We start from the raw sequence: 121704 nt of genomic DNA, 5'->3' as shown, positions 1-121704 counted from the left end.
TATATATATATATATATATATATATATATATATATATATATAAACATTTGATTTTAAAACTTTGAATTCCAGATTCATTCTCTTCCTCCCTTGTCAGCCACCCTTACTAAGAAGATAAGCAGTTCAGTATAGGTTGTACACGTGTAGCTAATGCAAAAGAATAACATAGTAGATATATTGTAAAAGACTGACTATATTTCCCTCCCTCCTATCCTACCTCCCAATTGTTCTGTTCTCTACTTTGATCCCGTCCCTTTTCAAAAGTGGATGCTTCCAACTTCCCTCCACCCCAGCCTTCCCTCCCTTCCATCATTTCCCTTCTCATCCCCTTCCCCCCTACTCTCCTGTAGGGTGAGATACCCTATTTAGTGTGTAATTCATTCCCTCCCCAAGCCAAATTCAATAACAATAAGATTGACCCATTCCCTTTTTCCTTCCTGTTCTTCCCCTCCATTGTAACCATTTTCCCTTGCCTCTTCTTTATGAGATAGTTTACCCCATTTTGTCTCTCCCCATCTCCTCTCATTATATTCCTTTCTCACTCTTAATTTGACCTTTTAAGTATCATCCCTTCCTGTTAAATTGGTCCTGTGCCCTCTCTCTATGTATAACTGTAAACATATATACACACATTCACATAAGTATTCATATTCCCATATACCCTCATATATAGACATATATACATATATATGTGTGTGTGTATATTCCCTTCAACTATTTTCATACTGACAAAAGTTTCATCACCTACAATTATTGTTTTTCCATGTAAGAATGCTAATAGTTCAACTTTGATAAATTCCTTATGATTTCTTTTCCTGTTTACCTTCTCATGCTTCTCTTGCATGAGAATAATAAATATTCTTGTTTCTGATTGTCAAATTTTCTATTCAACTCTGGTTTTTTCATCAAGAATGCTTGAAAATCCTCCATTCCACTGAATGACCATACTTTCCCCTGAAACATGATACTCAGTTTTGCTGGGTAGGTGATTCTTGGTTTTAATCCCAGCTCCTTTGCCCTCCAGAATATCATATTCCAAGCCCTTCAATCCCTCAGTGTAGGAGCTGCCAGAACCTGTGTTATCCTGATTGTGTTTCCACAATATTCAAATTGTTTCTTCCTGGCTGCTTGTAATATTCTCTCCTTAATCTGGGAATTCCAGAACCTGCCTATAATATTCCTAGGAGTTTTCTTTTTGGGATCTTTTTCAGGAGGTGATTGGTGGATTCTTTCAACCTCTATTTTGCCCCCTGGTTCTAAAACATCAGGGCAGTTTTCTTTGAGAACTTCCTGGAGGATGATTTGTAGGTTCTTTCTTTGATCATGGCTTTCAGGTAGTCCAAAATTTTTTAAATTATCTCTCCTGGATCTATTTTCTACGTCAGTGGTTTTTCCCATGAAATATTTCATATTGCCTTCTATTCTTTCATTTGTTTGGATCTGTTTAACAGCACCTTGATTTTTCATAAAGTCATTAGCTTCCATTTGCTCTAATCTAATTCTGAAGCAATGATTCTCCTCATTGAGTTTTTGAGATTCTTTTTCCATCTGGCAAATTTGGCTTTTTAAGGCATTGTTCTCCTCATTGGCTCTTTGAGCCTCTTTTGCCATTTGAGGTAGTCTATTTTTTAATGTGTTATTTTCCTCAGTCAGGTTGTTGACTCTCATTTCATAATTTTCTTGCATCGTTCTTATTTCTCTTCCCAATTTTTCCTCCACTTCTCTTATCTACTTCTTAATGTCCTCTATGGCCTGTAACCAACTCGTATTTTCCTTTGAAGCTTTTGGTGCAGGAGTTCTGACTTCACTGTCTTCCTCCTGTTCCATGCTTTGCTCCTTTTTTCCCCCAAATTAGGAGTCTAATGTTGGAATCTTCTGTCTGCTTTGTTTCCTTTGCCTGGTCATGTTATGCCTCAGTCACTTGACCCCTGAGCTTTTTGCCACAGTAGGACTCTGACACCAGACAGGGGAGCTTCTGTCCCAAATGCTGGGGTTTTCTCAACTGCCGGAGGTAGTAGATGGGTGCCCTCTCTGAGCCACATGCTCTGGCAGGCTGGACACACACCCCAGGACCTCCACCCTAGACTGCAATCCAGATCCAAGCAGGTTAAAGAAAGAGCAATACCCCTCAGACTGGTCGCTTGGTCCCCCTACAGTCTGCAGGCTTTAGCTGAAGCTGCCATGTGGCACTGGCTGGCTGTGCCGGGTATCTCAGTGGCTTCTTGCCCCTGGGGCAAAAGCTCATGCACTCCCACTAACTGGGTCCCAAAGTCCATACTGCCCTGACCTCTCACTTTGTCCTTTGCATCTGTGTGTTGATAATTCTTGAAATTTCCCCAGCTGCTGCTGATCGGGGTCCCTCTGGCTGTGCTGGCCAATTCCTGCTGGCCTGCCAGGCTGTCCTCAGAGGGAGTTTAGCTTCCCTGTGTCATTTTTGGGGTTCTGCAGCTCCAAAGTTTGTTCAGAGTACCCTTTTTACATTGACTGGGGAAGGTGGAAGCCGGAGCCACTTGGTGGTCATGCTTCTACTCCGCCATCTTGTTTGAGTTATTTTTAAGGTGTTGTTTTCTTCAGTATTTTTTGAGTCTCCTTTAGTAAGCTGTTGACTCACTTTTCATAATTTTCTTGCATCATTCTCATTTTTCTTCCCAATTTTACCTCTACTTCTCTTGCTTGATTTTCAAAATCCTTTTTTATCCTTTCCATGTCCTGAGACCACTTCATATTTTTCTTTGAGGCTGTGGATGTAGGGACTTTGACTTTGTTGTCTTCTTTGTACATTTTGATCTTCGTTGTCACCAAAGTAAGAATTTATAGTCTGTGTTTTTTTTCTGCTGTTTCCTCATTTTCCCAGTCAATTACTTTACTTTTTAAACTCTTTTATAAGGTAGGTCTTTTCTTCCAATGTGGAGGGTGCACTATCCCAAGCTTCATCAGCTTTGAGTAGCTCTTTTCAGAGATACTTCTAGGGAACTATAAGTTTTCAGTCCTTGCAATGTGGTTCTCCACAAGAACCCTTTTCTGCCCTGGAACTGTGAGGAGGGTTCCCTCTCCACTGCTGCCACAAACTTGGCTAATTTTCCTCCTCACCCCAGGGTTGCCTTCCAGGATTGTGCCCTCTCTGATCCAAATATGGGCAAAGTAACAGAATCCTGCCTTAGTGCAAGCAAGGAGGTCCCTATAATCTCCTTCTGATCAATTGTGTGAACCCCTTAATGTCTGTGTGCTGAGAGCTCTGGGCTGAAAATTTTTTTACTCTCACATTTTGTGAGTTCTGCTGCTCTAGAATTTTTTAGAGTCATTTTTACAGGTATCTAGAGGGATTTGTGGAGAGAGCTCAAGGAAGTCCCTGCTTTTACTCTGTTATTTTTCATAGTAATTTTTAAATGCTTTTTGAATTTAATTCATTTCTATGCCTCAATTTCCTAATCTGTAAAATGCAGATAATTGAACTCCATGTGCTCTCCTGCAATGTGGAGAGACAAGGTAAATTTTCAGGTAGTAATTAGTGAGAAGTTGTAACAGCAGGTTCACAGGCTCAGTTTTTCAGGGTTCTAAGAGTTTTGTCCCTTTCTATTCTTTAATGGGCAAAAGGCAGGGCCTACTGAGTGTAACACCTTCCCCAACCCCTCCATGAGCATGCCACCCCTTTCTCATTGTACTAACTAGATAAGAATTTAAAAGATGGTGAATTATTTTAGACAAAATTAAGAAAATGTATAATAAATTTAGAAATAGCAATTCAGAAACTAGTTTCCCTTTGGTATGTGTGCCATATTAGTTTGTTTATTTTAAATGTGAATTTCATGAAAAAAGTTCTTTGAGGAATAGTAAATTACTCACTGTAATGTAATGCAATGCCAAAAGAAAGGCAACTTCCCAGGTTCAAAATACCAGCATAGGTGCTCTCTATTTTATTTAGTGACAAACCAAGAACAGAGAAGATCAAAACATGACATCATTCCAAATACAGCATTTACTAAGTGTGATTAAATAATCTCCAAGTACTACCCCACCCCAGGATCTTCCAATCATTCAATCAATTACAAAGTCTCTGTTCTAAATACTTCTCCACCCCTAGGCTATACCTTAATTAAGTCCACCACAAAGCCCCTCTTCTCAAATGGAGATTAGTTTCCAAACATAAGGTCAAAAGTTCCCCACCCCTGGATCACAATTGAATCTACCCCAGAGTTACATCAAGTTTAAACACAGCACTTAATACCCAAATGGAGGTCTTTTCTTCATCTTGACATGAGGCAAGTTCTCAGCAATCTTAGTTCCTGGGGAGACAAGGCTTAGCAAAGCCACAAGATACATTGCCAGTCCCTTCATGAATTTATCCTCTGTCTGTAGAACAGTCCTAGAACCCCTGAACACATTAGCAAAGCCCTCTCCCAGGATTTCTGTAAACATACAACAAGAAAATCCTTCTTCAGGGCTTCTGAACCAACAGAAAGGCTCCCAGACCCCTGCAACAACAGCACTGTCCCTCACCAGTGGACAGTATTCACTCTGTCTGCAGGACAGTCTCCAGACCCCTGCAACAACAGCACTGTCCCTCACCAGTGGACAGTATTCACTCTGTCTGCAGGACAGTCTCCAGACCCCTGCAACAACAGTACTGTCCCTCACCAGTGGACAGTATTCACTCTCTGTCTGCAGGACAGTCGCAGGCCTTCTTAGCGAACAGCCAGGTTCCAGGACTTCTTCAACAAAAGGACAGTCTTTCACCAGTGGACAAATCTGGCAAAATAACATCAAAACAGACAGACAAAGTACCAGCAAAACAGCCATGTCTCCTCAGTCCTTGGCAGCTCAGGGGGCAGGTCTCAAAAGTCCAGGGCAATTCAAAGCGGCCACCAGCAATTCTCTTAGTCTCTCTCTCTCCACGAGGTGCTGCTTCCAAAAAGATCTTCCGCCTCTCTCTAGTGTCTCTCCAAATCTACATCACCAGCTCCTCCCAGTTCAGGACTTTCTTTTCACATCAACAAGCCCATCCCACAGGTGGGATTAACAAACTCTGGGTTTTAACACAATCAATTTGAAAACCAAGCCAATACAGGGGAATCTTTAATTGCCATTACTATCACACTCACTTAAACATAAGTGGAATAATAGTAATAGCTCACATTTTTATTTTGCTTCAAGATTTGAGTATTTTGCTGACAATCCTGAGAGTATTTTGATTTGAAACAAATCCAATTTTTTTTTTCCTTTGGAAGCCAAAAACATATATGTAGAAGTTGTTAATAAAAGATGATAATGATTTTAAGGACAGTGTATTTAAATAGAGGACATTATTAGTCTTTTCAGTCTTTGAAAGTCAATGAGACAAACTAAATGGCTAGCAGAGCCATACCCATAATACTGCTTTGGTGGATACCAGGTTGGTAGCACACAGCTTATATGCAGTTTTAGCAGCATTTTGTCTATTTACTATTTTAGTGCTGAGATTGAAGGAAGCGTTCAAATGCCATTGAAATTTCAAATCTCTGACATAGACATTAGTGATGTATCTTGGTATATGTCTTCCTCAACATTTAGTTGTAAGCACTTTATAAATGCTTGTTGACTGACATATAACATATGACCAAGTTTTTCAGCATCTACCTACTCCAAGACTTGAACTGTTTTTTCTAAAACATCATTGAAATTCAGAGCAGCAGCAGAAGAAATAAACAAATAAACAACAAAAACCTTAGGAACATGATTTAGTACATACTACCCGCCGTTTCATTCTGTCTTCTACTCTAGTTCTACTAGGGTTGCTGTGTGAGGTCTACTGGGATCCATTAAGTGTATCCCTTAATGTATATATGATGGGAAAAAATGCATTCAAATCCTGTCTTCCAATTATAAGAAGTCATCACTTTATCTACCTACACACTAGTCTACCCATCATTAAATAAGCAAAAAAGAATAGGTTATTAAATTGTCCCAGGATCATTTGTATATCATTATCATCTTAAGAAGATGAGAATGAAAATAATATTAATGAAAAGAAATAGGATAGTATTAACTCATGTTTGCCTAATATTTCCTGTTTATATAATGTTTTAGAAAGCACAAAATACTTTTCATGCATTATAACATTTGCTTTTCACAACAAATCTATGAGACAGGTATTTATAATATAATAGATTGTTTTGGAATTAGAATTAAAAGGGCTAGAGTTCAGATCCTATCTCTGCCATCTCTATGACCTTAGACACAAGTCATTTAACCCCCTTGGTCCTCAGATTCCTCATCTATAAAATGAAAAGGCTCACCTACATGTCTTTTGAGGTTCCTTTCAGCTCCACGGGTATGACCTTGAGTACTTTCTCGAATAGTAATACTTAAGGTAAGTAGTACAAATATTATTTCCAGTGTCTTGTACATGATATATGCTTTTCCTTCATGGTCTAGCTGAAACACCAACTCTTCTATGAAGCCTGATAGTCCTAAACAAACAATTAACAGGAATGCATGTATTGTCCCTTAATGTATCCCAGTAGATATTAGAACTGGAATTCAAACTGAGTGTTCTTTAGTACTTTGTTCATAACAAGACTTGAGGTATGCATTTAAATTACTTGTACCCATTTTTCAGACGAGGAAATAGGGACTCAAAAGATTAAACAATTTGCTTGTGTTCCTACAGAAAAAAAATGTCAGAAAAGGGATTCAAGCCCATTACTATGTTCTTTCCACAACCCCAAAGGTTCTTAGGGGTTCTTAACTTCTCTCCCACCATGAACCACTTTGTAAGTAAGTCTTATGAAACCTATCTATTCTTTCTCAAAAGAATATATAGGATTAAAAAGATCAAAGGTTAGCAAAAATAAAGATGCAGTATGCTTCCCTACCCAAGTTCATAGACCTCTTGAAACCTATTAGTAGACAAGACTGGACCCCAGATTAAGTATACCTGCCCTACTCTAAGCTACTCTATTACATATTATAAATTTTGATTGTCAGTATACCTCAATAAGTGAAGCTCTTATACATGAATTTCCTTGTGCATAGGATAGGTCCTATTAGTGGCTATTAAATCCACATTACAGGGAATGAACCCAGGACAGCCTACATTTGTAAGTATGGTTGAAAAGGAAAGGCCTTAACTAGCTAGCATTATTGTAGACGACTCTTCACATCCAGAGGCACCTGAAGGCATAAATATAGGCCTTCCCCCTCCTTTGACTATATTTCCAAGCAGGGATCTTACCATGTGCCACTATAAGCTTGTAGTCCTGATCAGTGTTACATCCCTCCTGGGCATACTTTGTGTCCTTCCAAAGAGGTGGCTGCCCTGATCTGGAGGAATTAATGAGCAAATAGATTCTTGCATAAGAGGGGCCTTGCTGCCTGTCATCCATCCACTACTCTCTTTGATTTAGTGAAGTGCATTCTGGTTTATAAGCTCATGATTAATTTATTTGCAATCTACAAGAAAGCCTTTTTAATTCCATGAAGGGATGTAGATGAATAATACACGCTATTTTCTTTGACCTGTCTGTGTATGTTTGCTGAGGCTAGATTGTTGATTTTCCCCTCTGTTCTTCAACACTCTAAGCCTCATTACCATGAAAGCTGGCATCCATCCAGGTTGGGCTAGGCCTGCTCCTCTAATATCCCTTTTTTCTTCAAACCTGGGGACAATTATATTTAAGTCTTTTCTTAGAGTCACATCTCTAATGCATTGTTCCCCAAACTAATTTAGCCCCATAATGCTGTGGGGCTTGAAATATGTTGATGGAGCCCATCAGTAGTGGTCTGGGGGTCCTGAAGGTACACAATACCACTGGGATGAGGTAGGGGAGTCAAAGAAATTGTGAAGCCTATTTTCATAAATGAAAACTACCGTAAGATATGTTCTGATGCATACATAACATCTTAGTTAATATTTTGATGGGAAATGTGTTACTGCATGAGATTTTTTTTCACAGTAGTCCCTGATTCATGTAGTACAGAACACAAAGATTTGGCAGAATATATTTGGGGAAATGTTATCATTATCTTTATCATTCATTCACCAGAATGAACAGATACAAAGAGCTGATCAGTATCAATGGATGCTAGTTTACTTGTACCCCACTAGAATATTGGTCAATAGCAGTTGATGAGAGATAGTCAAGCTAGAGTACATAGTGTCCCCTTTCTGTGCTTTCCTTCTGTGCCTTTGAATTATAAGAACTTATAGGGAAACTGCAAAACTTTGTTAACTTCCATCTGAAGGAACTTTAAAGCTCCTTTTACAGCATCCTTAACAATTATTCATTCAGCTTCCACTCAATTACCTGCATTGACAGGAACCTCATTACCTTTCAAGACTGTCACTTCCTTTCACACAGGATGATCATCCTCCCAGCTTCTTCTGTCTAATATCTGCCCTTCCTTCAAGATCTAGCTTAAGAATCAAATCTTTAATAGCCTTCTATGATAGTCCCAATTAAGCAACTAATCAAAAGGAATTTATTAAATGCCTAGCCAAGGCCATCTAGGTGTTCTAGATGCTTAGAAGAAAAGGTAGAAACAGTTTTGTGTTCTCAAATGCTTTTTATTTTATTAGGAGAAATAGTATTTAGACATAAATATGTATATATACAAAGAAAAAATGAAACAGAAAAATATAATGTAATAAGGGAGGGAGGACGCTAGCAATTAGTGGGGGGTGGGGGAGGTTCATGGAAGACTTCATGTAAAAAGTGTTTCTTCAGTCACATCTTAAAGGAAGTTAAAGGGTATATGAAGTAGAGGAGAAAACAAGTGCCCTCCAAGAATGGGAGGGGGGCATCCAGTGCAAAGACATAGACAAAGTCTGTACAAAATCCCAATTGGAAACATTTCACTCCCTGAATTCCATGATACTTTGTTAGCAGTTTTCTTGATACATTTCTGCATTCTATTTTGTATTGAGGTAATGCTTAGTAGAAGTGTGGAGACTGACCAGCATCTTGGGATTTATAATTGAGAGTGATAACTACTCTCCTTTCAAGTATTTGTCAAACCTCCATTACATATATGAAACTCTTTGCCAAATTCAAAACCACTACTCACATGTTGTTGCTTTTATATCTTTCCAACAGTGGTCACTTCTATAGTTAAGATTATATTAATCTTAGTATCTTCTTTAGTGTCTGGCATGGGGCCCTGTTCATAGTAGGTGCTTAGAGAATGGTGCTGCTATTTCTCTCTTCCTTCCTTCCTTCCTTCCTTCCTTCCTTCCTTCCTTCCTTCCTTCCTTCCTTCCTTCCTTCCTTCCTTCCTTCCTTCCTTCCTTCCTTCCACGAAAAACCCCAGATTAGAAATTAAAAGGCAGAACCAAGTTCAAGTCCCATCTCCATTGCTAATTAGTTATGTGAGTATGTGAATATTAGTGAGACTAAGAGCTGACTACAGATTTATCAATAATTATGACTTGGGGCTAATAGTAATTTTAAGAGTGAGCTAAAATCTATTTTATGTAAATGAATTAATCAAAATATATAACAGCTAGCTAAAACCTAATGCAGAATTTTAATGAAGTAGTAGATGTATTTGTACTTAGTCTTTAGGGTTCTGTTTATGTAAAAGATGTTTGGTAGTTACCAAGTGACTGAAGAAAAAGGGAACCAACAAAAATATGTATATATATACACATGTGTATGTATGTATGTATACATGTACAAATGTGTATATGTTTGCATGTATGTATACACATATACTCATACATATGCATACATACACATGCATATATACACACATATACAAACATAACTACATATAAAATGCACATGTATATACATATGTGTGTGGACATGTGTGTGTAATTTAAGATTTCTAATGACACTATGAGACTTTGCAGTTTAGTTGTGTCTGACTTTGTGATCCCATATGGGGTTTTCTTGGCAAAAAATATTGGAGTGGTTTGCCTTTTCTTTCTTCAGTAGGTTAAGGATAACAGATGTTAAATGACTTGCCCAGGGTCACATAGCTAGTGAGTGTCTGAGGCCAGATATGAATCCAGATTTCTTGACTCCAGTCCCAGCCCTCTACTGAGTCACCCAGCTGCCTCTCAACAGTTACTATTGTCCTCATTTACCAGATTAGGAAACTAAAGATCCTCCAGGTGATGTAATTTGCACTGATGTGATATAAACAGCTCATAAGTGTCAGAAACAGGTTTCAAAGCAGGGTCCTCCCTGACTCCAAGACTCTTTTCACCAAATAACACTCTCCCTGAGGAGGTTGTAATCAACTATAAAAGACTGTAATGATAAGAATTGTCTTTTGTGAACTTTGAAGTGGAGGGTGTCAATGGAATTAGTATGATTTGGATGACACTGGGACACTGCTATATTCATTTTTTCCTTGTCTCTTGTTTGATTTGTGGAAGGAGAAATTATTTAGCTAAATGATTAAGTAAAATTTTGAATGTAACCTTTTAAAGCCAGTGACTTTTTTAATTAGCTAAGAATGAGTTTGTAGACAAATGAATCAATGAAGTCAGTCTAGAACAACAGGAATTCAATGAAAGGTAGAGGGGAATTGTATCCTGATGGAAGAGACCATTCTTTCCTATAGATTGCAAGGAAGTGGACACTCCAAGTTAAGAGAGGAACATAATAGCAAAGCTAGGCCTAGAGAACTATAGCTTAGATAGAATTCTTGCTGGAAGACTGAAGATTACCTAGTTTTGAACTATTACCAAACTCTGAGCAGTAGAATAGAACCCAGAGTTTATCTAGTCCAAGTCTTAAGTAAGTAAGAATCCCTCTTACAACATCCCTAAGAAATAGTGCTCCAGGTTTTTCTTGGAGTCTTTCAATGATGGCGAACCCACCAGTCTCTGATGCAGCCATTCTACTTGATTGATTTATTTTGTAAGTATTTACAATTATTTAGACACGTTTCATTGTTTCTCAATTTGTATAGTCATTTTTCTCTTGAAAGTTAATTCTAGGAAATGCACTCTTTTGGTCTAGACACTAAAGCTTTTGGAGATGAAAGAAGAAGGTGAAAAAAGAGATCAGATGCCTGTATCAGGTACACACTTTCTGAGGGCAGAGGTGGAAGAAAGGGAGGAGAGATAAACAGAAATGGTATGCAGGGGATCACTTAACTCTGAAATTTCCATCCACATTTTTGCATCAAGAGAGTTCAAGATTCTCAAGGCTTAAGTTTGAAAGGACTTTGCTGGCTCAGAAAGTTTTAGATATCCCAGAAATTGAAATTTCTGGTACTAGGACCTCTGGATGAATTCTATCTATGAGCTAGTCATATGGAAGCTGATGTGAGGTTAATGGTCCAGGGCTTTTATTGAGACATTTCATCAAGACCAAGACCTTGCCCAGTGTTAGGCTGTAAGCAAGGAGGGCACATGGTGCACATAGGCCAAGATTTTGTAAAGGTAATGACAAACTTATGATCGAAATACTATGAAGTACTGCAGGTGGTAGGTCAGACAGGTAGTACAGTAGATAAAATGATGAACCTGGAGTCAGGAAAACCTGAATTCAAATCCGGCCTTAGACACTTACTAGCTGTGTGACCCTGGGCAAGTCACTTAAATATGTTTTCTTCAGTTCCTCATCTGTAAAGTGAATTGGAGAAGGAAATGACAAACCACTCCCATATCTTTGTCAAGAAAACCCAAATAGGGTCATGAAAGTCAGATGTGACTGAAACAAGTGAAAAATAGCAACAATATTGCAGATTCTAGGCCTCAACATCTGGTATTTTTGCTCATTACTTAAGCAGCCACAGGGAGTAAGAATTGTACACAGCATCTGCTTCGAAGGGATGAGGTTCAACTTGAGCAGGGCAAGATGTCTAGCAATGATACAGTATTCTCTAGTCTTGCTTTTTTCTCCTTTGGCTTTCCTGAATCTTTGGTTCTTCTTGAAACTTGAATCTCATTCTGCTTTCTGTTCTCTGTGCTTTTTATAATTCCAGTAGCCAATGCTAAAGTGAAAATTTTCCCTTTCTTCTCCTTTTTATCTACATTCGTATGAGATTACGTGTTCTTCCTGCTTTCCAAATTTTGCCTCCCCTTCCTGAATTCACTACTACCCTGAATTCACTACTACATTCTCTTTGCTCCAAGTTTCATTTGCTTAGTTCACCTGCCATATTAGCCCATTTTTAGTTGAAGCACAGAACTCCTTTACCACCTGCCTGACTTTTAATTATTCAGGCTTTGTTTGAAGATCTTTACTGATGCTGAAATCACTCTTTTTTTGAGGAGCAGCATCCAATATTCAAAAAGTTTTAATTGTTAGGATATTTTTCTTCATGTTAATTTAAATCCTGACTCCTTACCATCATCCCCTGGTTCTCTTAATTGATTCTAGTCATTCCTTTTGGAGCTATGCATGACAGTCTTTCAAATGTTAAAGGACATTTTTAATGCTCCTCTCCACCCTCCTAAATCTTGTACTCTTCAGACCAAACATCCCCAGATCCTTTGAGCTAATGATTGATCAAGTCTCTAGTTTAGGAGCTTCAAAGAAAGAATATTGTATTTGGCATCATTGGGCTTCAATTTTTTCACTTTTAGAATGAAGGAAGTGGACAAGATGCTGTCAAAGTTACAGTTCTTTGGCAAGTCCCTTAACATATCTAGGCCTGAGTTTCCCCACTTACAGATTCAGGGGGTTGGACAAAATTATCTCAAAAGTATTAACTATAGGGAAATATCTTGGAGTCATCATTTTTTTTAAATTTGTAAGATAACACAGTGGCCTCTGTGTTCCCTTCCAGCTCTGCATTGTGATCCTTTGATCCTCTGGTACAGTATACACTAAAAAAAAGTTGATTTTATGTTCCTTTTAAAAGTATTTGCCCTTGAGGCTCCAAGATAAGACTCTGAGAGCAGAAGATTTTGAATGCTGATGAATGCTTCTAACGATCAGCCTTGTATACATGGGGCAGGTGTGTCTAATAGGGAGACTAGCAAATAACAGCTGGATTCTGGATAAAGGCTCATTGGCCACCAAATGATAAATAGAAAACAGCTGGTTTTCCATGAGGGGCAGACTTTCCATGATGCCCTTGCTTTTTCATCCCTCTTAAATGAATATTCTCTCAGGTTAAAGGGGAAGACACATTTATACATCACTGAGACAGCTTCTATTGTCCTTAAAGGGAGATAATTTGTCCTGTTTGCAGAAAAATTGCTTTCATTGGTCACTATGGGAGTGGACACAGATGTTTTGTGATATGACATTCAAAGTCAGACCAGTTATGAATATAGAGAGGCACCATAATTTCAAACAGGGAAAACTACAAATGTGTCCCATTCCTCTCTGAACATTTAAATGTGTACTTTTCATAGTGCTGTTACACTAATACAAGAGATACTGTGATTACTTGATTTGCTTAGCTTTATGAAGGTGAAGATAGCTAAGTGGTATAATAGAAGGCAAGCAGAATCTTGGACCCCAGCACTGAAGCAGGAAGTGTGACTAAGTACCCAGTTCTGAACTTCAGTGAAGAGAAGATATGAGATAGCCATTTCACCAGAACCTATTGTTCCTTTTCATGTGGCGATCTGTTGTGATGGAGTTTGATGCACTGGGTTTAAAGTTGGAAAACATGGGTCCAAGTCCAAATTCTACCAATTATGAGCTGTGTGCCTTAAGGTTAGTCATCTCACTTGGGTGACTCCCCTGTTCTTCATCTGGAAAACAGGGATAATAATGCTTTCCTTTCCTATCTTACATAATTATTATGGAGACCAGTTATGTGACTATGCTGTGGGAACTGGTATAAAGGGATTGCTATTTGTTACTGTTGTTGTATAATTATTATAACATGTGCAATTTATTACTTATTATTGTTGTTAGTGGATATTCTCTGTCCTTACCATCATTGAGTGAGGCTGGCTAGATTTCTTTCTTACAGTTGTGTGGGCGACTTTGTATTAATTAGGGTGTCTCTTCTTCCATGACAAGAGTTCCATAACATGGTGGGCCTTGAGTCAGGAAGATTTGAGTCAATTGTAACCTTAGATACTTATTAGCTGAGGTACCCTAGGAAAGTTATTTAACTTCTGCCTAAGCTTCCATGACTTTAAAATGGGGATAAAAATTATAGCTACCTTTCAAGGTTGTTGTGGGTATCAAATGAGATGATATTTATAAAGTACTTATCATAATATCTTTAACATACTAGGTGCTTAATAAATTATTATTCTATTTCCTCACACCCACACAGTTAGCTACTAGTGAGTGACTATTATCCCCAGTTCTATTTAACAAATTGATATAAATTATCATTTATAATTAGATATTCATTACAAAAATATAGCAACAACATTTACAAACATTTTCTCCCCCAACAATCTGGGAACACTCTTTCCCCTATACCACTACAATCTATGGAGGAGAGGTGGGAAGTGGTTAATATAGTTTCTACATAGCATTGAGTCCACCAAGTTCAAGTTCAAATATCGCTACTCGATAAGTCCCTGTTTCAACTACCAGACTGAGTCCAGCAGGTCTTTTCTTGCTCCTTAGGGAATAGACACTGTGTTAGTTGCAACCCCCAGCATAAATATAATTTCTGCATTTCCAGATTTATTTCTTGATACTTTGAAACTCACAAGGTCATGGTCTCTAGTTTTCTTCATGTAAAACTAAGTGAAGAGATGAATTCATTATTCATGTGCTAGCCTGGAAGAAAAGGACCCAGGACCTTTAACCTTACAACATCATCTCTCACTGAATGCCATCAGCCAGGGAAAGACCATACCAAAAGAAGAGGCCAAACCCAGAGCTAAGGACTGGGTCAAATAAGGCTCTTAAATATACGCTTAGCTGTGGTAATGCCAATCAAAGAAGCTGGGCTCATGACCTGATTAGCTGACCAAAACTAGTTACAGAATGTATGTGCATACTTCATTCTCTCCAAGGCATTTCTATCATATGTCTTCAGGACTCTCCTGGAAGAAGATTCCCCAGCCTCTTCCCCATTGGAAAATTGCTTAAATAGCATTCTATCCATGTTTATTTTTTTAAGTAACTATTGATTTTTTAATTAATTAATTAATTTTTTACTTTTTTGGAAGGGGCAATTGGGGTTGTGACTTGCCCAAGGTGGTATAGCTAGTAAGTGTTATGTGTCTAAGGCTGAATTTGAACTCAGGTACTCCTGACTCCAATGCTATATTCACTATATTCACTGTGCTATATTCATTGTGCCACCTAGCTGCTCCACTGTCCATGTTTCTAAGGACAATGTTCAGTGGTCAGTCTTCTATTACATTATTGAGCAAAACATATTATATGCCTATTATGTATTAGGTAATATATAAGGTGTTGACCATCCAAAGACAAATGAAATAGATCCCACCCTCACGTAGGGCAATCTATTGGAAGAGAGGAATTGCAATTTCACAAGTGTAGGGAATGCCCAGTGAGAAACTCCATCTATCAAATGCAGAGCAGCACCTGCTTCACAACTTACAGTATATATTAAAAGAAAATTCAAGGTAATCACTCAGACAAGATACCCAAACATTGGAGCAAATGAAAAACAAATCCACTAATCAATTGTTTCTTTAATTTAGGGAGGATTTTAGTAAGCTAAAACAGATATGAGTCTGAGTCAGGATTTGAACCTAAGTCTTTCTAACTCCAGTACCCCATCCATCATGGGTAGTTCCTGTACTAGAGAGGGGCAGTGCTCTACACAACGTTCACTGTGTTCATCTGTACTAAGAATACTGACTAATACCATTGGTCTTATTATTCCTAAAGTTGTCCTTTAGGATTATGAGCTGTGGAGTAGGCATTGTGAAAGCTGGATACTATTCTTCAGGCTGTTACTAGGATTATAAGCATATATTTAGGACTGGAAGTGACCTTTGAGGCCATTTATTATAACTCCTTTCAAATTGTAGATGAGGTAACTGAGGCCCAGAAATCATTTGACTTGCCCAAGGTCACACATATAGTAAGTTTCAGAAGTGAAATTTGAAACCAAGTAGTCAGACTCAAAATCCTGTACTCTCTCCAATGTCCTATAGCTACATCATTTTTGGTGATCATTTTCTCATCCTGTTCCTTATTTGTAGAATGAAAAATTTGGATTAGATGCTCTCTAAGGTACCTTTCAGCTGTAATGTTCTGAGTTTATGAAGAAGAAATAGCAGTGTATAAATTATAATAGATCTGGAGTCAGAAAACATTGTTCCAAACCCTAGTTTTATCACTTACTATTTGTGTGACCCTGGCAACATCACTTCTCTTTGTTGAGTCTTAATTACTCCCATTCATTGGAGGGGGAGCAGCAGTATTCGATGATCACTATGACCCCTTCTTTTCTTTTTAAATTATATTTTATTTTTCCTCAGTTACAAGTAGAGACAATTTTTAACATTTGCTTAAAAAAATTTGAGTTCCTGATTTTTTCCTCCCTTCCTCATTTTTCTCCTCCCTGAGACAGAAATTAATGTTATAAGTTATACATATTCAATCGTACAAAATGTATAATCATATTAGTTATGTTGTGAAAAAACATACCAACCTAAAGGGAATAACACACATACACAAATATAGAAAGTGAAAAATAGACATGCTTTGATCTGCATTCAGACTCCATCAGTTCTTTCTCTGGAGGTTGACAGCATTGTTTGCCATGTGTCCCTTTGAAGCTGTCTTGGATCATTGTATTGCTGAGACATAGCTAAGTCATTCACAATTGATCATTGTATAGTATTACTGTTACTATATACAATGTTCTTCTGGTTCTGCTCATTTCACTTTGCATCAGTTTGTATTAGTTCAGGTTTTCTGAAATCTGCCTGCTCATCATTTCCTATAGCACAGTAATATTCCATTACAACCATATACCCCAACTTGTTCAGCCATTTCCCAATTGATGGATGTTCCCTCAATTTTCAATTCTTTGCTACCACAAAAAGAGCTACTATAAATATTTTTGTAAATATGAGATCTTTTCCCTTTTTTATGATCTCTTTGACATATAGACCTAGTAGTGGTATTGTTGGGTCAAAGGATATGCACAGTTTTATAGCCTTTGGGCATACTTCCAAATTGCTCTTCAGAAGGATTGGATCAGTTCACAAATACACTAATATTGCATCATTGAATGTGACCTCTTCTGACTAAAATAAGTCTGAAATGTGGTAAAGAATTGGCCAGTATTGATTCGAAAAATGATTAAGGTTTTGTTTTGTTTTTTTTCTGCCAGAGGCCATTACTATGTAGTTTGGCTGGCTCATAAAAATGGATTCCTCAGTTGTTTAATTGAATTCAGAAGACAATCCACAGCAGACCCTTAGGATGTCTTGGGAGAAAGTCATTGTCTCTAGAAATCTGAGAGGAAAAAAAAATCTTTGTTTACATCTATTTGATCCCAGCCCCAGCCCCACCCCCACCCCACCCACCCCACAAACAAACAAACATATACAAATAAATTTTTAAAAAATAGTTTATTTTTGTCAGCTTACCTGGACTGATCTCTTTGGAGATGTGTCTTATGTGAGGGTGAAAACTCAAATGGATGTCAGACTGATTCAACTGGATTGTTTAAATGACCAGTCAGTTAAATCAATAATCATCAGTTCTTTCTCTGAAAATTTCTTATACCCAAAGAGTGAGAGGACAGTCCTAGTACACTGCCCAATTTCATGGAACTATTTGGAATTTTTAAAGGAATTTTTCCTTTTGCCTCTTTGTCTCCTAATGGGTCTTCACTTCTTAACTCCACATCTCTTATACTTCTTGTCATTGCTAGAAAAATTGTTCTCATACAGGACTCTGGCAGTTCTGCTCTGAATCTCACAAATAATTAGCAGCTCAGCATTCCTTACAGGGCGAAGTCCATTCTTCTTTGCCTAACATTCAAGACCTTACATAATCTGGCATTACCCTATGAGACTTACTTTGTATTAATCCCCTTTTAAGTTTTCTCCATTCTACTCCAGCTGGACTATTTTACGTACTTTAGGGACAGATGGGCTCTTATGCTTCTTTAACTTTCTTTGCCTTGTTCCCTATATCTGGTGTATACTCCCTTTTCCTTTTTATTTAAAGAATTTCTAAAGAGGGACAGCTAGGTGGTGCAGTGAGTAAAGCGCAGGCCCCAGAGTCAGGAGGACCCAAGTGTGGTTCCGGCCTCAGATACTTAACACCCACACAAAAGAACTACCCATGTAACCTTGGGAAAGTTACTTAACCCCAATTGCCCTCCAAAAGGCAAAAAATAAAAAGAATTTCTACTCCTCTTTTAAGGCTCAAATTAAATGACACCTCCTCCATGAAACCTTCCCTGATCCACCATGTCTTAACAACATTTTAATGAAGTCCTAGCATGCATTACTTTGCTTTTTACCTTCCTTTTGAACTTACAATGTTTTATGGATTGCCATGTATGCCTATTGGACTATAATTTCCATCATGGTAATGACTATATTTCAGCTAAACTATTTTCTCCCAACCTGGAACAATGTCGTTATTCACTGTCTACCTGACATCAGTAAATGTTTGTATTTGTAGTGCTAAATTGATTAGCAAGGTGGAATCTTTTTTTTTAAAGAAATCGGGGTTAACTTGCTCAAGTTTACACCACCAGTTATTTCTGGGTGTGGTGCTGAGTGTCTGAGCCCAGGATTCGATCTCCAGGTCATCCTGACACTGGAGCCAGTGCTCTTACTCGCTGTCCTACCTGGCCACACCTACAAGGTGGAATCTTTATCCTTCTGTATTAAACCTCATAGAACTGGTTACTTGATCAAATAATATATCTCCATTTTGTTTTTTTTTGTTTGTTTTTATTAGTATGGTCAGATCCATGTTAATGGAGTTAGAACATTAGAATTAGAGACAAAAGACATGAGTTCTAATCCTTGCTCTGTCTAGCTGTGTGATCATGGACATCTTTGTCTATGTCTCTGAACCTCAGTTTCATCATCTGTAAAAAGAAAAGTTTTGAATAGATGACCATCAATATAATTTAGATTCTAACGTTCTGTTTATTATTAAAAGTCTCTTTTCTACCTCTAGCATTCCATGTTATAGATTGTAACATTCTATATTACAAGGTGTATTTCTTCTTTAATATAGCATTATTCTAAATTGTCCTACATTTCCATAGTTACAATATGCAAGGTCTTGTATGGTTTACTTTATTAACCTCTGTGGAGAATTTTGCATTATATGTTATGCATGGTATATAGGTTAAATTTCTTAATAAGAAATAGCCATTTAGATAACTTTTGAGAAAAGATTTCAGAGTTGGCATTCAACTGCATTAAATAAATATGTCATTGAAACCATATATAATCCAGAAGGGATATCCTTTTAAGGGCATAGTATTGACTACAGCTTTCTAATCAAAAAGGAAGATTGGACATTTTTTTTAAAAAGCTATGATTGATAAGCACATAATGAAACTACAGCATAATTAATCTTCCACAACAAGCATCTTCCCCTAGACATAGATCTCTGAATAGTGTGGGAGTTGGTCTAATTTATCTTCTATTTGTCAGGATTTTGTTCAGGATGCTGATTAGAGCCAAATCTGTGCCTTCTCTGAATTGCCAAAGTCTGGCAGGAGCAATGGATAATTTTTCTTTAAATAGCAAAGGGAAAATCAAAACCTGGAATATACTCACATTCATCTTCCTCCTGACTCAATTAGTGCATTTGTTATATCTGTTAACCACTTTAAAAAAGAAAAGTCATAATATCCTTTTAGGAAGAAGGGAATTTTAGAAGAACAGAATTTGAGAACTGAAATGTTCTTTACTGGATATATAATTCAATTCATGGACAAAAAGAAACCACTACTTGAAGCAACTCCAGCACCTATACAACCTCTCTTGGTGCTGGGGAGACAAATATAAGCACATAGTAAGTGCTTAATAAATGCCTATTGTATTGAATTTCATTGAAGGACATTTTCATCAAAGGTAGCTAGGAGTCAAGATCTTCTCTAACAAATAGAAAAATATTGTTCTAAGAGTATATTACAGACTACCTGACCAGAAAGAGGAAATGGATGAGTACTTCGGTAAATAGTTCACAAATCTGGCATCAAAGCATGCTATAATAGGGAGGGAGGACTAATGTTATATGGAAATATAGTGGAGTTTTCTCTCACACAAAAATAGAGCAGCTCATAATTTCTCGACTTGCTCTAGTTTTAATTTATTCTCTTTGGAATTTTTTCATTCAAGCTAAATTGCATTTCTATTCTTCCCCCCAATATGGTTAAAGGCCATCCCAGCAAATAAAACTCTAATCCTTTTAGTTTTTCTTAGCCTTCCTTCCTTAGTATCTCAACTCTAGGACATTTGACAATAGTCATATCATGAATTTATATTCATTCCATGTTACCATCTATTGCTTCCATTTTTATTCATATTCAAAAAAGGATAATTTTACATCTTTATATCTTTTAAAGAGTTCTCTTTACATCTACACTGATGTCTTTGGCAAAGACTTTTTTTCCTTCTCATCAAAATGTTGGGTTTATTTTTTTTTTGCATCTTGAGAATTTTCTATGTTTTATGGGTTGTTTTCAAGTCATATTTTAGACCATGAGATCCTATTACAATTATAAATGCTTTTACATCTACTTTCACCCAAACAAAGCATTTGTTGTCCTATATTCAACTTTCTTCTCCTTCTGTAGCATAGTATATAGAGGGAACAATCATTTTCCAATCATCCACCCAATCTTGCCAATTGGTCAGATTCAGATCTAGGATATGTCTTCTTTGGTGGTTCCTCCAACTTTTGAATGTAACTATCATTAGGGCAAATCAAGAAATTCTTACCTTCTCCATTTTTTTCAGAGAGATCTAGCTACTGAAGTCTGCCATTACTATTACCACATGCCTTTGTTCTAGGCTTGTGATCTATTTCTCAGATTTCTCATTTGTTCTTCTTTCCACTTAGGAGATCTGACATATCCTCCAATAACAGCATTCCTTCTATTTCTCTTTTCAGTATCCTTTGGCCAAATGTTCTCTACCATGCATTCTTCTTCTGGTTCCTGGATTTCACCACATAATGCTACTTTTAAAATATGTGATTCTCCCCTGTCACCCCTTTTACCCATGTCATTTATTTTGAATGTGATAGAATCCTCCAGATGATGAGGTTGAGACATTCATTGCCAGAGCTAGCTCAGCATTTGGGAATCTCTGAAAGACTGTGTATGAGAGTAGAGGTATTAGGGGTATTAGGCTACATACCAAACTGAAGGTTTTTTATTAAAATAAAAATTTTAATAACATTGGTCTCAACAAATGAACAAATTGCAAAATTTTAACTCCAGGTCTTAAAACAAACTAATTTAACTACCTGTGAAAACATTTCGGGACCAAAAAGAACAGAGGAAAGATTTTTTTATTCTCTCTTTCATCTGCCTTATAAAAACTCAAGTCAACATGACAGGTTGCTGTATTTTTTTATGTCTGTACACTAAGTTCAAGACAAAATGATACAGGATGAAACTAATAAGTGTAAAGCCATGCACAAGCAGCTTTCCAGAGAATGGCTGCTGTGAACAGCTTTTAAAGTTCTGATTACACAGTATAATGAACACTCTATTCCATAACAAATCAGAGCAAAACATTCACAGAAAATCAAGGTACAGCATTCACAATATTACAACTTATCACAGAAAATCACAATATAGTATTCACAGTGGCTTATCATTAAAATGGCCACATAATTTTCACCAAAGGGGTCACACTATTTAGAACAAAGAACAATCATCTCAAAGTACAATAGTCAAAGTCTTCCACTCATGGGGAACACTAAATTAACTCCATCAGTCACTTATTCAGCAATCAATTACTAAGTATCATTGATCACTAAGTACAATCATTAGAAAATACACAAACCCTCCTTACTAGGCCACCAGTAAACTACAATTTCATCATTACTCAGTACCCATGGAGACATCTTTTCATCTTGACTTGAGGCTGGTTCTCAGATTCTTCCATGGTCCCAGATTCTACCTGGATTCACCAGACTATCACCTGGGTTCAATGGCAGACAGCTCCTAGTTCCTTGCCCAGCTCTATGGGTAAGGCCTGCTCCACACTGAAGTTCACAGTCCATCTCAAATCCTTCACAATTTCTGCTCCCAGGAATTCAAGGCTCAACCAAGCCACAAACAAAGTTACTGCATCCTGGTCATGCTTCCTCAGTCTTCTGCAGCTTGTTAAAAAAATCAGAATCACTTTATCCAGCCTGGGGGGAGGGTGCTCCTGGCTTCATGGACTCCTGGCATCCTGGGCTCCTGGGCTCCTGTTTAGAAGAAGCTCCACCACCCCAAGTTCTCAAAGTTCTCAGGAAATTCTGGCTCAGTTCTCAATTCTCTCTTCTGTAGCTGCTCTGCCTCCAGATTCTTCTCCCAAGAAATTCTGACTGTGCCTCTCTGGGGCTTTTCTTATATACATAGCATTAGCTACTTCCTGATTCAGCCCACCCCTTCCTGTTACATTAGGAACAGGGTTTCATGCCTTCTGTTTCTTTCACAGAAGTTTGATTAGTTACTAAGTGCCAAGTACCTGCTTGCTTGCCAATACAAAAAGGGGTCTTCAAATTACCATTACAATCAATAACTGTTATAAATAAAGAAAATCAGATCAGTCTTCAATAGCCCCAGAGTGAACTGCATCTTTGTAACTTCTTCCTTCTCCTCTTTTGTCATCTTTAATTTCTAGATATAACTTAATGAGATCACCTATTGGAAGAATGGTAAGAGATATTAGGGGTATTAGGCTGCATACCAAACTGAAGGTATATGGAGCCATTTTGCTGACTTTCTTTGTTGAATGTCTTTGAAACTTGAACAGTCCACCAGTACCATGCTAGAAAACTGAACTGCTTCCATTTGAACTGTGTTAGGAAGATTCTGAAGATCACTTCGAAAGAGAAGGTACTGGAGACTGAGATATTTTCTGAAGCTGTACTGCCAAGTACTCAAACTCTACTGCAGAGGGTGCAATTTGATGGGTTTGCCATGTTGTTTGAATGCCAAATGTAAATTTTCCTAAATGACTTTTGTTTGTAACTCAATACAAGGCAGGTGCTCACGTGGTGGTCAGAAGAAGTGATACAAAGACACTCTCATTATCTCTTTGAAGAACTTTAGTATCAATTGTGAGATATGGGAGACATTGGCAAAGTCTCATACATCATGGCATGCCTGCATTGAAAAAGATGCTACGCTCTATGAGCAAAGCAGAATTGCCCTGGATCAAAAGAAACGGCAGATCCATATATTTAGAAACAACTCCTTTCTAAGTGGTTAAAAGTCTATTTTCCTCAACCTGTGGTAGAGTCTTCTGAGTTGGTACTTCTATGATCATCCACAGCTAGACCTACTGCACATTGATCCCAACATCAAGATGCTACTTTGAACATGAAGGACACACAACAATCCTCCAGAACCATATTCTAGTTATGGTTCTTAACCTAGCAAATATCAGTGATATATATGTGGTCAAATTTCCTTCCTTGAATTAGGACTGCAAGTTTATCTTTCTCATTGCCTAATCTTCATGAATTTGTATACATATATTTAAGGCTATGAACTGTACTATTGGTACCATCTTTGGATTTTGTCTCCCGTGAATTTTTGGATGTCTCATCTGTGTTCTTATTGTCTATTACATTGGCGTATGTATATGGAAATTTTCTCTGTTCTTTTTCATTCAAATCTGTGATTAGATTTCCAAAACATCAAGCAAATACAATCTTAATAACTCCCATTAGGTACACAGTATACTTGCCTAAAAATCTACTATTTCTTATAATTTTACATTTTAATTCAGAATCCAAAACCCATTCTTAAACATCTTCCCCAGACCTCTTTTTCTTTTCTACATTTTATGCCTTCTATGTGCAGAAGAGATTAAGACATCACCTTTACTCCAAATAAACTTTGAAAACTTTGACAAATTTTTTTTTATGACAGTATTATTTGTTTCCAGGTGACTTATCTTAAAAGGTCAATCATCAAACAATTTGACAAGTTTTGGGATATTCTCTTTCATTCTTAGATACCTATTCTGGGAAGACAAAAGATTTCTGTTTTTCTTGTTAAGTAAACTATCTTTATAACTCTACCCCCCCCCCATTAGTTGCCTATCTCCACTATTCTTTATTTTCTTCTTTTCATTATTTTTGGGTGTTATCATACCTGGCAGCTTAAATAAAGATCTACTTTGTCAGTATTTCAAAGGAAAACAGTTGCTTCCTTTTTAGGTTATTCAACTACTACTCTTAAGAAAGAACCTTACATTTTCATTTTTAGTGATCCTTCTTCCTTTCTGTCTGCTCCTTGATAGCCTATACCCTTCAATGGCCTGAAATGGACCTGGAAATAGCCCTGCCTTTTCTGTTTTCTTTTCAAATTGAAGTCCTTTCTTGAGCTTTTCCTGGAATATTTCATTATTCTGAATTACCTGAAGTACACAGATACATTTCTGATTCTCTGTCTTCTCTTCTACAAAAGAGAAAGGTCTATTTAAGAAAAGTTTTATAAATGCAAGAGACCATACAGGCATCTAGCCCAATACCCTCATTTTAGAAATGAGAAAACTGAAGAAAGGTTGAGACTTCACAAAGGTCACACAGGTAGAAGTGTCAGAGACAAGATTTGAATCTCTGATTTCAAAGGCACTGCTTCTAACACTGCATCATACTGACTGCCTCTTTGCAATTTGAATAAGGATACATTATTTGACCACAGCAGAAATACAAATATTTCATACTCAATGCAAGTGACTGCAAGATTTACCTCACTAACTGGCAGTGAGATAATTAATTCTTGTCTATTTAAGTGTTTGTGGGAGATAGTAACTCAACTCATTAGCATATTATTAGCATATTTTACAAATGTTTATCACATTTTAGGAATTTTATTGCTACACTCATTTTCCATTCTCTTAGTAACCTTTTTTTGAACACTCGCTTAACTTACATTTTATTTCTTATATTGTATCACCAGTTACCTCCTCTGAATTAAATTTTTCTTTTCAGGAGTGATGAAAATTAATTTCAGGAATTGCAAAACCAAACAGTGCTTAAACTATTTCTCTGGATGATTCCATATCCAATTGTTTTTGATATTACTTTATTAATAGCACATTTATTAATGAAAACAATTGAGATGATACAAGGATAAAGCAATAGAGAAAAGTTTTCCATGTGGACATCAGATACTCTAATGTTAATTTCCACCATTCTTGAGCCTATTTTATGTGAGTGCAATACATGACTGAGGTGTGAGTAAGGAAATTACTTAACAGTGTTGAGGTAATTGATAAAATCTATGTAAACTATATGGTAGTTTGGGAGTGGTTTGTTAAATAATCACCAAATTACTGGGTTGCTTATTACTGCTGGAATTTGGGGGCATAGTCTTTTTGCTGCTCAGTCAATATATTGTTTCCTTAAAGGTGTTTATAGTTGTTTGAATGGTATAAGCTGTGAATACTTTGCATAAAGTACCTAAACACACAAGTAGCCCATATTTTATCATCATTTTTGATAATAAATACATAACACCCTTTGTTAAGAAAGAGGGGATCAAGATTTCATGGCAAGCTGGTTGAAAAGTAGGTGGCCAGAGGATGCCTTTAACTGAGTGATATGGCTTTCAAGTGTTGTATTGCATTACTAGCTAGATATTGGTTTAGTCCACCAGTTTCTTTCCATAGATCATCAGTATTTTTGGGAGTCACTTCTGCCATGGTAATGTATGACACCTCCCCTTTGCGGTATTACTAGATAACTCTACTTTCCTTCCTGAGTTCTTTACCATGATAACGCTGACACATGTACAAGGATATTTCATTCAGTCATTTTTTTTCTGTTGTATCTGAATTTTGTGACCTAATTTCAGGTTTCCTTGGGAAAAATACTGGAGTGGCTTGTCATTTCCTTCTCCAGTTCATTTAACAGATGGGGAAACTAAGGCAAGTAGGATTAAGTGACATGCTCAGGGTCACATGGCAAGTAAGTATCTGAGGCTAAATTTGAACACAAGATGAGTCTTCCTGACTCCAGGAACAGCTCTTGATCCACTGTGCTGCCTAGCTACCCAAATACTTTTATACTCTATCAAATATTGTGGGATAATGTGGTCTTTCATAATGGTTATGGCATATACTAGACTTTTTTTTTAGAATTACTGATTGGGAATTAATTAGTTGGATTTATGCTATCACACTCAAAGAGGGTCTTTAAAATTTGATCTATGTCTATCTCATTTTCAAAATTATTCAAGACATTCACACTATCTTTGCTTTGCTTGTATTTGCTTTCCTTTGTATTATTAGATAGAACTTTGGAGACTAATATTAAGATGATCAATGGTATTAGGTCCTTCGATTTCTATCTAGCTTTAGATAACTTCTCAACTTCTACTCTCATTTCACCAAATATGGGCTTGAAATTGAGGTTATATTTTATGGTACTCTGAGGTGATTTGTAATATTTTATAGTACAACACGGATAACAAGGTGACTCAGCCAATAGAGTGTGGGGCCACGAGTCAGGAAGACCTGAGTTCAAATCCTGCCTCCAATTCTTTTTAGTTATGTGATCCTGGGCAAGTCTTTTAATCCTGTTTGCCTCAGTTTCCTCCTCTGTAAAATGAGCTTGAGAAGGAAATGACAAACCACTCCAGTATCTTTGCCAAGAAACCCCCAAGTGGAGTCACAAAGAGCATGACACAAGCCAAAAATGACTGAACAAAAACAATTTTGTAACTTGGAACCAAGGAGTGTGTTTAAAAAAAAGCTACAATATGTCTTTGCTTATAACTGGCAAGATATGTTTCGAGTTTTGCTATGATGGACCACTGCCACATAATAAAAGCAGTCATATCTTCATTCCATTTCATACATAGACACAGTTTATCTACTTAAGTGGTCAGTGCCATGGGAACTTAAAACATCTAAAACAGGTTGGGTATTGGCTTTTCTGCTTTGTTCCAGTATTTAACTGTGTTTCCATGGTATTGTTACTATGTCATCTTCTTTCTCCTCTTCTTCCTTTCTATCTCCCCCCTTTCTTCTTTCTTTCCTTCTCCTCGTGTTGCGAGTACTACTACCTCTACTACTACTACATTTTCCTTTTGCAAGTTAAATGCCTATTTCTGAAGGTCATGGAATAATAACATTAATTTGGAATTAAGAAAGATCTGTTGCAAAAATCCAGCTTTTCTTTAAATACATCATAAGGGGAACAGCTAACCCTTGTTTATTAAAGGTTTACTTAATGCTTGCTTAGCTTAATTAAATCTTATCACATTTATGTGCATGTCCTAATTAACAATTTGCAAAGTTTTTTGTTGTTTGCTTATTAAACAAATGAAAAATTTTCAAGGTACAAAGGGCTGCTGAAAACCCTGTGACTGCCTAATGAATCTACATCTAATCTCTCTGGAGCAGGATTTACATTAAACTGCTATGGAAAGTAAATACTTATTGTGTTGGTGACTCTTGAAAATAGCAGGCTTTTCGGTGAAATAGCCACAGACAGGTCAAAGTGATGAAAGGAAGAAAATATATATGAAGGTGGTCCCTGTGGGGCACACAAAAAAATCTTTTGAATGTGATCAGCCTGAATTGTGAGTCTATTATGAGGGAGGATAATGTCAAAATAGAGCAAACAAATTATCTTATCTCCCAAATTCCTACTTGTAAGACCCTGCACAAATTACTTAAATTTTTGAGTTTCATTTTCCTTATCTGTGAAATGGGGAACATAATGCTTATACTATTTTCTTCATTAAGGGATTTTTGAAAAAAAACAACTCTTTATAATATGATTTTTTAAAATTACTTTTCTTCTGTAATCTATTCAGTACGCCAGCTATTGTGAACTTTAATCTATTGTTTTAAAACTTCAAAGTGCCCTTTGCCTCATCCTCATTCCCTTGCCCATGGTGCATGAACTATAATCATTAACCTGGCATTCTAGGCCTTTTATGGTTATGTACTAACTTCTCTTTGAAGGCTCAGTTTACATACATCCTGTCAAAAACAGAAGGGAGAGGGCACAATACTGTTAGTGGACTGCAACATCAAAATGGGTCAATGGTGGGACATGGTGGACAAAAGGAATGGTGTAATTATCTCAGTCTGCTTTGTGTAGACATAGGATCTGAAATGAGGGAGCTGACAGCCTCATTTTAGTCTAACCTTGGTATTCTACATTTGCAATATTGTATTCTATTCTCAATGTCATATTTTGATAAACTTGAGTATGTGCAGAATTGACTAGGTATCATTTCATACAAGACTTTCGAGGTTTTTCTGAAACCATATGTCCATTTCATTCCATTATTTCATATATATAATCACTTGTTCAAACTGATTGGCAGCCCCTGTTTCTGATTTTTTGCCATCGCAAAAAAAGTTGATGCAAATACATTGTACATGTAGGTCCTTTTTCTCTTTCTTTGATCTCTTTCAGACATCAACTAAGCAGTGATATTTTTGGTTGTTGAATTTGTACAGTTTAATAATTTTATGGGCATAGTTACATATTGGCTTCTAGAATGTCCAGATGAGTTTACATCTCCAGTAATGTATTAATGGACCGATTTTGCCACAGATTCTCCAGCATTTGTCATTTTGTTTTTCAAGGTCAACTTTGACAATCTGATAGGTATAGGATGGAGCCTCAGAACTGTTTTAATTAGCTTTTCTCAAAATTATTAGTGATTTACACTTTATTTTTCCATATTGCTTTCTGTCCATGATTCTTTGACCATTTTTCAATTGGGGGATTTGAAACAGTTCGCTACATATCTTAGAAATTAGACCTTTATCAGAGAAACTTGTTTCCAATATTTTTCCACTATTTATCTGATTCTCTACTAATTTTAGCAAAACTAGTTTATTTTTTTAATTTTTAATCAAACGTTTTATTAGCTTCTAGTTTACATCATTCATTTCCACAAGATTTTGAGTTACAAATTTTCTTCCAATATTTCCCCCTAACCACCACCCCAAAATAGTGGTCCCACTGGATATCCCCACCTCCAATCTGCTCTCTCCCATATCTTCTCCCATAACCCCTCCAACTTTCCAGTAGGGTATGGTGGATCTGTACGCCCCAGTGCCTGTATACCTTATTTTCCAATTACATGTAAAATAATATTATATATATATATATATATATATATATATATATATATATATATTTAAACATTTGATTTTAAAGCTTTGAATTCCAGATTCATTCCCTTCCTCCCTTGTCACCCACCCTTATTTGGGAAGATAAGCAGTTCAATATAGGATGTACATGTGTAGCTATACAAAACATTACCATAGTGGATATATTGTAAAAGACTGACTATATTTCCCTCCCTCCTATCCCACCTCCCACTTGTTTTATTCTCTACTTTGATCTGTCCCTTTTCAAAAATGGGTGCTTCCAATTTCCCTCCCCCCCGAGCCTGCCCTCTCTCCCATCATCCCCTTCCCCCCTACTCTCCTGTTGGGTGAGATACCCTATTTAGTGTGTATGTCATTCCCTCCCTAAGCCAAATTCAATTAGAATAAGGTTGACCCATTTCTTTTTGCTTTCCTATTCTTCCCCTCCATTGTGATCATTTTCCCTTGCCTCTTCTATATGCGATAGTTTACCCCATTCTGTCTCTCCCCTCATTATATTCCTCTCTCACCTCTTAATTTCGCCTTTTAAGTATCATCCCTTCCTAATAATGGGTCCTGTGCCCTCTCCCTATGTATACCTGTATACATATATACACACATTCACATATGTATTCATATGCCCATATACCCTCCTATATAGACATATATGTGTGTGTATATATACATATATATGTGTGTATGTATATATACACACACACACACATATACACACACACACATTTCTATTCCCTTCGACTATTCTCATATTGAGAAAAGTTTCATAAGTTACAATTATTATTTTTCCATGTAGGAATGTAAATAGTTCAACTTTGGTAAGTTCCTTATGATTTCTTTTCCTGTTTACCTTCTCATGCTTCTCTTGCTTCTTGTATCTGAATGTCAAATTTTCTATTCAACTCTGGTTTTTTCATCAAGAATGCTTGAAAATTTGGGTTGGCCAGGTAGCACAGCGAGTAAGAGCACCGGCTCCAGTGTCGGGATGACCTGGAGATCGAATCCCAGGCTCACACACTTAGCACCTACCCAGAAACACCTGGCCATGTAACCTTGAGCAAGTTACTTAACCCCAATTGCTTAAGGGTGGCCAGGTAGCTCAGTGAGTAAGAGCACCGGCTCCAGTGTCGGGATGCCCTGGATCAAATCCCGGGCTCAGATACTCAGCACCACACCCAGAAATAACTGGCCGTGTAACGGTGAGCAAGTTACTTAACCCCGATTGCTTTTAAAAAAAAAAAGGATGCTTTAAAATCCTCTATTCCCCTGAATAACCATATTTTCCCCTGAAACATGGTATTCAGTTTTGCCGGGTAGTTGATTCTTTGTTTTAATCCCAGCTCCTTTGACCTCCAGAATATCATATTCCAGGCCCTTCAATACCTCAGTGTAGAAGCTGCCAGATCATGTGTTATCATGATAGTGTTTCCACAATATTCGAATTGTTTCTTCCTGGCTGCTTGTAATATTTTCTCCTTGATCTGGGAATTCCAGAGTCTGGCTATAATATTCCTAGGAGTTTTCTTTTGGCAATCTTTTTCAGGAAGTTATCAATGGATTCTTTCAACCTCTATTTTGCCCTCTGGTTCTAAAACATCAGGAAAATTTTCCTTGAGAATTTTTTGGAGGATGATTTCTAGGTTCTTTTTTTTGATCATGGCTTTCAACTATTCCAATAATTTTAAAATTATCTCTCCTTGATCTATTTTCCAGGTCAGTGGTTTTCCCAATGAGATATTTCACATTGCCTTCTATTTTTTCATTTGTTTAGATCTGTTTAATAGTATTTTGATTTCTCATAAAGTCACTAGCTTCCATTTGCTCCAATCTAATTCTAAAGGAATGATTCTCTTCAGTGAGCTTTTGACATTCTTTTTCCATCTGGGAAATTTAGCTTTTTCAGGCATTCTCCTTATTGCCTTTTTGAAGCTCTTTTGCCATTTGAGTTAGTCTATTTTTTAAGGTGTGATTTTCTTCAATCAGGTTGTTGACTCTCATTTCATAATTTTCTTGCATTGTTCTCATTTCTGTTCCCAATTTTTCCTCCACTTCTCTTATTTGCTTTTCAAAATCCTCCTTAAGGTCTTCTATGGCCTGTAACCAGCTCATAGTTTTCTTGGAAGCTTTTGGTGCAGTAGTTCTTACTTTGATGTCTTCCTCCTCTTCCATGCTTTGATCCTTTTTATCCCCCAAATTGGAGTGTAAAGTTGGGTTGCTCTGCTTGGTTTGCTTCCTTTGCTTACTCATGGTGTAACTCAATTACTTGACCTTTGGGCTTTTTGCCACAGCAGGACTCTGCTACCAGATTTTCATCCCAAATGCTTGGGTTTTCTCAGCTGCTGAATGTATTAGTTGGCTGCCCTCTCTGAAGCCTCCACACACTCTGGCAAGCTGGTCACACACCCCAGAACATTCACCCTAGACCACAATCCAGATCCAAACAGGTTAAAGCAGCACGGATTACCCCTCAGAGTAGTTGCTTGGTCCCCCTACCATCTGCAGGCCAGGAGCTGAAGCTACCACATGGAGGTCACTGCACGGGGCCTCAGTGGCTACTCCCTCTGGAGGATAAAGGATCCAAACTACTGGATCCCAAAGTCCACACTGCACTGACTTCTTACTTTGTCCTTAGAATCTATGGGTTGATAATTCTGGAAGCCACCACAGCTACTGGTGATCTGAAGTCCTTCCAGCCGGCTGCTGTTTAGACGTTCCCTGAGGCCAATGTGGGGCTGGAGTGGGCTCCCAGAGGGCTGCTGGCCACTCCCTGCTGGGCTTCTGGGCTGTCCTCAGTGGGAGGTAAGCTTCTTTTTATCATTTTGTGGGTTCTATAGCTCCAAAGTTTGTTCAGTCACCTTTTACATGAATTGGAGGAGGTGGGCCTGGAGCTGTGTGGAAGTCTTGTTTCTACCCCGCCATCTTGACTCCTAGCCACACTAATTTTGTTTGGAATACTTCATTCATTTATTTGTTTGTTTGTTTGTTTCTTTATGCTTTTTGGAGGGGGGAAGGCAGGACATTTGGTGTTAAGTGACTTGCCCAAGGTCACACAGCTAGTAAATGTTAAGTGAATGAGACTGGATTTGAATTCAGGTTGTCCTGACCCCAGGGTGGGTGCTCTATTAACTAGGGCCACTTAGCTGTCCCTATTGTTTGGAATACTTAAAAAAAAGCATTATAATATTCCTGTTAAAGAGCTAGTATAAGTGTATTTGATAATTTCTCTACATCAGTTTTAAGAATTCTCATAGTACTTAAAAATAATCTTATATTGCATAGATTTAGAGATGGAAAAGACCTTAGAGACTACCTAGTCTCATTCTACATATATGGAAATTAAGGCCCAGAGAAACTGACTTCCCTAAGGTCAAATAGGTAGTACTAGACAAAGGCAGGATTGGAACTGAGGTCTTTTGACTCTAAAGTCAACACTAATCCTGATGTACCAGATTATCTCATTTCATTTTCAATTTATCTTCTATTTATTTCTTTACATGTGTAATCTTATATTTTCAGGGTACTTCCAAATGTATCTAATATTCTATATTTTAAAGTCACTAGTAAATTATAAATAATGGTGAAAGTCAAGTTCCTAATCTAATTTAGTTCATCTCTCTCAGGGTCCAACATAGAGCTTGGTATGTGGCATGTGCCCTACAAGTCACATTTCAAATCAATCAGTCAACAAGCATCTATCTTGAGCATTGGAAATATATACAAGCAGGATAGTCCCTTCCCTTAAGGAACTTGCATTCTAATGGAGGAAGTAAATGCACAAAAAGGAAGCTAAAAAAGTGTTTTTGGGTGGTTATAATCTGATGTGTGACGTGGTATAGAAAATCCATAGTACAGACTGGAAAGTAATAGACATGACTGGTCTGGTCACACTCCTCTAATGGAAGTTCTGGAAGGAAGGACTCAATAATAGGGAGAGACTAAATGGGGTGGAAGATAATTCCAGGAGGTGAGTCCAGGTTGGTAATGAGCTTGCAGGATGAAGAGGTTTCTGAGGCATAATGGAAAAAGTCCAATGTATAGCCTGGAAAGGAACTAATATGTTTGCTTGGTCATAAAAGAATTTAAAGAAATATCATCTAGAAGCAGTACAGTATATTAAGAAAGGTTATAGACTTATTTAGAAGTATTGTATTGAATGAACAAATGGAAATTAGTGTGACCTTTGGCAAAATTGGGTTGTTTCCACTTCTGTAAAATGAGGGGTCAGGTTTAAATGAAATCTTAAGCCCCTCTTAGCTCTTATAGTCTATGTCAAATGTTCTCATGTATCTTTCAATGTTAACATTTCATCTTCTCAAGTCTTTACTGGTTTTAGCAGATTATGTCCTATTTTCTAACAGGCTCTGTCTTAAGGTACCTTCCATCTCTGATATTTTATCTACTAAAGATCTCTGTTCTACAGCCTTTTCTAACATTGGCATTTTATTCAATTCAACATTTACCATTCATCCTATGTTTTGTGACCTATGTAAAGGAGAATAAGGAGGACACATTTGTGCATAATCAAAGCATCTCTTGATTTGCTCAGCACTGTTAGAGAGCCATTTTGGAAAAAGAATACCTCAGAAATTGACTATAAATTATAATGCCAGAATTCAGTTTGTGCATTCAGAAATGCAAAATTTGAATCAGAATCAAAGCTGTGTAATTCTTATACCATATATTGCTCATTTGACTTTCCATTGCAAGTCCCAAGTGACTGAATATGGGGGAATATTGGGACAGTCTGGGGAATAGGCAAGAATAAAAGGGTGGAGGGGCAAGGGACAAATGCAATTTTATGAAAGTTTTCCCTTCCAAAATTAAATTATTCAATGAATAAGTCAATATTTATTGAATACCTATACTATACTGGGTTTATGAAATTATGAAATCTGATTTAGATTGCTGGTCCTACCACTTAATAACTATGTTAACCTAATGAAATCACTCAATCTCTTTTTATTTTAATGTATCATATGAAGATTGGGGATAATATCACTTGTGATACCTATCCCCATTATAAAGGTCAAGTGAAATAATGTAGCAAAGAGCTTTATATCCATAAGGTAGATAATGTATTTTTATGATGTAGCTTTATTAAATTAAAAAGCCCATCTTAACTTCTTTGAAGAATACAACAAAGGGCGGCTAGGTGGCTCAGTGAATAGAGCACCAGCCCTGGAGTCAGGAGGGTCTGGGTTCGGATCTGGCCTCAGACACAACACACACACAAAACTAGCCGTGTGACCTTGGGCAAGTCGCTTCACCACAATTGCCCTTCAAAAAAAAAAGCAAAAAAAAAGAATACAACAAAATTTAAGATGTGATCCTCAATCATCTTAAAATAAAGCTGAGGAAACGTGTCATAAAGATATATAAACTTAGAAATAAGATTTTTAAATATCAAATTCAGGAAGCATATATAATCTATCTTAGTGAGTGATCATGAGAAAACTTTGAAATCTTAAAGCATATTTACTGGAGTTATTATTATCAACATTATAATTAGGATAGCTTATATATTAGGGATATGACAAGTCAGAGGGAAGGACCTATTTCTACCCACCTCAACTATTTGATACTCACTGGATTAACCTCCAGTTTCTCCTTTAATACTGTGCTTTGACCATGTTCAGTGTCAAATGCTTGATATAAATCTTTGTAGGATGGATAAATGTTTATTAACTCACTGTTCTTCACAGATGCTAAGCTCTACAATTATCTTCTCAATAGCTGATGTCCTTCTACTTTTTCCCATTCCTTTTTCTCATGGACTCTAGAATTAGGTTTTCACCATCAAAGGTACATAAAACTGAAAATGGAGAAACCCTCCCCTCCTTTTTCCTACATTGTAAGTGTCACTTTTACCATCTCATTGGATTCAAGAAATGGGCAAAAATAACTGAAAAGGCAGAGCCAAAATGGTGGAGAAAACACAGAAGCTTGCCTGAGTTCTCCCACAAATTCTTCTGAACACATTTAAATAATGCCCTGAAACAAATTCTGGAGTGTGATGATCCACTAAAGGACAGGGTGAAATAATTTTCCAGTCCAAGACAACTTACAAGGTGAACAATAAAGGTCTGTTGCACCATATGAAAGTCGAGTGCAATGCAAGTCATGCCAGCACATACTGGGCCCCAGAAAACCAGGAGCAGGCCTGGGGATATACTGAATGAGAAGCAGCAGTGACTGTTTCCAGAACTCTCAGCCCAAAGATGATAAGGGGGTCAAACAACTGGTCAGAAGGAGATTACAGGAGTCCATTTCTTGGCACTAGGGGCAGGACTCTGTTTCTTTTCCCATACTTGAATCCAAATTACATTCCTGGGTGGCAATCTCAGGGTGAAGAAGAGCACTAGCATACAAGAACTTGAAGCCTCAGTAGATCAGGATAAGTTGTCACAGTTACAAGACAGAAAAGAGTACTTATGTTTGCTCAAAGAACAGAGTACAGGCCAGGAGAACAGTAAACACACTTCTTAGATCCTGCCACCTTGAAAGAATTGAAAATTTATAGATCCCTAGAAGTATCTCTGAAAATAGTTGTGCAAAACCCCTGAGACTTGGGATATTTCAACTTCTGCCATGGAAGCAAAGCCCCATGTTAGCAAAGAGTTAAAAGCCAAGAAATAGGTTGAAAAAGTGAGTGAACAAAAGAAAAAATTATGACTATTGAAAGTTACTATAGTGACAAGGAAGATGAAAACACACACTCAAAAGTAGACAACAAAATCAAAACTCCTACATCTAAAGTCTGAAAGAAAACTATGAATTACTTTCAGGCCATGGAAGAACTCAAAAAAGTTTGTAAAAATCAAGTAAGAAAGGTAGAGGAAAAATTGGTAAGAGAAATGATAGTGATGCAAGAAAATAATGAAAAACTAGTTAATATCTTGGTAAAGGAGACACAGAACAATACTGAAGAAAACAATATCTCAAGATGCAGAATAGGCCAAATGGAAAAAAGAGGCTCAAAAATTCACTGAAGAGAAGAATTTCTTAAAAAGTAAAATTAACCAAATGGAAAATGAGGCACATATTCTTACTCAAAAAAATAATTCTTTAATTGGGGGGGCGGATAGGATGGACGGAGATGTAGTTAGTTTTTCACAATATAACTACCATGGAAATGTTTTGCATAACTATACATGTACAACCTATGTTGAATTGCTTGTCTTCCCAGTGGGGGTGGGTGAGGAGGGAAGAAGGGAAAGACTCTGGAACTCAAAGTTCTAAAAACAAATGTTTAAAAAAATTTTCTTTTTTTTCCATGCAACTGGGAAATAAGATATACAGGCACTGGGGTATAGAAATCCATCTTGCCCTACTATAAACATAGGTGGGGAGATGGGGGAAGATATAAGAGAGAACAGATTGGGAGAAGGGGCATTCAGTAGGTTTGCTATTTTGGGGTAGGGGTAGGGGAAATACAGGGAGAAAAATATGTAACTCAAAATCTTGTGGAAATGAACGTTGAAAACTAAAAATAAATAAATAAATTGGAAAAAATAGTGCTTTAAAAATTCAAATTGGGTAAGTGGAAGCTAATGACTCTATGAGGCATTAATAAACAATAAAATAAAACCAAAATAATGAAAAATAGAAGACAATGTGAATCTTTCATTGAAAAAAAAATACATAGAAAACAGATATTGGACTTCCTGAAGGCTTTGACAAAAACAAAAGGAGCCTAAGCATCATCTTTCCAGAAATTTTCAAGGAAAACTGCCCCAATATTCTAAAATTAGAGCAAAAACAGAAATTGAAAGAATGTACCATTCATCTCATGAAAGAGATCCCAAAGTGAACCTCCCAGGAATATTATAGTGAAATTCCAGAGCTCCTAAGTCAAGGAGAAAATATTGCAAGCAGGCAGAGAAAAAAGATCAGGTTTCATCGAGTTAGAATAACAGATAATTTGGTGGCTCCTACATCAATGGATTGAAGGGCTTGAGATATGCTATTCCAGAGGGCAAAGGAGCTAGTATTACAACCAAGAATCATATACCCCACAAACCCAAGTATAATAATTCAGGTGAAAAATGAATACTGAGTGAAATAGAGGACTTTCAAGCATTCCTGATGAAAAGACCAGATTTGCATAGAAAATTTAACTTCCAAGTACAAGACTCAAGAGAAACATAAGAAGGTATATAGGAAAGCAAAATCATACGTGATTTAATAAGGTTAAATTGTATACATTCCTACATGGGAAGATGATATTTATATCTCATAAGAACTTTCTCATTATTAGTTCAGTTAGAAGGAGTATATATAGACAGAGGGCACAGGTGTGAGTTGAATGTGAAGGGACAATACCTAAAATACCTGGAGTGACAAAGAGGAATGAATTGGGAGAAAGGGAAAGGGAAAGATAGAATGGGGTAAATTATCTAACATAAAAGAAGCAAGAAAGAACTTTTATAGTGGAGGGCAAGACAGGGGAGGAGGCAGGGAATGCTTGAACCTTACTCTCATCAAAATTGGTTCCAAGAGTGAATAATGTACACACTCAACTGGGTATAGAAGTCTATCTTTCCTATAGGAAAGTAGAAGTGGAAGGGAATAAGGGAAGGGTGGGTGCTCATAGAAAGGAGGGTGAATTGTAGGAGGTGGTAGCCAAAGCAAAACACTTTTGAGGAGAGATAGATTGAAAGGAGAGAGTTAATAGCATGACCAGTAGAGATAGGATGGAGGGAAATACAGTTAGCAATCCTATCTGTGAAAAGTTTTTTGAAGTTTCTCTGATGAAGGCCTCATCTCTCAAATATATAGTGAACAGTTTAAGGATGATATTTTACCAAATGGGGAATGTCTAGATTTCATGTGGGAATTATTTCTAAATCAGCTAAATAAGCTATATATCTAAAAATGTATTCATATTTTCACTTAGCTGATTTAGAAATAATTCTCACATCAAATCTAGATGTTCCCCATTTGGTAAAACATCATCATTTTCACTATTCTTTTTACATTATTCATAGTACTTTCTACCCCACATCTGTCACATTAATGGAATCTGAAGATCTTCCATTCCCCTTTGTATCGGCAATTAAGCAGGTATTTAGCACCTTGTTTTAAGTTAAAACCTTATTCAAGCTATTTAAATAACACAGAAGTAGTTAACACCTTGAGAGGAAGTTGCTGATGTAACAGGAAGGAGCACAAGAGGGAGGATCTATACCATATATAAGGAGAGGCCCAGGCTAGAGACAGGAGAACTGAGAAGAGGACTCTTGTGGTGGCAGAGTCAAGAAGGAGAAAACTTGTGGTATCCCAGCACTCTGTTTGTCTGCTCTGTCTGTGCTGATGTTTGTTTGGGATACTTTGTTTGGAAGCCCTGAAAGAGGATTTTCTGGTTGTATGCTTACAGAAGTCCTGGAGGAGGGTATTGGAGGTCCTGAGACTTTACTGATGATTTGTGCTGACCTCTTGGACCTCGTTTGTGGGTCTGTGTTGATTTCTATGTAGATGATTTGTGTTGAGTTCTCACACATTGTTGGTGGGTCTCAGTTGATTTCACAGGCAGATAGTGAATTGATGACGGTGCCGGCAATATGTATGAATATTAATGTGGCTCTGTCAAGCTTTGTCTTCTCAGAAACAGGAACTGTGAAGGACTTGAGGTGGACTGGACACTGTTAACTTCTATATGAAACAGGAACTGGATGAAGAGCTGGGTAAGGAACTGGGAGCTGCCTGCCTTGGGACCCATGTGACAATTGGAGCTGAGACCATGGAAGAGGAACCATGGAAGCTGAGAGCCAGCCGCTAGTCAAGCTGAAAGAAGACTTTACTTGGATACTGTGTACTGACCGAGAAGATAATGATTTATTATGACCTGGGGTGGAAAACTTTGACTTTTGTCATTTTTCAATCACTTTGTGATGGAATTAAGGATTTTGTGATGCACTAAATGAATGTACTTCATTTAAAACTATGTAACCACTTTGGTGAAAACTATGTGGCCGTTTTAGTGATAAGTTGTTGAGTTGTGACATGGTGAATGTTGTGTTTTGATTTTCTGTGCAAGTTATAACATTGTGAATGCTGTATTTTGATTTTCTATGAATGTTTTGCTCTGATTTGTTATTGAATAAATAGAGAGCTCACTATACTATGTAATCAGACCCTTGAAAACTATTCACAGCAGCAGTCTCCTGGAAAACTGCTTGTGCATGGCTTTACAACATCATATTAAAGAATATACAAGCATCATGATATTGAATAGACTGAAATATTTACCTTTATTTATTTTTTGATCTTGACCTATATTTCCCATTGTAATTTAAAAAAAAAATCTCCTTTCCATGTATGTATACTTTTAAATGGAAGTTACTGAGTGTATTAGTTTATACTGCCTTTAAGAAATCTTGTGAAATTTTTTAGGGACTTGTTCTACGTCTTCATCCTCTACAAGGCCACCTTTAGGTTATGTGTGGCCTCAAGCAAATATTATTTGGGGGACTCTATATGAACAATTTGATTAAAATTACCACAAAATTCATTGCCTTATGTTAGGAACACTAAGTTATCAATGAAGATTTAGATTAATGGGAAGAAAAGACATATTTGCATATTTATTTATTGTCCAGTCAGTGCACATGAAGATTCTTCAAAGTGTCCCAGTGCCATGTCCTTCTGTTCAGGCCATACAACTATGTCTTTGTAGTCTTTATTGTTAAATGTTTCATTCTTGCCTAATTTCATATGCCACACATTGAGAAAAAAAGTGACAATGCTATTATTACTCAATGTCCATTTTCTAAGAAGATTGTTATTTGAAACACTGATGGCTATCTAAATTTAGATTACTGTTGTCCACATAACCATTTGAATTACAATTTCATATAGAGTTCAAGATGGGTAATTGTTGCTGTTGCTTGTCCTTCCTTCTTGAAGAAGATCAAGGACATCAGGAAGCTGATATTTTGACTTGCAACTGAATTGGATTTAAATTGGGGCAGAGCTGTGCAAAGTTACCAGCCTCATTCTGTTTTCCAGAGCCATCTGGGTTCAGTAGTAAGACATAGATCAGGAGGACTGGAAATGTCTCAGGATGCCTAAGATCTTTCCCAGGTCTCAGTTTGTTTGAGGTGACACCCATTAAATGACTAAGGCTAGGTAAGAAAAGAGGCAAAAAAAATTGGCCTTTTTTACCTGCAAAAATCTGTCTGGGAGGGGAAGACCCTTAGGGTTTCTGGTAATCAGAAACAATTTCTATTTACACTCACTCTGAGCCAACAAAACCCAAAAAATGACCAACAGAGGCTTGAGTTGTGACTTGTTATTGGTCAATCTGAGAATCAGAATGATTTGGGTTTAAGATCACTGATGGGTAAAGAGTGACTCTCCCACCTACTGTTCTAGTTATATGCAAAATCATTCAGTTGATATTCTAGCAAAATAGATAGCTTCATTCATTCCTATTTAGTCAGCAGTGCTTCAATATGGCAGAGCATTTTCAACACTATTTGATAGCAGATACCCATAAATTAAACAGCCTGCTATCACTTCTCAATAGTACACATTCCAAGAAAAGCTGAAAATATAGCTCTTTTTCCAACAGGCCATGCCAAAGAATAAAATAGTCAATAAAAGCCATACTGTAGATCAGAACTCTCTTTGGTGTTTTCATGTAAAAAAAAAGCTGATATTAATTTTAATGAAATAGATAATTTTAAAGGTAGCTTTTATTGTATGTTAGATTCAAATTGTTATTTTAAAAAAAATATTTGTTGCAATAGCAGTACAAATAATCCATTGTGGAATGTTGATACTGTCTGAATTTTGATACTGATACGTAGGGTTTCCCTTTTAAGACCTCAGATATAATAATGTAAGAGGGGATATTATGGTTTCTTGTTTTGCCCCCACAAAAGTTATTGGGAGATAATCAAGAGCTGTGGTGAACTCACTTATTTTATTTCATTAGGATAATGGCCATCTGTAATATAATGCCAAAAGAAAGGCAACTTCCCAAGGTTCAGAATACCGGCATAGGTGCTCTCCATTTTATTCAGTAACAAACCCAGAACAGAGAAGATCAAAACATGACATCATTCAAAATACAGCATTTACTAAGTGTGATTAAATAATCTCCAAGGACTACCCCACCCCAGGACCTTCCAATCATTCAATCAATTACAAAGTCCCTGTTCTAAATACTACTCCACCCCTAGGCTATACCTTCATTTGGTCCACCACAAAACCCCTCTTCTCAAATGGAGATTAGTTTCCAAACATAGGTAAAGTGCCTTCATTTGTCAATCACAGAGCACAATAAGGTCAAAAGTTCCCCACCCCTGGATCACAATTGAATCTACCCCAGAGTTACATCAAGTTTAAACACAGCACTTAATACCCAAATGGAGGTCTTTTCTTCTTCTTGACACGAGGCAAGTTTTCAGCAATCTTAGTTCCTGGGGAGACAAGGCTTAGCAAGGCCATAAGATACATTGCCAGTCCCTTCATGAATTTATCCTCTGTCTGTAGAACAGTCCTAGAACCCCTGAACACATTAGCAAAGCCCTCTCCCAGGATTTCTGTAAACATACAACAAGAAAATACTTCTTCAGGGCTTCTGAACCAACAGAAAGGCTTCCAGACCCCTGCAACAACAGCACTGTCCTTCACCAGTGGACGGTATTCATTCTGTCTGCAGGACAGTCTCCAGACCCCTGCAACAACAGCACTGTCCCTCACCAGTGGACAGTATTCATTCTGTCTGCAGGACAGTCTCCAGACCCCTGCAACAACAGCACTGTCCCTCACCAGTGGACAATATTCACTCTCTGTCTGCAGGACAGTCTCAGGGCTTCTTAGCGAACAGCCAGGTTCCAGGACTTCTTCAACAAAAGGACTGTCTTTCACCAGTGGACAAATCTGGCAAAACAACATCAAAACAGACAGACAAAGTACCAGCAAAACAGCCATGTCTCCTCAGTCCTTGGCAGCTCAGGGGGCAGGTCTCAAAAGTCCAGGGCAATTCAAAGCGGCCACCAGCAATTCTCTTAGTCTCTCTCTCTCCAGGAGGTGCTGCTTCCAAAAAGATCTTCCGCCTCTCTCTAGTGTCTCTCCAAATCTACATCACCAGCTCCTCCCAGTTCAGGACTTTCTTTTCACATCAACAAGCCCATCCCACAGGTGGGATTAACAAACTCTGGGCTTTAACACAATCAATTTGAAAACCAAGCCAATACAGGGGAATCTTTAATTGCCATTACTATCACACCATCCTGGCCCTAGGGGGAACTAGAAAGGTGGAGGCTTGACAAGCCGCTCAGATCTTAGAGGTCATGCCCTCCTCACAAGGATCCTCACTACCATGCCTATGTAATCCACATGAAGAGAGGATATAGGGAAATAAAGTGAGGAATTTGAGGAATTTCAACTAACCCTGACTCCGGAAGGAAAGAACTTTATAACCTCATTCCTGCTTCTGTATCAGTGTGGATGTGTTCCTAATGAGTACCACACCCGAATTCTCACCAGAAGTATAATAAATATTTTCCTCAGCACACTCTGTTTCTGAATTCTTTCAGTGAGAAGGGGTTTGCCATTTTACATGGCATATCATGTGGATCTTCTTAAGGGACCCCAGGGAAGCAGTAGACAGAAGAAGCTCATCCAGGCTAATTCCCTGACCTTGCCTGGGAAGTCCTGTGTTCCCCACAAGCATGTTTCTCAAAATTACTTTACATTTCTAGAAAAAAAATCACCTTTTAATAAATGAAAATACATTAAATTATACTTTAAGAAAATTAATTTATTTTTAAATTATTGATATAACATGATACTTTCGTATTAAAATTGCATCACATTTTTTACATTATACATGATGACCCTTAAAAATACATACAGAAAAATAGAAAACTAAATTATGTTGGACTATACACAACTGAGCAACCTGCAATACAATGTTTGTTGTGAATGTGAATGGGATAAACTTTCTCATAAAATGGAAGTGAATAGCAAAGTGGATCAAAACTTGAGAATGCTATAACCTGTTGTTTACAAAACAAGTTCAAAGGACTCAGGAAAATGCTATCCACATCCAGATAAAGTACTGATGGACCCCAAATGAAGATTGAAGTATACTTTTTTTAACTTACTTTATTATTTTTTTTTCCTTTTTGATCTGTTTTTTCTTTCACAACTGTGACTAATAAGGTAGGTGTGTGTGTGTGTGTGTGTGTGTGTGTGTGTGCAGTAGTCATTTATCCTTCATTCTCAAATATGACCATGACATCAGGGAGATAATGACATGATGTGCATTGGATTGTATTTGAGTGAGGGAGGGCTGTGCAAAATCACCAGACTCTCTTTCTCTTCCCTTGTTATCTGGGTCCAGTGGCCAGACATAGATCAGGATGACTGGAAGTGGCCAGGATGCAGTGATAGCACATGTACAACCTTTGTCAAATTGCCTACATTTTAGGAAGAGGAGAGAGGAAGGAGAAAAATTTGGAACTCAAAATCTTGTGAAATGAATGCTAAAAATTGTCTTGACATGTAATTGGAAAAAAATGCTACTTAAAAATACAATTGAACTTACCTATGGAACTAGTCTGTCCTGATCTGCTTAGGGTGGAGAGAATATAAAGTCCCTTATATAGAAAGTAACAGACACAGGCTGTACACAATTTTCATGGAGTAAGGCTGATTTTGCTCTTCTCCTTGTTGAGTGAGATGATAACTGAGGAAACTTCAGATGTAGAAGCAAAAATGATCTCTTTCTTCCCAAGTTGAATTCAAAGCTTCAGTTTCAAAGATGCATTTGCTTTGTTATATTGACCTACTTTCTTTGTCCATTACCAGTAAAGTTTTTGAAAAATACAAAAATATTTCATGGTTCCTGTAAGAGAATATAAGATCTGAGTTATTCCTAAGACTGAAGAGATGAGATAATAGTAAGATTAAGAGAGGAATACATAGTAATCTCTCCCTCCTGTGATCTAACATAGCACTTTATTGCTTCATTATACTTTCAGAACTGGTCTTGCATTATAGTTGCTTTTATTCATGCTATTTGCAGATTAGATGGTGATATCTATAAGGAAGAAACCATGGATGCTGTGGGCTATGGTGCATCTTTTTTACTGGTTATAGGAAGCAGTGGCCATAACAATAAGAATGTGAAATTTTAGGTATGATGGAAAAAGCATTTAAAGAGACACAAGAGGACATTTACCTGATCAAGAATCCTTAACAGGGGATTATTTAATCTCTGCATGAAGACTTTCAGTAACAGGGAAACCACAGATCCCACAATAGTCCATTCAATTTCAGGAGAGCACTAATTGTTAGGAATAACCACTGTGTTAAGCCCAAATCTGCATCCCTGAACCTTCTGTTCATCTCTCTATCTTCTACAATTTGCATTTCAACATAACAAGTCTAATTATTCTTCCATATGAAAGTCCTACAATTAAATGAAAGAATTACAGCCCACTTTCTTCAAAACATTTCTTCCCTAGGCTAAACATTTTCTAGATCTTTCTCATGGTTCTGAAAGGGTTTCTAGCCCTCTTATCATTCCCATTGTCCTTTTCTGCCATTTTATTTATCACCTGATTAGACCATATTATTGCAAAGTTATCATTTTAATCATTTTAGACTTTATTAGTTATTGTAATAATCAAGTTATAATTTTGATTTATATTAAATGTATAGTTCACTAAAACCTTTAGACTTTTTTTCACAGAATTTTTAGCAAGTAATATCTGCTCATTCCTATATTTGTAAATTTGACTTTTTAAACTGAAATGTTTAAAATGTATTCATACTAAATTTTATTTTACTTCATCCATTCCATAATCTAGCCAGTTAAGATCTTATTGGACCTGCACTTTGTCATTCAATATATTAAGTATGTATGATCTAGTGAACTGATGAAGTATGATATCTCTGCTATACTCCACAGGCATTGACAAAAATATTAAATGGTGCACAGCCAAGCATAGATCCCTGGAACACTTTATTTAGATACCTCCCAGCAAGTGAAAATCAATGCTTCAATAACCACTCATTGGATCCTATCTTAATCTTCCTTACAATCTTATCAGATGTCCCACATTCCTGTGTCTTGTCCACAAGCATAGGATTGCAGACTTTGTCACATAATGAAATGGAAATATGTTGTATTAATAGAATTCACCGGTCCTATCAGGCAATACCTTGAAGAAAAAAAAAATTGGAGAAGTACAGAGACACAGACACATACCTAACTGAATTTCATGATGATTTCCCTGTTGCTCCACCTTGGTTTATTTAAATTCCTCTCAGCTTTTCTCATGTCAAAGACAATAAATATTTATACTGTTCTCTGCATTTTAGGACCAAGTCTGTCAGGTATAATTTTATTTAATTTGAAATTAATCTAATATTAAAACCATTTCTGAGAGTTTCCCCCCATGAAACATAAGATCATTTTATCTCTACATCCTTTAAATCCATTCTTTCCAAGTCCAGAATTAGTATCAGTTCAGAACATAGTAGGATTTTCTCTCCTCTATATTGAGTAATAGTAATAGCTAACATATATATATATATATATATATATATATATATATAGTCTTTCTTATGTGCCAGGCATTGTGCTAAACAATTTATAATTATTATCTCATTTGGTTCTCACAACAACTCTGAGAAGCAGGTGTTATTATTATTCCCATGTCACAGATGAGGAAACTGAGGAAGACAAGGTCACACAGCTAGTAAACATCTTGGGTAACATTTATACTCAAGTCTTCCTGACTCCAGACCCAGTGTGCCACTTACCATGAATTTCTCTAATAAATTCACTGAGAAAGGGGCTACTTTACTCCAAGCATCTTGACATTTTTGCTTTAGCAGTTAGCTCTTGAAAACCTTAATTGGATTCATGGCTCTTTCACTTAATACATCCATGACCTTGAGCAAGGTGCTTATTCTCATAGAATCTCCTTTTCTTAATGTGGAAATTGTGCATAACACTTGCACTACCTACCTCACAGGGTGGTTCAGAGGAAAGTGCTTTTATAAACTGTAAAGTTTGGTAAACATGAGCTACTCTGTCTATAGTAGCATAATGGCTGGAGTGCCAATGTTGGGTGAGAACAACGGAGGTGTAATGGAAAAGGGTAGTGCTTTGTCTGAAAACAGTTATGGTGTTTCAGTGGACTTTAAGCTCTATGTGACTGAACAGTATCATCAAATGTCAGTCATCAAAGCTAATGTGACCTTGACCTGAATTAAGATGGTCATAGCTTTCAAGACTAACGTACTGATATTCCCTCTGTACCCTGGCATCATTAATCCATAGCTGCAGTATTGTGTTAAGGTTTGGGAACCATAATCTAAGAACATGGATGAACTAGGGTATTCAGAACAGGGTAATTATGGAGTTGAAGGAACTTAAGCCCACGTCATATACTGTGTGGCTAAAGGAAATAGGTTTATTTAGGCTGAAGGGAGGAAGATTCAAGAATGGCACAATATTTCAAATATTTGAAAGGTTTTCATTTGAAAGAAATGTTAGATATGTTTTGTATGGCATTGGGGGCAAAACTATGAAGAATGATGAAACATGAGAGTGACAGATTAAGGCTCATTATGAGAGGAAAACAAACAAACAAATAATGCTTTCCAGTCAGAGGAGTGCCAAAATGGAATGGATTCCTCAAGGAGATGGGTACCCAATCACTGGAAAATTTTAAGCAGAGTTGGGGTGACCACTTGTCATGTGAATTGTAGTAGAATTCCTTTTAAGTATATAAATGCACTAAATTTCCTTCCAGGTTTTAGACTTGTGAATTATTGAACTCGAGATTAGGAAATGGAGGTTTGAAATCACATCTAGGGCCAGACCCAAGATTGCAGAGTAGAGGAAGAAGTTGAGCTCTTTCATCTTTCCTCCAAACAACTTTGCAATAACACCTCAAATTGTGTTGTAGAATTGTGGAGTAGTAGAGTCAACAAAAGATCAATTGGAGATATTTTTTCAAACCATGGAAACTTAGAACATTGGAAGGAGAGAACTGTGATGCTTGGGGGGGGCCTTTCCAGAGACTGGATGGTGGTAACATTAGCTATGGGCCTTAGAGATAGCAGTACCAGTTGCCAAGTCCCTCAATGGGGTCCACACCTCTCCCCCTATCATACCATCTTGGAAGAACCAAAAAAGTTCCCAGAACAAGATCTGAAAAAAGCAGTGAGAAAAAACTTGGAGCTTTGAGAAGTACCCTCACACCTACCCTGGGAACAGAGCATAACTTTAACATTAAGTTCAAAATAAAGAAATAGGTTGACAAAATGAGCAAAATAAATAAATGAAACTAAACCATAGAAATCTACTATGGTGACAGTTAAGATCAAGACAAAAACTCAGTAGAAGACAACAATGCCAAAAGAGCTATGAACAAAACGTCAAAAGAAAAAACAAATATGTCTATTGAACCCTAATCCAACAAAAATTTCTAGAAAAGCTAACAAATGACTTTGAAATCAAAGTGTTAGAATAAAAGTTGAGAAAAGAAATTAGAGTGATGCTAAAAAATTATAAAAAGACAATAAATACTTTGGTAAAAGAAAGGCACAAAAATACTGAAGAAAATACCTTAAAAACATAATTGGTCCAATGGAAAAAGAATTGTAAATCTTCATTGATATAAATAACTCTTCAAAAAGCAGCATTATGGGGCAGCTAGGTGGTACAGTGAATAGAGCACCAGCCATGGAGTCAGGACAACCTGAGTTCAAATCCGGCCTCAGACACTTAACACAAAAACTAGCTGTGTGACGTGGGGTAAGTCACTTAACCCTAATTGCCTTCCAAAAAGCCAAAAACAAAAATAAAAAGCATCATTAGGCAGATGGGGAAAAAACGTTACAAAAACTAACTGAAGAAAATCATTAAAAATTAGTTGGGGAAGTAGAACCCAATGACTCCATGAGGCAGGAAAAAACAATACAACAAAGTCAAAAAATGAAAAAAAATGTGAAATAAGTCATCAGAAGAGAGGATTCTGGAAAGATGGTTGAATAGATCAGAAAATTACACACTCTCAAGATTTCTCCCCACAAAAGAGATAAAATAGCACCTTAGGGTGAACAAAGTACAGTTAAAAATAAATAAGAATAGGGGGCAAAACAGAGTCTTCTTGGGACAATTTGAGAAGATCAGAAGAAAAATCCCAAGACGAGGTTTGGTCCCTGTGAAAAGTAAACATCACTAGGCCAGGGATCATTTTAACAACAAGCAACAAGCAGCAAACCCTGGGGATAACTGGGTTTGGAGGCCTCCTTGACCCTAGCCATCAGAACTTTACCCAGATAGGGAGCGGAATTGGGTATCTAAACTGGGGAAGATTGAGGAAACCTCTGCTGACAATGAATACCAGCCCCAGTTATGTTGGTGGTGGGGTCCAGAAGGAACCAGCACGTGCCCATTTTGGGCAAAAGTAGGGGGGGGGGCAGAATGATCCTGGCTGTGGGCACTGTAAGAGCAAGCAAAGAAGTACTTAGCACCTTGTTTCAGCTACTTAAGTATTTAGCACCTTGTTTGAGCCCCTTTTAATTTGAAGGTGGGAGAAAGTTACTGAGAGACAGGAAGGAGAACCATCATATATAAGGAGAAGCACAGCTGGGACAGAGCAGAACTGAGAAGCAGAATGGTTGTGCAGTCAAGGCACTCTGTTTGTTCTGTTGTGTTTGTGATACTTTGTACAGAAGCCCTGGGACTTAGAAGCCCTAAAAGAGGATTTTTCTGTTGTTTGTTTACAGAAGTCCTGGAGGGGAGTTTCAGAGGTCCTGGGACTATATTGATGATTTTTGTTGAGTTCTCAGAACTTGTTTGTGGGTCTGTGTTGATTTCACAGGCAGATAGTGAATTGATGATGGTGCTGGCAATGTGTGTGAACATTGCTGAACAGCGAAAGACTTGAGGTGAACTGGATGAGCTTCGATATGGAATGGGAACTAGACAAGGAACTGAATGATGAGCTGGACAAAGAGATGAGAGCTGCCTGCCTGTGAATCCTGGGAGCTGGACCCATGGAAGAAGAAACATGGAAATCAGGAGACAGCCTCAAGCCAAGATGAAAAGACCTCATCTTGGGTTCTTAGTTATGACTGACAAGATCATGACTTACTGTGATTGAGGGATGGGAGAACTATGTACCCTATACCTTGTACCCCTTAAGGATGATTGAGTTAAGGATGAATGGAAACTAACCTCCAATCAAGAGGAAAGAAGACTTTTTGACTGAGAGATTGAGAATGTGATCTAGGGGTGGGAAAACTTAGACCTTTGTACTTTGTGACCCTTAAGGAAGATTATTCCTTAAGGATGATTGGGCTAAGGACTTACTGAATGATATCTTAAAACAATGTGGCCACTTTAAGTGAAAACTATGTGGCCATTTTAGAGACAAGTTGTTATGTTATAACATTGTGAATGCTGTATTTTGGTTTCTGTGAATGTTTTGCTTTAGTTTACTGCTGAATAAATAGAGAGCTCCCTATACTATGTGATCAGAACCTTAATGCTTTTCATAGCAGAGTCCTCTGGAGAGCTGCACATGCTTCGCTTTATAGGCATTTACAGGAGACTGGAGGTTTGGCTTTGGTTCCAGGCTAGAGGGGAGAACTGAGATCTGGGTTAAGAGACACCATCCCCCATGACACAGGGCTTGAGGTAATTACAAAAATCAAGCTATTACTATAAAAAAAAGATGCATAGGCAAAGGATAAAGAATCCAATCATAGAAAGTTTTCATGGAAATAGAGAAGACTGGGATTCATATTCAGAGGAGCATATTGAAGAAAAGAAACCCTCTGCTACCTCAAAGAGTCCAATGGTTACCTCCCAAAAGAATGAACAGAAGAGCTTTAAAAAGACTTTAAAAATCAAATGAGATAAAGGAAAAAATAAAAAATAAAATAAGAATAGTAAAAGAAAAACAAGAAGATTATGAAAAGAAAGTCAACCAATTAGAAAAGGAGATCCAGAGTCTTAAGGACGAAAATGACATGTTGAAAATTAGCGTTGGGCAAGTTGAAGTTACAGGAGATCAAGAAATAGTTAAACAAAATATGGAGAATGAAAAAACAGAAGAGAAAGTGAAATATAAGGAAAGCAACTGATCTGGAGAAAAAAATCAAGGAAAAAAACCATAAGAACAATCAGACTACATGAAAGTTATGATAATAAAAAAGAATCCTGGAACAATAATACAAGAAATAATTAAAGAAACTTGCCCTGAAGCTTTAGAACAAGGGGGGGAAAGTAGAAATAGAAAAAATATATAAGCACCACTTGAAAGAGATCCTATGAGAAAAAAACAATAGGATTATTCTAGTCAAATTCTGAAACCCCATCTCAAGGACAAAATATCAATTTAAATATGATGGTGCCACAATTAGAATCACACAAGAACTAGCAGTAGAGACACTAAAGGATCACTGGTCTTCTAAAACTATGTATAGGAGAGCAAAAGAAGAGGGGCTCTGACTGAAAATGTCATGCCTGGTAAAGTTAATCATAATCTTGAATGAAAAAAAATGGACATTTGATTAACTGTCAGACTTTCAAGACCTTATTAAAAAAACAAAACAAAACAGAACTCAAACTTAACAGAAGATTTGATATATAAGAGCCAAGAGAAATGTAAGGTACATGCCAAAGACTGATCAGAAGGGATTCAATAAGGATAAACCATTTACTATATATATATATATATATATATATATATATATATATATATATATATATATATATACACATACACACATATATGTATATATATTGTATTAGGATTGTTATTAATAATTAGGTAGTTTGTGAAAAAGTTTGTAAGAAAGTGGAATTGAGTATGATATAACTTAAGAAAAGTAAAACCACTTAGGAACAGCTAAAAACTGTAATTATTTTATACAAATGAGGTGCAAGAGAGAGAATCAATACAGAGGAATTAGATGGGAGAGGTGCTCTGCTAGTTTTCATCTACTTTCATAAGGAATGGGTCTAAAAGGGAACAATACATATGTATCTAGAAGAGTATAAAAGTCTTCTAAATTCAAAAGAAATAAAATAATAAGAGGACAGGAAGTGAGGAGAGGATGAGGGAGGGATCTCTAGTGGGGAGGGTGAGGGAATAGGTTATAGGGAGGTATCGAAGGATGCTTAGATCAATGGCAGGATAAGGGAGAATCCTTGGAGTACTAGGCTAAGTAATAGGAGAGTAAGGTAGCAAGAAGTAAAGTAGAGGAGGAGTCAAGAAGAACAGGAAACGAGATATGCACAAACATAAAAACAAAGATCAGGAAGAGAATGTATTAGGGAAAGTATATCTCTATATGTGTATGTATATATTTGTATATATGTATTGTATATGTACATATCTATATTTGCAGAGTAATATATCCAGATTTAATTGTAACCTTCTGGGGAGGGTGGGGGAAGGGGAAAGAAAAGAACAGACTAAAAATGCATAGCAGTGAACAAAAGAAAACTCACAAGGCAGCAAATAAAAGAAGAACAATTTTCAATACAACATGTAATATTTATCATACAAGCTTTCTTGAAATGAAAATTTATCATTACGTATTCTGAATCCTCTCTTTTGTTCTGCTATGCACATGACATGCTTTTTTTCTTTTTCTTACTTTGTATATAAGTTCCAATATTTAAGTTTATGATTTTTTTCTCTCTTTTCTATTCTATATTTGTGTTCTGATGCTTGAGTATAAAATAAAAAAAAACAATATCTCATCAGAAAAACTGACCTGGAAAAGAGATCAAGGAGACATAATTTAAGAATTGAAAGTCATGATAAAACAAATGCAGAAAAGCAGAAAAATCAAATGTACTCTTTCTTTTTTAGTCGATAATGAAATAAAAATTACATTCTAGAAAGAGCTATGGGAGCATACATTAAAGAAGAACTGAAACTAAATAATCTAATCCTGAAGAATGAGTGATTCCAGGAACAAGTTATAGAAATAATCAATAACTTCATTAAAGATAATAATGATGAGCCAATGGACCAAAATTTATGAGATACAGCCAAAGCACTACTTAGGGGGAATTTTATATCTCTAAAAGTATATATCAGTAAAAGAGAGAAAGAGCTGATGAAATAATTGGGAATTTGACTAAAAAAAGAAACACCAAAAATTTTTAAAAGAACCAATAAAAAAGTCTCCAATTAAATACCCAAATGGCAATCCTAAAATTCAAAGGGTAGGATTAATAAAATTTTAAGTTAAAAAAAACAACTATTAAACTAATAAATACAACCAAGGTCTGGTTTTATTTTAAAAAAAAAACAATAAAATAAACTATTAAGTAATTTTCTTTAAAAAAAATAGAAGAAAAAACTAAATAGACACCATGAAAAGTGAACAGGGTAAATGAACAATCAAGGAAGATGAAATTAAAGTAATTGTTAACAGGAGTTATTTCACCTAATTTCATTCCAGCAAAACTCACAATCTTGGGAAATGGATAGGTATTTACAAAACTATAAACTGCCCAGAATAACATAAGAAGAAATAGAATATTTAAATAACTCCATCTTTAAAAAAAGAACAGAAGAAATCATACATAAACTCACTAAGAATAAAAATGCTAGTACCAGATCATTTTATGAGTGAATTTTACCAAATATTTAAGAAACAATCCCAATACTATATAGTTTTTTGAAAAAATAAAATTCTTCCTATGAGGTTGATATAGTTTTGATTTCTAAACCAGAGAGAGCTGAAACAGAGGAATAAAATTATATGGCAATTTCCTATTAAATATTGATGCAAAAATTAAAATATGATTGTATGTATGTATGCATGTACATATTAGAGATTACAATAATGTATCACAAAGCCAGGAGGATTTTTAACAGGAATTCAGAGTTGGTTCTACATTGGGAAAACTATCAATATAATTGGCCATATCAATATAAAAAACACAAATCATATAATTATCTCAATAGATGCAGAAAAAGCTTTTGAGAAAATACAACATGCATTCCTATTAAAAACACTAATCAGCATAGGAATACATGGTGACCTTCTTAAAATTATAAATACCAAAACCAAGAGCAAACATTATTTTTAATGAAGATAAATGAGAAACTTACCCAATATCATCAGGGGTGAAGCAAGGATTTTCATTATTGTGACTTATTCAATACTATTTTATTTGATATTATTCTTGATAATATTAAACATTATATTGGAAATGTTAGTTTATAGGAATAAGATAAGAAAAATCAATTAAAGGAATAAAAATAGAGGAGTAAACAAAACTGTCCCTTCTTGCAGATGATATGATTTTATACCTAGGGCACCCTAGAGAATCAACTAAAAAACTAGTTGAAACAATTGATTACTTTAGCAAAGTTTCAGGATATAAAATAAACCCAGAGAGATGATTAGTATTTCTATATGTTACCAGCAAAACCAAGCAAGAAGAGATAAAAAGAAGAATTCTAACGAAAATAACTGTACATATCATAAAATACTTTGGATTCTACCTACCAAGATAAAACCAGGTACAATATGAACATAATTACAAAATAGTCTTCACATAGAGACAGATCTAAATAACTGGAGAAACATTAGTTGCTCATGGGTAGGATGAATCAATATCATACAAATGACAATTCTCCCTAAAGCAATTTTTTTATTCAGTGTGATACCAAACTACTAAAGAATTGTTTTATACAGCCAGATAAAATCATAAAAAAAATTCATCAGGAAAACAAAAGGTTAAAAATATCAAGGCAATCGATAGGAAAAAAAAAAACATGAAGGCAATTGGCCTAGCAAGACCAGATTTCAAATTATATTACAAAGTGGTATTCATGACGACCATCTGGTACTAAGAAATGGAACATTGAATCAGTAGTATAGATTAGGCACACAATATGCAGTAGTAAATGACCATAGCAAGTTAGTGTTTGATAAATCCAAAGATCCAATATTTTGGGGTAAGAACTCATCATTTGATAAAAATTGCTGGGAAAACAAAAAATCAATTTGGCAGAAACTAGGCATAGACCAATATCTTACACCATATGCCAAGATATCATTAAAATTGATAAACTATTGAGACAAAAAAAGGTGATATCATAGATAAATGAAGTGAATATTCAAAAATTTACCTGTCAGATCTATGAACAAAAAAGATTTTGTGACCAAATAAGGACCAGACAAGATCATGGGAAATAAAACTGATAATTACATGAAATTGAAAAAAAAAACCCCAACCTTATACAAACAAAGCCAATGTAACCAAAATCAGAAGGGTATAAGGAAATTGGTTAAATTTTTAACAGGAAGTTTTTCTGAGCAAGACCTCATGAACCAAACTTACAAAAATAAGAACCATGCCCCAATTGATAAATGATTAAAGGATCTAAATAATCTGTTTTCAGAAAAAAAATCAAAGCTATCAATTGTCACATGGAAAAATGTTCTAAATCACTACTGATTGGAGAAATGCAGATTAAAACAACTTTCAGATATTACCTCATATCTTTCAGATTGGCTAATATGACAGAAAAGGAAAATGACAAATGTTGTATGGGATGTGGAAAAATTGAGACACCAATACAAATTGGATATTCAAATTAGTCCAACCATTCTGGAGAACAGTTTGGAACTAGATCCAAAAGGCTATAAAGTTGTGCAAACCCTTTGACCCAGAAATAACACCATTAAGTATGTGTCTCAAAGAGATCGAAGAAAAGGGAATAGGACTCATTAGTACAAACATATTTTTAGCAGCTCTTTTTGTGGTGGCAAGAATCAGAAATTGAGGGTATGCACATCAATTGCAGAATGGCTGAACAAATTGGGGCATGTGATTTTGATGGGATACTATTGTGCTATATGACATGGGAGACAATTTCAGAAAAACCCAGGAAAATTTATATGAACTGATGCAATATGAATGAGCAGAACAAGAAGCATATTATATTCAGCAACAGTAATATAGTAATGATGACCAACTATAAATAGCAGCTTCTCTGATCAAGACATTGATTCAAGATAATTTCAAAGGACCCATGATGAAAATACTATCTATCGTCAGAGAAAGAAGTGATGAAGTCTGAGTGCAGAATAAAGCTTATTTTCCCCACTTTTTTGTTTCCTGTTTTTTGGCAACATGACCAATATAGAAATATATTTTGCATGACTTCAGTTGTATAATTGATATCATATTGTTTACCTTCTCTATTGGTGTGGGGTACTGGAGGGGGTAGAGAGATTAGAATGGAAAAAATTAAATGAATGTTGAAAAATAAATAAATAAGACAAAATAAAAGTGGAAATGTATATTCAAATTCTGACTCAAAGTTGGATTTGATCACCATGATTCTATCTGTTCTCAATCCCAAGTTACTTAAATAAATAGGGCAACATTTTTCTCATATGTAAAATTTAAAAAAAAGGTTGGAATACATCCTCTTTGCAATCTCTTTTAGAATTGCTTAAATGTCATGTTCTTTTGTTACCAATTTCATTGGCTTGTTTTGAGGAGCAAATAATATGATTAAGTGACAAAGAATATGAGTTAGTAATATTATTTTCATTTCTTGAGACAATTAGTATAAAACATTAAACATCTCAAGCAAACAATGCCTATTTGTTGAATTGAATAGAAGCTGTTTAAATGAAAGCAAATGGAAAGCCAGAGAGATGGTGCTAAAGAGAAGAGCTTATTGCCAAAAATGTAGCAATCCAACCCTTTTACTCAGGTCTCAAACTCAGATTGATTTCCTAAAGCTTTGTGGTCATAGGCTCAAACCAATTTGCTTACTTCTTCCCCCAATTTCCCTAATTATTTTTTTTTAACTCTTAGGTGACTATAGGATCAAAATCAGGAAGACAAATTCAAATCCAGTCTTAGACACTTCATTGCTATGTGATCCTGGTCAAATCATGTTTACTTCAGCTTTCTCACCAATACATTGGGGATAATAATAGCACCTTACTCCAATAGTTGTTGTAAAATTAAATATTTGTAAAGCCCTTTGAAAATACTAAAGTGGTTAGCTATCTGCCAGATGTAACAATGATGGTGACAATGACAGTGATGATATTTCTCATAATAGCTTTTTTTTTTTTGCTTTTAGGAGGGCAATTGGGATTTAGTGTCTTTCTCAAAGCCATATGGCTAGTTTGTGTGTGTGTGTGTGTGTGTGTGTGTGTGTGTGTGTGTGTTAAGCGTCTGAGGCTGGATTTGAACTCAGGTCCTCCTGACTCCAGGGCCAGTCCTCTACATAATGGCTTTCTTCACTTTTCTTTTGAGTTCAGGACTGTCCAGTTATCTTTGCTTTTGAGTTTTGTTAATTCAGATATAGACTGTAGTGAATGACTCGAGAGAATTCAAGACTAAAGCAATTTCAAGCAATTTCTTGGCAGAGTCCTGTTCTGCTAAAATGCTAGGGCAACAGATTGAAAAAAAATAATTACATATTTTTATTCATTTATTGCATTCCTGCAGATTATTGCATATACTGAGATTGCATTTCTCAGGAGAAAAGCAAATGGAAAATTGCTATTGCAAAGGAAGTTCTGAAAATTTTAGTCTGTTGAAAGCCACTTCTGATTTCCTAAGATTTCTTCTTCTTTTTTTCTGCTCATGTAACCCAGTTCTTACAAACAGTAAGCAGTGCTTCCTTGTGGATGCTACTCAATTATCTCTAGCACTCATTTTTATTTCTTAATTACAAGCCAATAACAGAAACAAGTAGGATCTTCAAACTTGGAGCATTTGTTCATGTCCTTAATAATATCAAAACATACTTGTGACTCAGAATTATGTCATTTATTCTGAGACACTTGAGGTCCTCTGGAGCTTATTATCACTTTTCAAAATGACTATCATCTTTTGAATAACAATTCCTTAAATGGATGCTTTATGGCTAGGAAAAAAAAAAAGCTTTCACATATTGCCTTACTTGGCCTTCCCTGTTAACAAACCCCTGAGGTAGGTAGGTAGCAGTAGAACCTTGAGTCGGAAGAGATGTTGGAGGTCATCTAGTCCAGTCTCCTCATTTTTAAAATGAGGAAACTGAAGCTCAAAGAGGCCGAGTGTAGAGTCATATGAGTCCTAAATGTCAGAGGGAGATTTCAAACTCAGGTTCTTTCATTCTCAATCTTATATTATTTTCATTGTCCTTGGTTGCTTCAAATGAAATAGAAGCAATTTTCTTTTGTTATGGTGCTTTAAAAATTTCAGAGATTTCTTCACAACTCCCGAAGGTAGTTAATACAAGTGTTATTATCCACATAGATGGAGAAAGAATATTGAGGGGATGGAGGAATCATAAATTTAATATTTCATTAGTAAAGTGAAGTCAAAATCTGTCTAACAAGGCAGGGAACACCTCCTCTGAAATTTACAGTCCTAAGAGTTTCCTGAAGCACAGAGACTAAGTGACTTGCCTTGGGTCACATAGTCATAATATGTCAGAGGAGAGAGATTCTAATCTTCTGACCCTTTCTGCTACAAAACTAGATCATCTTTTGCCTCTATTACCCCCTAGTGTTTTTTCTTTATAAAAATTTATTTCTTTTTAGTTTTCAACATTCATTTCCATAAGATTTTGAGTTCTAAACTTTCCCCCCTTTTTCTCCTCCCCCTTCATCAAAATGGCTCACAATCTGATATAGGCTCTACATATACATTGATATTAAACATATTTTCACATTGGTCATGTTATAAAGAAGAATTAGAACCAATGGAAGGAACCATCATAAAAATGAAGAAAAAAAGAGAGAGAGAGCAAATGGTATGCTTTAATTTGCATTCAGATTCTGTAGTTCTTTTTCTAGATGTGTATAGCATTTTCCACCATGGTCTTTTGGAGTTGTCTTAGATCCTTGCATTGTTGAGAAGAGCTAAGTCTATCAAAGTTAGTCATTGCAAAATGTTGATGTTGCTATACAAAATGTTCTCCTGGTTTTTCTCATTTCACTCAGCATCAGTTCATGTAAATTTTTCCAGGTTTTTTTTTTTTTGACATCTGCTCATCATTTCTTAGGGAACAATAGTAGTCCATTACATTCATATGCCGCAACTCATTAAGTCATTCCCCAATTGATGAGTATTTTCTCAATTTCCAATTCTTTGCCATCCCCAAAAGAGCTGCTATAAATAGTTTTGTGCATATAGTTTTTTTTTTTCCTGTTTTCATGGTTTCTTTGGGAAACAAACCTAGAAGTGGTATTGCTGGATCAAAGGGTATGCATAGTTTGGTCACCCTTTGGGCATAGTTCCAAATTGTTCTCCAGAATGTTTGGATTAGTTCACAACTCCACAAACAATGTATTAATGTTCTAATTTTCCCGCATCTTCTCCAGCATTTATCATTTTCCTTTTTTGTCATGTTATCAAATCTGGTAGATGTGATGTGGTACCTCAGAATTGCTTTGATTTGCATATTTCTCTAATCAATAGTGATTTATAGCATTTTTTCATATGACTATAGATAGTTTTATTTTCTTCCTCTGAAAACTGCCTGTTCATATCCTTTGTCTATTTATCAGTTGGGGAGTGACTTGTATTCTTATAAATTTGCTTCAGTTCTCTATATATTTTAGAAATAAGGATAACCACATGTACTGAAAAAAAAAAATTCCCAGCTTTCTGCTTCCCTTCTAATCTTGATTACGTTGGCTTTGTTCATGCAAAAACTTCTTAATTTAATGTAATCAAAATTATCCATTTTGCATTTTATAACTTGGTTGGTCATAAATTCTTCTATTCTCCATAAATCTGACAGGTTAACTATTCTTTGCTCTCCTAATTTGCTTATAATATTAGCCTTTATTTCTAAAACATGTACCCATTTTGACTTTATCTTGGTACATGGTGTAAGATGTTGTTCTATGCCTAGTTTCTGCCATACTGTTTTCCAGTTTTCTCAGCATGTTTTGTTAAATAGTGAGTTTTTATCCTAGAAGCTGGAGTCTTTGGGTTTATCAAACAGTGGTGTACTATAACCATTGACTACTGTTTCTTGCATATGTAACCTATTCCACTGATCCACCACTCTATTTCTTAGCCAGTATCAAGTACTTTTGATGATTGCTACTTTATAATACAATTTAAGATCTATTTTGGCTAGGCAACCTTCCATTGCATTTCTTTTCTTTAATTCCCTTGATATTTTGGACCTTTTGTTCTTCCAGAAAATTTTATTATTTTTTCTAGCTCTATAAAATAACTTTTGGTAATCTGATTGGTATGGCATTGAATAAGTAAATTAATTTATATAGATGGTCATTTTTATTCTATTAGCTCAGTCTACCCATGAACAACTTTTTTCCAATTGCTTAGATCTGTCTTTATTTGAGCAAAAAGTGTTCTGTAATTGTGTTTTGCCTAGTCTTTAATCATTGAATTGGCATTGCCTCAGAAAGACCTTAGCTTAAAAAGGTCAATGTCTCCCACTGCATCTTGGACCACCTCTAGTCATCTTGACCTATATCTTGTTGCTGGACACTGATGACTTTGGAGGAAAGAGAGAGGCTGATTACTGCACAGCTCTGCCTCACTTTAATCCAATTCATTTACAAGTGAAGACATCACCCTTCTGTTATCATTGGTCCTCTTTAACTGAAGGATGAACAACAACAATTAAGTAGATTCTCCATTATGTTTCTGGAATGATCCCTCTTTTTAAAAAACTCTGATAGCACTTTGAACATAGTTTCCACAATAAGTTTATTTCATGCTATAGTTATATGTATATCTCATCTATTACATTTCATAGTCATTCAAAAATATTAGTTAACTGGTTACTATGTGCAAGGCACTATCCCCTGTCTTGGAGATGCAAAGGTGAATAATGATTCATGCCCTCAAGGGGCATTATTATGCCATACTTTATATTTACTTAAGCTGTTCCTTTGGTAGACACAGTTTGTTAACAAGACTGTGTGAAAAACTTTCGAAGATTATGATCATCTGCCAGTTTATGAACAGTCCACACCCACAGAGCACAAGTTTTGAGAATCCAGGGCCAACAACATGTTTATGTGAAAAAGGGGGATGAACAAGAGTCTGTTAAGTTTTGAGGAAATGGCTTCTCCTGAGATAATGAAACTTCTGAGGTCAAGGAAACAATTATGTTAATAAAGTACTGAATCTAATACTTCTCCATTTATTGGAAACAAAATGATGAACAAGAAAGATTATTTTTAAAAGAAAGGAACTTCCTTAAAGAAACACAGCATCCATGGGGTTCCAATTTTGACCACTAAAAGTCAGTTGGGGTACAGACGTAAGTTGATGAACAATTGCCCAGTGTTGGAGAAGGCTGGATACTTAATCAGATGGGAGGGATTCAGAGGGAGTGATAAGAATAATAAGAGAAGGGAACAGACTGAAATATTCTAGGAAAAAGAAATCCAAAGACTTTGAACATAAACAAATCAGCAGGAAAAAATGGAAACATAAAGAATTATGACCCATAAATCTATCTAAACGAGTTTAGGCTTCTATTAAAAATGCTATAAAATGAAGGAAAATGATCCAACACTTGAGACAGAGGAAGTTCTGTAGAATTTTGTAGAATTCTGTAGAATTTTGTAGAAGTTCTGTAGAATTTTGTAGAAGTTAAGGAGAACATGGGACCATAAGATGCTATTCTTGAGTTGTTTAAAAGGGAAATGATAATTTTTAGAACAAATTTTTTGTACTCTATGGCAAAAAAAATCAGTGATTAGGATAGGGAAAACAGCAACAACAAAAACATGAATCTAAAATGGTAATCCTCCCCAAGGAACAAAAGAGGGAACATTAAGCTAGGAATACAAATACACAGTGTAGGAATGACCTGGGGATAGAATCCAGGCTCTGACACTTAGCACCCACCCAGAAACACCTGGCCGCGTAACCTTAAGCAAGTTACTTAACCCCAATTTCGGGAGGAGGCCTTACTTTGTAAGTGGTAGGGGGTTTTCACTGATGAGCGCTTCTAGAGGGGAAGGGTGATGACTGAAAAAAATCTACTTGTCTTGAAAGGAGGGAAGAGAAGGGAAATAAAGATGACATTTTCAGGCAAATATTTAAAAAAGTCAACAAGAGAAGCTAGAGACTAGTGAATGGGACAGATCCTACCACAAGGCAGTGTCCACTCTGACACCTGCAATAATAGGCATTGTGTTGAGGGAGGAATAGTGAAGAAGAGGAATCCATGGGACTAAGTAAGCCCTACAAGACAGTTGCTAAAAGCATTTAAAGGACAAAATGGATACCTTGGAAGATTAGACTATATAAAGAATACAAAGAAATAGGAGAGATGATTATATGGGTCAGGAATCAGAGAATAAGGGTCTAGAGTAAATGGAAAGAGAAGATAGATAATGAGAATAGTAAAAGAAATCCTTTTTCAAAAGAGGCACAAAGATGAAATAAAAAAAATAATAACCAGGACTAGCTAAAGGGGAGGAGAGGAAAAGGGGAGTTGATTTGACAAACCACGAGTGAAAAAAAGGGGGAGAGGGTAGAGCTATATAACTAGATAAAAGGAGAGAGGAACTAATAAACAAAATCCTAAAGGGAAATGAGTAACAAATGATTTTAGGGAATCAGGGGTGAATGCCAATGGGAACAGGGCCACCTCAAAAAAAGATTAAAGTAATTAAAGAAACACAATATTGTGTTTATGGCAGAAGAGGGGAAAAATCACAACTTGAATAAAATCAAATTTTAGATATAGATGGAGGAAAATAGAAACCTATTTCTTGTAACTTTAAATGTGAATAGATTAAACAATCCAATAAATAAAAAAATAGTAACAGATTGAATAAGAAACAAAACCTCACAATCTGCTGATTACAAGAAACACATTTAAAAATAAAGACATATAAAACTGAAGGGATGGAAAAAAATGCTATACACCAAGTGAATCCAAAAAAGCAAGAGTTGCCGTCATGCTGTTAGCCAAAGAAAAAATGAACATTAAAAAAAAAATAAAAGGAATAAACAAAGAAGCTATATTATGCTGAAAGGTGCCATAGACAATAAACCAATATCATTATGTCTTCTCTTTCTATTTACTTAAATCAGCATTCAAAGATTCCTGACCCATGTAATCATCTGCTCTCTCCCTTTTCTTTGTATTTTTATATTATCTAATCTTCCAAAGTATCCATTCAAGTCTCTGCTTTTCTCAGAATAGCATTTTATAATTAATAAAAAAAGGAAGAAATTACACCTTTATTAAGTGCCTGCTATATTCCAAGAGCTGTCCTAAGGAGTTGAAATAGTCTCTTATTTGATCTTTAATATCACCATTTTACAGATGAGGGAACTGAAACTTGCCCAGGGTCAAACATCTAGAAAGTGTTAGACGAGGGCCTTGAACTCAGGTCTGATGGATTGCAAGTCCAGCACTCTTTACTCTGTGCCACTTAACTGGTCAGGTTTCTTTGTAATAATATATGGAAGATAAGCTAACTTAGTCAAAATATATTAATAAGAGATATTCTACTATGTTTTTTATTGCCAAACTTGTGGAATTCATGGTATCACCAGAGGAAAAAAACTTAAAGGTCCCTTTCTAGTCTGATATTCAGTGATTCTGTGTTAATACTTCTAGACCTCAGGTTCTTGCCAACCATTCAGTTTGTATCAACTATGGATTGTTATAATGGATTAGGATATATTTGAATATTATAGCATATAAAACAACATTAACCTTAACATGCAGAAATTTAAATATAATAATATTATAAATAAATATAATAGTCTACCTAATACACTGAATATGCCTAAATATAATAAGTACCTAGTAAGAAGTTCAGAAGAGGGAGAAATCATTATAGGCTAGTCTTGGTGGAAAATATTTCTTAAAGGAGGGTGGGCTGCTGTTGGGTGTTAGAAGGTGGGTGGGACTTAAATAGGCAGAAAGGGTTGGGAAAGCATTGCAGGCAAAAGGACTAGGATCAACAAGTATAGGGAGGCATAGGACTTGGGAGAACAACCCCTAACTGGCTGTTTGGAAGGCTTATGGGGCTCTTGAGGGCTAAAGGCCAGGGATTTGTTTTAAGTCAGGAGAGATAACAATTCTATTTTTGATGGTTTCTGTGAGGCTTTGACTAAACACAGAGTTCTGAATTTAATTGAAGTAATATTCAGAAACTTGATAAAGTAAAAGGAAAGATACCAGACTAATTCTGGGATTATGTTATCTATGAGACGAATCCATTGGTGACTGTTAAAAGTGTTGATTTGCTGTTATCTGAGTTCACCAGCAAATGCTTCCTATACTTATTCTGTTTGAGCCCAGAGGGTAAAATTAAGAGCAATGGGTGGAAGTTTCAGAGAGGTTGGGATATTTTGAGGAAAATTCACTAATGATTAGAACTATTCAAAAATTCAATGAGGTAATCACCTCATTCAGAAGGGAGTAGGTTTTCTTCCATCACTGGACATCTAGAAGTGGAAGAACAACCAGTTTTTGTGAATGTTCAAGATTTGGAGAGTGGACAAGGTGACCTTGGAGGTCCCTTTTAGCTCATATCTTGTGATATCAATAAAACTAGATATAGCAAAATTCTATTTTTTCCCCTATCATAGTCACCCATTGAACAACTTTTAACTACTGGAATGTTTGAGTTAAAAACCTCCATAGCTTAAAAAGCCCAAAGACTCCAGATTTTGGGATAAAAATTCACTATATGACACAAACTGCCAGGGAAAGTGGTAAATAGTATGGCAAAAACTGGGCATAGACCAATATCTTACACCTTATAACAAAATAAAGTCAAAATAATCTCATGATTTAGATATAAGGCCAATACCATGAGTGATCTGGGAGAGCAAGCAATAGTTTTCCTGTCAGATTTATGGAGAAGGGAAAAATTTATGACCAAACAAGAATAGAGAGTATTACAAAATGCAAAATCAATAATTTTGACTACATTAAATTGAAAAGTTTTTACACAAATAAAACCAATGTAATCAAAGTTAGGAAGTAGAAAATAGGGAAATCATTCTTACAACCAATATCTCTGTTAAAGTCCTCATTTCTAAAATATACAAAGAACCATGTCAAATTTATAAGGATACAAGTCATGGGGGGTGCAGGTAGGTGACTCAGTGAATAGAGCACCAACCCTGGAATCAGGAGGACCTGAGTTCAAATCTGACCTTAGACACTTGGTATTTACTAGCTGTGTGACCTTGGACAAGTCACTTAACCCCAACAACCCTACTTTCCCTCCTCCAAAAAGATAAAAAAAAAGAATACATGTCATTCTCCAATTGATAAATGGTCAAAGGATAGATATGAATAGGCAGTTCTCAAAGGAAGAAATTAAAGATATCTAAAATCCTATGAAAACATGCTCTAAATAACTATTGATTAGAGAAATGAAAATCAAAACAACTCTCAGGTACCACATCTCACTTGTCAGATTGGGTCATATGACAAAACAGGAAAATAATAAATGATGGAGAAGATATGGGAAAATTGGAACACTAATGCATTGTTGGTGGAGTTGTGAACTGATCTGACCATTCTGGAGGGCAATTTTGAACTATGCCAAAAGGGCCATATATAAGTACATCCCCTTTGACCTAGCAATACCACTTTTTTTTTTTTTTGCCTTTTTGGAGGGCAATTGGGCTTAAGTAACTTGCCAAAGCTTACATGGCTAGTTTTTTTGTGTGTGGGTGTTAAGTGTCTGAGGCCAGAACCAAACTTGGGTCCTCCTGACTCTGGGGCCAGTGCTTTACTCACTGCACCACCCAGCCACCCCTAGCAATACCACTTCTAAGTCTGTTTCCCAAAGAGATCATACAAGTGGGAGGAGGACTCAAGCACAAAAATATTTATAGCAGCTCTTTTTGTGGTGGTCAAGAATTGGAAATCAAAGGAATGACGTTTAATTGGAGAATGGCTAAACAAGTTGTAGTAGATGAATGTAATTGAATGCTATTGTCCTATAAGAAATGAGGAGCAGAAGGATTTCATAATAACCTGGAGAGACATATATACATTGATGCTTAGAGAGGAGAGCAGAACCAGCAGAACCTTGTACACAATTACAGACACATTCTATCTGTGATGACTAACTTTGATAGACTGGGCTCCTTGCAGAAATACAAGGCTATAAGACACCCCAAAAAACTCATGATGGAAAGGCTATCCACATCTAGAGAAAGAATTACAGAGTCTGAATGCAGATAGAAGCAAACTATTCACTCTTTCTCTTTTTCATTTTGTTTTGTTTCTTCCTCCTCATTATTCATTCAGTGGGTTATAATTCTTCTTTACAACTTGACTAATGTTTAATGTGAAGGTATATGTAGAACCTGTATTGGATTGCACACTGCTATGGAGGGTCAGGGAAGAAGAGAGAGGGAGAGAAAATTTGTAACTCAAAAACTCATGGAACTGAATGGTTTAAAAGTAAACAATTTTTAAAAATTCCATAGTTAGTTGGTGAAGGTAGATACTAGGTACTATTAATTGGGTGTATTTAGAATTTGGAATCTTTTGGAATTCAAGGTGACAAATTTTTTTAAATGTTATTTAATGACTAAGGAGAGAGAAGAGAGAGAAAGATTGAGAATGAGAGAGAAAGAGAAAGAGAGAGACAGAGATAGACAGACACACACACAGACATACATACACACAGACATGCAGACAGACCCACAGAGAAAAATGGATACTGAGAGACAGAGAGACAGAGTAGAACAGAAGAAAAAGCAGAACAGAAAAAAAAATTACACATGAAAACATTTATCTCTGCTAACTTCACAGGTTGTTTTTTGAAAGAAACACATGACAAATTCACATGTTATATTCAAAACAAACATGTTTGTTTCCTTCCATTCTTACATTTTTTTCTGTACCTTTAAAAATGATTCAATAATTTCTTTTTCTTTTGTCAACACTATTACTCTCTTTCTTGTCCTTCCCTCCAAATACATCTTTCCAAATAAAAAAGTAAAATATAATTCTTGTAACAAGCATAGTTAAGCATAACAAATTCAAAATGTTCCAAATCCAAAAATATATGCTTCACTCTTTACCTCTAATCCATGCCTCCTCAACCCTCAAACTTCTAAATGACAGTGGAAGGTGAGTAGCATGCTTCATCATTGGTATTCTGGAGGTCACTTAAAGATCGTTGCCTCGTTTAGTGTTCTTTAGTTTTTCAAAGTTCTGTTTCTTCATGCTGGTCTTATAGTATAAATTATACTCCTGGTTCTGCTTACTTTACTCTATGTCAATTCATACAAGTCTGCTCAGATTTCTTTGAGACTTCCTTTCATTATTTATTACAGAGAAATAATATTCCATTATATTCATATAACATCAACTTTTTAGCCATTTTCCAGTGTATGGGTACCCCCATTTATTCAAGATATTAGTAATGTAAATTTCACTGTTTTTTTTTTCTTGGAGGGGCCATTTTATTTATTTATTTATTTTTTGGAGGGGGAAGAAGGTAGGGCAATTGGGGTTAATTGACTTGACCAAGGTCACACAGCTAGCTTTTTTGGAAGGGACATTTTTAAAGGTGAGTTGTTTACATGTTAATGGGGGGAGGGCAAGATAATATAAGCATTCTTTGGGATGATCTTAATATCAGGTGTTATAGAGACAGATAAATTAGACAGGGGTCTGGAAATGATATTTTTATATTTTATGTTAAAAAGAAGAAAAGAATGGTAGTAGGAAGTGATAGAGTAGGGAAGAAAAGGGGACAAATGGAAGGGGGGGAAATATTAACTCATACAATCAGAGCACACAAAGAATTTACAAAGCACAAAGGACTAGGGGAAGCTGTTCTTACTTTTATAGGAACTGGTCAAATAAGAGTAGAATACATACACACACACACACACACACCATACACATGGGCTCAAGCTTAAAGAGTATCATACCAAATATATATATATATATGTATATACATATATATGCATATATATATATATGTATATACATATATATGCATATATATATATGTATATATATATATTCCTCCTTTGTTTCTCCTTTTCTTCTCATCATTAGGCAGAATTGGGCAGTTCAGGATAAGAGGGTATTTCTGGGAACATCTGTAAGTCTAGGGGACAGTATTCTATGAACATTCTTTAGTTAGACAGTGGCATGTTCTCACCTTCCCCTTGAAACCTTAGAGAAGGCTAATAGGAACATAAAGTAGCTTACAGAATGACTTGGGATTCACTCCCCTACCTCTGCTGAAGACACTCCCCAGTAGTGCCCTGCCACATCGCATTAAGAACTAAGGGGAACTGTGTTCTCATGCACTCTTCCTTCTAACATCCCTGAATCTCTGTAGGCTACATCTTCTGTAGGACTGTTAAAATATGCTGTACCTATAACTGTCAAAAGTAAAGGAGGGACTCCACCCTCTAAGCCCCAATATCCATTATTTAAGGAAGCCATTGAATGTATTGAACCTCATTAACTGTCTCAGAGATCAAGATACTATCAATATTCTGTCTAAGTCTTCCTGCAATACTCATAAAAAACTAGGTACTGATGGGAAGCCAGTTTATTTATTTTTTTTCAAATGATGTCTTTGCACTGTTAATGCCTGTGTGATTCCCCAACACCCAGTGGTACCTAATTCTGCTACTATTGGCTCTTCCATTCCCTTAAATGCACCTTGCTTTACAAGCAATACATTTTTATTCAGCCTTTTTTAGTATCCCAGTCCACTCAGACTCCCAGTACCTCTTTCCTTTCACCTGGAAAATGACCTGGACCTGGCTACCACAATAGCCCTGTGAATAAAGCAATATTAGGAGTTTATCCTATTTTATACATAAGGAGTTTGAAACTCAGAGGAAGTAAATGGGTCACAAGGTGACAACAGGGGGAAATCACTGCTTACTGAACCCAAGACTAATCATCTATCCAATATAGAGGCCAGGAGTGAGGAACCTGTAGCCTCAAGGTCCTCACTCAAGTGTGGCCCCCAAAGGGATTTGTTTTATTTTGTTCTGTGTTCTGTGAAGTTTAGATTCAGTCAACCCTGACTTTGCGACTTGCAATTGAATTTGATTTGAGGGAAAGCTGTGCAAAGTCACCAACCTTACTTTCTCCTCCAGAGCCATCTGGGTCCAGTGACCAGATATCAATCAGGACGACTGGAAATCACCCAGGATGCAATGGGACACCTTGGTCTTTTTAAGCTAAGGTCTTTCTGAGTTCTCACTTTGCGTGAGGCAACTAAGTGAATAGATCTGTCGAAGAAGTGAGTCAAGGGATGAAGGCTTTAATTAAAAAAAATTAAACTGGGAGGGACCGTCAGGGTTGCTGACCAAAAGAGCAGTTACAAATGAATTTTACTCTGAGACAGGGGAGCCCAAAAATTAACCATTAGGTGGTTCTTGAGCACCTTTTGCTGTCCAATCAATGAGATAACAGAGTGAATTGGGTTTAAGGAATGGTCTTTGAGAGAGAAATCTATCCAGTAAACCCCAAGATAACTAGGTAGGTTTCAGTCATCAAAATTTTCCTTCCTTTGGGCTGAACACCCTTAGGTAAGGGTGTGATACCCTGTAATGGGAATGCAAATTTGGAAGATCTTCCCTGCCCCTAGGCTAAAGTGCACCTGAAGCCTGGGGTGGGAGGCTTGTTTTTCAGTAGATACTTCTTGATTGGCCAGTGAGTCAATAAGGTCGTTACATTCTCTGAGCCAGGAGAAGGCTATATAAGCCCTGATGTGTAGCTTTGTTTTGGGGGCTCACTTTGAGAAGTGTTCTGTGATTTGATATGGATTCTGGGAAGCCGTTGTCCGGAGGGCCCCCCCCCCTTTGAAAAACCCAGATGTGGAAACCCAGATGTTGACTGGGTATGGATGTAATGGTTGGACAGTTTGAAATCTGTCTACTAGATCTGTTTCTGTCTTGATAATTCTGTCTGTGTACTTTGAAGTTCGGGGTGCTCACCTTTTCCCCTGACCAAGGTAAACGATATATGTCTGACTGATTAAAGTAAGCTTGTTAACCCATTTTGAGTTGTTTTCCTTTAACAAAGCAGATCTAAGAACCTGTATGGGCAGCCACCCTGAGGACGCTTGGGGTGCCTGCTGCTACATACCCCATTTTGGGAGGAAAGAGAAGAGGAGAGAGGGAAAGTGAGGGGAAGAAAGAAGAAGAGAGGGGAAGGGGATAAAAGAGGAGAGGGGAAAAGAGGCGAGGTTGAGTTGCCCAACTGAAACTGACCAGCTGGGTCCACATTCGGGCAGCTCATAGGTTGTGGTCTATCCTTCCTTCTCAAAGTGGACCAGGACTTCAGGAAGATGCTACCAGGACTTGGCTTTGAGGGAGAGCTGTGCAGTTACCAGCCTCACTCTGAGGAGTCAGACAAACGTGTGAACCTGGGGGGCCTCAGGGTCGCTGCCACCTGAAGGTGTTAACTGGCCTCAGTGGCAGAGCACCCGAGCAGAGGATTCAGTCAACGGGAATTCACATCTTTCCAAGGTGTAAATTGGTTGTGGGATTACTTCCTATAAAAGAGTCAGATCGTTCAGCTCACACAGCTTCCTTTGGGGGCCTGAAAGTCCACAGAGCACAGCTGTTGAAGGAGCCCCGGAAGCTAAACCCCGTGGGACCAGAAACCCCTAGCCATGCTGCCCCGGGTCCCCGCCCAGAGCACAGAAAAGAGGACATCCATCCAGATGGGCGCCGCAGCCGTGCCAAAGTCATGGTGGCTTTCAAGGGGCTGGCCTTGGTGTGGCTCCCTGCTCATAGCCTTGTCCTGCAGCATCTGAAGCCCAAGGGACAGGGGCTTGCTGCTTCTCTAAGCGCTATTTTTGTTAATGATGGACAGGTTGATGTCCTGCCCTGGAATACCACCGGTGAGCAGGCTGCTTTCACAGTTTCCGTGAATGAACGAGTTGGAGAGAATGCAAAGAAACTTCCCATCCTTAGAAAGGTGCAGTCTGAGGATGCCTCGCTGGGTTTTAATTCAGTTGCTTCGCTGCCAGAGACAAGACAACCTTTGGTACTCCTGGATTATCCAAAAGATGCTAGTTTTGTGCCCCTTACTATGGACATATCTATGCTACTTTTGAACCAGAAGAAAAGCCACCAAAAGTCAATGAAGTCCTTGACTACTGTGAAGACATCTATCTGTACCTTAGGGAAATGTAGTTTTGGTATAAGCCTGCAGCGTGTTACATGGAGAAGCAGCCAGGCATAATCAAGGGCATGCAGGTTGCTGCCTTGGTGGACTGGCTGGTGATGGTGGGGGAGGAAAACAGAGACTTTGTTTGCCCCAGAATGAGACTTTGCACTTGGCTATGAACTACATCGATAGATTCCTCTCCAAGTCAGCATTCCAGGGGAAGCTTAAGCTGCTGGGCACTGTCGCCCTGCACCTCACCTCAGTTTGAGGAAATCTACCCCACCCCCAACCATGGCCAAGGTACTGTTCCCAGATAAGGAGTACGCTAAAAAGGAGGTGTTGAGAATGGAACAACTGTTGCTGAAATTGCTTGCTTTTGACCTTGCAGCCCCAACTGTCAACCATTTTCTCACTCCATTTCCTACATCAGCAGCAGGTCAGTTCTAGAGTGGAAAGTTTGGCGATGTTTCTAGGAGAGTTGAGTTTAATGGATGGTGACCCATACTTGAAATATTTACCATCAGTCATCTCTGGAGCTGTCTTTCATATAGCACTCTACACAATCACTGGAAAAAGCTGGCCAGAGTCTTAAATCCAAAAAACAGGACACACCTTGGAAAGTCTTAAGCCATGCCTAATGGATCTCCATCAGACCTTCCTTAGAGCACCACAGCAAGCCTTACAGTCTATACAAGAAAAATACAAGAGGGCAAAGAACCAAGGTTTATCCGTCATCAGCCCTCCAGAGACACTCAGCTTAGAGTGAGGGGGAGACAGCTCTGCCTTCTCATGCTTCTTGTATCTGAATGTCAAATTTTCTATTCAACTCTGGTTTTTTCATCAAGAATTCTTGCAAGCCCTCTATTCCACTGAATAACCATATTTTCCCCTGAAAGATGATACTCAGTTTTGCTGGGTAGGTTATCCTTGGTTTTAATCCCAGCTCCTTTGCCCTCTGGAATATCATATTCCAAGCCCTTCTATCCCTCAGTGTAGAAGCTGCCAGATCCTGAGTTATCCTGATTGTGTTTCCACAATATTAAAATTGTTTCTTCCAGGATGTTGTAATATTCTCTCCTTGATCTGGGAATTTTGGAACCTGGCTATAATGTTTCTAGGAGTTTTCTTTTTGAGATCTTCTTCAGGAGGTGATCAATGGATTCTTTCAACCTCTATTTTGCCCTCTGGTTCTAAAACATCAGGGCAGTTTTCCTTGAGAATTTCTAGGAGGATGATTTCTAGGTTTTTTCTTTGATCTTGGCTTTCAGGTCATCCAATAATTTTTAAATTATCTCTCCTGGATCTATTTTCCAAGTCAGTGGTTTTTCCATTGAGATATTTCACATTGCTTTTTATTCTTTCACTTGTTTGGATCTGTTTAACAGCATCTTGATTTCTCATAAAGTCATTAACTTCCATTTGCTCCAATCTAATTCTGAAGGAATGATTCTCCTCAGTGAGCTTTTGAGATTCTTTTTCCATCTGGCAAATTCGGCTTTTTAAGGCATTCTTCTCCTCATTGCCTTTTTGGGCCTCTTTTGCCATTTGAGTTAGTCTATTTTTTAAGGTATTATTTTCCTCAGTCAGGCTGTTGACTCTCATTTTGTAATTTTCTTGCATCATTCTCATTTCTCTTCCCATTTTTTCCTCCACTTCTCTTATCTGTTTCTTAAGGTCCTCTATGGCCTGTAACCAGCTTGTATTTTCCTTTGAAGCTTTTGTTGCAGGAGTTCTGACTTCACTGTCTTCCTCCTGTTCCATGCTTTGCTCCTTTTTGTCTCCCAAATAGGAGTCTAATGTTGGAATCTTCTGTTTGCTTTGTTTCCTTTGCCTGGTCACGTTGCCACTCAATTACTTGACTTTTGGCCTTTTTGCCACAGTAGGACTCTGCTACCAGACAGGGGAGCTTTCATCCCAAATGCTAGGGTTTTCTCAGCTGCTGGAGGTATTAGTTGGGTACCCTCCCTGAAGCCTCCACATGCTCTGGCAAGCTGGTCACATACCCCAGGGCCTCCACATGCTCTGGCAAGCTGGTCACATATCCCAGGACCTCCACCCTAGATCGCAATCCAGATCCAAGCAGGTTAAAGCAAGAGCAATTACCCCTCAGACTGGTGGCTTGGTTCCCCTACACTCTGAAGGCCAGGAGCTGAAGCTACCATGTGGCTGGGGCTGTACTACAGCCCTCAGTGCCTTCTCTCTCCCGGGGCAAAAGCCAATGCACTCCCAACTACTGGGTCCCAAAGTCCACACTGCACTGACCTCTCACTTTGTCCTTAACATCTATGTGTTGATAATTCTGGACCGGGACAGCTGCTGGCAATCTGGAGTTCCTCCAGCCAGCGGCTGGTCAGGGCCGCCCTGGGGCTAAAACCTCAGAGTGGAGCTGGGCTCAGCTCCCAGAGCACTATGCTGGCCAATTTCTGCCGGCCTGCCAGGCTGTCCTCAGCGGGAGGTTAGATTCTCTGTGTCATTTTGTGGGTTCTGTAGCTCCAACGTTTGTTCAGAGACCCCTTTTACATGGATTCGAGGTGGTGAGAGCCAGAGCCACCTAGAGGTTCTGTTTCTACTCTGTCATCTTGACTCTGCCCCTTGCCCTGTAAATTTCACTATTTATTAGCATTTGTAAAATATGTAATCATGTTTAAAAAGTGAACCATTTGCTTCTTAATATATGATAATAACATAGTCACTATGTGAGACATAGTATATTAGTGATAGATAAAAGACCTTCTATTTGCCTGTCAGAGTAAAGATAGATCTTTAAATTTTCAACCTCTGAGCAGAAAGTGACTGTGAAATAGCCAAAATAGAATCTATTATAATATAGAGCATCTAGTGAGTGAGGGATCTGCTCAGTTTCACAGATTTACAAAAATCACAGAGTTTGACTCAAAAGAAACATTAGAGGTCATCCAGTAGTCCAGCTTACAAATTAACAGGTATTTCATATATGGGCTTCTTATTACCTTATTCAAAGACAAATATGGGTAGAAATAGAAAGCCATATAACAACTGTTATATAGCTCAATATCAGTAGTTTTGGTAAACATAATGTAATAAATTGGTTTTCCCCAAAGCACAACTTTTTGAAAATTAAAATTATTTCCTAACAGGCATAGATAACAATTTGCATCTTTTAACAATCAAATCATAATTTAAATTTTTTTATTGTCCCTATTTTTAAAAAAGTTAATATCCTATCATTTTAGGCAAATGTATATTATCCTAAAAATGAAATCCAGTGGCACAGATGAAACTAGAATTGACAAAAACAAAGAGGAAACTTAAGTGGTGGAGCTATATAAATACAAAATAAAAACCAAAAAAACAAATGCAGAAAATAAAATCCAATTTGTTTGTTACTGAGATTCAAAGCATGTTATTGCTGAAGAGGAAAACTTCAGTATTTGCTTTATGCTAAAGCTTTCACTACAGATAGTCTGAGAACTAATTAATTGAAACATCGTGTGTACATATAGAATATTTTAACGAGATGAATCTTTTTTCTACAGAGCAAAATACATTTTAATAAACAAAAACAAACTTTTAAGGTCTTATCAATAACATTAACATAATTACTTGTACAGTGTATGATTTGTTATCAAATTGTTAAGTGTAAAAAAAACTTTGATAGGAGAAACATTGAGGTAGCTGAAATCATGCTCAATATATCATGCAAAACAACTTTAAAAAGTCCTACTTTCAGATACTATGGTGAGAATTGTCCATATATATGAATACCATGGTGTTCAATTAACTAAGAAATTAAAATCTTCATATTTACATTAAAAGTAAATAGAGCAACAGATGTAGTAAGAGATTTTTAGTTAGGTTATTCTGTGAAAACTTAGGGAAGAGTTATGAATTTGAAACTGTTGATGGCAATGTCAAATGAAGACAAAGAAAACTTTCAATATAATTGCTTTGGAAGGTGGAACAAATATTGCAAGTTTTGGGGCTGGAGGAACTTTTTTAGTTGATGCAATTGTGGAAAATATGCTACTGCTGGCTCCCAAGTGAATCTTCTAACTATGTCCCAAAGGATTCTGCATGTTTATTGCTGCAGTGACCTAGCATAGTGAAAAGCCAAATAACTAGATGGGTTAGCTTGTGGTGCCTAGGAAGTTCTTGCTGCTCTTGCATTCTGATTTTTCTACTATGGAGTCTGGGGAAGAATGTTTCAGTCTTTCCAGTTCCACCTGCACATATAAAGCTTGATTACATGCATTTTTTTCAACTATGATGAGTGAGGAGCTGCCACTCCTGCCTACCACATACCATCTCCCTGGGGAAAATGAGAAATATATACAGCTTACAGCTGCTAGAACTTTAGTAGTAGCAGATATTACCGTTATGGAATGTGAGGAAATGCCACACCTGCTTCCCATTGCTGTAAGTTATCTGATGCCCCAGAGAACAATAAGGATGGTAGCAGTGTAAGCTCTTCGAATCAAAAGATTCCTTTTCATGGATGAATGGAATAGTGGACCTAGGACTACATTTGGACTCAGAGGTCCTGGGTTTATTTACATGGTACTTTCCATGTTATCTCTTTTAATTCTTATGACAATTGGTGAGGTATGTGAAATTGTTCTCTCCATTTTACAGATTTAGAAATTGTAAAGTGATTTGATCAAGATCACACAGCTAATGTTTGCAATTGGATTTAATATTGGATCTTCCTTACTCCAAGTTCAGTAGTCTAGCCTTACATAATCTAGGTGCTTTACAGGGTATGGGTTCAATTAGTGGCTCTGCTACTTACTACCTGTGTCATCGTTCAAGGCTCTTAGATTCAGTATTGTTATCAGTGAATTAGGGATATTAGATCGCATCATCTCTGTGGTCTCTTCTAGCTCCAAATCAGAATATCTTTTTCCTTTTAATTTGCTATTCCCAGAGATGGGGGGGAGGGGTAAAGTTCAGCAGTAATATTTAAAGTAGTATTTAATGCTGTTTTGAGAGGTGCTGGTTCAGGAGATTCAGTCAATAGCAACAAAGGGTTTTCCTTATCTCCAGACACTTGACATGTTAATGTCCCCAGAGAAAGGTGATTTAAACTAACAAAACAGATTCAGGTAGGGAGAGCATATCTAATATAGTCAGATATATGTTTTGAATAGAAATTATGAAAATTAGGCATTTAAGATTTATTCATACCATTCTAATGCTATTTAGATTAGGCCAATTTTTTAACAAAATCAATCAAATTAACTAAATGTCATTGAGTACAGGCCAAACCTGTATTTTTCACTTTTCAGCTAAACTACATTTAATCCTGTCTGCATGTTGAATTTAGGATTAGCCAAAAAGGAAGTAATTTTAGACCTTCTGAAGCCATATAAATGTTCAACTAAATTTTGGTGGAGTTGCTACTTGATTTGTTTCGGGAACCTATGAAATCATAGATATTTCTGAGTACACACACACACACACACACACACACACACACACACACACATAGCTGAGTGTGATTCACATGAGCAATATATCAATTTTAGTTTCTAAAAGGTTTCTGAAGCATGATAAATCTCTTCAAAGGCAGTTTGATTGTCAGAGTAAATCGCTTCCTCCTGATGAAAGAGAGAAAACTTATAAACAGAGTTCCAAACCAGGTCCTTTCCTATATGACTACTCTATAATTTAGAGTTATGGTTCTTGTGTTTTCATTATAGCATTACTTTTTTTTGAAAAATAAAACAAAAATGAGCTCATATGATACAGTTATTACTACCCATCCACTATAAGGCTCAGGACAGGGACAGATGCTTCTTTGATTCTTCCTCTATTATAAAGATATATTATTTGGATATACATTATGCTAATGTTATTTAAGCTTCCAACTCCTAATTAGATCTAACTTCAAGTCCCAAGTCATTGTGTCAAACAACCTTACAAATTTTGATCATAATAACATCATAGAATCATTGAATTTCAGAGTTGGAAAGGACCAAACAAGTCAGATTTCTCTATTGTTTTTTGGGGGTACTAATAACTGAGTCACCCAAATTCACAATGTAGATGTCATCCTCAACTCTTCACTCTCTCTGCTGTAATGGTAATGTAATTTGAATTCGAAGATCCCTTTATATTGGCAAAGGTAGCAGGTAATTAACACTTAGTAATTGATCAAGACTGTTGGGGAAACAGAAGGTATGAACTCCTGTCTCCTGTTGCTGATGTAACAGGAACAGGTTGGCTGAAACAGGAAGCTAATGATGTGTGTATATAAGGAAAAGGCCCGGAGAGGGAGAGTCACATCTTCTTAAAGCAGACTGCATGAAGGCAGAAGCTGCTGCCACTGGGGAGGCTGAAGAGGAAACACCCCTCGTTGCCTTCCCCCCATCCCTCTCCCAAGTGGAGAGAATGATTTTGATTTTGAAAATCTGGGTGGAGTGATTTTGATTCTGGGAACCAGCTGAAACTTTTGTTGAGTCCGAGGGCCAGCCGGAGCTGCCAAAAGACTGAGGTAGCATGACTGTGAAGGATTTAAGACTTTGTCTGTTTGTGGCTTTGTTAAGCCTTGACTTCCTAGGAGCAGAGACTGTGAAGGATTTGAGATAGACTGGACACTGTGAGCTCCAATGTGGAGCAGTATCTGCATGAAGAGCTGGACAAGGGGCTGTCTGCCTTTGAACTCAGGTGACAGTTTAGTGAATCCACGTAGGATCTGGGACCGTGGAAGGGGATCCAGGGAATCTGAGAGACTATCCCGAGTCAAGCTGAAAGAAGACTTTACTTGGGTACTGTGTACTGACTAAGAAGATTCTAATTTACTAGTGACCTAGGGGTGGAGGATCTGTGTATTTTCTGATGATTGAATAGTGAATAATAAAGGATGATTGTTTGACTAAATGATTATACTTAGTGACTGATGACTGAATAAGTAATTGGTTTGTAACCTAGTATGCCCTATGAGTGGAAAACTTTGATTATTGTAATTTTTGATTGAATTAAGTATTTTGGGAATGCTTGAGTTACTAAATGATTGTTCTATTTAAAACTTTGTGACCATTGTAGTAGAAACCATGTGGCTATTTTCTGTGATAAGTTGTTGTGAATGCTATATTTTGATTTTCTGTGATAAATTGAATGTTGTGAATGCTGTACTTTGATTTAATGTGAATGTTTTGCTTTAATTTGTTGTGGAATAAATAGAGAATTCACTATACTGTGTAATCAGAACCTTGAAAGCTGTTCACAGTAGCATTCTTCTGGAAAGCTGCTCATGCATGGCATTACACCTCCCTATACCCTATCTGTTGCTAAGTCTTGTCATTTCTACCTTCATGTCTCTTCTATTCTTCCTCTTCTCCCTACTCATGCAATAGACTCCCTTCTATAGATAACATCCCATGTCTAGACTACTTCAATAGCCTTCTGATTGATCTCCCCTGTCTCAAATCTCTTCTTACTCTAGTCCATTTTCCCTTTAGCTTCCAAAATAATTTTCCTAAAATGAAAGTCTGAAAATGCTACTTCTCTACTCAGTTAACTCCAGTGGCTAAATATTATTTCTAGGATTATATTTAAAATTCTCCATTTGGCCTTTAAAGGCCTTTAGAACTTGGACCCTTCCTACCTTCCAATATTTTTACAGCAGTGAGGTGTTCCAGTGGATATAGCACTAGAACTATAATCTGTCAAAAAGGCCTCAATTCAAATATAGTCTCAGATAGTACTAGGTGTGTGTCCTTGGGCAAGTTACTACTTAACCTCTGTCTGCCTCAGTTTCCTTATCTATAAGATGGGCATAATTATAGCACCTGCAACCCTGGGTTGTTGTGAGGATAAAGATGAGATAAGAACTGTAAAATACTTTCTCAACTTTAAAGTACTCTATAAATACTAGCTATTATTATATATTATGATTACCATGTATCACCCTCCATGCTCTGCAACCTAGCAAAACTAGCCATTTTCCTGTTCTTTATATACAACACTCTCTTCTGATTCTCAGCTTCTGTATAGTTTGACTAATTATTTCCCATGCTTACAATTCCCTCTTTCTCCTCCTCCTGACTTCCTGTCTTCCTTCCAGGTTCAGCTGAAATCCCACCTTCTCCATGAAGCCTTTCTTCTTCCCCTTAATATGAATACTTCCATTATGGTGATTATCTTCTGCTTATCCTGCATATAGTTTGTTTGCATGGGGTTGTTTCGATGTAGTCTCCCCCATTAGATTGAGAGTTTCTCAAGGTCAAGGACATTTTTGACTTTTCTTTGTATCCTCAAGGCTTGGCACAATGCCTGGTACACAGTAGGAGCTTTAAAATCCTTATGGACTTGACTTGAAGCAGCTAAGAGGAACAGTAGGTAGAACACTGAGGCTGGAGACAGGAAAAACTAATTTCAGATCATCCTTAGACACTAGCTTCCTGACCTTGAGCAAGTCAATGCCAGCAAAAAGCAGAGAATGCAGGGAAGATGAACCAAGCTCTATGATGGTGATAAGAAAATCCATCTGGTTTATATAGTTATGGGGAGAAAGTCTGAAAAAAGCAGAAAGAGAGGCAAAACACAATTTTTTCAGCTAGTTAAGAATGAAAGGTTAGAGTATTTTCAGAGATAAAGGCAATTAGGAAATTTTATAACTATATTCAAAGAATTTGGGAATGATAGAATATAATGAATTAGAGTTTATAGGATTTAGAGCTGGAAGATACTTTAGGAATCTTCTAGTGCAACTCCTTATTTATAGATGAGAAAATTGTGACCCAGAAATAGAAAATGTATTGCTCAATGCTTCACAGGTAACTGCTTGAGCCAGTATTGGACCCAAAAGCTAACTATAAAACAAGGGGTTTTTTATGGTAGGCGTTGAAAACATACACTTATGTATTTGTACATATGATCCCTCTAAAGTTTATTTAACTTCCAGATGACATTGTTAGTCATATCTTAATCCTAAATAAGCAGGTTAAAGCAAGAGTGATTACCCTCAGGATGATTGCTTGGTCCTACCACAATCTTCAGGCCAGGAGCTCTGAAGCAGTCACGTGGCAGCAGCCACTGCACCTCAGCCACTTCTCTCTCCAGGGGCAAAGGCCAGACCGCACTCCAGACCCCCTGTTCCCAAAGTCCATACTGACCTCCTACTTTGTCTTTGGCATTTATGGGTTGATAATTCTGGAAACCATTACAGCTGTTAGTGATCCACTCTCCCCAAGTCCCTCCAGCCACAGCTGGTCGTGCTGCTCTGACGCTAAAACTGTGGACTCACTTGGGGCTGGGCGCTGCTCCCAGCATGCTGAAATGAACCCTTTCTGTCTGCCTGCCAGCCTTCCTTTAGCAGGAGACTTTTTTCTCTCTCTCACTTTGTAGGTTCTGTAGCCCTAAAGACTGTTTAGAGTCATTTTTATAGGTATTTGAGGTGGTTATGGGGGGAGCACACAGCGTTTCCCTGCTTCTATGACCTTAGTCCTAATTTAAAAAAAAAGATAAGGTTCTGAATAAGCCCTGGCTTACCCTTGTTGTTAGGCATTGCATTTGTCTTTTCAAGGCATTCTTGGCTAGTGTTCAGATTTATGGTTCTTAGAGAGTAGGTGACATTCTTTCCCTCAGGCCCACATCTCTTTGAATGGTTGCATTTATTTCTCTAGTCTAAGGTTTGTGATTGATATAGATTAACCCAATCAGAATTATTAATTAACCCCCACCCAGTGTAAAACTTATATCCTTTCTGATTTGCTATATTTTACTGAGTGTTAGTTACATGATTGACTCAGTCCCTTACCTGAATAAACAGGTGTGCTTGGATGTTGTGTGCAGTATTTTGTTTTAAATGCATAGAATCAATAAAAGGAAAATATCAATAAAAGAAAAATATACTAAACACCACAGCATCAACTGCATACCCATAGTTTCTGTTATACTTAGATTTTTCCTGGAGGGTTATTTCTCATAGAAGCACATTTCAGTCTGTTTGGCCCCAATAATCCTTTGGGCAATGGAGGAGAGAAAATATAGCACAGTCCTCAATTACTGTTTAACTTGCAGCACCTAGTAGGCCAGCCATTAGATAAAGTCAGTAAGTCAACATACATTTATTAGGCATTTACTATGTGTCAAGCACCGGGGATACAAACAAAGACAAAAGATAGCTTCTGTCCTTAATCTAGCATAGAAATAATATGCAAACAACTATGCACAAACAAGACGCAGATGTACACATAAGTGTATTTTTATGTGCATATTTATGAAGCGAAAGAAATCAATCATCAGCAGAAGGCAGGATGAATTCGAGTGCATTGAGGGAGCTTGAGGAAGACCTTGCAGAAGGTAAGGCTTTAGCTGAGATTTGGAGGTAGCTGAGGAAGCTAAATGTTAGCAATGAGGAGGAAGATGCTTCTAGGCTTTGGGGACAGTAAAAGAAAAGGCCCAAAGCCAGGGAATGGTGGATCAAAGAATACGCGGCAAAGTAAAGAGTGTAAGAAAACTAGAAAAGTAGAAAGCAATAAGATTATGAAGGATTTTAGAAGTCAAACAGAGGATTTTATATTTGATCCTAGAGGCAATAGAGAGTCACTATAGATGGTTGAATAAGGAGTGACTTTTAAAAAGTAAATTTACATGTTTGACTCATAAAAATTGACAATCATGTAAATTTTAAAAAGTAAATTTTTAAAGTGCTTTAAAAAAATCATTTCACCATCTAGATGGAAGACAGATTAGAGCAGGGCCAGTCTTTGAGAAAGGGAGGTTTTTGAAGTGATCTAGGCCTGAGGGGATAAGCACCTGCTACATGGTGGTAACACTATTAGAGAAGAGAAGGGGGCATACATGAGATATTATAAAGGGAGAAGTTATAGGACTTGGCAATAATTTGATTATGGGGTAGAGGGAATGAGTGTGTAGAGTGGAGGTGATACCTGGTTTTCAAGCCCGGGTGACTATGAGGATGATGGTGCCCTCTAGAGTAATAAGACCTGAAGAACTCCAGATCTGCAATTTGGCTACTCCTTACAGCATGTGAAATGGACTCAGGAGAACACCCTCTCCTCAGTGCTCACAAAAGTCCCTACAACATAGCTTTTCCACTGATGGTTCTGTCATGGAGAGTGAATTCAGAATTCTGTGCTCCAACTAGCTCATCATATATAAGGAGTAGAAACTCAAAGTCAGGCCTCAGCAAGGAGATTAATCCCATCTATCACTACTGGTCATATTTAGGAAGAGAATGGTTACTCAGTCAATCTGAAGAGTTTAGATCCTCATCTTGATAAAGGTGAGGTATAAGATCAGGTGATTTCTTCCAGTTGCTTCTAGCTCAAGAATTCTAGGCACACATTTTTCTGTCACCTTCGACCTTCTCTACTTGCTCCTTTTACATCTAGTCTCTTTGAAGAGAAAGCAACTAAAAGTTAATGAAAGGAAATAGAGATTAACAAGCAATGAAGCTAGAGAAGGGAGGATGATAAAGTAAGTGAGATAACAGGAAGGAAGAAAAGAGTATCTCTATCAATTTGTCTTTGCAGATATGGGAATGAGGAGATGGGAAATTAAGATGGTGTTAAAGGAGAAACAGGAAAAAAAAAGATAAACTGCAGGAGAAATAAAGGAAGAGACAAAAGAGGTCTTGGATTCTTTCAGAATAGAAATCATTTTGTTAATCACAGTATTTATTTAAAGAATACAAGATGTATGTTTATTTTGTCCAACAGCACTGAAGTGGTAAATCTGCATTATGTGAACTTTGATGTGGATTAATACTTAGATTTGCAATGCCAATGTCACCTTTGACTCCTCACTCTTTTTTCCCCATATATTTGATCAGTTACAAAATCTTACTGAACACTCCTTGTACTTTCATGTAGCTATCACTCAGCACCTCTAAGGGAACCTTCAAAGCTCAGTTAAAGTGCCACCTCATACGTGTCACCCTTTCTGATTTCCCAGCTTCTAGTGTCACTGTCCTAAAATTGTCTCACATTTACTGGTTGCATATATTTTATATTTATATATATACCCACACATATATGTATATATATATATGTTCTTGTTGTTCCTCCTGATAGAATATAATAAACTCCTTGAGAGAATAAATTCTTTTATTATTACACTGTCTGTAGAAAATAGAGGTTTAATAAATAATTGTTGATTAACTAATATGATAAATTTTTAAGCTACTAGACTTTAATCTCAATGAGATCAATCAAGGAAAGTGTCTCATCCATAAACTGCTATTCATTAGGTCCCCTGGGCAAGCCATCTTTTTGACCCTCCATTTCCCAACAACAGTAAAATTACAACAACAACAAAACATCAATAATATTTATATAGGCTTAACAATATTATAGTATTTTATTGTCATGAGAGCCCAAAGATATAGGTGCTATCATTATCTCTGTTTTTTCTTTCATTAATTAATTAATTTTTAATTTCCAACATTCCCTTTTATAGGATTTTAAGTTCTAAATTTACTCTTTCCTCCCCTCCTCCCTCCCAAAGACAGCATACAATCTGATATAAGCTATACATGTACCTTCATATTAAACATATATCTACTTTATTTTATGAAAGAAGAATCAAAACAAAAGTGAAAAAAACACAAGAAAGAAAAAAAGAGAGAAAGAAAATAGTACACTTCCATCTACATTCAGACTCCATAGTTCTGTCTCTGAATGTGGATAGCATTTTTTACCATGGGTCTTTTGGAACTGTCTTAGATCATTGCATTGCTGAGAAGAACTAAGTTTTATCAAAGTTGATCAATGCACAATGTTGCTGTTACTGTGTGTAGTGTTCTCCCTTTACTCAGCATCACTTCATGTAAGTCTTTATAGGTTTTTCTGAAAGCCACTTGCTCATCATTTCTTATGGAATAATAATATTCCATTACATTCATATACCACACTTGTGCAGCCATTCCCCGAATTACTGATGTTATCTCAATGACCAGTTCTTGGCCACTACAAAAAAGCTGCTATAAATATTTTTGTACATGCGAAAAATTCTTTTCTCATTTTTATGATCTATCTCTTTGGCATACAGATCTAGTAGTGGTATTGCTGGATCAAAGGGGATGAAGGGTTTGGTCCCCCTTTGGGCAATAAAACTGTGCGTAAGCTTTATTCCAGCAATACCGCTTCTCCGTTTATACTAACTTGGCCTACCCATGGAATTATCTCCACTTTATAGATGAAGAGATTAAGGCAGACAGAGGTTAAGTGACTAAGTGACTTATCCAGGGTCACACAAGGAGTAAATGAGGGTAGAGTCAGGTCTTCCTGGCTCCTGGTATAGTTATCCATCCTCTGCATTACCTAGCTCCCTCCTCTATACAATGAGAGTTACAATAGTTTTTCTACCTATCAAAGTTGTTTTGAAGCTCTTATGAAATAATGTATATGGAGTGATTTATAACTGTACAGAGCTCTATCAAAATATGCTATTAATATCACTTTGGAATGGTGGTAAAGAAATGAAATATGAACCGGATTAAAGCCTGTCATATCTCTATGTCCTAATCCTTGTCTGTAAAATGAAAGTGCGATACTCTATGATTTCCAAGGTCTCTTCCAGTAATACAAAAGAATATGAGGGAAAATGGCTTAGAGAAAAATCACTGAAATTTGAAATGAGAAGAACTAGATTCAGATTACACTACTGCCACTTACTAATTGTGTAATTTTGAATAGTCACATGACTCTTTAGATCTCTTCCTATTATTTATGTAACAGTCCATGTTCAGTGTTCAGTGTTCTCTTGTCTGCTTCTTGCCCATCTCTGTTCTAGCTGAATATGCTTAGCCACTTTCAGGATAGTGATGGCTGCTTTGGCCTGATCATGTAGTGATTCATTTTTGAGGAACTGTGGAGATTTGTGTATAAGAAAGCAATCCCATTTTTAGTCATTGAACAGGATGAGGCAATAAATAACTCAGTTGACTTTTCAAAATGAGTGGCTCATTTTCAGTTTTCTCTTTTCTTTCTGGGTGTAAATAACTTTAGATCTATTTGAATTTATCTAAGTATTCCTGGAAGGTGAGTGGTTGAGGGGAAGAAGATGGTCACACTTCCTCCTCTCTCTAGTCGCATGATGACTATTGCGATTGTTCCCACATGGCAGCTGGAACAGGTAGTTGGCTAGGAGAGCTGAATCTGGAACTTGGAGACTTTGGATGCATTTTCAGCTTTGTTTTCTTTTCTGGCTATAGGTGACCAAATAGTGATCCTGATATGGGTGTGTTGATGCTAAAAGAAACCTTGCTAATTCAAGAGGTTGGACAGCATGAATCTATTTGGGCAGGACTGATATTGGTGAGATGAGTTTCTACATTGGAAAAGATGACCATTAAGAAGAGAATTAGCCTGACTTGCTGAAAAATGTAAATTGGTTGGGCAATGCAAAATTGAAGTGAAATGTAGACTGTATAGTCAGCAATACCCATATTATTTCATGTGCTGATGTTTAAGTCTCAATCTACTGTAAAAGTATATTAGTAATTATAAGTTACTGAATGTTTAAGTCCTGTAAATATGAACTTTTTGTGTCTTTTATCATCTATTTGTTATAGAAGCAATAAATAGCTATCCCATATATGATTCGTATTATTCATTGAATTATTTTCATCTACCCTCTCAGGGAAACTATAGACATGAGCCAAAATCTATTTAAGTAATTGTTTCCCAAAGCAACAGGATGAAGAAGGGTTATAACGAGCCAAGGCAAATGAGAAGAAGAACCTGATCCTACTTTTAGAAGTTCAGACTACCCTAGTAATGAACCATATCTGGCCTGCATGTGTAGAGACAGAACAGATAAATCCCTTAGTAGAGAGGGAGAGAGTAATACACCTAAGGAACCCAGAGCCCAACATTAATTCTCCTTGTTACATCTTAAAATTAAAATAATAACTGCACTGCAATCTTCACAGAATCACTATGAAGTCTAAATTAGATGATTTTTGTAAAGTACTTTCTAGTCTTTCTTTGCATAGGTAGGAAACCATAGGTCAAGAATACATATATTTCTAGACTCTATTAATATATTGGTTAGTTTTGCTGAACTCTTTTTTCCCTCTCTATTTTCTTTTGTTGTTTGTTATAAACTATGACTGTGGGTAGAGGTAGAGATATATTGATAAGTAATGCTAATGTGAAAAAAGATATAAATATCATTTTTATAAAGAAAACTGCTTTCTGGTCCTAAGGTACTATATAAATATGAGGTATCATTATCATTATCATCTTTATCATTTTCATCCATGATTTATTTTGTAATATTTTAGTAAAAATGAATATGACCCTGAAGAGTACAGAATTGATTTGAATTGGCAAATATTGAACACAATTTATTCTATTTCATGTGTAGACATAGTTAAATTCTGTCATATGAGAAGAAAATGAGATTAAATTTGATTCCTTACCTAAATCAAAGACAATATTTACAATAGGAAATATATACCACCATGAAAGTAGGAAGACAGGGCTTTGGTGGCCCTCTGGGACAAATGCATGCAAATATGTCATTTATAAGACAGCAAACTCAAAGATCTGCCAATAGCTTTTATTTAGAGCAAAAAAGTCCAGACCTGATAAAGTCTTTCTCTGCTGCATGCACCCAGTCAGATCCCACAGCAATGTTCTCCATGACTCTTTTGGCTTGTATGTGTAGGGAGAGATTTTAATGCTCTGATAAGGTGATAACATGAGAGGTTGTTTAAAGGAATGCAGACAAGACCTCAGTTGCAGTTAGGAAGTAGAAATGAGGCCTGAGGCAGTGAGCTTCTGTCTCAAATGCTGAATCCTGGCCCAGCATTCTGTCAAGAACTGAATTTAATTAGAAGTGCAACTTGCCACAGTCCCCTTCTTTCATTCTGTGACTTGATAAGACTTGACAGCACCTTCGTCCACTCATGGCAAAATTGATTGTCTATTTTTCTTTATTATCATAGCAAAACTGGGGGCATGGAATGCATCAGATCAAAGGACCTGTGATGAAACCATGTAATGATATGGATAAGGGACAAGCATGGCATGGTAAATAGGCCATTGGATCTTGTGAAGTGTTGGATCTCAGACTAACTTAATGTGTGCATTTGGACAAATCATATTGCCTCTTTATTTACTGCTGCAGTAGTCACGAGACCTGGTCTCAGTTCTTAGCTCCACTGAGTTACTAGATATATGACCTTGAGCAAGACATTTCCATTCTTTGGACTTCTGTTTCTTTCTCTATAAAATGAGGGAGTTAGATTAGGTGACCTCTAAGGTCACTTTTAGTTTGTGGACATGATTTGTGCGTGAACAAATGAAAACTTGCCCAACTCACTATATGTAGCTGATCTTATTCCATGCTTCACATCCCATTCAACCACCCACCAGGAAGCTAGGACTGATCCAGTCTCCTTTTGCTTGGCCAATGCCCCATTTTACCCACAAGGAACAGTAAGTATTCCAGATAATACCTTCAGAGATCATAACTCCTAGCCATTTACAGAATTAATGCACGAAAATTTTGAAACTCCACCATTGAGGTTGTTATACTAATTAATGAGTCAGCTAATGATACTCTTTCTCTTTACTTTTCACCTTTCTTGTGCCCTCAAAACATTGATCAAAACAGTGTTTCCATTGCTTTTAGAAAAGGACTGACTATGACTCCATTTATAGTCTCTGTTGAGAAAAAAAAATTCCTTTCTTTGCTGTCCACTACCCTATATGTATTGTAGGACTCTATAGGACCTTAACCTACTTTGCTTTTGTATTTGTATTCCCAACACCTAGTATATTGCCTGGCTCATAGTAGGTACTTAAAAACATTTATTTGATCATTCATAAAACCTGAGTATTCCATTCTGAAGGCTCTTCATTTCCCTCCCCACTCCCACTTTGGTCATATAATTTTAAGATAAGAACTGAGTTATATGTGTAATTGCAGCTTTCTGTAATGACTTTTAAAAAACAATTCTTAAATTATTTGCCCATTGTGAATAAAATCTTATGTTATAATTAAGAAAAGCAAATGACCAGACAAATTTCTTTAATTAGTGTTCTATGGTTTTCATTCATTTCCTTCCAAAGATTATAGGCTATTAGAATGTTACAGCTTTAGAGATGAAAACCTGGAGACTCAGAGAGCCTAAGTACTTTGCTCAACACTATTGTTTGCTCAAATTCCCACATACATAAAGTAGGAAAGGGAAAATTCCCATCTGGGTCTTTGGATTCCAAGTTTGGTGATCTATTAATTAAGAATAAGAAATCAAATATAGGAAATGAAAAAAAATGTGTGGGGAAAGCTTCCAAAGGAATAAAGGCTACATAGTTCATTCTGGACAAAGCAATAGACATAGCTTCAAAAGATGGTCTAATTCCCATATGGACTACTTAGTGTGTATGGGGGTGGAGGGATAGAGGAGGAGATTTTTTAATGTAACATTTTAGTCATTACATTGTTTCATAGACATATCAAATAGGCCCAAAAAATCCCATTCCCAGTCTGTCCCTTAAAAAAAAACATATCTGTGACATTATAGAATGTAAAAAAGGGGGAAAGAGAAAAAAGAAAAGATAAAAATTTTAGTCTTATATTTGCATTGTAACTGGCTGCTAAATTTATGACTTGTATGCACCAGGTTAACATCTTGATGCTGCCTTCCATTTTATCCTTTTTAAAGCTGTTTTTGAGAACTTCAGAATATTATTCTTATCTAGAGCTCCACAGACATGGATAAAAGAGGCTTCAGGTCCTATGAAAATTGCATATCAGGTAGAAAATAGCATTTGTTTCTTCCTATGGAAAATGGAAAAAAAAACTATCCAAAGAATTTACTATTCCCTAAATAAACTTGAGTCAGTCCTGCTCCCCTTTCCACTGAGTCCTCCCTTCAATGCAGGGACCATGTAAGACCTCCAAATTCACAATATTACTCTAAGGGTTGCAAGTATCCTGGGAGAGAAACCAACTAAGAAACTATAAGAGAGGGGGGAGGGAGAAGAGCTGCTGAAAGGGTGGAACAGGAAGGGTGAAGAAGGAAGGAGCCTGAGAGAGAGACAGAACTACTGGGAGTAAGCAGCTTGGAGGCTGAGTGGCTAACATGAGTGAGAGAGGGGCATTCTTACTTAAGGAAGGAAAACATTCTGACATTCCAATAAGTTTTATACTCACTTGCAAGACCTATACAGTCCTCCAGCTTCACAGAAATACCATTGTATGCTGCAATCTTTGAGAAGGAAAACAAAACTGGGATTTCTAAAAAAACAAATCCCTTTCCAACAGATGTTTACTATCTAAATAACTAACAGAATTAATGGACATTAAATTCATGACTTTTAACCCTCCATATCATTTCCTTGGTGGCCTGTTACCCAGGTCCAACAAATGACTTCAAATCTCTCAATAAGGTTCCTATAGATGTTCACATTCTCCACAGGGAGAGGGCAAGTCCCCAAAAAAGGCTCCATTTCCAGAAATCTTATCATGATGATTATGCTAATCTGATCATCACCAAAGAAGAGACTGAGTACCCTGAGTAGCTGTGGCCTAAAACTGAGAGAACTGAAGACTATGATCACCCAATTAGAAGGAAGGGAGGTAGGTCACATTCTATCTTCCTTTCCTCAGTATAAGTAGAGTTTAATCTTCAGCACAACTACATCCAATTTTATTCTGTCCAAACCCAACACTCTCCCAGTACCAGAGCTCCCAGCCTCCTACTTGCTGAAGCATACATTGGTAACACAGGACAGTTATAACTCTTATGAGGTTACTCATAACATGAGATGGACAGATAAGCATAGAAAACAAAAGATCATTGGTCTTGCGATGCCAATTTTCCCTTTTCCTCATTTCCCTTTTTCTATGAAAGTCACCACCATCCTTCCAGTTACTCAGGTTCAAATTGTTGTCATTTTCTACTGTAGAGAGTAACTCTCTCATCTCACATGTCTAGTCTAATTACTTCAAATAATAATCCCATATCAGTTGCTAAGACTTCTTATTTATACCTCCACAGCATATATCCATTAAAAAAATAAGATGATAATCTATTTCCTACTTGTAATGGTAATGGGGACTTGAAGATCTTTTCTGCCCTTAATAGGCCAAATGTAATCACATGTAGCCCACAGAGGTTGGGGGGGGGGAGGGAGAAGAGCTGCTGAAAGGGTGGAACAGGAAGGGTGAAGAAGGAAGGAGCCTGAGAGAGAGCCAGAACTACTGGGAGTAAGCAACATGGAGGCTGAGTGGCTAACATGAGTGAGAGAGGGGCATTCTTACTTAAGGGATCCTGTTTTGTTTTGAAGACCTGGCAGAGGGAAGGCTTGGGAGTGTAGGCATTTGCTACCTTGGTTGTGTGTACCAACTTCTTGGTTGCTATGATAAATTTGGCTTTCTGGTTTTGGGATTCGGCTTTCTGGTCTTTGCATAAATGCTTTGATTCTGTCTTCCATGTGGAGAGTCTGTTACATTTTGTGATTCACAACTACGCTAGCATATTCATAGCCACTGTGGGTGCTGTGAATATTGCATTGGCATTATACTACTCTCCATTCACACAAGTACCACCTTTGTTTGATCCCTCAGCACCTTTTACCTGAACAATTACTAAAACCTCTTATTTGGTTTGTTGAAAGTCTCTCCCCACTTGAAATCATCCTCTACACAGTTACCAGAGAATACCAACTTGATAATGTCACTCCCCTACTCAATGATTCCACAGCAGACTCTAGTATCAAATATTATTTTATTTTTATCCTTTAGATAGGTTTTGTATGTTTTATAACGTACACAGTTATAAATATGTGTATTAGTAGTAGCGTATTTTATTATAGTACATTTTCATAATTAGTAATTTACATAATTTGTAACTAAGTTACATATGTATTGGGAGACAGTTCTCAAACTTGCTGATTTTTTCACAGTCAAAAAAGTTTGGAGAACGTTGTTCTATGTGACTATCTCATACTACCACCAGCTTGTAAAAAGCTAATTGCATACACAAATCAAAGTTACTGCGATGCTTCAAAGAGGACTGCATTTTTGTGGTTGCTTTTGTTTAAAAAAAGATTTTTTTTTCTTTTTTTGAGTATAATAAACCTATTTATACCTCTAATTAAGCCAGAAAGGGGATAGGAAACATTTCACAGACTTGGACATCTGAAATCACTTAAAATACCTGACTTTCTAATATTATATGCCAAAAAAAGTATAAATAAAAAAATACATCATCTTTTAAAAAATGCCAATAATCGGGGCGGCCAGGTGGAACAGTGAGTAAGAGCACCAGCCCTGGAGTCGGGAGACTTGGTGTTGGTTCTGGTCTCAGATACTTCACAACCACCCACACCTCCCCCCCCCACACACACACAAACTGGCCATGTAACCTTGAGAAAGTTACTTAACCCCAATTGCTTTTTTAAAAAAAATTAAAAATGCCAATAAGAAAAGAACATCAAATAATTCATTGGAAGTTTAGATTCTCTTATTTTCCCCCCATGCAGTGGTGTTGTTTAGGGTAGTAAAAAAAAAAAAAGTATCCTGTAGTTTGTGTGGTGTAACAGTGTAGCAGTTAGTCAGAACCCTCTACTCAAAGATGATGATGATGATGATGATGATGATGATGATGATGGTGATGATGATGATGGTGATGATGATAACACCTAGCATTTATAAGGCACTTTGCAAAGCATTTCACATGTTACATGGACTACCAATTCAAGTGATAGGTATGGGGAAGGAGGAAATAATTGATTCTCAAATTCTGCTCTTTCTGCCAGAAAAGATCCTTATATAAATAAAGATCTGATACCTAAGATACACAATTCCTAGAAAGGTATAAGACCAAAAACAATAAGTAGTCAAAGGATACAGACAAAATGTTCTCAAAATTAAAACTGCTTGAAGACTTTTAGAAAACGTTTATTATGAAATTGTACTGTCCAATCCTAGTTCCCCAAAAAAATACAAATGAAAAGATGACTCTCCTGTACAGAATTGGGTGACTGCAGTGTGGAACACTGAAAATAATGGTCAACATTTTTGATAGTTTGGTTAGTTTTGTTGAGCAGGTGTCTGTTTATTTTAATTTCTGTTATTAGCAAAGAATCTCTTTGTGGGAGAGAATGTGTGGGATATATTGGGAAATTTAGGTAATAGTAAAAAAAAATTCACCCTTTTTTTCAAAAAAATATTAAAGAAAAGAAGGTGCTTTCTGTGGCTGGGAGCTAGAGAGGACACTGTGGCTTCTAACCTGTCCCAATACGAGACTATGAATAGGTGCCTTCCCTTTATTCTTCTTTTTTTTGCTCCAGTGATCTATCGCTGTTCCCCCTTTTGAGATCTATTTTGTTTTCTAGCTGAAGGTATGTCAGAAAGGCAGGAAGGAATTTAGAACAAACATCATTATACTTCCTTCCAAAATGAGTATTAATGAGGTGTCAATCAACAAAATATTTTAAAAAAATAATAACACCTATAATCAATCTCTTTCTTTAAAAAAAAACACTTCTTAGTAGAGAAGCTTAATGGAAGAGGTGGGATTTAAGCTCATCCCCAAGGATACACAGTATAATTTTGTAAATAGGTAGTACACAGTAAAGGTTTGCATATCTTTGAACTATCTTCCACTCCCTAGGCTCCTCTCAGAAATAGGCAAAAGCAATTTCTGGCTAAAATTTACTTTTTTAAGGTTAGAAAAGTCATTTACATTCCCAATTTTTTGAAGAAAGGGAATCATCGCCTCACCATTGTTAAAGGTAATGCTTCCGATGGGCATACTCCAAAAAGGGGTTACATGTAACTTAATTAATACCAAAATATAAATGTCTTAAATTCATATTTTTCTATGTATGACACAGAGGAAATAGTAAGCAATGAAAACTGAAAGTAGTAGGTGCCTAAAAGAGTACATTTTCACAAAATGATGGGGTGTGGTTGTGGGATAAACTAAGTTCTCTGAGCCAGAGTGGTTCAGTGGTAGAGGATGTTAAAGTCAGGCACAAGCAGTTTTCCAGAGGACTGCTGCTGCTGCTGTGAACAGCTTTCAAGGTTCTGATTACATAGTATAGCAAACTCTCTATTTATTCAATAACAAATCTGAGCAAAACATTTACAGAATATCAAGGTATAGGATTCAGAATGTTACACCTTATCACAGAAAATCAAAATACAGCATTCTCCCTGTCACAACTCAACAGCTTATCACTGAAATGGCCACATAGTTTTCACCAAATGGTAACATAGTTTTCAAGAAAGTACAATCATTTAGTAACTGAGTCATTTAGTAACTCAATCATTCAATCATCCTTAAGGAGGCTTGCCTACTTAAGTTCTCCATCCATGGGGTGCAATTAAGTTACAACTTCAATAGTCACTACTCAGTACCCTCTTAAGGGTAGTGGAAAATACTAAAGCCATCCACCCCTAGGTGACAAGTAAATTACAATTTCATGTTACTACTCAGTATCCCATTTCATCAATCACTACTCAGACAATTTCATCAGTCACTACTCAGTACCCACGGAGAGGTCTTTTCATCTTGACTTGGGGCAGGCTTTCAGGTCCCATGGTTTCTCCCCCATGGTGCCAGCTCCTACCTGAATCTAACCAACTGCCACCTGAGTTCAAAGGCAGACAGCTCCCAGCTCCTTGTCCAGCTGTCCATGCAGTTCCTGCTCCACATTGGGGCTCATAATGTCCAGTCCATCTCAAATCCTTCGCAGTCTCTGTTCCTGGGAAGACAAAGCTTAATAAAGCCACAAGAACATTCATGCACATTAACAAAGTCACAACATTTGTACAAAGTAGCAGCACCACAGTCATGCTTCCTCATTCTTTGGCAGCTCCAGCTGGCCCTTTTAAATCCTCAGTACCATAACCTCCATTCTCAAACTCAAAATCACTTTATCCAGCCTTCACATGGCTTGCTCCAAGAAATTCTGTCTCAGTTCTCAATTCTCATTCCTCTTCTCAGTTCTCCTCAATTCTCAGTTCAGTCTTCAGTCCAGCAGCATCTGCCCTGCCTCCACGATGCTTACTCCAGGAAATTCTGACTATCCAGTTTATGCTCTTCCTTACAGTATAGCTCCTCCCTGTTCAGTCCCTTCTTATTACATCAGAAACAGAGGTTCTCTGTTCAGCCCCTTCCTGTTATGTCAGCAATATGGGTTCATAACTTCTGTTTCTTTAACAGAGGATTAATTTGAAACTAGGTGCTAAGTACCTCTTACCTTAGCAATACAAAGGGATCTTAAAATTTCATTACTATTACAAGGACTGATTCTGAAGTCATAGGGCCCAAGTTCAAATTCTACTTATGATATCACTTGTGGGACTTGGGTAGGTCACTTAAACTCCTTGGACCTCAGTTTCTTCATTTGTCAAATGAGAAGTCTGGACTTGTCTTTGAAGTTTGTTCTAGCTATAAATCTTTGATGTTATGATTCTAAGTTAGAGCAAACACTGACACCCACTATGTCATTTAAATAGCTCCCTCCAAATCTTGTGTTTCCACCCAAGTATCTATAGAATACATTCATAATTCATTTTTAAACATATGACTATATGTTGCCTTATATATGTTCCAAAATTAGTTTGTGTATTTGTGCTATTTTCACTTTCTTACCTAGATAGGAAAGTTAGAAAGCCAAGGACTGTGCCTTCTAATTTCCTTAAAATAGTAAGGTATCATTTAGATGCAGTTTATAAGTATTTTTTAAATGTGGTTCTTATAGCAGATTCATGACATGGGTGGTCCTTTAGAGATCTGGGATCTCATCACTCGATGTGCTCCTCCCACCAATGATGCAGATTGCCACCCATGGACATTTTCTCATTTTTCTTTATGTGCTCTCTTATATGCTGCATTTTATTCCTCTTTTATCCCCCTTTGGTCTCTGTGCTTGTTGTACTGACCAATACACCTATTTATGTATATGAATATACTGCTGTACTTATACTCATCTTCCATGGCTCTTACCAATTTCTTTGCATAAATCCTTCATAAAGGATTGACCAAATATGTGAGGGTTTCTCTGCTTTGAATACACAATTTACTTAAAAAGACAGACAAGACAAGATCTCTTGGTGCTTATTTGTTGACTATAAAAATTGATTCTAGACAACAAAACGGAGCCATCATGGCTCTCATTCAACAAGGTGTCTCCCTGGTATTTGTCAAAATCATATCCTACAACAAATATAACTAAGTTTGAAAGTTCTTTGATAATCAGTATTAAAGGGGGCATAAAGTTGGCATCTCCTTCCTCACTGGAGATATTTAATATTCTTATTGAGGATGTCCAGAACAGAGTCAAAATAGAAGAAGAATTTGTGAGATATGGTGAGGTTCTCAAGATATTTCTCTGCATGTGAATGATGCTGTGCTGACTTTTATCAATCCCTGAACACTCAAGAAAAATATATAATCATTCAAAAACATTTGACCTAAATAGTCACATCAGAAAACCCCAAAAAATTAAGAATATCTATTGTCCAGACTATAATGTACAATTGGATAGCCTATAGAACCAAAACTCCAGTAAGTCTATGTGTTTATCTGCAGGATTTTTCTATTATATATATATATATATATATATATATATATATATATATATATTTATACACATACACATGTACATGAGTTTACATGATATACATGAGCATATCACAGAGTATAAAACACATGTACATCATATAGACATGCACACAAACAATATATATACCTGTCCATTATGTAACACAACCTATATATGTGTGTGTGTGTGTGTGTGCACAAATATTGTATCATTAATAATACAGGTAGAAGGAATATAAATAGACAGAGGGTATGAGTATAAGGTGAATTTTGGAGAATGACATAAAATAATTAAAGGATGAGAAAGTGGAGTACACTTGGTGCAAAGGGAAGGGAGAGGTAGAACAGGGTAAATTATTTCACATGCAAAGGCATGGCAAACATCTCATAGTGGAGGGAAAGATGGGAGGGTGGGTGATGGGCATTGTTTGAACCTCACTCTCATCAGAGAGTGGAATCACTCAAAGAGTTTGGCTCAAAGAGGGAATAATATACATGATCATTTGAATGTAGAAATCTCTCTTACCAGACAGGAAAGTAGGAGGGAAGGAGATTAAGTAAAGGGTGGGAGACTAACAGAAAACTGGGGGAAGTAGTAGACATAAGCAAAGCACTGTTGAGGATGGGAAGCGTGAAAGGAGAGAGGAAAAAGAGGAGCAAAAACAGGATGGAGGAAAATAGACAGTTAGTTATCATAACTGTTAGTGTGAATGGGATGATCTCTCCCATAAAACAGAAGCGGATAGCAGACTGGATCAAAAACCTGAATCTTGCACAATGTTCTTTACCAGAAACATACTTGAAGTAGAGACATATACGTGGAGTAAAGGTAAAGGGTTGGAACAGAATCTACTATGCTTCAACTGAAGTTAAAAGAAGAAGAAGGAGGAGGAGGAGAAAGAGGAAGAGGAGGAAGACAAGTAGGAGGAGGAGGGGGAGGGGTATAAATCCTGATTTAGACAAAGCAAAAACAAAAATAGACCTTATTAAAAGAGATAAGGAAAGAAACTACATCATGCTAAAAACTGCCATAGACAATGATATAATTTCAATACTATGCATTTGTGTACCAAATGTTATAACATCCAGATTCTTAAAGGAGAAGTTCAGTCATTTAGAAGTTCAAGACCAAACAAGAGATAGAGAACACTGCATAAAGTAAAATAGATAATTTTGATTATATTCAAATTAAAAAAATACTTTTGCACAAAGCCAATGCAACCAAAATTATAATTGAAACAGAAAGCTGTGAAACACTTTTCACAGCAAGTGTCTCTGATAAAGACCTAATTTCTAAATAGAGAACTGAGTCACAATTATAAGAATGCTAGTCATTCCACAAATGATAACTGGTCAAAGAATATGAACAGGTAGTTTTCAGATGAAGAAATCAAAGCTATTTATAGGTATATGAAGAAGGGCTCCAAATCAGTTTTAATTAGAGAAATACAAATTAAAAAAAAACTCTGAGGTAACAGAACTCAGAATCTTATACAAAAGAATGCTAAAAATTGTCTTGAACTGTAATTGGGGAAAATGCTATTTTAGAAAGTGTGTACATTTATAAATTAGTTAACAAAGTACATATTGTGTACATGTATTGTGCACATGTACCTTAGACTCTAACAATGGACAATCATGGAATTTAGGAAAGGAAATCAGTTCTTATATGGCCAGCATTGTGCTCAGCACTGGGGCTACAAAGAAAAAGCATAACCACCCCATGCCTGTAAGAAGAGCACATTCCACTGAGGATATATGTACATAAAGGCAGCCCGATGCCCAGTAAATGAATGTTTATTGAATGTGAAAGTATGTACAAGTTAAAAAAAAAAAGACTTGAAAACTAACCTTAAAGGGAAACTGGGAGGAACTGGAAAGAGATTCTGCAGAAGGAGATATTTGCATTGAATCTTGAAGGGAGCTGAGGATTCCAAAGGTGGGAATGGTCAGAGAGAGCATTCCAGGTATGAGGGACAGCTTGCTATGTCTGGAAACAGTAAAAAAGCTACTATGATTAGGAAAAAGAATGCATAGAGTGTAGGAATATGAAAAAGATCCAGAATGCATAGATGGTAGGAATATGAAATAAGATGTGAATGATGACAGGGGCCATATTGTGAAAAGTATATAAGTGTATGTTCACAGAGAAGGATAATGGTATGGAAATATTCATTAATTTTATTTGATCATACTTTTGCTTCAAATCCATTTCTTTTTAATTTCTACTTTGAAAATCTTTTTAAAAGAGCTAGTCAAGAAGTCAATAAGCATGAAAGAATGTAAAGAGTTGAGGAGGACCCCTTGGCCTAGGTGATTATGTAGCTCCTGTGATACCCTCAATGGTAACAGGAAAGTTAAGAAGGAAAGAATTGTTTGGAGCAAAAGTTAATTAATTCAGTTTTGGACATGTTGAGTCTAAGATGTCAGTGGAACATTTAATTTGAGATGTTCCTTAGGCAGTTGGAAATGTGAGACTGGAGGTCAGTAGAAAGGTTAGGACTGGGTAAGTAGATTTGGGAATGATTAACATAGAGATGATAATTGAATTCACTGGAGCTAATGAGATTTCACCAAGTGAAACAGTATAAAGGTAGAACAAAGCCTAGGATACATCCCCGGGGGAAACCCACACTTAGCAAATGTGATCTGGATGAAGAATCAATAAAGCATACTGCAAAGACACAGTCAGGGAGGTAGGATGAGAACCTGAAGTAGAACAAAAACCTTGTGAGAAGAGAGTATCAATGAGAATAGGAAAAAATACCACAGGCTTCAGATACATCAAGAAGGCTGAAGGTTGAGAAAAAGTTCACTAGGTTTTGCATTTAAGGGATTACTGATAACTTTGGGGAAAGCAATTTCAGTCAAATAATCACGTCAAAAGCCAGACTGAAGAGTCAGAAGAGAGTGAGAGGAAAGAACGAGGAAGCATCAATTTTAGACAGCCTTAAAGGAGGATAGGTGCAGGATAATAATTATGGAGGACAGATGGATTAAATGAGGATATTTTGAGAATAGGTTAGATGTGAGATCTTTGTAGGAAGAAGCCAATAGACAGGGAGAGACTTAAGATTAATGAGAGTGCAGACAATAAGATACAATCTATTGAAGAAGATGGGATGCTGCACAATGGGACCACTTATGGAAAGATTTTGACTTGATAATCAATCAAACCTTCATTAGGTGCCTACTGTGTCAGGCACCTACTATGAGATTCTCTTTTGGTTCTTTCTGTATCCCTAGGGCTTAGTACAGTGCTAAATACTGGGACTACAAAGAGAGGCAAAAAGATAGTCCCTCCCTGCCCTCAAGGGGCTTAAAATTCAATAGACATCTATGAAGATGAAGATAGTGGCAAAAGGCATCTGAGTGTTGTAAGCAGAGAAGGAGGGGAGAAGATGGATCTTTCTAAAAATGGCATCAATTTTTTTGCTTTTTTGGGGGGGGAAAGGCAGGGCAATTGGGGTTAAATGACTTGCCCAAGGTCACACAGCTAGTAACTGTCTGAGGTCAGATTGGAATTCAGGTCCTCCTTACTACAGAGCCAGAGCTCTATTTACCACACCACCTAGCCACCCCTCTCAATTTATTTTGAGTGGAAAAATGAGGCAAGATTCTAAGCTAAGAGGTGAACAATAAAGGAGACAGTGGAAGTTTTAGGAAAGATGAAGTATGGAAAAGTCCTCGTGATGAATAAGGTAATGAATTGATTAGGGAGGTATAAAGGGAATGGCTTGCTGTAGTGAGGGCCCAGTGAAGGGGAAGCTAAGTGCATAGATTACAAGGCCTGAAGTCAGGATTACTCATCTTCCTAAATTCAAATCTGCCCTCAGACATTTACTAGCTGTGTCACTCTGGGCAAGTCACTTAATTCTGTTTGCCTAAGTTTTCTTATCTATAAACTGAGCTAGAGAAGGAAATGGCAAAGCACTCCAGTATCTTTGCCAAGAAAACCCCAAATGGGGTCACATAAAGTCAGATATCACTGAAAATGATTAACAACAAGAAGTGAGGGTCAAGTTAAGATTATGTAAGATATCCAGTCAGCATATTTTCATGATTTCCTATAGTTTAATTCAGGAGCACATGAATAGGAGTGAGGAAAGTAGATGGTAGAAGAAATCCAGGGCTGAGGTTTGCCAGTGCAAGATCAGCAATAGATACAGTAGGCAAGAATATCAGGAGAAGAAGATACTGTATAATTGAAATGATTAATTAAGGGGTCAGGATGGCAAAGGAAGGAGAATGTAGCCAGTGCAGTGGTGATGCCTAGGAAAGAAATGAGGGTTGCAATGTCTGGAGGTCATCATGAGGATGAAATAAAAGGTAAGAGTTTGTAAAGCAGAGGGAAATACAGAATGACAACATATCATGAGCAGATAAAGGAATTTTAATATTTATAAACACATAAGTGGAATTTTACTCATGATTGATGATAAAATCAAGAATATGACCATCTCTTTGTATGCTACTTTACATTTATTGTTTACCTCCCATGCTCCCAGTAATGTAATAGATTCTTTTCATGATTTTTAGATTTTAAAGGAATTCAGGATAATACTTCTCAAATTGATGATTATTGTCTTTTACTAGAGATATAGATGGAAAAGGTATGGTGAACTGAGAAGTTTCTATGCTGATTAGAAATTCTGTCTCAGAATTTTTGTAGTAGAACTCTGATTATTTTTTTTGTTTCCTTCCTATTTGCCTCCTTATCTCTAGATGTAATTAGAGAGTGTGTGGAAATATATTAGAAAACTGCATTTAGTTGGTTACTAATTACTCAATATTTAGCTTTTTATATCCAAAAGATGTTTGAGTTTGAAGGGACATTAGACTCCATCTGGTCCTAAATTCTTATCTTGTAGGCAAAGAATCCCACAATCCAAGGTTGTGGAGCAATTTGGCCAATGCTACACAGCTGTTACAGGTAGGTCTAGAATTACAATTTCAGTATTCCAACTATATACTTGGGGGCCCCTTGCTCAAGTGTTTCCTGACGAAATGTTCTGTCTTTACATAATAACTTATTTTATCATCTTGTTCAATACATAGCCATGATTATTTATAATCCTCATCCTCTTCCTTATAATTTTTATTATTGCTTTTGTTATCTCATTTTTCTCATCTTTTTTGATGGAATTCAATTAGAAGAAGTCCTCAGAGAGTTAATATCCTTCATTTCTTCTTTTCACTTAATATTCCATAGACTTTTGTGCAAGTAGATAAAAAATATGTTTTTTAATAGTTGAATAAAAATATTGGGATGTAAGCTCATTTTCAGTTCATTGAAAGCATCTGTGGGACAATTCAAGCAAGTAGAAAAACCAAATGAGATGGTATACATGTCATCCCATCCCCACCTAATTTTGATTTCTTCATATAGGTCTTTATATTTTTTAACATTTTTCATTCTTTGTAGGTTGCAGATTATAACATTTTGGGTCCCAACAATTACTAATATATAGATCTTAATTGTCTATAAATCAATGGTACTTCTAGGTAATTGTGTGCAGCAGTTGAGTTTAGTTCCTGTATAGTATATTTAGCTCTCCCTGACATTTTGATTTCTGAATTTGTAGTATGGGGATATGAGCCTCTAATGTATATTAGTTAATAAGTCATATCTTGCTAGGTATTCAAAATGTGTTAAACTTTTAGAATCTCCTAATATGTACACATCCTCTGGTATTGCCTTGAATAGTCTATATTGATCACCATGCCTGACTGGCTTAATGATACTTGATCTTGAATGGACATCTTAATTCCTTTAATTTCATAAATTCCTTCAACTAAGGTTTTTCTTGATATTTTGTTGGCATATTTAATGCAGAAGTCAACCATGGAAGGCCTTTAGATTTCATTTTTGGATCTTTGTAATTTCATAAGTTTTATATGGAGATAATCAAGTTTAGGTTACTTTTGACAAATCTTATGATGTCTACTTGTTATTAAACTCTCTTAGTGCTAGACAAAATAATATTTGCTTCCTATAAAATTATTTCTACATTTTCTCACCTATTTTCCTATATTCTAAGAGTCTGTCAATTATCGTTTTCTTTTTTGGCATGGATTTTTTTTTTACTATAGCTGTCTTCAGGTGATAGACTCAATTTTAAAATTAATAATTCAAGAGTTTTGTTAGATTGCTGTCCAGATCAGCATAGTCCAACATACAGTTTTGAATATGTACATTAGGAATGGAATACTGAAAATACTGACTGTCAAAGATTTTTTTTGTACCATTTAGGTTTTCTGTTATAAAATCATTAAGAACCTTAAGACATTTAGCTACAGCCTTCAACTTGATATCTTCATTCTCATTTTGTTTTGTTTCAAGGAATGAAGGTATTCATAGGCATCACTTTCATTCATTGGTTTGGTCGATGCAAACTCAAATATACTAATCTTTATGCTTCATAAGCACACCTTGTCAACCTGATGCTTATTGAATCCAAACAAAATTATTGTGACCAATGGCAGTGGTGATTATGGCTGTTGTGATTTTGGTTATTGTGGTAGTTGTAGCTGTGGTTCTCACTGTTGTGGTGCTGGGGCCAACAGTTAATGCTGAAGCTCCTGTTGTGCTGCTGTCATTGTTGTTGTGCTGCATACTGACTGAGTGACCCTGGACAAACTGATTAATCTGTCAGTGCACCAGGGAAATCTTTAAGAGGATAGGTGTAAAGCTAAGCACAGGCAGCTTTCTAGAAGAATGCTACTGTAAACAGCTTTTAAGGTTCTGATTATACAGTATAATGAACACTCTATTTATTCCATAACAAATCAGAGCAAGACATTCACAGTAAATCAAGGCACAACATTCACAATGTTACACCTTATCAAAGAAAATCAAAATATAGCATTCACAACAACTTATCACAGAAAATGGCTGCATAGTTTTCACCACAGTGGTCACAAAGATTTGGACAAAGAACTATTATTTAGTAACACAAGCATTCAATCATCTCAATCATTCAATCATCCTTAAGGATGTTTGCCTCCTTAAGGAACACAAAGTACAATAGTAAAAGTTCTCCACCCATGGGGGACACCAAATTACAAATCAGTTACTATTTAATCATCATTCACTATTCAATCACCAGAAAATAAACAATCCCTCCACCCCTATGTCACTAGGAAATTATAATATTTTCAGTCAGTACATAGTATCCAAGTAAAGTCTTCTTTTAGTTTGACTTGGAGTGGTCTCTCAGATTCCCTGGATCCCCTTCCATGGTCCCAGATCCTACCTTGATTCACCAAACTGTCACCTGGATTCAAAGGCAAGTAGCTCCCAGGTCCTTGTCCAGCTCTCCACATACTTCCTATTCCATGCTGAAACTCACAGCTTCCAGTTCACCTTAAATCCTTCCCAGTCTCCTGGAAGTCAAGGCTCATCAAAGTCACAAACAGGTTCATGAAAAGTACCAGCATCACAGTCATGCTTCCTCAGTCTTTTGGCAGCTCTGGCTGGCCCTCAGAAATCCTCAGTAGCCTCAGCAACTTCAGCTGGCTCTTGGAAATCCTTAACAGCCTCAGCAGCTCCTGCTGGACCTCAGGACTCAGCAGAAGTTTTAGCTGGTTCCCAGAATCAAAATCACTTTATTCAGGTTCTCCAAATAAAAATCCTTTTCTCCAGCCTGGGGGTCCTTTCCTCCTCAGCCTCCCTGGTGGCAGCAGCTTTTGCCTCCATGAAGCTTGCTCTAAGAAGATCTGTCTGACTGAGCAGGGACTTCTCCTTATATACACACAGCATTATCTCCTTCCTGTTTCAGCCAAACCCTTCCTGTTATGTCAGCAACAGGGGTTCATACCCTCTGTTTCTTTAACAGAAACTTGATTAATTACTAAGTGCTAAGTACCTGTTACTTTTGCCAATACAAAGGGATCTTCAAATTTATATTACATTACCATTACAGTAGGTTGCAGAGAAGATATTGATATGCATTGGAATAAGCAGTTTGTCACCTGAAGTTTCTCTTAAGTCACAGTTATGGTCAAAATTATCATTGTCATCATTATTATTAGATTGCTCTTTTCATTTTAGTTTGTTGGAGTTCTGGTAGAAATTGGCCATTATTATTTTATTTTTTATGTTCTGTGGAATATAGTTGTTTTTATTTGTATTATTTCAGAGTATTATGTTTTTCTAACTCTGAGGCTAACTCTTTCTCCACTCCTATGCTGTTCTCTGTATGATATATTTTCTGATCTTTCCTATCCAGTATTTGACAGAATTCATATATAAACAATGCTCAGTCAAGTCATTTCCTTCTATTATTTTTTAAACATGTAAGTTCAATGGATTATTGGATAAACACATTACTTTCTGTAACTGAATACATATATTTACATTGCCAAAAAGTTCATGTTCCATAAGAGATAATCATTTTGGAATTTCTGATAGTAATGTCAGTTATATATCACCATCATATATATATGTATATAGATATACATACATATATATAATATAACATAAATTTATATATTTATATACATGTAATCCTATCTTTCTGTCAACAAATCCATAAAACAGCCATTTATTTGATGTTTTTTATTCACATATAATATTAATTATATCTATTGTTGATTTGTTCTTTTTAGTTTACATTCTAGTAAAATTAATATTTAACAAAATCATAAAATGTAATGATAATAACATGATGATTTTTATATTGTTTCATATTATATTTGTAAAGCAAATCATCACCTGAGTTAGGCTATATAATTATTTCTTCATCTTTTCAACTGGAAAATGAAATCTTCACTTGAGTATTAGCAAATACCAGCTTTTGTGAGGGGAATGACAATCTTTCAGCACTTTCCCTCATGCTTAGAGGATGTACAGAGGAGATAAAAGGGTTTACTTCCCTTCAAGAAGAATTTAATCATCTGGTACCATAGATATGAAAATATTTGCTCCTGAAGAGATGCTATAAGATGGCAGTTAAAAGAGACTTATTCTCTACCAGTGACATTACAGGAATGGATCTCTCTTATCAGATTGACAGATACCTCACAGGCAGTTTCTAGAATATATGAATTCTTAAGCAAGATGTACATACCAAACTGTTTGGAAGCCAACAGAATGAGATTACCTGAACTGCTGGGAACATCATTATTGGTGATGTGCAGACATGCTTGATAGATTTCTGCTATGGAGCCACTCAGGACCAGATAATTCAGAGGACATATATTGCCCGGAAATATTTTGGTATGTTAAAAAATACACTAGGCAAGATGCCAGACCTACATCTGTAGAAGATTCTACTGTCATTATTTTCTTGGTGATCCAAAGAATCAGGATTTCCCTGACCCAATCATTCATCTTGCTAGAATGACTAACTATTTTGACTGTAATTTCAATCTACCTTTGTTTATTGGGTGGTGGCAGAAAAAAGTGAATGTAAAATTGCTAACAGATAAGAAAATGAGGAAAAGAAATTAGGAGGAAAAACAAAGATGAAATTGCTCTGGACTTATTTTATTTTTTAAACAATAATACCATATTAAATTTATATAATGCATTTTAGTTACAAAGTGTTTTACATTTGTTAGCTGACATTATCCTCATAAAAATCTGATGAAATTAATAGTGCAAGTAACATTATTCTAATTTTACAGATGAGGAAGCAGAGTCTAAGTCCAGTACTCTTTCCAGTAGGTATTTGAAATTTTTATTTAGGAGATAAAAGCATAGGGATACAACCTGTGGTTTCATGGACATAAGGAACTCCCAAATGAAAAGTTCCCTTTACCAATCAAGTTGGTATCTTTATTGTAACAGAGTCTTATAATATTTCCTGGAGTACTGAGACATTGAAGGATTTGTCCAGGCTCACATGATCAATGGAATCTGTCTCTGAATTTTCAGGGTAAATAGTCACACCTTTATATATACAAGGTCATGAAGAAATCAACTTTGTTGAGGTCGTGATGATGACTGCATATGAAAGAAAACAAAAAAAGTTAATCTTATTTCAAGGAACCAATTGGGAGAGAGGCAAAAAAAAAAATCCTGCTTTTAGGAATGAAGATGATTTTTAGAGTATACCTCATGTCCTGATTGGGTCACTGTATGTTATGAGTTTATTTTGCCCCTCAAGTTGCCTGTTGTAGTCTTAGCCATTTATTCAATTCATAATCTTATGGGCAGTTGTGATTACAAAACTGTGTTTTTCCTTTAAAACAACGAAGTAAAACTCCTTCATTGAAAAAAGCCTTGTTGGGTTTGGGGTGGAGCCAAGATGGCAGGTTAGAGGCAACCAAACAAATTTTCTCAACATTCTTCTTGCAACAATTTTAAAATTATAACTCAGTCAAATTTGGAGTGGCAGATAGAACAAAAGGTCATGGTAAGAAATTTTCCAGGTCTAAGAAAAGTTAGGAGGTTGGCAGAAAAAGTTTGTGACACCTGAATGGAAGCTTTTTGAGAGTCTTACACATGTGGCAACAGCAGCAGTGACTGCTACAGAAGCAGCTTCATGAGCACTCAGCCCCGAGATAGTTAGGTGGTTGCACAACTGATCAGAAAATGATTACAGGGGACCCTTTGATGGAGGTAGGTACAACTGGCACTGATTGACAGCTGTATTTACATACATAGTTCCCGGGTGGAGGAAAGGGCTGGAAGTCCATAACAAGGAAGCAGGATCTCTGTTTATAGTATATAACAAAAAGAGTACTAATGCTCAGGGCTATAGGAAATAAGAGACACTTCCTTAGTGGGTAAAAAAGCAGAAGGCAGACCAGGAGAGCAGTGACCATAACTCTCCCTACATCATACCACCTCGGAAGCCCTGAAAATTTGAAGAGCTACAGAACTAGTTGTGAAAACAACAGCATGAAAACACACACACACACACACACAACCTTGAACCTTGGGATAGTGTCTTCTTACCTACAGATGAGCAGAGCCAAACTTTGAACTAAAATTCAAAGGCAAGAAATAGGTTGGGAAAATATTATAGCCAAATTCCATAGTTCCCAGATCAAGGAGAAAATACTGCAAGCAGTCAGGAAGAAAGAATTTGAGTATTGTGGAAACATAATCAGGATAACACCAGACCTACCGTGTTTCCCCGATAATAAGACACTGTCTTATTATTTTTTTTTTTGGACAGAAAAACACCAGAGGGCTTATTTTCAGGGGAGGGCTTATTTTAATGAACATTGACAGCAATTTTAATAAACAGGTAAATGTGAACAAAAAAATGTACCTTTATTCAATAAGCAAATCACTGGAGAAGAACAGGATGACACGCTCACTGCTGTAGCTCTGATTGGATGCAGCTCGGAGCGCGGCGTGCGTTTCACCGGGAGGGGGGGAGGGGGGACGGTGCATACAGAGGGTACCGTAATATAGCATGTAGCGCAGGGGATCACCTTCACTACAGTAGCAATCTCAATAGGGCTTATTTTCGGGGGAGGGCTTATTTTAAAGGAATCTTACACAGTAAGGGGAGGGCTTATTTTCGAGATAGGTCTTATTATCGGGGAAACACGGTAGCAGCTTCTACATTAAGGAATTGAAAAGCATGGAATATAATATTCCAGAGGTAAAAGGAGCTAGGATTAAAACCAAGAATCACCTACCCAGCAAAACTGAGTATAATGCTTCAGGGGAAAATATGGTCATTCAATGACAGAGAGGATTTTCAGGTATTCTTGATGAAAAAAAAAACAGAGCTGTGAAGAAAATTTAACTTTCAAATACAAGAAGCAAGAGAAGTATGAGAAGGTAAACAGGAAAAAGAATTCATAAGGAATTTATCAAAGTTGAACGATTTAAATTCCTACATGGAAAAACAATAATTACAACTTATGAAACTTTTCTCAGTATGAGGATAGTAGAAGGGAATATATGTATATATAAATATATATGTGTATGTATAGGAGGGTGTATGTGTGTATAAATATATATGTGAGTATGGGCATATGTATGTATATATATACATAGACAGAAGGCACAGGATGAGTTGAATATGAAGGGATGGTATCTAAAAATAAATTTAAGAGGTGAGAGAGGAATTTATTGAGAGGAGAAAGGGAGAGATAGATTAATCTAAATTATCTCATATAAAAGAGGCAAGAGAACACTGTTACAATGGAGGGGAAGAGCAGGAAGGTGTAAGGGAATGGGTCAACCTTACTCTCACTGAATTTGGCTTAAGGAGGGAATAACACACACACACTCAATTGGGTATCTTACCCTACAGGAAAGCGGGGGGTGGGGGGGAGAAGGGGATAAGAGGGGGAATGATAGAAGGGAGGGCAGATTGGGGGAGAGGGTAGTTAGAAGCAAACACTTTTGAAAAGGGGCAGGGTCAAAGGAGAAAATAGAATAAGTGAGGAGGTGGGATAGGATAGAAAATATAGTTAGTCTTTAACAACATAACTACTATGGAAATGTTTTAAGTAACTACACATGTATGACCTATGCAGAATTGCTTGTCTTCCCAGTAGGGGGTGGGTGAGGAGGGGGGAAAAAAGGGAAAGACTCTGAAACTCAAAGTTTCAAAAACAAATGTAAAAAGAGGTTGTTGTTGTTGTTTTTTACATGCAACTGGGAAATAAGATATACAGGCAGTGGGTATAGAAATCCTTCTTGCCCTACTGGAAAGTTAGAGGTGGGTATTAGGGAGGATATAAGAGAGAACAGATTGGGGGAAGGGGTATTCAGTAAACTCACTATTTTAGGGTGGGGTAGGGGAAAGACGAGAAGAAAAATTTGTAACTCAAAATCTTTTGGAAATGAATATTGAAAACTAAAAATAAATAAATAATTTGGAAAAAAGAGAAGAACACATTATGTTGGCAGGGAAGATGAAGACATAAACAAAGAAGACAACAACAATGTGAAAATTTTGATGCCACAAATGTTAAGTTACTTGTACAGGGTCACATGGCTAGTAAGTATATGAGACCAAATTTGAACAATGGTCCTCCTTACTCCAGGGCCAGTTCTCTATCCACTCTGCCACCTAGCTACCCCAGCATTTGTCATTTTTGATAGGTATGAGGTGGTACCTCAGAGTTGTTTTAGTGTGCATCTCTCTAACTGATGATAAGTTAGAGAATTTTACATATGACAATAGATAGTTTTTATTTCTTCCTTTTCTGTGAGACAATCAGGGCTAAGTGACTTGTCCAGGGTCACATGGCTAGTAAGTGTCAAATGTCTGAGTCTGGATTTGAACTCAGGTCCTCTGGATGCCAGGGCCAGTACTCTATCCACTGTGCCACCTAGCTTGCCCCCTGACTTTTTTTTTCTGACTTGAGTCCAAACCCCTCCCTTGTAGAGAAGAGCACAGCAGGAAGAGAGGTAGGCACTTTGTCAGCAGAAAGAATAGAGAGTTTTTCCATAAAAACACTAGATTTTTATGTTCATTTACTACTGTGTATTGTGCACCTAATACTAATCCACCCCTCTATTTTTTTAGCCAGTACAAGATTGTTTTGATGATTACATATTAATAAAAAGTTTGTGATCTGGTACAGCTAGGCCACATGCCTTCACATCATTATTTTCATTAATTCCCTTAATATTCTTGACCTTTTGTTCTTCTAATTTTTTCTTTTAAAAAATATTACTTATTTTTAGGAAAAGAAAAAAAAAGGAAATACAAAGTCTCAAAGAAAAATGCTAATTGGTTCCAGGCCCAACACAAAATCCTGGATTAAATAAAGAGGTGAATGTTTGAGGAAAAATTGGGAAAAGAAATGAGACAGATACAATAAAATTGTGTATCAAAAATTAACAGACTGGCAAGAAGAGGCACAGAAAAATCTTGAAGAAAATAAAACCTTCAAAGAGAGAATTAGGGAGGCAGAGCCAAGGCAGAGGAGAAAAGGGACTCTCTTGAGCTCTCCCCAAACATCTTTAAATGACTTTACATAATACCTCAAAACAAATTTCAGTGTGGCAGAACCCAAAAAAAGGACAGGTGAAACAACTTTCTAGCCCATGATAATTTAGAAGGTTGATAGGAAAGGTCTGTTGCCACCAGGGTGAGAGTGGATTAGGGAGAGGGAGGAGGGGAATTTTTTTTTTTTCACATAAAATAGGTACACAAAGAAAAGCTTTTACAGCAGAGGGGAAAATTTAGTGGTGGTGGTGGGCAATGCTTGAACTTCACTCATCTGAATTAGATCACAAAGGGAAGAATATATTTACACAGTTATATAGAAATATAACTTACCCAATAGAGAAATAGAAGGAAAAATAGATAAAATAAAAGGCAGGGAAAGATAAAAGGAAAAGCAGAGTAAGGGATACAATGGTTAGAAGCAAAACAGACTCTAGAGGAGTGACAAGATAAAAAAGAGAGAAGGATATACATAAGAAAGGTATGATGGAATGAAATCATAACTATGAATATGAATGGGAATTCACCCATGAAATAAAAGCAGACACCATCACAATGTATTGGAAATCAGAATCTAACAGTATTTTGTTTATAAGAGACACACTTAAAGCAGAAACATATGCACATACAGAGTTAAGTTAAAGATCTGTAGCAGAATCTAATATGCTTCAGCTGAACTAAAAAAAAAGGCAGGCATAATAATCATGATCTCAGATAATCAAAAGCAAAAATAGACCCAATTCAAAGGTATAATCAGGGATACTACATTTTACTAAAAGGTACCACAGGCAATCAAGTTATAGCAAAAATTTCACAGTAAGTTTCTCTGATAAAGGTCTAATTTCACAAATACACGGAGTATAGAACTAAAACAAATTTATAAAAATAAGAGTCATTTCTCAATTGATAGATAGTCAAAGTATATAAACAGATGGGGTGGGGACAGCAGGAGGGGAAGGAGTTGGGAGTGGGGAAGAACAAGAACTCACTATTTGACAAAAATTTCTGGGAAAACTGGAAACACTGTGGCAGAAACTAGGTATAGACCAACATCTTATGCCATATACCAAAATAAGGTCAGAATGAAAACAGGATTTAGACATAATGGGTAATAACATAAACAAATTAAGAGAGCAAGGGATACTTTACCTCTCAATCCAATAGAGAAGGAAAAAATTTGTTACCAAACAAGAGACAGAGAGCAGGACCACAGTATTGTAAGGGGTGAATGGGAACCCAGATGCTGATCCATACAGGACCTGTATTTCATGTGTCCAGCTTCTGGGTATTCCTCTCTCCTTATCTTTCTTCCCTCAAATAGTCTTAATGTTTGGAAAGGAGGGGGGATCCTGGCTCCCCCCACCCATGTACCTACTCCCCCTTCTGCTGCAGGGAGAACTGGGGTCCCCTCTTCCTCATTCAGATAATCATGTGTTTTCTGTTGATTTCCTGTCCCCTTTCCCTTATCATGAATGTCTCTATTCTTTCTGCTGACAATGTCCCTACCTCTCATGCTACTGTGCTCTTTTCTACAAGGGAGGGGTTTGGACTGAAGTAAAAAAAAAAAAAGCAGGGTACAGCTAAGTGGCACAGTGGATAGAGTACTGGCCCTGGTGTCCAGAGGACCTGAGTTCAAATCCAGACTCAGACATTTGACACTTGCTAACCATGTGACGCTGGACAAGTCACAGCCCTGATTGTCTCACAAAAAAGGAAGAAATAAAAACTATCTACTGTCATATGTAAAATTCTCTAACTTACCATCAATTAAAGAGATGCAAATTAAAACAACTCTGAGGTACCACCTCATACCTATCAAAAATGATAAATGCTGGGGTAGCTAGGTGGCAGAGTGGATAGAGAACTGGCCCTGGAGTAAGGAGGACCAGTGTTCAAATTTGGTCTCAGATACTTACTAACCATGTGACCCCATACAAGTAACTTAAACCTTGTTGCATTAAAAACAAATAAAGAAAAACAAAATGTCAAATGCTGGGGTTGGCCAGGGGGAAATAGGTACACTAATGAATTGTTGATGGAGTAGTGATCTGGTCCAAACATTCTGGAGAACAATTTGAACCTGAGCCCAAAAGCCTCTAAAACTGTGCTTACCTGGCATAAGTGCTACTAGATCTCTATCCCAAAGAGATCAAGACAAAAAGAAAGGGATATGTTTGTACAAAACATTTATAGCAACTTTTTGTGTAGGCACAAAGAATTAGAAATTGAAGCAATGCTTGTAAATTGGGGATTGGTTGAACAAGTGATGTCGTATAATTGTGATAAAATACTGTTGTGCTGTAGGACATGATGAGTGGGGTGTTTGCAGAAAAAAAGTGTTAGAAGACCTTTATGAACTGATGCAACGTGAGAACATCTGGGAGATCATTGTGCACAGTAACAGAAATGTGTTAATGATAATCAAATTTTGAAAGACTTGGCTACTCTGATAAAGGTAATAATTTGAGAGAATTCCAAGAGACTCATGATAAAAAAAAATGCTATCTCTCTTTAGAGAGAGAATTGATGAACTCAGTGCAAATTGAAGCATACTTTTTAGCTTGCTTTAATTTTTGTTTTCTTTTTTTTGCAATATGGCTACTATGGAAATATATTTTGCATGATTTCATATGTATAGTTGGTATTATTTTGCTTGTCTTCTCCATGGGTGTGGGAGGAAAGGAGAGAATTGGAATTCAAATTTTAAAAATAAATAAATGCTAAAAATAAGTAATATTTTTAAAAGACAAAATTAGAAGAACAAAAGGTCAAGAATATTAAGGGAATAAATGAAAATAATGATGTGAAGGCATGTGGCCTAGCTGTACCATATCACAAGCTTTTTATTAATAGGTAATCATCAAAACAATCTGGTACTGGCTAAAAAAATATAGTGGTGGATTAGTATTAGGTGCATAATACGTAGTAGTAAATGCACATAATAACCTAGTGTTTAATTAACTAAGCTTTTTGTTTTTAAGATAGAAAAAGGATTAATTTGTTCATAGTGAATTAAAAAATATTTTTGCACAAATAAAATCATTGCAACCAATATTAGAAGGAAAGCAAAAAACTGGGAATTATTTTTTACAATGTGTCTACTAAAGGGCTTATTATTCAAATACATAGAGAACTGAGTCAAATTTGTAAGAATACAAGTCATTTCCTCAGTTGATAAATGGTCAAAGAATATGAACAGGCAATTGTTAGATAAAGACATCAAGGCTGGGGGTGGAGCCAAGATGGCAGAGTAGAAGCAGGAAATTGTGTGAGCTTCCACACCAACCATCTCCAATACCTGTAAAATATGACTCTAAACAAATAACACAAGATCTTGCAGATTCTACTTTAAGGGATTGAAGATTTTGGAATATGATATTCCAGAGGTCAAAGGAGCTAGGATTAAAACCAAGAATCACCTACCCAGCAAAACTGAGTATAATGCTACAGGGAAAAATATGGTCATTCAATTAAATAGAGTACTTTCAAGCATTCTGGATGTAAAAATTAGATCCAAATAGAAAATTTGACTTTCAAATACAAGAAGCAAGAGAAGCATGAGAAGGGAAACAGGAAAAAAGAAAACATAAAGAAGTTATTAAAAATGTACTATTTACATTCCTGCATGGTAAAATTTCTTAAAATGTTAAAAATTGATTTTACATGCAATTGAGGGAAATAAAATATTACTTTACCAAGACACAAAGTTTAAATGATACTTTTTTTTTAAATAAAAAAGAAATATACCTTGTCTGCATTATCTGACATTCTTTTTCTTTTCCATTATGGTTTCAATGTCTTCTCCTGATCTCTTTGTCCAATTCCAAATTGTGAGCACTCTATTCTTTGCCTAGATACTTAATTTTTAATTCCAAAATTCATGTTTCCTATCTATTACTTGGATTCTTCATTTCTTTCTTTATTCGCCTATATTTTCTTTCTTGTAGGTATTGACTAGGATGATATATAAGGCTTCTGAATCTTTGCTTGTTCTGAATAAATCTCTTTCTTCTATCTTTATTCATTTCTTGTTCATTACAATTTCTCCAGGCTCTAGTTTTCCTCTAGTAATCTTAACTTGCTGTCACTCATTTGCTGGCATTAAGATAATTTTCAAATTTATAAGGTAAAAATAAATAATAAATAAGGCAGAAAGGTATGTTTCTAGGTTTCTAAATGAAAGAAAAAATGTGAAAAAAAATGAATTCTCTGCACAGGATCTAAATGAATGATTTGTGGACATTTAGTATGTTAAGAATCAGCTACTAAATCACAGCACTGCAGAATTTCAGGTTAGTAAGGAACCTCAGAGATAATTCAGTTCAATCTATATCTATAGAGTATCTCTTCTACAGTATACATTTTTCCATCTCCTCTCCACAATGTCCTTCTACAGTGTCTTCTGATATGAAGCTGATCATGTGAAACTAATCTCATTTTCCTTTTCTACAGTGTTACTAAACTGGTAGATTTGTAGCAGTGTGGAGAAAGGGGAAGGGCAGGGTGCCAAGGACAGTATATGTTGACTTCAGCAAAACATTTAGCAAAGTTTCTCATTACGTTCTTGTGGATAAAACAGAGAGATGTAGGAGAGGCGATCATACAGTTAGGAAAAGTGGATTTGCTTGTACAACTTTAATAATAAAATATTAGTTAAAGAATCAATGAGCATGTGAAGGGATAGTTCTATTGGAATTTTATGGGACTGTTTCTTGGGACCATTTATAGTCAGTATTATTACCACTGAATTAAAGACAAAAATCACATGTTCAAATGAATGATGACAAAAAGATGACCAAATTATGAAAGTGTGAATCAAGATAAAATCAAGATTAAAAATGACAGCTAAAACAATGAGCAGAATTTCACTGAATGAAATTTTATAAGACCAGTTTAAACTCCTACATTTGATGTAAAATAATGAACAAAATTAATTGTACACATAAAGGATGGGACACAGATAGTATCATAAAATTAGAAATGAAAGGAACCAAAGAGTCCATGAAATCTCTATTCCTCGTTTTATGTAAGCATGTCTTCATATGAATTTATTATTTAAAAAGATCTTGGATTTTAATTAAATCAAGGTTTCCTTTATTTATTTTGATATTATACCACACACACACTCACACACACTAATTACTAATTAATAATAATAATAATAATTAATAATAATAACTGTTACTAATATTGTTCTCTTATCTCTGTAGTTTCAAAATATTATCTCTATTTCCTCCCTCTCCCTGGATTGTATTTAATTTTACTCTTATACTGTTTGAGATCATGGTTAACAACTATTTCACATTTAGCTAAAGAATAAAAAATGCTTAAACTTCATATCAATTTTATATAAATCTTTATATTTTCAATGTGTTTCTTATGTAAAAATAATTTTGTGATTTTGTTCCCTAATTAAAAAAAATAATTATTTTTATGAGAGTTCTTTGCCTTTTACATTCAAATTCAAATTGGCATGGACTGGAGCCATCCAATTCCATTCTCTCCCTCTTTTTCATCATTTCCAGTCCAAAATCAAATTATTCAGTTTGCTTCTTCCCAATACTCATTAATTGGTCACATCCATCATCTATTTTTTTTTAACTCCTGCTGCCAATCTACTTAATTTTGTTGGAGTAAGTCAGCTGATTGATCTAGGGTTACTAAAATTCAACATGTTCAAATTGAAATCAATATCTTTATACCAATACTTTCCACCTTACAAACTTCCCTGATTTTTGAGACTACTGTTACCTTCCTGTAATCCATATTTTTAATGTTAGAGTCATCTTTATCACCTTTCTGTCTTTCATTAATCTTATCCTGGGGCAGCCAGGTAGCACAGCGAATAAGAGCACCAGACCCAGTGTTGGGATGACCTGGGGGATCGAATCTGGGCTCAGACACTTAGTACCCACCCAGAAACACCTGGCCATGTAACCTTGAGCAAGTTACTTAACCCCAATTGCTTAGGGGCGGCCAGGTGGCTCAGCAAGTAAGAGCACTGGCCCCAGTGTCAGGATGACCTGGGGATCAAATCTGGGCTCAGATACTTAGCACCACACCCAGAAATAATTGGCCTTGTAACCTTGAGCAAGTTACTTAACCCCAATTGCTTTAAAAAAAAAAAGGAAAAAAAAAGAAAAAAAACCTTATCCAATCAGTGAGCAAGTTCTACCTCTACAATATCTCTCAAGTTCAAGTAGTCATCTTGAATTATACAGACACCTCCCCAGTTAAGATTCTTACCCATCTCTTCCTTCCTAATAGAATCAAGTATCTCTCCCCTCTCAGTCATTTCCAGTGATAGGGAGCCTGTGGTCTTGATGCCACACATGGCCCTCGACATCCTCAAGTGCAGCTTTTTTTTACTGAATCCTAAGAAATCCCAAGGATTTGTTGTTTCTACAAAAAGATAATTCCTCCATCTTTTATGTGCTATTACTCTTCTAATACTTTAAATTTATCTCTACAGAAGTAGAAAACAAGTTTTCTTATGCTTCTTTGTTGATTTTTTAATAGTTGTTCTTCTGGAATTGTATCATCTTCCAAATTTGTAATCATGTTGTCTATGCCTTGATCCTAGTCATTGTTTAAAAATGGTTAAAGAAAACATGACTAAGTAAAAATCCATGTGGCACTCCCTTGAACTTCATTTCAAATTTTATCTACGTTAATTATCTGGAGAAGATTTCTCTCTCTGTGCTTCTATATTTGTAAAATGAACACAAGGACAGAACCAAGATAGTGGTATAGGCAGCTACCCAGCTAAACTTTCTCAACATTCCCCTTCAAACAATTTTAAAATTATGCCTCCCATCAAATTTTGCAGTGGCATAGCCAACAAAAAATGGGGGCAAGATATTTTTCTAGCATAAAACAACTTAGGAGGTTGGCAGGAGAGGTCTGTGACACTGGAGTAGAGGTATGTCCAGAATATAGGTTCCTTCATCTTATCAAATTTGATATCATGTGAAAAGTATTTTTCAAGCCTCATAGTGCCATGTAAAATGTTAGCTATCATTTTATTTATAAAATGTATATAATTCTAGTACTCCACAGAGTTTTTGTGGGGAGAGTTGTTTTTAAAAGTTATGGTTCTATAAGAGTGTTGTGCTCAAAGATCTCTAATTTCCTTTCCAGCCCTGAATCCTATGATCCTATTGAAATGTAAGTTACTATTTCCATAAGACTTTAAGGTTTACAAGGTGTTTTTCATATGATATCCCAGGAATCAGCACCAGCTGCAGATCTTGGAGGCATCATCATCAGCAGCAGCAGCAGCAGTAGCAGCAGCAGCAGCAGTTTTGAGAGTTCTCAAAAGCCCAGAGACAGTAAGGGGGGTAGGACAATTACTCCCAAAGAAAGAGATTACAGGCCGCCCTTTGCTAGTACTCCTGAATGGGTTTACAAAATGCAAACACAGTAATATTATATCCAAATTCCAGAGCTCCCAGGTCAAAGGAAAACTATTTCAAGCAGCCAGAAAGAAACAATTCAAATATTGTGGAGCCACAGTTAAGATCTCACAAGATTTAACAGTTTCTACATTAAAAAAGCAGAGAGATTAAAATACAATATTCCCGAAGGAAAGGTAGCAAGTATTATAGTCAATAATAACATATCTAGCGAAGCTGAGTATAATTCTTCAAGAGGAAAAATTAACATTTAATCATACAGGGGACTTTCAAGCATTCCTAACGAAAATAACAGAGCTGAGTAGAAAATTTGACATGAAATACAAGACTGAAGAGAAACATAAAAATGTTAACATGAAAGAAAAATCATGAGACTTATTTTTTTTTTGGAGGGGCGAGAGCAGGGTAATTGGGATTAAATGACTTGCGCACAGTAACATGGCTAGTAAATGTTAAGTTTATGAGGCTGGATTTGAACTCAGGTCTTCATGACTCTAGGGCTGGTGTTCTGTTCACTACACCAACTAGCCACCCCATAAGAGACTTATGATTACTTGTTCTTACAAGCAACAGGTTTGAGGCAGAAAGAGATAGAGAGGAAAGCAAACTTAGTATTTTGGTCCTAACATAGCTGCTAATTGTCTATGTGACCTGGACAAAGTCTCTTCAGTTTTCTGAATCTCAGTTGCTTTATCTATGAAATGGCAATAATACTTGTACTACCTAGATTCATAAGGTAGTTGAATAATTAAGGAACATATGAAAGTACATCATAAGAATATATAAATATTTTAAAAGTTTATTTCACCTCCAATTTCTTTTAAAGATCTATTATTTTAGGCAGGCATTACTAGTAACTTAACTCTACTGTACCAGAAGAAGCGTGGATCTTGAATTGTGAGATTGGGATTCAAGTCTTGATGTGATAAGTAATAGCTGTATTGTAAGTCATTCAACTTCTTGGAACCTGGGCTTCTTCATCTTATCAAATGGGACATCATGTGAAAAGTATTTTTCAAGCCTCATAGCACCATATAAAATATTAGATATCATTTTTTTATAAAATATAAATAATTCTAGTATTCCTCAGAGTTTTTTGGGGAGAGTTGTTTTTAAAAGTTATAGTTCTAGAAGTGTTGTCCTCAATGATCTCTAATATCCTTTCCAGTCTTAAATTCTATGATCCTATTGAAATATAAGGTACTATTTCCATAAGAATTTAAGGTTTATAAAATGCTTTTCATACAATATCTCTTCGGTCATCACAACAAACTCATGAGTTAGATAATGGAAATATTACTGTCTTTATTTGCTGAATGAGAAAACCATGACAAAGAAGTAAGTTATTCAAGATTCCACAGCTAGTAAGAAACTGAGCTAGCATCTAAGCTCAGGGCTATAAGTTCTAACAACAACAACAACATTTGTATACCAATTTTAAGTTGACAATATTATTTTATTTGAGCCTTTCAAGCATCATATATGATAATGGGGAAACTGAGGTCTTGGGAGATTAAGTGACTTGCCCAGGGCCACTTGCTAGTAAGTGTCTTAGGGAGGATTCATATCCACCCCCTTCTGACTCTAAGTCCAGCACTCTATCCATTATTCTTTTTTTTATTTTTATTTTTTTTCCTTTTTGGAGGGGGGAAGGCAGGACAATTGGGGTTAAGTGACTTGTCCAAGATCACACGGCTAGTTTTGTGTTAAGTGTCTGAAGCTGGATTTGAACTTGGTTCCTCCTGACTCCAGGGCTGGTGCTCTATTCACTGTGCCACATAGATGCCCCTCTATCCACCATTCTACAATATCTCTATAGATCTGGCATATTATTATAATTTAATTGATGAAGAACTTGAGGCTTAGAAAAAAATTAACTGACTTGTCAGGTTCACATAACTGGCATCAGTAGCAGGATATAAATTCAAGTCTTACAGAGTCCAAGTCTAGTACTCTATCCAATATACCATGCTAACTCTTTAAGTCTAGTACTCATAATTTTTTTTCTTTACACTAGCTTGTTAGACAAATGAGCCCCTCTGATATACCAAAGTTCCATGCCTAAAAATAAATTAATAATTATCTGTATTATATAATTGAAAGAACATGGGCTTATAGTCAATTGACCTGGATTCAAATCCTGGTTCTTCATCACCTATTATTCATCATTGGGAAAATCACTTTCCCATTCTTATCCAGAGTTTCCTCATCAGTAAAGTGATGTGGTTCAGTTTGTGTCTAGTGTTCCTTCAAACTCAAAATCCTATGATCCTGTGAACTCAAATCGTATAGAGTCTTTGAAGACATTATGATGAATTCATTTTTGAAAAGATAATGCTCAAGTTTAGTCTTAAAGTCCCTAGTTCCTAGGAAGAACATGCATGGCCTGACCTTGTGTTTGTCTCTCTCACAGATTCCTGCAAGCTGTAACTCTTAAAAGATCCAGAGGCAATGGGGCTCATTTCTCAGGTGTTATCACAGCTAGAGAGGTTTAATAAAATATCTTGGAATGTTGACAACATTACTTTGAATTTTTTGCAGTCCCCTGCCTGTAATGCTGCAGTATGGATTTTGAGTCTTAGAGAAATATTGATCCCCAATAAAAACTATGCAAAGTGGATTTGAAAAAAGAAAGATGATGTGGAAGGACAAATATAAAGGTCACATTTGAATGTGTTTGTTTTTCAGATTTAATAGTCTTCAGTGATGGCAGTATCTTACCTACCCTTGTTAAATTTAGACACATTGTTAGAAAACCTGACTTCTAGTTCTGACTCTACAACTGCCCTGCTGTAAAACTTGGAAAAGCCACTTTCAAGTTTCTTCTGTAAAAGGATGGAGTTGTACCAGATCATGTGTTCTTAACCTAAGATCCCTTCCCTTTATTTTTCTAATATTTTGATAATTATAATTGGATATAGTTGGTTTCCTTTATAAGCCCATGTACTTTATTTAATGCTTTTAGACAGAATTCTGAGAAAGAGCCCAGAGACTTCATCAGCCTGCTGAAGGTGTTTCTGTCTCTGTCTCTGTCTGTGTCTCTGTCTGTCTGTGTCTCTCTCTCTCTATCTCTCTCACACACATAAATTAACTTTAAAGATTAAATTAATCATCACATTTAAGGTACCCTCTATCATTAACATGCCATGACTCTATGGTACTCTATTGGAGAAAAAAATAATGATCAAACTGCAGCTCTTATCAGTTATTAATGGAGGTCCAGACCACTGTTGAAAAGTCCTCCAGAAAGGAACTTATTGAATCCTTAACACTTCCCTAAAGGGTTATTAGAGTTTGAGGATTTAGAATCTAGCCCTCCAGGTCATTGGACTAGAGATATATGGTTAATCTAGGATCATAGATTTGAGCTGAAAAGGTCATCTAGCCCAACACCTCCACCCCCTTATTTTACAGATAAGAAAATCAGTTTCCAGAGAAATTAAATAACTTACCTAAGGACACACAAGAAGTAAGTGGCAGAGGGGCGGCCAGGTAGCACAGCGAGTAAGAGGACTGGCTCCAGTGTTGAGAAGACCTGGAGATCGAATCCCGGGCTCAGACACTTAGCACCCACCCAGAAACACCTGGCCGTGTAACCTTGAGCAAGTTACTTAACCTCGATTGCTTAAAATAAAAAAAAAAAAAAGAAGTAAGTGGCAGGACAGAAATTTGAACTTAAATATTCTCTAACTTTATAATTCAGTGTTCTTTATGCTATACTATTATCTCTCAAGTTCTATCTCTTCACTTCTCTGAAACTTAGTTTACTTATCTATGTAGTTGAGTCATTTTTCAGTCATGTCTGACTTAGTGTTTTCTTGGCACAGGTACTGGAGTGGTTTGCCATTTCTTTCTTCAACACATTTTAAAGATGAGGAATTGAGGCAAACAGGGTTAAGTGACTTGCCTAGGATCACACAGCTAGCAAGTGTCTGAGGCCAGATTTGAATTCAGGAAGATAAGTCTTCCTGACTTCAGGTCAGGTAGTCTATCCACCTAGTTGCCCTAAGGCCCTAACAATTTATTTAATGAGTATAATCATGCCTGTCTTGCCTACATCAAATCACCATTGTAAAGATCTAGTTAGAAAATAATATCTTAAATTTATATAGAAACATCTCTTCACTTTATACACATTAGCTAAAATAGATAAATAACCAAAGCATTAAGTGCTGTGTTTGGGACACTATGCTAAGTGTAGGGTTACAAATAAGAGCAAATCAGGGAGTTGTTGCCCTTAAGGAGTCTACATTCTAGTGGGTGAAGACAATGTATAAGGGAGAGCTAGAAAGAAGTGGGTGAGGGTACATGATATGGAAATGACTAGGAAGTGGCCTGGAGGCCTGGTGCTCAGGAAAGGTTAAAAAGAAAAAAAAGGTCATTCATCATCAGTCAGAGGAGTGGCTCACTGGGGAAGTGTCCAAGGTTCTGAGGACAATGAAGATAAACCAAGTGGGCACAGTATAGTGTGAAGACAACCTCAGTTACACAGTGAGGCAATATTGGAACCTGAACTCTGAGCTTGGCTCCTAGTCTCCTGATCCTGAAGTCAGTGTTCTGCTAACATAGTAATGTATGTGAACTTTTTTTAAAACTGAAAGTGTCATATGAAAAGGTTACTTTCTGCTCGGGCTTAGGATAAAATAGTGGAGCCTACCTTGTCTTAAATGAAGGTCTCTCTTTCCCTCTTCCTTCCCTCTTCTTTGCCATACCAACCAGCAGGTTGGGGCCTCACTGTGTTTTTCAGGGAAGAGAGGGACTTACATTTGCAAATGTTCTGTGGGTGTGGGGACCTCCTTCCTCCCAACCAATGCCTAGTATGTCCAAGAACAGACACATCCCTGAAATTGCACTGGAAGGGAAAGGAAAGCCAAGCAATTTGATAAATCCCTTTGAGAGTCTTATAATCACTTAGTAAGTATCTAAGATGATACAAATCATCTCTCCTACAGAGTAAAATTTCTCTTTTCTTCCCTTCCACTCCATGTGTTCAACAGAAGAAACATCTGAGCTATTTAAATAATTGACACCTTCCTGTACCTCCAAGATTAATGTTCCTTTCTCTTGCTTTTACAAACCACAATTTTTTCCTGTACTTCAATCTTCTCTATCTCCCTGTATGGGGCTCCTGACCATCAGTGAAGCTAAAATTAGCTCTGAGTTCTTATCTTTCTAGGAATGTGTGGCTATTTTTTTAACCCTCCAACCCCTGTTTCTGGTTTCTGAACTTCTATATCATGCCCATCCTCTCCACAGACAATTCCACCTGAATTTCAGTCCCTTGTGTCTTGTGTCTCCCATGCCCCCACATTAGAATGTAAGCTTCTTGAGGAGGGCAGAGACCATTTTTGTTCTGCCTACATTTATAACCCCCAGGTCTTATCATGGTACCTGAGACATAGTAAATGCTTAATAAATTCTCTTCTCTCCTTTCCTTTTCCTTTCCCCGTTTCTTTTCCTTTTCCCTTTCTCTCTCCCTCCCTCCCTCCCTCCCTCCCTCCCTTTCTCCCGTCACAGACTGGCCAGTCACAGACTCGCATAGTCCCTTCTCTCCTCCTTTTCCCCCCCCTCTCCCTCCTCTCTTCCTCTCCTCACCTCCCTTCTTCCTACTTTCTCCCGATCGCTT

At 36.7% G+C, this 121704-nt stretch overlaps 2 pseudogenes; one reads left to right on the top strand and one right to left on the bottom strand.

The window, feature by feature from the left end:
* The window catches only part of LOC138148226 (reticulon-3 pseudogene), a 120874-nt pseudogene extending 118093 nt beyond the window's left edge, over positions 1–2781 (bottom strand).
* A 43436-nt stretch (positions 2782–46217) lies between these two features.
* On the top strand, positions 46218–90879 carry LOC138148225 (cyclin-A2 pseudogene; annotated as a pseudogene).
* The last annotated feature ends 30825 nt before the right edge of the window (positions 90880–121704 follow it).

This window comes from Petaurus breviceps, unplaced genomic scaffold (genome assembly GCF_028583685.1).
Source record: "Petaurus breviceps papuanus isolate PSGF00001 unplaced genomic scaffold, PetGlider_PUasm1.0 90823, whole genome shotgun sequence".
Lineage (NCBI taxonomy): Eukaryota > Metazoa > Chordata > Mammalia > Diprotodontia > Petauridae > Petaurus > Petaurus breviceps.
The sequence above is the reverse complement of the archived record's forward strand: the minus strand, read 5'-3'. Positions and strand labels throughout refer to the sequence as shown.